Source organism: Lampetra fluviatilis, chromosome 4 (assembly GCF_964198595.1).
Source record: "Lampetra fluviatilis chromosome 4, kcLamFluv1.1, whole genome shotgun sequence".
Lineage (NCBI taxonomy): Eukaryota > Metazoa > Chordata > Hyperoartia > Petromyzontiformes > Petromyzontidae > Lampetra > Lampetra fluviatilis.
In genome coordinates, this window is record NC_136278.1 from 17,825,907 (window position 1) to 17,970,085 (window position 144,179).

The 144,179-nt window shown below is 54.2% G+C and overlaps 5 protein-coding genes across 9 annotated transcripts in view; 2 read left to right on the forward strand and 3 right to left on the reverse strand.

Annotated features, from left to right (window-relative positions):
• The first annotated feature begins 6,030 nt into the window (after positions 1–6,030).
• Positions 6,031–35,223, forward strand: LOC144931612 (peptidyl-prolyl cis-trans isomerase FKBP1B-like). 3 transcript variants are annotated; one of them, XM_078855685.1, is made up of 4 exons: positions 6,031–6,194; positions 8,479–8,526; positions 18,714–18,826; positions 32,046–35,223. In XM_078855685.1, the coding sequence occupies exons 1-4, from the start codon at positions 6,158–6,160 to the stop codon at positions 32,172–32,174; spliced, it is 327 nt and encodes a 108-aa protein (XP_078711811.1). In that variant the 5' UTR covers positions 6,031–6,157; the 3' UTR covers positions 32,175–35,223. The 3 variants fall into 3 exon arrangements, with proteins under 3 accessions (XP_078711811.1, XP_078711812.1, XP_078711808.1); XM_078855686.1 differs by lacking the exon at positions 8,479–8,526; XM_078855682.1 differs by lacking the exon at positions 32,046–35,223 and having other exon boundaries at positions 18,714–21,988.
• Positions 35,200–39,825, reverse strand: SF3B6 (splicing factor 3b subunit 6). Its single transcript, XM_078855687.1, has 4 exons — positions 39,711–39,825; positions 39,140–39,258; positions 38,178–38,316; positions 35,200–37,125 (listed from the first exon to the last, which is right to left on the reverse strand). The coding sequence occupies exons 1-4, from the start codon at positions 39,738–39,740 to the stop codon at positions 37,039–37,041; spliced, it is 375 nt and encodes a 124-aa protein (XP_078711813.1). The 5' UTR covers positions 39,741–39,825; the 3' UTR covers positions 35,200–37,038.
• Positions 39,826–42,378: 2,553 nt separating this feature from the next.
• On the reverse strand, positions 42,379–56,659 carry LOC144931303 (cytochrome P450 7A1-like). Its single transcript, XM_078855108.1, has 7 exons — positions 56,551–56,659; positions 48,018–48,258; positions 47,558–47,705; positions 45,894–46,353; positions 44,283–44,404; positions 43,744–43,922; positions 42,379–43,229 (listed from the first exon to the last, which is right to left on the reverse strand). The coding sequence occupies exons 1-7, from the start codon at positions 56,622–56,624 to the stop codon at positions 42,915–42,917; spliced, it is 1,539 nt and encodes a 512-aa protein (XP_078711234.1). The 5' UTR covers positions 56,625–56,659; the 3' UTR covers positions 42,379–42,914.
• Positions 56,623–65,687, forward strand: LOC144931391 (olfactory receptor 51I2-like). The gene is made up of 4 exons (XM_078855197.1): positions 56,623–56,789; positions 63,350–63,511; positions 64,382–64,386; positions 64,576–65,687. The coding sequence occupies exons 1-4, from the start codon at positions 56,623–56,625 to the stop codon at positions 65,685–65,687; spliced, it is 1,446 nt and encodes a 481-aa protein (XP_078711323.1).
• A 20,898-nt stretch (positions 65,688–86,585) lies between these two features.
• WDCP (WD repeat and coiled coil containing) overlaps positions 86,586–144,179 on the reverse strand; it is a 68,322-nt gene continuing 10,728 nt past the window's right edge. For 2 of the 3 annotated variants that reach the window (XM_078855690.1, XM_078855688.1), the window contains exons 2-6: positions 121,131–121,414; positions 113,773–114,090; positions 111,601–113,256; positions 109,995–110,121; positions 86,586–86,834 (exon numbers count right to left, since the gene is read on the reverse strand). In XM_078855690.1, coding sequence (XP_078711816.1) covers positions 86,659–86,834; positions 109,995–110,121; positions 111,601–113,256; positions 113,773–114,063 — 2,250 coding nt within the window. In that variant the 5' untranslated portion in view covers positions 114,064–114,090; positions 121,131–121,414 and the 3' untranslated portion in view covers positions 86,586–86,658. Of the gene's footprint in view, positions 86,835–109,994; positions 110,122–111,600; positions 113,257–113,772; positions 114,091–121,130; positions 121,415–126,822; positions 126,901–144,179 lie in introns of those variants that run through there. The other variant, XM_078855689.1, reaches the window with a different exon arrangement.

Below are 144,179 nucleotides of genomic sequence, written 5' to 3' on the forward strand. Positions count from 1 at the left end.
AAAAGCAGGGAGAGGGCGGGAGGAAAGGGGAGCGAGATGGAGGGGAGAGGCGGGGAGAGGGATGGGGAAAGGGAGGGGAGAAAGAAGCAGGGAGAGGAGGGGCAATAGCGGGGAGAGGGAGGGAGAGAGAGCGGGAAGGAGATAGGGAGAGAGAGGGAGGGAGAGAGGCGGAGAGAGTGGCTCAGAGTCATCGCGAGGACTTCACGATTCACTGTTTGGGGTGTGGGGGAATTTCCCACACGAGACCGAGCAATGTTCGGAACCCTCTCCATCTCTTGAACCTCTCTCATTCCATCTCTACCCATCTAGCGTCTTCAATATCTATATTTCCATCTCTGTGTCCATCTCTCCCTTCATACATCTCGTTATCTTTCATGTATCTCATCTCTCCGTCTCGTCTCTCCATATCTCGTATTTTTCATCATCCTCTCATTTCTTCATCTCGTCTCTCCATGGCCCGCCAGAGGGGGCGAAAGTCCCCGCGGACCCCAAGCACCCTCCCCCCCCCCCCCCGGAGCCGGACCCCAGTCGGAGCTGCTGGGGTTCGGACGAGCAGGGGGCGACCTGCGGGGAAGAGAGGAGCTCCAGGGAGCCCCTCTAGAAAGTTGGCCTCTTGGAAGGCGTCGCAGTACCCACACTTTACCCCACCTCATGCGAACTGCCGAGCGTAGACTGCGTTGGGAGGGACTTGAGAAGCGTGCCCCCTTCATTGAACTGCCGCGTCAGGAGATGGAATGGAAGGGGCGCGCTGTGGCCCCGGCGTGCCGCCTCCATATGTGGAGGACCGCAGAGCTTGTGTAATAATTTGAGGCCGCGTGGCTGACTGCTGCTGCCTTTCCGCTCGTCTGTGATTCCTCCTCCTCCACTCCTCCGAATCGTTCTCATTCTCCACGAGAGCGAGCAAACGAGTCGAAGATGTAAGATCACGGGCTACGTGCGGCGTGAAAGAAGTTCAACACACACATGACATTACGAGGTGACAATTGAGGTCTAGTGTTAAACGTTGCATGTTCATGGAGGGGGTGGGGGGGGGGCTTGCAGCAGCAGGACACGCCATGGCGAGCAGGGATCTGGAGCGATGGTCGAGACTGGCCACAGACTAGCAGGCGAAAGCGGGAGACGCACGGAGAATAGGGAGTAACACCTGTTGTATATGTTGGTTATCAAAATTTTGATGTGTTGTATGCGTGCGTGGGTGAAATTATTATGTTGTATATGTGGGTTATGAATATTCAGTGAAAATAATAATAATCAAATGAAATTTGGTCAAATGTGTAATTATCCGGAAATATGTTAATTTATGTAATTATGCACATTTAATTATGCCAATTCGAGAGGTAATCGTAGTAATTATGCGAGTGGGTGTAATTATGATAATGCCAGTCGTTATGATAACCAGACCCCGCCTCGGTGACGAGGGTGGGTTATCGATCGGAATAAGGCAATTAATCGTATGCAGTTATGCAGGTGTGGTGTAAGTATGCAAGATTAACTTAGATTAACTCGGCATCGTTGTCTAGGTTCGTCTCATTCTCGCTTATATTTTAGGTCCCCGGTTCACCCCGTTATCGCTTTAACATTTACTGAGTATGTATTAGTGTGTTTATTAAGGTCACCAAGTTCAGATCTCAACGCAGAAGCAGATCTTATGCATAGATTTCAGGAAAGAATCACACAACCACTTCTGTATTAATCAATTTATTACTAATTCAACCTCAACTATGATATAGTATGCGAACTCTCAATCCCGGAACGTCAACACGGCATCAATACAGTATCATCAATGATTGTCTGATTTCACTTTGACAACGGCACATGGATCCCGCATAACGCGATGGTTGTTAGTGAGAGAGAGTCGTTAAAACATGCAAATACTAGGCTAAGAAAAACCTTAACGTTAATGAATGATTATACTCAATATTGTTCACGCAGTACCGTACTCCTTATTGATCATACGCAACCCTTATCACGTTGTTAGCACCTTGGGTCACGGGACAGTTGAATATTCTGTAGAGGATGCGAGTACGTGCGGCGATTATGACTGAAAGATACTTGAAAGATTATACGGCGATAAAAAAACACAATCAAAACAGTTATTATTCTTAAAGGCACCAATCTCAACAGATACATCGGCAGGTTATCTGACAACAGAATGGCTCGGAGTAAGGGCCTGCGACGGTGCTCCTTTTCCGAAGATCGTTATCTTATACCAAGTTTACTAATTGGGGACCAGATCACCTGATAAGGATCTGGTGGGCCACCACTCCCCACGTGAGCGTGGCTCAGCGGAAGGAGGTGCCAAGAATCAATTCGTATTGATGGATCTGTTGGGAATTTATGCGATTAAGAGTACAGCCCACTAAATATTAAAGATAAAAATTACGAATACTCTTATAAACGACGGATGGCCATCACTCGGTCTCGTTGTGATGCCTTCACAGCCACGGATGGCTTATGGGTTCGAGTGTTTTTGAGTGGTGAGAGTTGTCTTGAATAGTCAGTGTTCGGAGTCGGTTCTTTATGTCAAACAGACGCCTGGTGGTCGTGTGGTGAGGGGGCGGTGCGCGTCATACGTATCAGTCGCTCCCCTGTCACCGTGGTGAACTTGGTTCGGATGCCCGTTGATACGCTGTCGTAATTCGGAACCCGGTCGGTAGGTGGCGCCCACAGCTCGCTCGCAGCGTGCAGTGTTGGGTCGTCGACCAAGGGTGAGCACGAAGCCTCGTCGCCAAACCGCGACCGTCACCACTCTGGCGGCAGCAGAGACCTCCGACTCGGCAGAGGTTGACCCACGCAGGCCGAGTTGAGCTGTCAAGCGGGTCTTGCCCGCCTGCAGAGGAGATGGGGAGCCGCTTGAGTCGAGCCCCGAGAGCCGGCTCCGGTGAGCCGATCGAACTCGGCTGAGTCCCAGACGAGCTGAAGAGTCGAGCCGACCCGCTGGTCGCAGCTCGCTCCTGAGTCGACCCTCCCGGTCGAGCTGAAGATGAGTCGAGCCGACCCGCTGGTCGCAGCTCGCTCCTGAGTCGACCCTCCCGGTCGAACTGAAGATGAGTCGAGCCGACCCGCTGGTCGCAGCTCGCTCCTGAGTCGACCCTCCCGGTCGAACTGAAGATGAGTCGAGCCGACCCGCTGGTCGCAGCTCGCTCCTGAGTCGACCCTCCCGGTCGAGCTGAAGATGAGTCGAGCCGACCCGCTGGTCGCAGCTCGCTCCTGAGTCGACCCTCCCGGTCGAACTGGTTTCCAATACTCAGGGTCCTTTCTTTTATGCCGAAAAACCCCTTTAGATCCTGCCCACAAGGCGGGGTTTCTTTTGATTTACTGTGTCAGGATCTGTCCGTAGGTAGGTGTGTCCATGTGTGTGTCCGTACGTCCGTATGTCCTTGTGTGCCTCACCCACGGTATATTCCGTTGTCATACTCCCTCCATAAAATCCACGAGCAAACAATCAGGTGTTACAAATTGCCTCGAGGTCGTCGTGCGATATTATCTCTTGTTTGGCCTTCTTCATGAACCAAAACACAGACGTTACAAATCGTCTCATAGGCATCTTTGTCCGTGTTGCACCACCTGGAGGGAGGGGCAACACTCCCTCCGACCCTCACTGACGCACAAAGAAATGGTTAAAAAGTTTTAACATTTGTCCCTTACCATTTCACAGTTATGATTCTGTATGTAACCTAAGGTCTGTCGTTTCCCATCGTGGTGCTTGACTCAAGTGGAGGTGTTTCCCCGAGCGTATACACACTCCTATCCCGCGCTGCGGGGATACAAAGACGGCCGGGATCTCCCTTTCTCTCCGACCCTGGGTTTAACATCGCTCTTTTATTATGTATTTTATATTCGACCTGGTGGTGATTCATCCCGTTATGCTTCGGGTCGAGTTGTATATAAAGTATTAAAGTATGGAAATAACATTTCATATCAATAACTTTAGCCTACCCTGTTGTTAAATTCCGACTTTAACGTGACTTTAATAGCAATACAGAATAATTGAGCTTTTTGTCTTAACTAGGCGAACACGAACTTCTGGTGACCCCCGCAGCCTCGCTGTTCAGCTGAGCCTGCATCCTTGAGAGATGCACAACACCCTTATTCTCGTCTCACTGTGGTCATCCAACCTTCTGCTCTGGGAGTGTTATTAATTTCAGGACAAAGGCCCCCTCACGTTCAGACGTGCAGGGTTGTTTAAATCAGCTCCCTCCCCTGTGCACACGTGTTGAGCTGGGTTTATCTTTGCTCCCTCAGCTGCAGGAGGACAAGGCGTATTTCTCCCTCCTCCCTGTGTGCACGTGTTCCAATTAGCTTGGAATCCTTAAACACACAATCAGTGATGATTCCTGGCTTTCTGTGGTTGTGATTTAGACAAAGGCGCCTCTGAGTTGACACTGCCCTATTATTCGCCCATGTGCTGAGGTCATAGAATTCGTTTTGACTTCAGTAATGTTAACATTCAGTATTGGATTAGCAAATGGGCAATGGTTCATTGATGTAGCTCGCAGCCTGGTCTCCAATTTGAGCGAGCGCGAGGATCGATAATTTAGCCTACTCTGTTGTTGAATTTCGAATTTTGACGTTACTTTAAAACCATGCAGGATGGTTGGGCTTTTTGCCTTAACTATGTCTGGCTGACTCTCCCACTGTCTCTGCCGCCTGCACGGGTGACGTGTGCCCGTTTATCAGGCCTTATCTTTCCTTGAAGCAAGGTTGCAAATTCTGCCATCCTAGCCCTCCTCCAGTTCATTACTTAACAACACCTGGTGTTTTGCAGTTTGCTGCGCTTTGGTGTGTTTTCATTCATTATATATCAATGATGGAAGCAGGGTTAGGATACAACACACCATCACGGAGATGGAGCGATGGGGACCCAACTCGATGTGCAGGCGCATTGTTGCATCGCAAGGTAGCACGGTGGCAACTTTGGGAGAGATATCCATCCAGCAATAGACAGAGCATGGCCAATGATACCTACAAATACGTCTTCAGTGAAGTTAAGAATAAAATGTATTTTGTTAAATTGGGACGCTGCCTATCAACGCCGTCTAGCAGTTCAGCATTCGAGCAAGCCTGACTGCTGATGATACTCTGAAAGTCGAAACCGGCGCAGCGTTTGCTAGTGTTGAACCAATGCTGCTAAGACTCTGCACTCCCAGAAGGAGGCCGTAGTGTCTGATGGGATGTGTAAACATGTTTAAGAGACAATGATGTGACAAGTAATAATGTGACAGGTCAGCGAATCGCCTGCCGAGTATTCGTGCCGCTCGTTGCAACGGCACCGACGCCGCGTTCACTCGCACTCTCTCAGCTGCCGCAGAGACTCAGACCCAGCCTCCAGTGTCAAATGGCACGGGATGTGATCATCGGTAGCAGCGGATTGTGGTGGGGGAATGCTGTGTGAAATCAACGAAAGAACTTGGCAGGCAATCCACGCCGCCTTCCGTGCGGCGAGTGCAGCGGCTTTGGTTTAAAGTTACCTCTGCGCCGCCTTCTGTGCATCCAGCGGCGTCTCACGAGCAAGAGACTGCCGGATTAAGCTAGTGCGAGGCTTGTAGCATGTGATGTTATAAAGGGCCCTAAATATAAAAAAAAAACATTAATATTAAAATAGCATTTATACTTGCATAGTAAAGTAATCGCATTTTTTAATTTGCTATACAGCCAGATAATCGCTAACATTAAACACCCAATCGTTCGTAAAAGTTAAAGGCAGTAGAATACTATAGTAATAGAGCAAGTGCAGAACCGGAATTGATAGCTTGGAAGCATTTAGCGCGGGGCCCCTAAAAGTGCGGGGCCCGTAGCATTATGTAGCTACTTTTGCTACTGGGATAATCAGGCACTGGGTGGAGAGTATCGTCGATGCCAGGAAAACAGGGCGGCTGCAACGGAGGGAGGGAGGCAAGAATGAGAGAAGTGGAAAAATATAAAAGTGTCAACGTGGGGATGAGGAGCCTGAGATGGAATGGGGTGGGGAGAGGGAGGGAGGTGGGGGTGCGACGAGAAGGGGGGAGGAGTTGCTATTTTGGTCGCTGTGGGTCTCGAGAGAGAGGGGGATCGAGAGACGGGATCGAGAGAGGAGATAGTTCAGCGGCATTTGAGTGACGCTCTGCACGGAGCTCCCGGCACTTCTTAGCTCCGCGAACTCCGCGCTTCCTCGGCCATGGGGGTGGACGTAGAGGAGATGTCTCCCGGTGATGGTGAGCGTCGCTGCGCATGCATCCGCCCTCTCGAGCGTACAACCCCGCACCTACCTCGCGAGATCACAGGGGAGATGAAGAGGCGAGATGTAGAGAGATATTGAGATGTAGACAAGAGATAGAGATGATGTAGCGAGATGAGCGAGAGATGTGGACAATCGATAGAGGTCTCGTGGGAGAGAACGGGGTACGGATAAGAGATGGATATGTAATGAACTGAGAGAGATAGATAAGACGTAGATATGTATTGAGATGACAGGAGATATACAGATATGATATTGAGATGTGAACTACAAAATGTATACACGAGAAACGAGATGCATTGAGGTAACAGGAGATATACATATGTGATATAGAGATGTGGTGAACTGACATGTATAGACACGAGAGAAGAGATTCAGTGAGATAAGAGATAGATATATGAGATAGAGGTGTGGTGAAATGACAGAGGTGTAGACGAGAGACGGATGTTTTGCAACGAGAGCGATGTTGTGGAGAGGAGACGGGACAGCGAGTGTGGTGAGAGAAGACATACAGACGAAGATAGAGAGATGAGAGAAACAAAATTAATTGGCTGCCTTCATGTTAATTGGTTTGCTATGTTAAAAGTGAAACTAGTTGAGTCGCGCGGAGGGTAGTTTCACGGTGGCCCTGCGTTTGTTACTGTGTGAGGTTCCGGGATTCAGAGCTCACACAAGGATAGGAAGACTAAAACATTGCCATTGTACCTCCACGGTGATGTAAAAGTACGTAATTATTGACTCGTATCGGCGGTGGAAGCCTGCGTATGGAAAGCAACGTCTCACGAACGGAGATGCGATAACGCTCACCGTGGAGTTTGTGAGAATCTACGTTAGATATAAATGCGGCGACACCAACCCTGCAATGAGTTTCGCAAATAACCTCGCGTGGTGAATCAAGGGGCGGAAATCACGACGATCCCAAACAGCGCCACCTGCGGTGTTAGTCTACTTGGGGTTGCCACCTGTCCGGGTTTAATCCGGAACGGTGGTAATTCTAAGTTTGATCTGGACAGTCCTGGTATTGGGCCTGATCCTGAACTGCGGTCGGGTGGCACCACCAGCAGCAGCGGCAGGGATTGATTGTGTACCGAGATCTGACGTCATTGCATGGAAGTTGTTCACTCATTATTACACCATCGTATACCATCACACACTCGTGATTACACCATCACACACTCCATCACACGCCGCACCATCACAAAGACAAATATCCGCCGTATAGCCTGTAGCAGACTGTTGGGGCAAGCGATGTTAGCGAGCATTTATGAAGGCCGGCATGGCACGCGAGGGGGTGGGTGGCCAGCACCACGCTCGGCCGCACTTCGTTTCCCCAGTGGCGATGTTTGTGGCGATGTTTACACACCCGCACCAAGTACTCGTTTAAGGCAGAGTCGACCTAGGAGAGGACCGGTTCAGATAATCGTCACTGGTGTTGGTGTTATAGCGGGAATCGAACTCGGGTCGCCAGGTTGGTAGCGCAGTGCAACCAACCACTGTACCACCGCTCCCCGCACACACTAGCACACACACACATACAACACAACGGCACGAACACACAACACGCTCGTATCGCATTATAAGACGCACCCCCTAACCTTTGTTCAAAAATGCAGAGGCAAAAAAAATCGTCTTCTTATGTGGAAAATACGGTGGAATGTATAGACAGGCAGGAGTGAGCTCTTGGATGATCTTGCAGACGGTGAGGTCTTGAACTTAATGCGGGGTTGAATTGGGATCCAGTACATGGGTCCAGGAGCGCTGGGCGACTCCACTCAGAATCCGAATATTTACACTGGAGGAGGAATCCGATGAGCTATAAAGCTCCTTCTCACAGATGTCCAGTAGTGGCGGGTAAGAACGTTACAACAACAAACATTATACAAACTCTTAGGCACGCGGGGTGGCGAGTCTGGCATAGGCGTTCTGGGTCACCTGGACTCTTGAGGACCAGCGATCGGCAGCCAAAGCAACAAGATGTTTTTTTTTCAAATTCGGTAACCCCAAACAATATTTCAAGATCCGTGGTGCAAGTGGGGAATACGAGAGACGGTGGTGGTCCTTAAATAAATACACGTCACGAAGCAGTCCTTAAAGAGCCACATGCTGCTCCGGAGCCGCAGGTTGCCGGCCCCTGCTGGGGACGATGGATCCCAGCGGGGAGGCCACGTAGGAGACAATCCATCGGCCGACCGCTGCATTGCTGAGACTCGACGGGCGGGATAGCCACATCACCAAGGAACTTGATTTCTCACCCTCCGCAGGTTGCACCTTCCCCAAGAAAGGGCAGCAGTGCGTGGTGCACTACACGGGTGAGTGCGGACGCGCAGCGCGGGAATCACCGCTCGGTCACGACTCCCACAGAGGCTGATCATGATGATAATGCTGCTGCTGCGATGACATCACAATGGACGACTTTAACGCAACGTTCAGTTCGTGCACGCGCGACGAAATGGCCAAGCGGGCGGCGCGTTCGGCCGCTTGAGGCGCGCGGTTCGACACCGATAAGGTGATGAGGGGACCGGACAGCGAGTGCGGTGAGAGAAGATACAGACGTAGATGCAGATATGAGAGAGATACATTAATTAGCTGCCTTTTTGTTAATTGGTTGGCTATGTTAATGGGCTTCCTATGCTTATTATGATCTGAATTCCAGGTGATATTCGGTTCTCCCGTAGTTTATAGTCTCGAATCCAGGGTGTATCTGTAACTACTTGGGGGGGGGGGTTGCCTTCGACCATTGCCGGTGATATTTTGATAGTAATAATAACAAAACTATTTGTAAAAACATTTGCCGAATAAAAAACACATTTGCGATGAAAAGGGGGAACGAATGTCGAGGTACAAACCATGGCGACGCACTCCCGTCGCGATCGGCCCCAGGGCTCTCGCAGCGCGGCTTGAGACGGGGCGCAGCATCTTACAATCCGGAGAATACGGCAGCGATGTTACGGCAAACGCGAGTGAATGCAACACGACGCGTACAAGTCGTGCATCATTGTTCAGAGGACAGCCATTCTAAACTCTAAATTGAAAACTTACATCTTTAGAAACTGCGTGTTGTCTTTAGTTTGTTGTCCATCCCCCGCACCTCCAATGAGTATGGTTGGCTACGTGCGGCGCAAAAGAAGTTCAACATAAGGTACGCAGTACATTATGAGAGATCAGGTGACAATCCTAGGACAGGGTGGCCTATCCGCAAGGAAGCAACGCAATCCCACGTAACCCTACGCAACCCCACGCAATCCCACACAATCCCTCGCAATCCCACGCAATCCCACACAACCCACGCAATCCCTCGCGATCGTGCGGCCGCGCACGCTGCAGACAACCCTCCCCCCCCCCGGCTAACGCGAGTAACGCGAAACACGTCGCGTGGTTGCACACAAACACAGCGCAGCGCTCTCAGGCGGCACAGCGCGGGCAGCGAGACGCGGAGCCCACGAAGCCGAACGGCTCAGCGGGGACCTCCCGCACGGTCCACTCCCCGCCCCACCCACCACGGCGGAGTGGCCACGCCACATCACTCCGTTTCACTGCGCGAGTCGCTGCCAATTATAGGCGCTGCCGCGATACCCCCTGGGGACAGCCTCGAGCAGCTGCTTTGGCATCGACGATCGCCGTGTGGCTATTTAAATGTCGGCAGGCCCATCTCACGTGGCGAGCGAGTGAGCGAGCAAGAGAGCGCGTGCAGTTTGTGACCAAGAGGTCATTTCACTTAAATTTGGCATGGGAATCGTGCACGGTGAATTTCAGGAGACGTGAGAGATTTGTTGAAGTCATCGTGGTCGATGGCACGATGCAAAAAAAACTAAACTATTTTACCATATAAGGCCCACTGAGCTATATGGTAGCTATCTTTCAGAAGCGATCTGGCCACAAATTTCAGTTTTAAGTCTCAGTTTCATTTATTAGGTATTGCCCTGTGAGCCATGAGGCTCTTGACTCGGGTGCAACCGAACAAACAAAACATGAACAAAGAACATCTTAAAGTGACGACGCGCAACAGAAACAATCAGGAAAACCAGTAAAATCTTCCAGACAAAAGCATCGTATATCAACGCTGTGTGCAAAAATCCCAATGGGATGCAAGTCGAACAATAACAACCATAAGACAATTTAGATGAAGTTATCAGGCTAACTCCGTACTTCAACAAACACACATGGCTTAACCATACGTTTTCGAATATCACCAAAATAAAGCTATAAAAACAATGTAACAGTGATCATAGGAACTGTGGTTCAAATTTAACAATAGGCGATATTCATAACATATACGACCAAACTTTGCAGCCATAGCTGGCAGCATGAGTCACTCCATAATAGCAGGAGTATCAGCAGGAGTTTTTCAATGTGTAATGTAGTAACTTGGCGGGAGACGACCTTACGGGTAGCACACTCTTTATTTACACCAACTTATATTACACGGGTGGCTAATCTGCAGCCTAACCCACGGGGTTCCCCTGGCTACACCCACACGGGCTCTTACGCCCCGTAGCTTCTCGGAACCCCCCCGGCTGGGGTGGCCGTCTCGACTCTGGGTCCCACAGCCTCGTCCCACATGGACGTCAGACCACGGGTCCCACAGTCTCGCCTCCGAACCACACAGGGTCCCGGCCCTTACAAGGACAGCGGAACTAGGGGTCTCAGGGCCCTACCTCTTCAACTCCGTCTTCGATCTTCCACTGGTTAACAACTCCCCGAGTGCTCCCGCGCGTCCCCCTTTATAGTCCCTCATGCGGACGTCGCTGAGAGCACCCACCCCAGTTGACCAATCACCGCGCGCTGCCCACGATCCTATTTCCCACCTTGTGTCAGCGCGCACAACCACGCACCCCACGCCGCCCCGTGATCTCTCACTGTCGGCGCGCGTCAACACCACCACTACATCACCCCCTACCACATAGCTCGCAGCCGACCCGGCTGCTATAAAAAAAAAATGTATTACCCCCTCCCCCCCCGTGTGTGCCCCGTAACACAAACAACAACAACACAACACAACAATAACTCCGCCATCCGCAAGAATCAGAACATGGCACCGCAACAACAAGGACAATATGTACAACCCGGCGAGTGACAACGATAAATGTGTATGCAAAAAAATGACTCGTGCAGCGTCCCTTCATTTCCGAGCGCCCCTTGAACGGGACATTATACTGGGCAGAAGGGGAACGCGGCGGCGAGCTGCAATCTCGGGCCCTCCCCTCTTTTTTTTTTTTTCATGAAAAGTGTCGTGTCTTAGCACGAGTCCACCTGGCCGGTCCGTCGTACGGCACCAGACGCGGTTGACCGTCCGGTGGTGCCGGCAGTCCAGGAAGGCACGGGGCAGGCATCGGAGATCCGCGCGTGCCTCGGGGTTCCGGTTCACGACGGTCAACAGCCGTCAAGTCCGAGACACCTGGGAGTGGGTCAGGCGGAGACACGTGAGGATCAGACTGCGACACATCCCTCCCCGAGTCGACGGCCACATCACACGCTCGGTCGTTACAGCACAAAGGGGGGTCATGCGGTGCCGCGAAGGGTTTCAGCCGGGAGGGGTGTACGTACCAACGGCGTTTTTCCCATTTAATCTGGATACTCTGGGGTCGTGCAATACGCACGATTTCCACGGGTCCCCTCCATGGTCTCAACAATTTAGGGGACGTAGCCAACGGTGCATGTGGGCAGTGCAGCCAGGCCTTATCGCCTGGTTTCCAATCATGCGTATACACCTTTCGTGCATGCAATCTTTCGTTAGCGACCTGGCGAGACCTTGAATTCAACCTCGCAGCCTCTCGCGCTTCAGCCAGTTTGGCGATATTAAATTTGATGTGGTCGGCCAATTTAGATTTTGCACGTGGCTGGGAAATCCCCAGTTGGACATCCATGGCCGGATCGGCCTCCCGGCCATACATGAGAAAAAATGGGGAAAACCCCGTCGCCGCATGGGGGGCCATTCGATAGGCCGCGAGTACCCCAGGTACCTGTAAGTCCCAATCAACCTGATCGTTGCAGACCTGTTGGCACAGCATGGAAGTAATCGTCCTGTTTAGACGTTCAACCATTCCATCAGTCTGCGGGTGGTATGGGGAGGTACGCACTTTCTTCGTACCCAACAGGTCGCACACCTCGCGCAACAAAACGCTCGAAAAATTATTTCCTTGGTCCGTCAGCAAGCGTTCGGGGGCGCCTTTGTCCAAAACATAGCCCTGGACAAAGGCGTCCGCCACTGCCGCAGCCGACTGGTTGGCGAGTGGCCACGCCATGGGCCATCGGGTGAAGTATTCGACACAAACCAGCAGGTACTTGTTACCCCTAGGTGTAGTGGGAAAGGGCCCCAAGATATCGAGCGCAACCAGTTCGTTCGTGCGCGAAACCTGAATGGATTGTAGCGGTGGATTAGCCGCTATTTGTGGCGGTTTTCTTTGAGCACACACCACACATCCCTTGAGGATGTTTGCCACGTCGCTCCCCATACCCGGCCAATAGTAGTCCCGTTGGAGTAGGGCGAGCGTTTTGTGAAATCGCAAATGCATGAGTCGTTCGTGAGCAGCCAGAACGACCCTACCCCGCATAGCAGATGGAACAACGAGCGTATGACGCCGGGACATATTGTCCCACTTCATCAGGAGGCCCTGTCTGACCACCCAGGAACCGACCCGCGTCTCCCCCCCCCCGGGAGCCTCTGCCTTCCGACGCAACGTGAGTAGGGAACTGTCGGCCATTTGGAGACGGCCCCACTCGATAAGAGGCAACGCGAGTAACGAGTCCCCGCCTGTGGGAGCGGCGGGCGAGTCGACCCCGGGAGCTTCAGTGGCGGCGAGCAAAACTTCCGCGGGGACGGTGACAGGGGGTTTACACCGCGCCGATCCCAGAAGACATGCGCATTCCGAGCGAGGCGACAACCGCAACAAGGCATCCGCATTCGAGTGCCGCAATCCCTTACGGTAAATCGTCGTGAATTGGTAGTCTTGGAGGACCTCCAGCCATCGGGACAATTGGCCGGAGGGTTGCGCCACCCGCATAGCGTGTTGGAGAGCCGCGTGGTCCGTTCGAACAGTAAAATGACGGCCGTAGAGATACGGCCTGAATTGCTGTATAAAAAAAACGATCGCTAGCAATTCACGACGTGTTACACAGTAGCGTTGTTCCGCAGGCGACAAAACTCTGCTACCGTAGGCGACCACTCGTTCGACCCCCCCGACCACCTGTGAGAGCACTCCCCCGATACCCGTGTTACTGGCATCCGTGTCAAGCAGGAACGGTTGCGTGAAATCGGGGTAACACAAGGGAGGAGACCGCACCAAGGCGTCCCGAAGGGAGCAGAACGCCGCCTCCTCTTCCGGCCCCCAGTGAAACCTTACCCCTTTAGCCGTCAAAGCGTGTAGGGGCCTGGCTATGGTGGCAAAATGTTCGACAAAATGGCGGTAGTAGGAGGCGAATCCTATGAAGCTGCGGACTTCGGTGACTGAGGTTGGCGTTGGCCACGAGCTGACGCAGTGCGTCTTAGCAGGGTCTGTAGAGATCCCTGAACGGCCAATGATATGCCCCAAGTACCTGACCGATTCCCGAAGCAGGTGACATTTAGCCGGTTTAAATTTTAATTTAGCGGAACGCATCCTGAGGAACACCCCTCTCAATCGCTGGAGGTGCTCCTCGAAAGTCCGGCTGAAAACGATGATATCATCGAGGTAAATCAAAGAGGTGTCCCATTGGAGTCCTGACAAAACCAATTCCATGAGCCTCTGGAACGTGGCGGGAGCGGAATGTAAGCCCATGGGCAATCGATTGAATTCAAATAGGCCTCCTGGTGTCTGGAAAGCGGTCTTTGGTTTCGATTCCTCATCGAGGGGCAATTGCCAAAATCCCAAAAGCAGGTCAAGCGTCGAAAAAAACTGTGCTCCCGCCAAGGCATCCAGCGACTCATCCATCCTGGGGAGTGGATACGCGTCGGCCATCGAGATTTTATTTAGGCGGCGGAAATCCACACAAAACCGCAAGGACCCGTCCTGTTTTTTAACAAGGACGATGGGAGCACCCCACGGACTGGAAGAGGGCGAAATGATGTCGGCAGCCAACATGTCATTAACAGCCGACTGCACATGCTCCTTCTCGGCTGGGCTGAGCCGGAAGGGATTCTGCCGAATAGGGGCCGCGTCACCCGTCGCTATGTGGTGGCGCAACAGGTCCGTGCAGCCAATATCGTACTTGTGTCTGCTAAATACGTCAGCGAATTCGAGTAGCAGGCCCCTCAACGCTCCCAACTGCACACTAGACAAGTTACTAGACCCAGCACACAACGAGTCCAACCATTCTGTCCCCTCCTCCAATGGAGGATCCGTATCGAGGCTAGAATCCGCATGTGCAACGAGCTGTTCATCGACGGGTAGCGGCGCCGCGTGAGCCAGCACCGTGCCCTGTGTAATTACAGCTGGCCGCGATCCCGTATTCAGAACCATAACGAACGGATCCCTGTCCGCCCGCACCATGGTCTGAGCTACCGCTAAGTCGAGGCCCCCAAGAGCTCTGTTTGACGGCCCCAACAGAACACCTTGTTCCGCCGCATCCACCCCGAGGGGTTTTCGCAATCGAAGGGGTACCAACATTTGCGATCCCGGGGGCACCCGCACAGTCTGAGTTGCCAGCGCCTGAACCGTAGCACAAACCGTGCATATTTTGGTAGGACTCGTTAAAAATGCAACCCGCCGACCCGATGGAAGCTCAATGCAGGCCTGATCGACGAGAATTTTAATGGACATTTTAGCCAGAAAGTCCGTACCCAGTAAACAAGGAACTGCCAGAGATGATGACACAAAAATAGGACCCGCCAATTTGATATCGCCAATACAAATAGTCGCCCGAATCTGTCCGATGATTCCCAAAGAACCCCCGTTCGCCGCGTAAAACGGTACGTCCACCGGAAGAAGGGGTCGACTTTGGACGGGGAGGATGTTATAAATAAGGTCCGAAATGATAGTGGCCGACGCACCCGTGTCCACCAGCACCCGGACCTCAACCCCGTCGATAAAACCCGTTACTATGGACGACCCGGCCGACGCAGCCACTATCCTGTGGACCAACTCGGACCATTCGACTGCTCCTGGGCCGTGTACGAACCCCCCTCGCCGAACCGAATCCCCGGTACTCATACGCGGTCCCCCCACCGCAAAGCGGCGACCCGAGTGTGCCGTGTATGTGGACCGAGCGTGTGGGGTGCCGCGACTTGCCGGGGTTAGCTGGGACGACTTGGGGCCTTGGTTGTCGTCCGGACGTGGTCCCGTGGCGCGCTGACGCGGAGCCCGGCAGCCGGACGCGACGTGACCCCGAAGGCCGCAGTTGTAACACATGACGAGGGACGTCGTAGGTTTCGGTTGCTCCAGCTTGCGGGACGATCGTATGGGCGAACGACCTCCCGATCTCCACTCCCCCGGTCTCGACACGTTGAAGGCCTCCTCCCAAGCCGTATCAGTCTGAGGCTCGGCGACCGTCGCGGCAGGTGTCGCGATCCCCGCCGATGCACAGACGACTGCCCGCTTGCGCTTGAGGACCTCCTGTGCGTGGATACCTGTAGCAACCCCCAAGGAGCCATTTCGTCCACCGTATTGATGGGGACTCCCAGGTCGTGAGCCAACGCCAGCAGCTGCTCTGTCACCATGGCGTCCTTCCCCTCCTTGTCCATGCGGGGAAAAGCGGCGTCCGCCAGGGCGAGCAGCGCCGTGCGATAGGCGAGCGTAGTTTCTCCAACCATCTTACGCCGTTCGTAGAACTGGTGGCGACAGGTCGAGGGCGGTCCGAACACCTTAGCCATGAGATGTAGCGCGGCCTGGAGCGTTGAGCGGGACGACCTCGGGGCGGATGTGAAGGCCGCAGGTGCGTCGTCGTCGAGCATCGCCGGCAGCGCGCGTAGGGCAGTGGTGTCGGACCAGCCCGACATCTCTTGATGTGCGAGGAACCTTCGTTGGAAGGCCCCCCAGTCGCCCCCGTCTGCCTTGAACGCCGTCAGCGTGGGCAGTCTTTGTTGGAAGACCTGGTCGTCGTCCTCCGATGAATGCTTTTCCCGCGCGCCGCCGTGGTTGACGAAAATGTCGGCTCCGTCGGCAGGCGCATGGTGGAGAGTTTTGGCGCGCGCCGATGACGCGGGCTGTGTGGAGTGGAGGTCCCCGACCACGTGGTGTCCACGCTTCCCACCAATCGATGGTGGACCCTCAAAAATGGCGCCAATTTCAAAACTTTCGGCGCGGAGCGCGTTCTGGCGGGATCCCTCCGGCCGCGCTCCCTCCTCCACCCTCGTAGTCGTCCTCCCGCCTGCTGAAACGGTGATTTCTGCCAAAATTGAAGCGGCGGCGAGCAGCAACTCCGCCAGGCGTGAGTGTGCATCCTGTAGGCTGGTGTCGCAGGCGAGCGGAGCGTCGGCCATCGCCGCGAAGTGCTGCATTCGTCGGCAACTCTTCGTCCTCGCCTTCCGAGGCTTGTGGCTCCGGTACGTCGTCGTCTTCCCGATCTCGCTCGTGGGTACGGGTAGTCTTCCTAGTATCCATCCTTTTGAAGACAGGTTTACTTCTGACGCCAGTTGTAATGTAGTAACTTGGCGGGAGACGACCTTACGGGTAGCACACTCTTTATTTACACCAACTTATATTACACGGGTGGCTAATCTGCAGCCTAACCCACGGGGTTCCCCTGGCTACACCCACACGGGCTCTTACGCCCCGTAGCTTCTCGGAACCCCCCCGGCTGGGGTGTCCGTCTCGACTCTGGGTCCCACAGCCTCGTCCCACATGGACGTCAGACCACGGGTCCCACAGTCTCGCCTCCGAGCCACACAGGGTCCTGGCCCTTACAAGGACAGCGGAACTAGGGGTCTCAGGGCCCTACCTCTTCAACTCCGTCTTCGATCTTCCACTGGTTAACAACTCCCCGAGTGCTCCCGCGCGTCCCCCTTTATAGTCCCTCATGCGGACGTCGCTGAGAGCACCCACCCCAGTTGACCAATCACCGCGCGCTGCCCACGATCCTATTTCCCACCTTGTGTCAGCGAGCACAACCACGCACCCCGCGCCGCCCCGTGATCTCTCACTGTCGGCGCGCGTCAACACCACCACTACAAATGCACCTTTAAAGATCAGCACGCTATAATCGAAACTCAAGATCATACTTTGCAGCGGACATCCGGAGCGGTGCATTTGATTTCAGGCCACTGCATAGCAGTGGCAGCGGGGGGTGTACAGCTCAAGAGCAGTTTTGAATGCAGATATCACAGGTAGTGATCCAAGTTGCAGTTTATTGGCGACAGCATTCCAGACCCTGGGGGCATCAACAGCAAAGGACCTTCCTCCAGTATTTGTACAGCAATAAGGAATGTGAAGCTGGTAATGAGCGAAGACCTTAGGTCACATTTGTTCTTCGAAACAATAAGGAGATCCAGCAGGTAGTCTGCTGATTTTTTTGTAAGTACATCGTGAATAAATAAGATCTGATGCACAAGCCGTTGATCATTAAGAAATGTTAAGTTTGAACTAATGTAGAGATCGCAGTGGTGGATCCTATATGGGCAGTTCAATGCAAATCTTAAGGCCGAGTGATAAATTGGGTCAAGCTTCTTCAGTACAGTACTATGAGCTGATTTATATACGATGTCACAGTAATCAAATGATAGCCCAATGAAGTGATTTATTACGTGGAAATTTTTATCAGCCAAATACTCTAAAGGCATGTTTCTAAATTTGGAGGGAAAAACTGGAGAAACCGGAGAAAAATCCACGCGACCGGGTCGGGATCAAACCCACGGCTTCCTGTATACCAGGCGAGGGAATTAACATCTCTCCACCGCAGCCAGGGGGGGAGAGCTTTGGGAAGGCGACCAAAATCGCAGGCAGGAGAGTTTGTCAATAATTTGTGAATTTGTGCGGTAGTCCAACCCTCGCTGCTGCTGACTCCACGGTGCTGGGTCACGGGCAGCCACGTGCGACGTAGCCACCACGTCCGCCGCCATCTCGCGTGATCGAATGCACGAACAACGGCGTCTTATTATGCACGCGTGTGGGATCACGACTGCATGCAATACAATTACAAACATGATATATGTATATTCTTTGGTTCTTTCGGTAAAGTTACGTAGATAGAAAAATACTAATAAAAAGAAAGTGTATAAAAAAAAAATTAATAAATAAAACACATTAGTGTAAAAACCTAAAAAAACACTTTCATTTTTTTAATTAACTTTATCATTATTTTTCTATCTACGTGACTTTACCCAAAGAACCAAATAATATTAATTCCTGTAGTCACGAAAGTTTCAAGTCAAAATTATATATGTATACATTGAGGTGGACGGAGGAGCAAGCCCTGACGATGCTGCCCACTGTGTTCGACGACCCCACGCTGGTGGTGTTCGACCCATAGCGAGGTGCAGACTTCCTCCTCCACCACCGGCAGCATCACTCCCGCCTTCCATGCCATGGCAAGGAGCCGCTCCGCCACCAGCGATTCCATATACACTGTGTGCAATGTTCGCGTGTAGGAACTTTCCGCAACGGGAAGAAGTTTGACTCGTCGCGCGATCGCAAGAAGCCGTTCCGCTTCACGCTGGGCAAGCAGCAAGTGATCAAGGGCTGGGAGGAGGGCGTGGGCCAGGTGAGTGGCACGAGCTGGAAAGCGATACAACGAGTCCCTGGAATGCGGGGGGCCTCAATTAAACTCCATGGGGAGAAAGCCGTAGGTGTCCCCTGCAATGTTGTCACTTGTTTAAACTTCCCTCTATCCTGTGCCAACACGCTGAGGCCATGCACACCCTCTCTGGCACCAATCACTTATGTCATCCAGCCATTATCTACAGGGTCTTCCTCTTCTTCCAGTTCCCTCCATTATTCCCATCATTAGTTTTTCTTCTCTGTTGTTCTACATCCTGCATATCTGGCCCAAACAAGCTCAGTTCCCTACTCATTATCAATTGCATCAAGTCTTCTGTTGTGTGCAGCCTTTTTCTTACTTCTACGTTTGTGACTCTGTGTCCAACTAAGATGTGGTAATCCTCCTGTAGCAGTACATTTAAAATGTCAGTATTTTTTCCCCTGTCAGTATTTTTTTGGTATCCAAGTATCGCAAGCATACAAAGCTGTGCAGAAAACGCATGTATTTTTTTCAGATGCTCAGCTTGGCGGTGTAGCTAAATTTGATTGCTTCTGTATATGTTGTTAAATCCTGCCATTTCTCCATTTGCCTTCGCAATCCTTGCTTCGTACGTCCCTTAGAGGCCCACGTTACGATAACGCCGTACAAAGTGTCATGTCCAAATAAGGTTACTCGGGGTGTGCGCCTGCTTGCCCATGCCAAGGAGTTGTGGAACAGGAATCGAGAGAATGGCGAATCCGATTGCATGCTGGAATCTATGCTTGACCCCACGCTCAAGCACACGCCTCCAACCCATCCTCAACCCCATGCTTCAATCCCCGTGCTCAACCCCTCAACATCTCTACCCCGCCATGCTCGACCTATGGAATCGACGCTTTCCAGTGGTTGGTCATTGTCTGGCATTGCTTCCCACTGTGCTAGACGAGGGTCACGCCTGCGTAACCCTTCCTCCGTATTTAATGGACTCGTTCCGTGGCACCACAGTGCGCACACAACCCCGCGGGAACGTCTCCGCGCGTTTAAGTGTGGGGCGACTGACTCAGCAGTACATCGGCAAACTGGAATCCCGTGTTCAGAATTGATGAGCGGTTCCCACACCCGTGAACCAGTGATCGATTCCAGTAGAATTAAGGTAACGGATGCACCAACCGGCACGTGCGAATGTACGCAGACCGCACAGTGGCAGGCCTAAGGGTACATAAAAGGGTAAAGGTGCAGCCCTGCAATGGCTTGCTCCCGCCGATTGCTGACGGAAGGAGGGAGCACCGACTCTGGCACGATCTCCAGATGGGTTGGGAGGCTTGACGTGGGAGTTGCCGCCAGGACCAGGATAATTGACAAGAGTTGTGGATGAAAATTCTGAGTCGATGAATCAACAACACAGACTCGTCTTCCCAGCTCTCAGTTTACCCCCTCTTTGTGGCAACGGCTTTGGGTCGCCACCGTTTCCACTGCAGACCAAACGCCGGACGCATTTCTCTGGCAGCACGAGGTCTATCGACACTGTGCAGTCTCCAAGACCGGCACCGGACCTCGGTACAAATCAATTCCTGCCACTCGTACACAAGACGCCTAATCTGTTCTGGGTCAAACCCCGTTCGACAGATGGCAACACAGCTGGTTTGTTTCACGTGGCTATTAAAGCCAGGTTCAGGTCTCCGCCTCGACTTAACGGAACCACAGCAACCGGCATGAACTTGTCAATTGGGTTCAAATGTCGCCTGATAGTCACGAGAGGCCAATTCAATTCGCGCCGTAGCCTTGCCCACCATCTGAAGCTGACGGGAGCGATGTCCTTGATCCGGCAGCTGCGGCAGCATGGAACGTGATGTTGTGCCCCCTTGCTGCGCCAAATCGACACCATCCAAATTTAGCGTTATGAATCCTGCAGACGTTTTTATGAGCCGCAGGAAAGGGCAGCAGAGACTTGCATTCAGTTTCGAATTCCCCAACACGGAGATCCATCCATCACCCCACGCCAGTGCCGGATTATCCGAGTAGCAAAAGTAGCATATGCTACGGGCCACGCGCTAAATGCTTTCAAGCTATCAATTCCGGTTCAGTGATTTTGCACTTGCTCTATTACTAAAGCACTATATACTACTTTAAACTTTTATGAACGACTGGGTGTTTAAGGTTAGCGATTTGTCGTATTATATGTCTGTATAGCAAAAGCAAAAAAATAATACAATTACTTTACTATGCAAGTTAAAAAGTTATGTTTTAATATTAGTTTTTTTTATATAATTGAGGGCACCTTTATGACATATGCTACATGCCCCGTACGAGTTTAATCCGGCACTGCCCCATGCCCGATCCCACTCTTAGGCCGCTGTCGGTAGCCTAAAAGAGGCCTAGAAATAGGGTTTCGTTCCACCAAGTGGGGCACTACCTACTTTTTTAATATTTAACATCAGAAATATATAGAGATTCCTTAGGAAAAAGTTCTCCGCACACAACCTTGCAGTTTTTGAGAAAAATGATGCTAAAGGTGCCCATTTTGAAAAAAGGGAAACCATAGGGAATTTTGCACTTTTAAACCTGTTTATCATATAAACCCAAAAATGCAGAATTACCACTTGAAGTACAAAATAAACCAGTTTGAAATGTGTGATATACCTGAAGTTGCTATCTATGCACAGTAAACATGATAAGATTATCAAGAAAACTTCTGCTGTAGCATTAACATCCCAATTACTTCTCATTATGTTGTTCCAATTGAAAGGTAATATTTGAGGTAAAATCTGAATAACAAATAGAATTAAGCCAAAATATAATATATAAAAAAGCAATTTTCAAAATAACACATTTAATGGTGAATTGTCAATTCGCATACATGAGCAGCAACTGCACTACATGTACATATTCACAGCAATGATTATTGTAAACAAGATTGAATTTTGATTGATTTATATTAAATATATATGTCCTATATTAATTTTATTATTATATACACATCACTAAATATCAAGATCACTGTCCTCACTACCAGATTCACATGAAACAATATCCTCAGTTAATCTCACATTGTCACAATGAACACATTTACATAGGTCAGTGCAGGCCAGGTCAGCCTTGTGACATGAGCACCTTCCACCTGTACAAGTGTAGGGGTCTTACGGAGGAGAGATGTGTAGGGGTGATATGTATGGGATCCTATGAGAAACTAGCACAGTGGGCGGGGCTTAGTGAGCACACGGGAGGGTGCTCGCACCGACGTCCGCAGATGGTACCCCAGCGGGGGGGAGGGGTTCGAGATATAAGGGGATGAGCCGGAGGGCTCGGGGGAGAATGTGGTGGTGACTCTTGAAGACTGAAGACCTGCCTAGTGAGAGCCCTGGTCTCCCCTGGAACGCCGCCCTTGTAAGGGCCGCGCAGGTCAGAGCCAGTGGCGGGGTCCTGTGAACCAGAGTCAGCACTCTGGGACTCCAGGCACCGTAGCCCGACTCGCCAGTGTCGGGCCAGATAGCCTCCCCTAGCCCGTTAGTGGAGGACTCGGGGGTAGGTTAGGGATAGCCAGCGGTGTGTCCCCAGTTATCCGGGTGAGGGGGCCGCTACCCCCTCCAGTATACGTTGCCCTGTGCCGAGTGTGAAGTTATAATAAACATCAGTGTGCCTCAACCCCGGGTGTCGACCTGTGTTCGACGGTACTACATCTGGCGTCAGAAGTAAACAACGAACATGGACACGCGCCGAACGGCTCGGTCCGGGGTGCAAGAGGCGGAGGACACCGCGGAAATGGCGGTACCAGAGACGGCTGATGGGGGCAACGAGCAGCCGGTACAGAATGCATCCTTACCGGGGCACCGGGAGGAAGGGGAGTCGCTGCCCGACGGACTTCGGCTGGCGCACGCGAGGTTGGCAGAGCTGCTATACGCCGCTGCCGCCACACTCGAGACCATTACTCGGCTGGGGGCTGCGGGACCACCGCGGGGCGAGGATGGCCAACGGCCGTTGCGCCTTCCCGCCATTTCTACCGACGCCACTTTTGAAAATCCCGCCATCGCTGCAGCAGCTGCCGAGGGCATGGCCAACCTCAACCTGGGGTCCCACGTCGGCTCTACCGGGGCTGCCACGTCACCACCTTCGGACGGAGCGTCACTATCTGCGCGACAGGCGATTACATCTGCCGTTCGTGCTGACGCTCAGCCGAGTTGCAGGGACAGCAAAGTGCGGGCCTCCACGGCGGCCGCTGCGCTACACCAAAGGCTGCCCCCGCTGAAGGAGTTCGTGGCTGAGGAGGGCGACTGGGGGGGATTTCAGCGGCGCTTCCTTGCGCATCAGGAAATGGCGGGGTGGTCAGATGACGAAGCCCTCTGCGCGCTACCAGCGCTCCTTGACGGCGACGCCCTCGCCGCTCTTACGTCCGCATCGAGGGACAAGCGCTCTACTCTTCAGACGGCGCTGCAATTGCTGGCTGGGGTCTACGGGCCTTCGGCGGAGTGTAGGCAGCGATTCTACGATCGCCAGCGGGGTGCGAAGGAGTCGCCCCTCGCCTACCGTACGAGCCTTCTGGCGCTGGCCAAGACGGCCTTCCCTCGCATGGATGACCAAGGCGTGGATGCCATGGTCTCCGAGAAGATCCTTCTGCTGGCGGACGACCTGGATGTCGCTATCGTTGCGCAGGAGGACGCAGAGATGGATTCCCTCCAAGCGGCGCGGCTCCTCCACGCTAACCTCCTGTCGCAGCGAAGGAAGGCCAGCAGGGCAGCGGCCGGGCGTACGGTGGCTGCCGTCACCCCACCGACGGAGGAGGTCTACGCCGCCGACTTCCGACAGCAGCAGCGGATGGGAGCACGGGCAGACCGGGATGGGTCGGTCCGCTCCGACCGCCTGTCTTCACCGCCTACGCTCCCGCGCTGCTATAACTGCGGCGTCCGGGGCCACGTCGCCTTGGGGTGCCGCTCCCCTCGACAGCGGGGGACGATGCCTCGCCGGGACGACGGGCCTCCTCCTCCTCCTCCGCCCAAGCTCCACCGACATGACCCGGCAAGTCGCGGCACCCCACATGTTTGGCCGAAGCACACACCCGTTACACATGTACACACCGCAACGAACGGGGGGCCAACATTGCATACCGCGGGGCCAACACGAACCACTATGGGGACCCAATTCGAACCCGCACAGTGGTCCGTGTTGGCCCATCGCGTTCTGGCTGCGCCGTCGGGGTCGTCGGCCGTAGTAGGGTATATTGACGGGGTCGAAGTGCGTATCCTCGTCGATACAGGTGCGTCGGCGACCATCATTTCGGAACTAATATACAACATTCTCCCTGTCCAAAGTCGTCCCTTGCTACCGGTTGATGTCCCATTCTACGCTGCTAACGGGGGCTCACTGGGTATCATGGGTCAGATTCGCGCGCAAATTTCGATCGGAGATATTAAATTGTCCGGCCCTATTTTTGTTTCCTCCTCGCTGGCGGTTCCGTGCCTGCTGGGGACGGATTTCTTGGGCAAAATGCCGATTCGGATTATGATTAATCAGGGTTGCATTGAACTCCCGTCGGGACGACGGATGGCGTTTTTGCCTTCCCCTACTACGGATCGCTCGGCGTTCGCGGCGGTACCCGCGTTGGTAGTTCAAACGGTTCGAGTGCCGCCGGGGGCACAAATGTTGGTGCCCCTTAAGCTTCGTAGGCCCTTCGCTAAGGGTGTTGGGGACCAGGGTGTCCTGCTGGGGCCATCTAGGGCTGGGGTTAGCGGGCCGCATTTGGTGCCCGCTCAGACCATTGTGAGGGGGGACGGGGACCCCTTCATCGCGGTCCTCAATGTGGGGTCGCAGGCCGTGGTCATTCCCCAAGGGACCGTGCTTGCTCACGCAACGCCGGTGCCCTGTGAGGAGTCTGTTGCAAATCACGTACACGCTGCCACTCTGCCGACTCCACATTCGGACACCGATGAAGGGTGGCTTGAGGCGCTTTGTGCGGGATCGACGGACCTGTCGGATGTAGAGCGTCAAAAACTTAGGACACTATTGCGCGAATTTGCCGATGTGTTTAGTCAAAACAAATTCGATCTGGGCTGCACCCATTTGCTGCGTCACCATATTGATACTGGTGACAGCGCGCCCATACGCCAAAATCCCTTCCGGCTGAGTCCCGCCGAGAAGGACCATGTCAAATCGGCTGTTGATGACATGTTAGCCGCCGATATCATTTCTCCCTCTACCAGCCCGTGGGGAGCACCGATCGTTCTGGTAAAGAAACAGGATGGATCGTTGCGGTTTTGCGTCGACTTTCGCCGCCTCAACAAAATTTCCCTTGCTGACGCATACCCGCTTCCCCGTATTGATGAATCGCTCGACGCCTTGGCGGGGGCGCGATTCTTCTCCACATTGGATTTGCTTTCGGGATTCTGGCAGCTTCCTCTGGACGATGAATCTAAGCCTAAAACCGCATTCCGTACACCACATGGTCTCTTCCAATTTAACCGGTTGCCGATGGGATTACACTCGGCGCCGGCGACCTTCCAGCGATTGATGGAATTGGTTTTGGCTGGATTGCAGTGGGATTCGTGTTTAATCTATTTGGACGACGTTATCGTCTTTAGCAGAACATTTGATGAGCATCTCCAGAGGTTACGGGCCGTTTTCCTCAAAATGCGGGCTGCTAATTTGAAATTTAAACCACAAAAGTGTCATTTGTTGCGCGAATCGGTACGTTATTTGGGGCACATCGTAGGGCGCTCGGGTATTGCTACCGATCCCGCCAAAACGCAGTGTGTCAGCTCCTGGCCGACTCCCACCTCGGTGGGAGAGGTCAGGAGCTTTGTTGGTTTTGCGTCATACTACCGACGCTTTGTCGCGGACTTTGCCACCATTGCTAAGCCCCTGCACGCTTTGACGTCAAAGGGGGTCCGCTTCCATTGGGGACAGGAGGAGGAGGCTGCGTTCCGCTCACTTCGGGACGCTCTGGTTAATGCCCCTCCCCTGGTTTATCCCGATTTTTCGAAGCCCTTTGTGCTCGATACCGACGCGAGCAACACAGGTATTGGGGGCGTGCTATCCCAGGTGGTTGATGGCGTGGAACGGGTGGTCGCGTACGGAAGCCGAGTGTTGTCTCCAGCGGAGCAACGATATTGTGTGACGCGTCGGGAACTGCTGGCAATTGTCTACTTCATCCAGCAGTACCGGCCATATCTGTACGGACAGTGTTTCACCGTCCGTACAGACCATGCGGCGCTACAGTACGCCCTGCGAGTCCAACAACCATCGGGTCAATTGTCTCGATGGCTGGAGGTTCTCCAGGATTTTGATTTTCAGACCACGTACCGTAAGGGCGTTCGCCACACCAACGCGGACGCCCTGTCACGCATGCCGACCACCCCCGAGTGCGCATGCCTCCTGGGGTCGGGTCGGTGCAGGCATCCTGCTGAATTGCCTGTCCCGGTCTTGGCGGCTACTGACGACGTAGCACCAATGACAAATTCCATCGCACAACAGGGTTCTGATTCCCTGTTGGGGTTGCCTGCTACGGAATGGGGTCGGTTGCAAATGGAAGATACTTCCCTCCTTGCGTTGCGCCGCCGCGTCAGGGACCGGGGGCGGGGGAGGGGTGATGCCGACGCATGGGAAATGCTCGGTGGGTTGTTAATGCATTGGGACGGGAAATCCCGTAGACACCGGCTAGTGGTCCCTTCGGGGTTACGGGGTAGGGTGGTGTGGGCCGCTCACGAGCGCCTCCTCCACCTGGGTACCCAAAAGACCCTGGCCTTGCTCCAACTTGATTTCTTTTGGCCGGGCATGACGAGGGATGTCGGGGATCTATTAGGATCGTGCCCTAAGTGTGCGCAGCGCAAACCACCAGCGAAGGAGTCGAACCCGCCCCTGCAATCTATCAGGGTTTCCCGGGTAAACGAACTCGTCGCGCTGGACATTCTGGGACCGTTCCCCGCCACCCCCAGGGGAAATAGGTATTTGCTAACCGGTGTTGAATATTTCACGCGCTGGCCTATGGCCTGGCCCCTGGCCAACCAGTCGGCGGCAGCCATCGTGGAGGCCTTTGTCCAGGGCTATGTCCTTGACAAAGGTGCTCCCGAGCGGCTGCTGACCGACCAGGGTAAAAATTTTTCAAGCAAATTGCTCAAACAGGTCTGTGAGATCCTTGGCACTAAAAAGATTCGCACCTCCCCATATCACCCACAAACCGACGGGATGGTCGAGCGGTTGCATCGTACCATCACGTCGATGTTGTCGCAGCACGTTTCTGACTCACAGACAGATTGGGATTTGAAAATCCAGGGGGTCCTGTCAGCATACCGGTTGGCCCCCCATGCTGCGACGGGATTTTCCCCCTTTTTTCTTATGTATGGCCGCGAACCGGAGCCACCTGTTCAGGCCCAGCTGCAGATCCCAGCGCCTCAGGGAAAAACTCAATTGGCCGAACATGTTAAATTCAACCTGGAAAGATTAACGGAAGCGCGGGATGCTGCCATGCAAAATTCTGACAGGCGGCAGAGGGCTAATGAGCGCCTCAGAATGGCTCGCGCGCATGTGCTACAGTGGAAGCCGGGGGACAGGGCATGGTTGCACTGTCCCCAGGTACCGCTCGCGTCCTCCTCTAAACTGCTGCGACCATGGCGGGGTCCCGTCGAGGTGGTTGAGGTCCTGAGACCTCAGTGCGTGCGCATTCAATGGGGGAGGCGCCGGTGGTTTGTACACCCCTCCAGGCTAAAACCCTTCGTTGCGGTGCGAGGTCCCACTACACACGCGCGTGGCCAAACATGTGGGGGGGCGTCCGACTCAGGGAGGTCTTCTCCGGTTCTCTCGCCTAACGTGCTGCCGGCTGTACCACCCACAGGTGCACCGGGAGTGACGGGCTCACGCCCGACGACCCCCACAGGAAATGCTGAGGGTCTTGCCACGTCAGCAACAGACTCACTCGGTGATGAACACCTGCCGGCCGACGACCTGCCGGTCGGGCCTGTCCCGTGTGACGGGCCTGCGGCGAGGACGCGCGCAAAAATGCGAAAACTCTTGTGAGGAAATTAGAAAAGAAAAAAAAAATATTTTTGATGGGGGTATTTCTTTTGGTTTCTCTTTTCCGATGTTCATTCGCATGTTGTGCTCACGGTGTGGGGCGTCCGTGCTGTGTTCCCGGCACGTTGCATTGTACGATTGTTGGGTGTGTGTGTGTTCTGGGTGTTCTGGGTGTGCTGGGGGGGGATTCCAGGTTAAGAAACACGTGTATATACGCTCGTATTACGGATTTCGTATTTATTCGGGCGGGGTTCGTCGGGTTATTTTTCCTTCCTGTTGTTCTTCTCGTTGCGTTATTGTTAAAAAAAAAATGAGGCACACGCTGGGGGATGGAGAGGGGGTTAACTTTTATTGTCAATGTTGCAGCCGGGACGGCTGCGAGCTGTACAGGGGGGGGTGATGTAGGGGTCTTACGGAGGAGAGATGTGTAGGGGTGATATGTATGGGATCCTATGAGAAACTAGCACAGTGGGCGGGGCTTAGTGAGCACACGGGAGGGTGCTCGCACCGACGTCCGCAGATGGTACCCCAGCGGGGGGGAGGGGTTCGAGATATAAGGGGATGAGCCGGAGGGCTCGGGGGAGAATGTGGTGGTGACTCTTGAAGACTGAAGACCTGCCTAGTGAGAGCCCTGGTCTCCCCTGGAACGCCGCCCTTGTAAGGGCCGCGCAGGTCAGAGCCAGTGGCGGGGTCCTGTGAACCAGAGTCAGCACTCTGGGACTCCAGGCACCGTAGCCCGACTCGCCAGTGTCGGGCCAGATAGCCTCCCCTAGCCCGTTAGTGGAGGACTCGGGGGTAGGTTAGGGATAGCCAGCGGTGTGTCCCCAGTTATCCGGGTGAGGGGGCCGCTACCCCCTCCAGTATACGTTGCCCTGTGCCGAGTGTGAAGTTATAATAAACATCAGTGTGCCTCAACCCCGGGTGTCGACCTGTGTTCGACGGTACTACACAAGTACCAGACTTACACCCACAGTGGAGTGACCCCAACATCTGTTGAGAAGCTGGATCTTTAGTCATCCATGATATGATGAGATCACCATCCTTGACAATCCATCCAAAGCCGTCTGGACTGGGAGCATTTATTAAAGGATCCAATGCTCTCCTGTGGATTGCAGCTAGGTAGTTAGCACGCTTGAAGTGCTCTGTAAGTGCATCTTTTGTTGGAGGTAATGCCTGTTCGGAAGAGGCCTGGACACAGAACCTATTGTATCTGGCCAAATTAACATCCGATACCTTTTCTCTATACAGCTCACACACAAAACGTTCTATTGGTCACAAATGTGGTGCTGTCCATTTCAAATTGCCTTCCAAGAGCAACAAATGCACGGATGTACTCTGCATTTCCAGACACTATATTTAGTGGTTTCTCTTTTCCTTTCCCATAAAAGGAACTAGTTGAGTCACAGCCAGTGAATGTGTGTAGTCCTATCAGTGCCTCTGTTAGTGAAGGACCCAAAGCAGAACCAATAGCCTGGAGATCTAACATTCTTTGCCTGTCTTTTGTTCCTGTCAGAAAGTACATCTTTGCTGAGGGAAGCTTAGCCATTATTGAAAGTGAAATGATAGCAACATCAGTGTCAGGACTCTGGATGATTATCTTATTATAAAGTTCACTCCAGGCATGTTTTGCATGAAGTAGGAGCCTCGTGTCAGCTTCTTCATGGTCACAAGTCAAATATTCTACCTCTTTGACAGACATAATGCCATCTTTAAGAGTGAGTTGATGACATACATTTCTGTGTAACACAAAGATAGCTATGTCTTTTCCAGCTGCTTGTAAAGGCACAGTTCTCCATGTCTCAAAGAGAAAGTCTGTCAAGGCTTTTTTATTTTCACCACTGGCTAGAAACTTGGTCCACTGACTTGGAGTCTTCTGCTTGATGCTGTATATTTGCAGTAATTGTTGTCCAGCAACAGCACGTCTTGATCGTTCAGCATTTTTGATGCTCACTGCCGAGTAGCGATCAATGACAAAATCGACCCTTGGACAACTGAACTTTCTACCCATCTTAATCATAAGTTGAAGAAGATCATCAGCAAGCTCACCGAATGTGTCTGCTCACCGAATGTGTCTGGTATATTCTTTCAGTAGGGCACCATTATCACCAACAGTCTTGTTCACATGACAGTCCTTGTTCTTTGATTCTAAACAAGCTAGAAAAGCAGCCTTATTTGTTTTGGCTAATGAACCATCAGTGCTTGCTAGCGGGGATGAGATATTGCCAAGTGAATGTCAGAATCTCTTTCAAGTTTACAGACAGGGATTGACTTATCACTAACAGTCGTGCAAAGAGTCTCCTGTCATTTTTTAGAATGACTTTATTTCCATCTTTTGTCTTGGATGATTTCTTCATTTGATCCCCAAACGTAGTGAGCTTCAAGGACTTTATTGGAGAGAAGAAGTCTGTTTTTGATGACTGGACTCGATCTTGGATGAAAATTTTCAGAGTTGTTTCACCTTTATCACAAGCACGTTGTATGTCATCTCTGACAGTCTTTGTAGCAACAACACGAGAGCTAATACATACAAGATCTTCACGAGGCAGCAAGGGATTGATCATAGACTCAACCGCTGAAACCAAAGATATAACAGCAGCATTGTCTTTTGCAATTCTTGTTGCATCCAACTCTTTATGACCCCTCTCTTCATGTTGCATTCCAGCCATCATTTCACACTGCCTTGTGATTGCAGAACGTTCAGGATGAGACAGTATCCATCGCTGGACGGCACCTCTGTTCAATGTTATCCCAGTTATGCCGCCTTTGGTCTTTGAATCACGGTTGCAGGTTTGTTCTATTGCTTGGTCACAAGCTATGGATGAGAACCTGTTAGCATCCTTACGCTGTACTGTCCAGTTTCCTTTTGCAGTAACTTCTTCATAGCAGTGTGGATGAGTCTTTGGAAGATTGATCATCTCGACCCAATATGCTGATAGGTACCTTGCATAATTTTGGCGGTCATATGCAAAATACCATGCCAGCATACGTCTCACTGTTGCTAAGTGAAGGTTCCAGTCAGAGCATTAGATAGGACATGTATATTTAAAGCCCTACCTTCTATAGAGAAATAATTTGATTATGGAATTACATTGCATTCACACGCAATATGTAAATGTAATAGGAGTGACCCCACAGATTTGTGAACAAACATTTTTTTGTACCTACCTATATGTTTTTCAGTTTTGCTGAGAAATCTTGTGTAATCTCGATAGCAGGATTTGTGGTATCGGACCTCGATTGCAATGCAGTCTTTCCCACGAATGTGTGTCAGAATGCTCTCATCTGATTTCATTTGAGCTGCCTAACGAAAAAGTCCTATATTAAAGATATGAAGAATAAATTATAAACCCAGTTGGCAATATATTAACTTGCATAACATTCAATTCAAGTGAGTAAACATACCTGTGTTAATCGAGCTTGATCGCCGCTATCAGATGAAGCTGCGCTGCTTAAGTCCTCCTCCATGTTTACATGTGCGTAGTGATATTGGCTTGATTTTGGCTCTGACCTACTTACATTTTCGATGCTGATTGGTTGAAAATCTAGCTCAACAGTTTTATATGTCTCAATACGCAGTCAATATAGTGCGCCAATAAATTACACTTTTCTCATTAACTGCAGGATAATGCGTGGAGAACTTTTTGCTTGGATACCTTTTATTAACGTTGAACATATTGAGCAAAAGAAAATGTAGTGCCCCGTTTGTCGGAACGAAACTGAACGATACAGCTCACGTACAGCGGCCTATCTGGCCGTCAATAGGCGGAGTATTCTGGGTGCCTGGTATAATGCACGGCTCAAGTAGCCCGGTGTCAAGGTGCAGTCCTTGCAGTTACTGGCTCACGTGCTGCCACTGCTCGCGGAAATATGTCCGCAAGATGGGGCTCAAGAGCACCCCCGTCCTGGAGGGTCATTTGTCATTTTCATTCGACCCTGATCTTGGAAGCGGTGGTTGTCAACGACACTCCACAAGTTACACCGCCGCACACGACCTGCTTGCCGGTCGCCACACACGCGAACTCATTCATTCACACCGCTGCCGGGTGGGCAGAGGCGGTGAGGTACGGAGGGCATCTACGAAATGTGCCCGTCGAATCGAAGCAGCGACCGACGGATCGTGCGCACGTCCAGCGTCGGGTCGAGGTCAGGATGTTTCTGCGCTCGTTTTGTAAGAAGCCTCGGTTCAGACAAGAGTCGCTCGTATGGATTGCGGTCACACACCCCCACCACCACCCCTGCGCCGCAGATGAGCCTGGGGATGCGGGCGCGCATCACCTGCACCCCGGACATGGCGTACGGCGAGACGGGACACCCCGGGGTCATCCCGCCCAACACCACGCTCATCTTCGACGTGGAGCTCCTGCAGCTGGAGTGACGCCTGACTTCAGCCCCGTCACCAGTTTCGGTGGGGTCGACCGACGATCCAGGACTCGCCAATCCGTTGTCTCACACGTCACTCTTTCATCGCTACTACCGTGGTTGCCGTTCTCGTAAACTTGACACAATTTCTCCACCCGTGTTGGCCAGAATGTTTCATCTCATCTCATGCACACCGTGTTCGACCACAATACTGCAGGTCACAACGTGCGCATTCATTAACTCGCACGCCGCAGGTCACATCACTTCTGTCTTCTGCTTCTTCCCACGCGCTGCTCCACTTTGGAATCCCATCGTCCTACCATTGGGCGTATCTTTTCCCAGAGGCGTAGCTAGGATATTTTGCGCCCGGGGACGAACTATAAAATTGGCGTCCCCCCCCCCCCCCCCCCCCCCCCCGTTTAATCACATTTTCCTATTACATCGAATAAGGAATAATTTAAATTTTAATGAAACATTGTATTTAAAGAAGCAAATTTATAGAAATTATATTACATGGCTCACTCAGTCACTGTCATAGACTGGTTGACATAGTCTACAAAAGATTCATTTTTCTTGATTTCACTGTCGCAAACTGGTCAATCACGTAATCAAATTCTGTTTTTTTCCAATGTTTCTCTTTCAACGGTAAGAAGAGCAAGATCGCTGAGACAATCTTGTCCCATTGAAGCACGCAAATGCGACAAAATAAGTTTCAATTTGCTGAACGACCGCTCACAGCTTGCAATTGAAACTGCTGTTAATAAAAATTTGCAGTGAAATTCGCAAATTCAGAAATATGTCGTCTCCATAAAACACAATAAAACCAAGAAGATCCAAAGGAGTTTCTGGTAGAACTTCATTCCGGTTACTGATCTACATTTTGCAATCTCCAATTTCTGTGAAAAGTTCGTGGCCATTGATGTCGGTGTCATAGAAATTTCCAAAATCTGTGCAATTTCGACGAATTGCATCGACATCTGTGTCGGATAGAAGAGTTTTGACGTCCAGAAGAAATCCAAATTTCGTGTTCAGGTCTTTTAGTCGTAAAAACCGTGTTGACATCTCCTGTTGAAGTCGATAAAATACGCTCTTCATAACGCGCACAATTTCTTCTTCTGCTGAAAGTCCTGCATCTCTTGCCAGTTCTCCTGGCATCTTCCGACGTCACCTAATTCTTCTGTCCACATCGATCCCCCAGGCTGTGCATCTTGTTTTGGCGTTTTCTACAGCAACTTGGCTCAAATCATCACGAAGCTTGACAAATTCATGCTCCAAAGATTCAAGATCATTTGCTGCTTCCTTGAAATTCATAGTAGGATCCTGTAAGCGCTTCTGAACACGATCAATTTTTCCAAGAATGACATTCCAGAAATGTAATAAAACTATGAAGTTTAAATTTTATACGCATGCCTGTTCTGCATCACTTCTGGTTTCAGGCGTCATAGTTACGTCCTCCGATAATTTGTCTAGCAGCCCTACTAGTTCATCCAGTCCTTCATAGATAGCTTTAACAGCTTCTGATCGTGCACTCCAGCGTGTTTTAGGCCGTCGTAGTTTCCGCCACCAAAAAACAGGCCAGTGACTAAGGCTGAAAGACTGCGCCTGTCTGTTGTTTGGGACGTTCTTCCATGCAAGTTCTTAATAGGCGAGCGTACCAAAATGTAATTACATGACATGTAGGCTGTGTGTGGCGGGATATATAAACTTTTAGGTTGAGGTGTAGATTTGTGCAGTAGTTTCAGGCTGCCGTGCCGGCCGCAATAAGTTATAATGTAACGTTGTAAGCCTCATTTTGGCGCCCCTTTACCTTGGCGCCCGGGGACATATGTACCCCCCTGCCCCCCCCTAGCTACGCCTCTGTCTTTTCCCCCCGAATACTAACCGTGCCAAGGCCATTTGGTGCCTCTAGGTAAACGAAAACGCAGCATTCACCCTGGATAAACGCACTGCCAAATTCATGACACGGATACTAGATTTGTATTTTAAAATGCACCGTTATTAACCTTGAACGGTACCCTGAACCATCAGCAACAGCTTAACCCAGGCCCGACTGTTACACCACGGCGCACGTGTTTTTTGCGGCTGTCCTCTCCAGCTCCCCGTTGAATTTTCGCGACGTGCCGTGTTGTTCGGCACAAAGGGACACCTGGGTACTATTCCTGACCCAGGTGCCTTTCTGCGCAGAGTTTGTGTGCTCATTTTACAGTATGAATGAGTGTATGAGCGAGTCGAGTGTGCATGTTCTTCCCTTGTTCTGCATAGCTTTACTCCGGGTTCTCCGGTTTCATACCACTGCTAAATAAACCACAATTTAACTGGCATTTCCAAAACATCCCAACGTGGCAGGACCCTTCTGAAAATGACTTTGGACTCAAGAGTGGGTATCCTGAGTGAATAAGTACAGTACTGTAGTTACTATAAATACAGCTGGCGGGGCAAAACGTCGGACATTGTGCCGAAAAACACACGGCACAACCACCAATTACCAAGTTTGGCAAATTCGAAAATTACCCACAAATCACTCATTTGGGATCACACAGCAGCAATCGTCACCCCCTACCAGTGGATGTCCGCTCGTAGGCGACGTGCCGAGTCACTTGGTGCCACACAGGGACAGCTTCCACTGGGAGTGGCCCTTCCAAAGGTGTCGAGATGAGGTGTGGGATGTTAAGTGCTTGTATATGCTCCGGCGTACGGGGGGGGGGGCAAACACAACTCACGATCCACCTCACTCTCAACCAGCCAGCTCACCCCTCACCCAACGTGTCGTTCACAGTGCTCTCACAGCCCTGCCTATGGACGAGTGTTTGTTGTGTGACCATGAAGCCAGCACCGGTCTGTTCATACACCGACACACGCTCTATCCCAAGCCAATAGAATGGCTCTGATCACGAGTTAACTTCACTCGCAGTGCCGCCCTGCAACACACTTACAGTGCACATTTACTGTGGTCTGTTTACATCTGGTACTTCATATTGTGTTCAAATATGCCAAAGCTGCTGACCCGTCCACAAAATGCAAATTGAGTTCTGAACATAAAATCACGTTTAATAAAGAATTTATTTATACAATTGATTTGTTGCCTTTCCGTCTTGATTAAAGGAGTGGTACAGGTACAGATCTTCACGATGACCAAAATCAAATTCCCCGTTGCTCAAACCACAAAAATACTGCTAGATTACATCACCACGCTCTCCCGAGACGTCTGACCAACGTGGAAGAGTAGGCCAAATATTCTGTACAGGGGGCTCCATGGAGCTCCCTCTAGTGGAAACACTTCCGCCAGGAGTGACATGAACGAGCATTTGCAAGGCTGCGCCTTCACCTCTCGATGTCATCTCGGCCAGGGTAAGCACTGTTCAAAAGGGTGAGCCACTCGCACTGTCCACATCTTAAAAGACTTCCCCGGTGAGCACGGAGTGAGCACAGAGCGTCCAGGTCAGGGGCACGAGTACTGTGGCAAGATGTTAACCACCTTACCTGGTATACAGACGGTCGTGAGTTTAACCCGACCACGACGCCTGTATCGTTATAGTTTGCGTGTTCTCCCCGTGGATTGTTCTCTGGGTCCTCCGGTTTTCCCCTTCACAAATATAAACACGTGTATGGAGTATTTTGCTATACATTGCCACACGATAAGCCACATAGTTGAGCTATCATTAGTGACCAGGTCGCTTCTGAAACAGTTACATAGCTCAGCAGATTTTGCCTGGTAAAGTATGTCTAGTTTTTAGTACAGAAAACACTCTTAAAATCCGTCGCAAGACCAGCAGGCAGCGACCATAGAAAGAACCAGAAATGCGTGAAACGGATCAACGCTTAAATGCTTTCTAGCGACACCGCAACACTGTGGACATACTAGCAGCACCATAAAAATAGGGATTCCAAACCTTGAGTCAGTGAGATGGTAACATGAACTCGGGTAAGACCCATTGCTGGGGATGTCACCACTCCCACTGCACGAGCCAATCAACTGCCAGGAAGACAACCCAATGCAAAATGGCCACCGTGATGTGCTTCAGGCGGTCCGTGGCCGAGCGAAGAATATTATTCTTGACTATATTCTTTATTCATACAATATTTGTGGGAAGTTATGTTTTAGTGATTTATCAAATTAATGTATGTAAATTATGAGTGGTTCTCACCAGCCCCAAGTTCTCTCCTAACTATATGGCGCTTCATTGTCTTAACTTACAACCAGACTTTGCACCCTAAGAGTTGCGCCAGGCATCCGTACCCCAGGCCCAGCTCTCAACTGCGCATCTACCGTGCCACCTGGATGGAGCCATCGACGGCACTGAGCGGGATGACCTCGTTAAGTTGAGCGGGATGACCTCATTAAATTGTACGCCTTCGCCAGCCACGTGGATTCTTCAGAAACACCACGCGTGAACTCGGGGAGTTTCCATTCAAAAGGGACCGTCGCGCGACACGTTTACACACGCTTACACGAGCAACCAGTCAACGTCCTGCCCACGCCCAGAATCCCGGTGGACACTGCTGCTTCGGAGGAACAATTTAGAGCTGACGAGAGTTGAGCACACGCAAGAGCTGTCAATGTTTTATCTGTCAGACGACATCAAGGTCAACTCTATAGTTATCATTCGTACAGAACTGCTTAAAAAAACTCTTTTCACTTGCGTTCTGCCGCGCATAGGGGACCGTCAGCTTCTCCTCATAAACAAACTACGCAAAAATCAGATCTTTAGCAAAACAAATTAAAAAAACAAGACACATTTTACAGTTACATTTAAAGCCATTACTGACGCTCTATACACAAAAGCAGGCCGTAACTCGTGAAGCTTCATACACAATCTCGGTTTGTTGGTGGAATGGTCACGGAGAACGCCCCCCATCCCTTATTCCTGCAGGCTGGCGCCTCACTTCTTGTCGGTGCTGATGCCGTACTTGTCTTTCAAATTCTTGAGCTGCTCCTCCTTCTTCTTCGTGTCCAGCTTCTGGAAGGCCTGCACTCCGCAGTCACGGCAAGGCCACTCATTTAAAACCATCAAACAGTGCAGTGCGCACTCACACGTTACCACAAACGGAAACTCGGTTGTTCAGAGACCTGAAAGTCAAAAATGGCTTCCTGCGCAAATGAGCCACATTGAGGCATTGGTGCTCATCTCCTGTTTAAAGCTCTGCAGTCAGTGGTGAAAATTCCATATTCCTATGACAGGGGGGAGTATATCCATAGGACGACTGTTGAACTCCGCACAAAGTGGTAGTAGTTAATTCTATCGACCCTGGAGAGATTATGGGCCGAGTCAACTCCCAACCAGGATTGAACCTCTGGGCAGATACCCTTACTGTGCAAGCCGCACTGCCAGATCTGATCACGTGATGCAGCTGCCAACTAGCGGAAGACCATGGAGATGCGATGGCTGTCCGTCACGCCTCCCGTTACGTGCGCACGCGTGCGAGTGTGTGCATGCGGGTTCGTGTGACGTTCATCTGAACCTGTCCCGGGCCTTCCTTAGGTCGACTCAGCCTCAAATGAGTACCTGATGCAATGTGTAAACATCGCCATTAGTTTTGATTTAAAGCTTTCGTGACTGCAGGGATTCAACTTCTTGGTTCTTTCGGTTAAAGTCACGTAGAAGACAGACGCTGTCGCCTCGACAGACCTGGTTTGCACCTGAGGACGGCTGCTTGCGTTGTGGCCGAAACGTCGTGAGAATTATTTTATTATGTTTTATTTTTATTATTTTATTACTTCCCTTCTACGTGACTTTACCGAAAGAACCAAGAAGATCGCCATTAGTTTGATCTGCTTTTTGTGTGTTAGTTTGTTGTCCTTCCCCCGCACCTCCAATTAGCACGGTTGGCTACGTATGGTGCGAAAGAAGTACAACATACATACACTCGGAAAACAAAGACGGCTGGGCACGGTACTGGCCACGCACCTCCTCGTGTACCATGCCTTCCTTCATAGGTGCTACTCGCTAAAAGCACTTGCCCCAACACCCCGTTCAGGCTATACGGGGGGATCTTTGTCTTGTGTGTGTGTGCGCCATACCCGGTTGGGGTTGTAGTACAGCACCACGAGGTAGCGGTTGCACACGTTGAACCCAGAGAGGTGGTCACACGCGTTCTTGGCGTCGAAGATGTCCTCGTACACCACGTATGCCGTGCCACGCGACTCGGGCGTCGTGCCTCTGCGCCGCGGAGAGGACGTTCGCACGACGTGTTACCTCAACGCACTTTCGCGTACAGGCGCAGCCCTGCAATTCCTCGCAAAAACACCGCTGCTGGGGGAAGGGCCCTCCAACCAGAGGGAGCTCGAGAGAGGCCCCTCTACAGGGTATATTGGCCGACTCTTCTACCCCACCAAACGCGACCTGCTGGTCGACTGCGGTGCACACATTTACACTGCTGGGTGAACAGGTGGCGGGGGCGGAGATCTAAAGATGTGCCAGGAGGTCTAACCGCCGACCTCGGCCCAGGGCAGCGTCCACCAATAGAATCAGAATATCTAAACTGGAGGAATCTGATGAGCTCCAAAGCTCTTTGTCACACACGTTCAGTTGGGGCGAGTAAGAATGTTACAACAATAAAAAAAAACAAGCATCACACCAGACTGTCAATACATGCTGCTAACACCGTACCCCATATCTCAGCCACAACGGCTAGACACCCTGTTACTCAAATTATTCATGCGCAAGGTATTTTGACATAATTCGGAGAAATGAAATTCCACAACTCTGCCCCACGCAATGATTGCAGGACCTGTCGGATGTTGCACTTGCACTCCGCAAGTTTCGTCACCTGTTCTGCAGTTGTGGTGCCGTGCATCTCTCCGCTTGTTATTCAGCACGATGTCCGATGTTTTGCCCCAGTCTAATATAGAATGCACTTAGTGTAACACCATGGGGGGTCCTGATGAAAATTCCATTTGACCTGTGCTGATGAACAGTTTTAAATGAGTCGTAAGAATCGGTACCCAGAGTAAACAACACCTACACAAACATCATCACTTACACTCGGATCTGTCGGATGGCGCCGTACTTGCCGAAGATGTCGTACATCTCCTCGGCAGTGATCTTGTAGGGCAGGTTCCGCACGTAGAGGATGCGGTTCACCTCTGGGGGCAGGCGCACCTGAACACGCACACAGACACCGCGCCTGCTGCTCGTGGTTGTCTTTGTCGCGCTCGTCCAACCCAGGGATACACTCACGACCCAGTCTCGACACTTCTCTTTAAAACACACGGCACGATCTCTCTCTCTCTCCGTCTCTCCATCCACTTGTCTCTCTATCTCCCCGCATCTCCCCCCATCCCGCCTGTATCTCCCCGCGTCTGTCTCCCGGGAGTAATATAGAATAAAGTCTCTCTCTCCCCGTGTATTTCCCCCCTTCTCCCCATGCATCTCCCCCCACCACCACCACTACCCCCACCAACACCCCCACCCCCACCACCACCACCCCCACCACCACCACCCCCACCACCACCACCACCCCCCCCACCACCACCACCCCCACCACCACCCCCCCCACCACCACCACCACCCCCCCCACCACCACCACCACCCCGTGCCGTCTCTCTGCTCACATTCGCGCGTTTCGCTGCTTGCATGGCCATGATGGCGGCGCGCGGTGATGCCGCAGCCGCTTCCTCGTGCCGGGGCCTCGCTTTGACGACGTCACCCGCATGGCGGAAGTGACGACACGACCACCGCCGGATGTGCTCTTGAATCGGATGTGGCGTCACGACCGGACGTGACGTCAGAACTATCCCCCGGCCGGATGTGACGTTTATCGCGCGGCGGACTTGAGGCCGCAGGAAGATGGGAGACAGCGGGGAGACACACAGAGGAGAGACACGCAGAGGAGAGACACAGAGAGGAGACACAGAGGAGAGACTGGGAGACAGAGGAGAGACAGAGGAGAGACTGCGAGACACAGGAGAGACAGGGAGACGCACAGAGGAGAGACGCCCAGAGGAGAGCCAGGAGGAGACACACAGAGGGGAGACACAGGAGAGACAGGGGGAGAGAGAGACAGAGGAGAGAGACAGAGGAGAGAGACAGAGGAGAGAGACAGAGGAGAGACACAGAGGGGAGACACACAGAGGGGAGACACACAGAGGGGAGACACAGAGGAGAGACAGAGGAGAGGCACACAGGGGAGACAGAAGAGAGGCTGGGAGACGCACAGAGGGAGACAGAGGAGAGACACAGGGGGGAGAGACACAGGGGGAGACACAGTGGACAGACACACAGGGGGAGACACACAGAGGGGACACACAGAGGAGAGATACAGGGGGAGACACAGAGGGGAGACAGGGGAGACACAGAGGAGAGACACAGAGACAGGGGGAGATACACAGAGGAGAGACACAAAGGAGAGACGGGGGGAGACACAGAGGAGAGACATGGGGAGAGACACGGGAGAGAGACTGGGATACACACAAGGGGAGACACAGGGGAGACACAGGAGAGACTGGGAGACACAGAGGGGAGACACAGAGGAGAGACAGGGGGAGACACACAGAGGAGAAACACAAAGAGGAGAGACGGGGGAGACACACAGGAGAGACAGGGGGAGACACACAGAGGAGAGACACACAGAGGAGAGACGGGGGAGACAGAGGAGAGACACAGGGGAGAGACAGGGGGAGACACAGAGGAGAGACACAGGAGAGACAGGGGGAGACACAGAGGAGGGACACAAAGGAGAGACGGGGGGAGACAGAGGAGAGACATGGGGAGAGACACGGGAGAGAGACTGGGATACACATAAGGGGAGACACAGAGAGGGAGACAGAGGAGAGACACACAGAGGAGAGACTGGGAGACACACAGGGGTAGACAGAGGAGCGACAGGGGGAGACAGAAGAGATACAGGAGGAGACACAGTGGAGACAGGGTGAGACAGGGAGACCCAGAGGGAGAGACACGTGGAGACAGAGGAGACCCGTACAGCGCAGAGACACGGGAAGATAGGGAGACCCACACAGGAGAGACACACGGGGAGACCCATACAGGGGACAGACATAGGGAGACCCACACATGGGGAGAGACACGGGGCGACAGGGAGACCCACACAGGGGACAGACACGGGGGGCAAGGGAGACCCACACACGGGTAGATACACAGGGAGATCCACACAGGTGGAGACGGGAGAGATACGGGGAGACCCAAACAGGAGGAGATAGGGAGACCCAAACAGGGGGAAACACCGACAGGGGAGAGACACGGGGAGGCAGACAAACGCACTCAAGTTGCTTTATTCAAGCGGTTTATTCGAAATCGCAGGTTGACGTTTGCGGCTTATTCGCAGAAGAGATTCAGATTTGAGACGTTAATTTCCACACTTGACGCATTCATCCACACACAATATAACAACCATCGTTCACCACTAAATGGCAGTGACATCAACCCCGGCGCTTGTGCCAGTTTAGGTGCACTTTGAGGCTACGTGAAGTGTATATACACCTATATATTTGGAGTTTGCGTGTCCTCTCTCCCCGTGGTCACGTGGATTTTTCTCCGGATCCTCCGGGTTTTCCTAACATTTAGAATCAACATCATGCGTTTAGAGTATTTGGCTGCTATTCATGTCCACATGATCAGCCACTTCATTGGGCTATCATTTGTGAAAGCCAGGTCACTTCTGAAAAAGAGCAACATAGCTCAGTGGACCTTCCCTGGTAAAATAAGAAAAATGATTTAAATTTAAAAAGAACATCTAAACCCTGCGGGAATGCGCATGAAATCGAGGACCGGGGGGGGGGGAGGGACTCCTGACATTATCCCTTGGAGAGGCATGAGGTGGCCGCTGCTCCCGGGGATTAACAATAATGACAAGAAATAAAATGTAATTCAATTAAAATAAATTACGACGTTTCGAACACAACACAAGTGATCATCCTCAGGTGGAAATGGGGTAAAACACACCAAGGGAACACACGGGGACACCAAACAGAGAACGGTAAACTGCACGGAGGCAAACAACAAGATGGGAGACGAGAACTCAACAAACCTTAGAAACACAATGTGATGCAAAACCAGTCGACCAACAACATAGAAACTACCACGTATTTCAAAAGACTGCTAAATTTCGTGTTCAACTTCTGGGCTGAACATACCAACGCAGACAGAGTGAACATATACGAGGTACAAGGTAGCAGAGATACATACAGAGAAGAACACACGGGGAAAGATGCTTAAATTTTCTTTAGTTACATTTTATTTTATTTCTACATACGTGACTTCACCGAAGAAACCAATGAGTACAGTAATTTCAGCAGTCACGAAAGCTTCAATCCTATGTTAATGACAAACTCACTTCGGGTTCTGTTTGGGTACATTCTCTCCCCCCGCTTCCCTAACCTTCCCCACCCATAAAATACCGATCGTTGCCCCCTATGTGAGTAGGGCAGTGAGCCCAGCAAACTTTCCCGGTCCCTACTCCGAGGTCACGTGGCCCCAGGTTTGTCGTTCGCGAAGGCTTCTCTACTCCCCCTTCAACGTTGCTCGTGCTCTGTATTGGGTTCTTGTTTAATACTTTTGTTTGAATATATTATGTTAATGATCTAATGTATTTTTTTTATCGAATCATTCGTGCAAATCGCTTCCGAAAATGCATTAGGATTTGTAATGCGTGCAGATTGCCAGCAATTTCCCAATCTCGCGGTCCTATTCTAGGATGTTTGGCCAACTCCTTCGATATTCGCTCTCTTATCACAACCCTAGCTCTGCCTGGACTAAACGACAACACGATAGGGGGATTTTCTGTACCCTGGCCGCAGGCTTTACAGACCGGGCAAGACTTGGCCCTTGAACCTGTAGCGGAACTTGACGTCGTGCATGGGGGGCAAGATGCCCAAGCCGGCACGAGCGTTGTTTAAGGGAGGAGGTGCGACCCCGGGGTCCAAGAGCTCTAGGTCGTAGTTCCACAGCAGCATGGTGACCACCAGCTTAATCTCGTTTATGGCGAAAAACCGTCCGGGACACAAGCTCTTCCCCATGCCGAACGGCATGAGGTATGGGGAGAGCCGGCGACCGTTCTGGGTGAACGTGGTCTTCTCCTTGAGGTTCTCGCCCAGGAAACGGTCAAACTTGAACTCCTAGGGTGCATGGGTGGGGTGGCCAAAATTCAGACCTTTTAGACATCATTATTTGTACGATAGATTTAGGTGCATAAACTCTCCAAAGCTATTATGGACCATGGCAGCACCACATCATTGCTGGGGCGGATAGACTTTGGGCGTGACGTGTCCCATCGCATCACAGCCGTTAATGCTTTTTCGACTGAAAAAACGTGGCAGTGCTTCGTGCACTGCTCTATGATCCCGGCGGTCTGAGTTTTATTTCCAACCGCGAGTGGCGAGTGACATTAGAATCTTGGGCCCCTCCGCCACGCATTCCCTTCACCGTCCCTCACTGGCCGGCGTGGTGAAGTACGGTCAAATAAGTCCCATGACCTTCACACAGCAGTGGATTGACAAAGCAAGTAAGTTATCTAACCGTAATTGCCGCAGGGTTTACACATGATGGCCAGATGGGCAGTTGACCAGTTTGTAAACGGACGCTGCACGCTGACAGGATAGGATAAGTGTGGAGGGAGGGAGGGAGGCTCACCGTGGGGTCCGGGTAGATGCTCAGGTCAAAGTGCATCATCTTTGGGTAGAGCGCCACCATGTCACCCTTGCGCACGAGCACACTGCACCCCGAGTCCAGTTTCAGCGTCACGTCCTCCTTGGTCTGGCGGACGATCATGGAGGCGCTGGAGAGGCGCAGGGCTTCGTTGACTATGCTGTCTGTCGAGAGGGAGGGGGACGGACGAGGTATGACACAGAGCTGGCCTCTGCAGAATCAACTCCCGATTACCTGCAACTCGCCATGACCCATGCGTGCACTGTGCAGCTTGCATGGTAACCGCGCTCACCCGCGCCCTGTGCGCGCACACTGGCTCTATGTTCGTGTCGGTCGATGCAAAGGTTCAGGTAAGGCCCAAGATGTGACATGAATAAATAAATGTGATAATCCATAGGCAAGTGATGTTACATAAAACACCATTTTTGGGGCAGTGACCTGGCCCAACGGTCGACCAATGGCCACTTGCCGCGGAGGTTCACGGTTCGAATCCGGCAGGCTGCCCTGGTGCGGAGAGCACTCACGGAGGACGGTCATCTTGTTGAGCTGCTCCCTCGTGATGATGAAGGCCTTGCCGTGCACCCGAGCCTCGTGGCCCAGCAGCTCCTCTAGCTGAGCGCGCACTGCCTTCAGTGCGGGCGCGCTCCTGCACGACACGCGGACACAACCGCACGCACAACGCTTACCACACAAAGGCAAATATCCCCCGTGTAGCCTGAACAGACTGTTGGGGCAATTGCTGTTAGCGAGCAACAATAAAGGTCGACGCTGCACACGAGGCGGTGGGTGGCTAGCACCATGCCCGGCCGCCTTTTTCTGCCCAGTTGCGATGTTTCCACATCGCACCACGTACTTATTTGAGGCTGAGTTGACCTCGGGGAGACCCAGGACGGGTTCAGATAATCGTCACTGATGTTGGCCGTGAGCAGGAATTGAACTCGGGTCTCCGGGTTCGTAGCACAGTGCAGCGCTAACCGCTACACTACGACACCGGCCGCACACACGCACAGATCAGCGCGGAGCAGCATTGGCCCTCCCTGAGGCTCCAGCGCCGACCCCGATGGTCCTTCCTGGCAAAGCAACCCCAAAGCGAACTAACTTCCTAGCGGCTCATCCCAGTAAAGCCCACAAAAAGAGCTCCTGTCCTAGGGGTTCCTGCTGACAGAGCCCCCCCAGGTGAACTCCCTTCCTAGGGGTTGGATGACGTGAGTCCGTGAATGGTCGATGAACCCAATCTGGTCGCGAAAGAACCAGCTGTTGCACGAGGCCATTGACAGAGGAGTTGGGAATTCTTGCTTTGTAGACCTCTCTCCTCTCTGCATCGGTGGTTCTCCTCTGCTTTAGTCGCCTCCATGACCCTTGGAAGAGCAGATTGATCTCCACCGGGAGAAGTGTTTGCACGCAGGGGTCGGCGTGGCCTCGTCTCACCAAAGGTTGCAGACCCGTTGGCTACCTTCACCTGGTTTTGTCCACTAGGCAAGACGGTGTACTGCAGTGTGGCCTCTGCCACAGCTGACATCTGGGAACCGGGAGCGACCAAAGATGGCAAACCACTGGGAGAGCGCTACTGTTCCACTTTCAGGAGGCATGACCCCTACCCGACACACCCCATACTTACCCTCCGTCTGTGATACACGGGATACCGCATCAGCGCTAAATAGAAATCGCCTATTACAGAGCTGACCACCGCGGCGTGTCGGGGGGGATCACGGGATCTGTCATCTTGCCCCCCCCCCCCGCCCCCGCACCCCCCATGTCACCATGGGTTACAGGTGTCCTGCTGTACGCATCCCGACCCCAGACACCATTGCATGGCTTCTCTCATCTCCACAGAGGAACTATTCAATCAGCTGCCTTTCAAATGCTATGCTCGAGAAGAAAATAAATATGCAAAAAAAAACTCCACATCGTTGTTGTTTTTTTACACATCCCATGAGCCACATGACCTACAGGGAGTGCCTAATTTTAGCAGCGTTGGCTCAACACAAGCAAAACTCTGGACTGGTTTATAAATGCAGTGGCTCATCATCAAAATCTGGTTTGACGGATATGCGAAGGAGATTTTACTGTCTCATTATTCAATTTGTACAAAAGAAGAAGATTCGTTCGAAAATTAAACCAATTCCAAATGTTACCGGAGCAAGTAGAAGAGAGTCCAGAAGGTTGCCGGCAAAGAGTTGGCTTGGGAGGCCCACATCATGATGAAGTGCGTGCGAGCCTTGTCCAGTTTCCCCAGCAGGGGCGAGCCCTCAAACAGATTCGCCCTCTGCACGATGAGAGCCGCCGGTTCCACCATCGTGCCGGGCGCCACCTTCCCGAGCGCCGTCTCCAGCGCCTCGCGCCCTCGCCTCGCCGCGGGCATCATCCACAGCGGCACGCCGGCCACCAGGAGGGGGAAGGCTCGGTCGAAGTCGTTGAAGCTCTTGAGCAGCTCGGCGAGCAAGGACTCGGCGTCGAACATATTTCGGCCGAAAACGGTCTCGACGCTGGCTCGGAACATGGTGCGCCTGCAGAACTCGTTCAGACCCTCCTCCTGCCAGCCGTAGCCGCCAGCACCGCCGGCACCGCGAGCGCCAGCATCCCTCACAGCACGACCTGGGGGTCGGCGTAGAGACGAATGTCAGCACTGGTACGGGCCACTAGTGATAGGTGAGACCGGGTGGAACACGCCATGGGTACAAATATAATTTAACTGAAATCTTCACACTCGTTAGATATTATATTCTGTGTGCGTAGCCAACCGTGGCTAATCGGAGGTTCTCGCAGCAGCAGCAGTAGCAGCAATATGGTTCAGGCGCGAGATGCCAGCGTCGAGGTCTGCTGCTGGCCACGATGAGAGGGCTTCAGGAGAGAGTTCGTGTCGTTTTGCGGATCCTCCTCCATTAATGGAGTGCATACCACAGTGGATTTACTACGTGGTCCATAGTTCAGGTTGGATCACCACAATCACACTCTTGTGGCTTGTTTTGAATCTATATCTATGTATCTCTATGCATCTCTGTGTATCTCTATGGGTCTCTATGGGTTTGCTATACGATCCAAAGTTTGAGTTGCATGGCCACAATTGCACTCTTGTTTTAATTGCATGTATCTCTATGTAGCTCTGTGAGTCTCTATGGGTCTCTACGTGTCTCTATTGGTTTACTATATGGCCCACAGCTTTGGGTTGCATGGCTAAAATCGTACTACTAGTGGCTTGTCTTTATTATGACAAATACTAATGGTGCAGTTTCGCTTGGTGTACTGTGGGGATTTTGAAGGCAGTGCCTGGTTCGCCGTATCGTACTGCGACACGCTCGGGCGCTTGAGGACAGCGTCAGGGAAGGAGAACGAACGACGTCCAGCAACAGTGGAAAAGTGCGCAGGGTGGCGTGGAGCGGTGCTCCCTTAGAATTCCGACCGCGACTGCCGAGACCAGGAAAGGTTTGGAGAACACGCCTGCTCCGTTTAGACATCGCACCGACCGTGAATAAACGTTACGTGGGCTTCGGCAGGACACGTAGCCGGAAGGGATGACGGTCGGCGGTCGAGACCAACAACGGAACGGCAGCCAAAGGAGGAGAAATACGCACGCTGAGTTGGAGCGATGAAATCGGCTCGCGTGCGGGCGCTAGACAGATTGTGACGTGGTGAGAGACGGCGGCGGCTTAGGGAGGCCTTCATCCAGCAGTGGACCGAGCATGTTTTTTTGCAAATATGACGCCTTTATGGACACCCTACAGAATATCCTCTTGATCTGAAAGATTGGCGGCCTCGTCACAAGGCACCTCCACCAGCACTCCGCCAAGCCCCTCCGTACCTGCCACGAGGTAGTTGTGCAGGTTTCCCAGCATGCTCTCGGTGAGCAAATGCAGCTCGGTCCCAGTCAGAGTCTTCCCGAAGATGTCGTGGATCTCCTCGATCGTGACGTTGTAGCGAGGGTCAAAGAAGTCCACGATGCCGAACACCTACTTGCCAAGGCCACGGCACAACGGAGGGCAAGGCTCGCATCGACATTAAAAAAATGCATACACAGGTGGTGTGTGGAGTTGTGTGTGGTACACAGGTGGTGTGTGGAGTTGTGTGTGGTAAATAGGCGGTGTGTGGAGTTGTGTGTGGTACACAGGCGGTGTGTGGAGTTGTGTGGTACGGAGGTGTTGACCGTGAGCGGTAATCGAACTGGGGAAGCCCGGTTCGTAATGCAGCGCGCTAACCGTTATACTACCGCTCCCCACACACAGCACACAGACACGCGGACGCGCGGTGTAAAGTGTGCTCACAGTCCTGGCGATTTTCTGACCAAACTTCTCGAAGTCCAAGGCGCGATCGTTGCGCAGGAGGGTGCCGTAGGAGAAGGGGTCGCAGATGAAGGTGGTGTAGGAGCCCGCGATGAGGCACGTGAACACCTCGCCGTACCGCGCCTGCTGCTCGCGCAGGAACGCCAGCGGCTGGGCTCCGAAGCGCAGAGCCGAGCCTAGGTACGGGACCCAGTTGCGCACGAGCGGGGCCTCCTCCGCACGCCTGGGGACACAAAGGCAAAAGCTCCATCCCGGGTAGCCTTTGCCAATATATTTGGTGGGGCAGGGGGGGGCGGCCGCTTAGCGAGCACCCAAGGAGAAGGCCGGCCTACGGTGCACTCGGATGACTTGGGGGTGAGTGGTGCGGTTAAACCCACGCCCGGCCGCCTTTGTCTCCCCGGTGGAAATGTGTACACATTGCATCAGGTACTCATTTAAGGCCGAGTCGACCTCGGGGAGGCCCAGGGACCGCTTTGGATATTCGTCGCTGATGTTGGCCATGAGCCCGAATCAAACTCAGGATTCATCTCCGGATTCGTGGGATCTTTGTGCACGTAGTGTCATCTCGCTTATCTTTCCCTCGCCATATCTCTCTCTCGCGACCCATACTGTATTATTATTCCACGTTGATGTTTAAGTCAGATCGCGTGAGAAAAATGTGTGTGGTAAAACCTCTTCCACCTGGCACAACCAATTCGCGAAGTTGACTGGAGGACATTTTCCGATTTCTGGCAGCTGCTTGATGATGCTGGCTGTAGCTCCCGGCGAGAGGTCCGAACCCAATTGATAAACACGCGCGGATCACTCTCCAATCGCGCGATTACAGGTGCGGCCATCTGGAACGCTCTTCCTTCTGATATTAGGAAGCCACTTGAGCTATGCATTGTTAAATAATCTCAGTTGAAAACTAATTTCTTAAGAACTGCTTTTTATGTTGAGTTTGTTGTCCTTCCCCCGCACCTCCGATTAGCATGGTTGGCTACGTAAGGTGCAAAATAAGTTCGACATGCGTACATACTTACACACTTTATATTTAAATAAATGACTGTCACCCATAGCGTATTTATAGAAATTGTATTTAAAACACGTCAAACAGTGAACTGCACTGTCAAATATAACGATAATAAAATAATCTTCCATATAAATAAAGACCTCAATCTCTATGTCTCAAAAAACCTGTAGGGTACTTCCCGACAAGGTAGAAAGCAGAAATGTGGTACACATCTCGCTTTTAGTACACAAACAACAACAGGACAAATATGAAAAAGATTTTTCTTTTAAGGCCCAAATCTCGATACTAAGTGCCCCCTAAAACATGTTTGATCGTGGTTTTATCCAGATACCGTTCGAAATAGTGTGGGTTTTTTCGATTGATAGAGTGTCAACTGACAAATAAAATTAAGGCGAGAACCATTGTTCTTTCTTTTATTGTTTTTGAGATATTTCGGATTCAAGCGGTTTTGAAAGAAAAAGAATCCGTATTTTATTATGTTCAAATCTTAATTATTCAAAAACTGTAAAAGATAGCATAGCTTGCCCTCATAGACGATTAAGTTAAAAACTATTTGTTGAGAATAGGTTTTCCCCTTTTTTCTGGTAACAAAACAGGTGTTCAGATGTTAAAACACCAAACTGAAACATTTTACAAGGAATCATGTCTGCATTAACCACAATACTTGTGGTCAGAATGCAAGCAAAAAAACATACTCTGATAATATATGCATTGTCTTTGAAACTGATTGGTCCACACCAGAGACAGCTTTTTTTTGAGCCTAGTCTCAAACGGTATTAGACCAGAGGACGCCAAAAGGCGTTTTGTTGCCAGAAAAAAGGGGAAAACCTATTCTGAAATTTTGATTCTTTGTAATAAAAAAGAACGAAATATTTAAATCAGGTGGTTTCCGATGGTTACGTTTTTAAATAAAAGACGTTGAATCAAGTCAACAATTTTTGTGTTTTTTTGCGGAAAAATACAAATGTTTGAAGTCGTTGTCAGTGTCTGTAGATACAAATTATAAAAAAGCATCAATTTAATTATTATATTTATTTCAAACTTTTGCCTGGCGAAGACAGGCTTTATGAACTAATTTAAAAATAAACACATACACCAGTCAACTGCACTGTCAACAGAGGAAACACATCTCATTCATTTCTGAGCCTTTACTAAATGCACTTCCTGGGAATTGTCAACCAGAAGTGAGTGAAGCTGACTGAACAAACCACACGTGAACCACACTTTGCAACCTCCGACATTTTTCTTTTTCAAAGTGAACCTTGCAAATGAAGGGCCACTCGTTGCAATGGCGAGCGCGTCCTCTCCCTACGTTCACTCGGAGGAAATTATTTGCTGAATATGACGATTAGCACTTTCGTGCAGTAATTGGAAAATCGTGCTTGACGCCTGGCACTGATGTAGTCACGTAATGTCACCTCATCCTTTGTAGGCGGGCATTTTCCTACTTTGTAAAATGTAAGCACATGCACCATGAATTAAACTTTGCAATGGTGGAACAATATCATGTCAGTATAGGCAATGCATGCATGTTGGCAGTTGCGTGGGTTTGTTTGTATGTATGTGCGTGTATTTTAAGGCTGCGTTGGCTGGGTCATGTAGCCCGCATGCCCAGCCACCGCATGCCGAAACAGCTTTTGTTCGGCCGGATCGAGGGGGCTAAATGGGCGCGGCACGGGCTAGAGAAGAGACGGAGTGATGTGGTACAGGAGGACGTGGAGCTGAGTGGACTTGCCGATGACTGGTATCAGCGGTGTCAAGATCGGCCTCTGTGGAGGAGGCTCGTGAAGGACGCTACTGGGCAGTTGGAGGCAGTCGCCCTCCAACAACAACGGAGGGCGGAGGAGCGACGCTCACAACAACGAGCGGAGCGCCGGGTGGCTAAAGCACAGCATGTTGGCACAGTAGGGGGCATAGATGGTGCATCAGCCAGTCATCTCGGTCATCTCAGTCAGTCGACCCGTGGAACCTGGGTCTGCCCCGTGACCTCCTGCCAGCGGGCGTTCGACACTTCACGTGGCCTCAAGGTGCACATGGCCTGGCACAATCGTCGCGATTCCGCCACTTAGTGGCGAATTGCGGTTGTTGTTGTTGTTGTATTCCCGCTCATGGACAACACCAGTGACGATTTTCTGAACCGGTATTGGGCCTCCCCTAGGTCGACTCAGTCTCAAATGCGTATCTGGTGCGATGTGTAAAAATCGCCACTGGGGAGACAAAGGCGGCCAGGCATGGTGTTGGCCACCCACCCCCTCATGTGCCGTACTCGCTAATAGCATTTTCCCCAACAGTCTTTAAAGGCTATACGGAGGATCTTTGTATTTTCGTAGAAGTTACGTATGTAGAAACATGAATGATGTCACTACTGTGCTGAGACACTACCAGGTGATGACGGGTACTGCAGGTGGAGAGCGCCACGGTGTCACTGAGGTCGCGTCAGGCCGTGACACTGCGTGAACCCGATAGGGCACGTGACCGGACGAAGGGGGGCCAGGGGACCTCAGATGGGGGCGCTGTAGTCACGTGGTAAGGGACCTGGACCTTCCCGAAGGTTCGGGAAGGGGGCGTGGCCGAGGGCGGAGCCGGCCACGCCACAGCCGTTATAAGCCTCATTGTGCGAGAGAGCAAAACTCAGCCAAAATCCCCCTAAACTCAGCCAAAAGCCCCCTTCATATCTGCATCTCTAGTTTCTCCCCCCCCCCCGGCATTTCCTTGCTCGTTTCCTTATCCCTCTAGCAGCGCTCCACTCCCCCTACCCCACACCTCCTTCTCTATCTCTCCTCCCTGGCTCCTCCCCCGTTTCTTACCTGTATAGCCTCTTGTTACAGCAGCTCTTTTGCCCACTTAAGCAACTGTTTCTTGCTGTGGTTGTCCCACCTGTTGACGGACGCTTGTGTTGCGCCCGAAACGTCGTGATTTATTATTTTATTTCTATAATTATTTCTATCATTTTTATTATTTATTATTTATTTTTACCTACGTGGCTTTACCGAAAAAACCTAAGAGAATGAAGACGCAATCTACGGTCATCAAGTCTCTGATCTCCGCTCGAGGACCAGGCAGCCTGTTAGCCTGTCCTGGTCCCGTTATGTAGTTATCCCTCCAAGTGTTAGTTAAATTAGGAACGGTGGTCACCACCTTATATAGTTGTTCGAGTTGTCTGTTGCGTTGTTTAATAAAGTGTTGCCTCCAAGTTTAAGTGTGCACCTCAATTGAACCCATTACACATACAATAGAGGTAATGGATGGGTGTGATGGTATGCATCTGCAGTGTACGGCACTCCCATCTTCATTGGCCGTTGTGCAATTTAAAGGAACGCAACCCCGCGTTAAACGAGGACTTGCTGTATCATAAAGATAAACTATACGTACAGATGTACACGTATGTAAGTATATATGTTGAACGTATACAGGGTGCTTAAAAAACGTTAACACTTATATGGGACTATCGTTTTTAATGGAAAAAAGAACGGATAACACACTGTAACATGATAACAAATGTATGCTAATAGCTTCAACAAGTCAAAGAGTCTCCATTTGTTCGCCATCATTGTCAACACATCCCTGGAATCTTCTCCAGGTGGTCTCCAGAGCCCGGAGGCACATTTCTTCTGGTATTGTTGCAAATTCTCGGAAGTGTTAAACTAAAATTTAAGCACCCACCCTGTACATATGTGGTGGTCATGATTGACACACACGCGCCACAACCAGGGGGAGGGGTAGGAACCGGTCCGGACCAGTCGGGCCAACGGCGGTTGGAACCCCTCTAAGGGGAGGGGGCTGGCAGGAGCTACGATCCCCCAGAACCCCGCCCCTCAGGGAGAAAGAGTATATAAGGCGGGTCCCTGAGAGCGCGAGTCAGTCCGTCTCAAGCCGAAGCCAGAAGCCGCCTGAAGAAGAAGAAGACCCTGGACCCCAAGCTGCTGACGTCCTTCTAAGGGCCGGGGCTCAGTGCGGTGCCAGTGGTCGTGGGGTTAGGACCCTGAGGTTCCCTCGGCCTGATGCCCTTGTGAGGGCCAGGTCCGGACGGGCCAGTGGTCAGGGACCCACTGGGCCAGCGGTGGGTCAGCCTCCCCTAGGTTTAATTAGCCGGAGGGCTGAAGTAGGGAGAGTTGTAGGTATGATAGCCCGGAGGCTGTATCTCCCCAGGTTGTGGGTGAAAGGGGCCATTACCCCTTTGTGTTAGGGATTAGTGTAACTGTTTGGTGAAATAAAGCGTGTTGCCTCTACGAAGACTCCGTCTCCCTCCAAGAACATTGCACATATGCAGAGATCATTCACTGCCAGGAGGCCGTGAGGCTGATGGGATGTGTTGAGAGACACAGGTGTTTGAAGGAAGACAAACAGCTGGGCAATGGACGTTGCTGTTCTGCTGCCCTCTGCTGCCCACCCTGTATGCTGAACTTATTTCGCAACCGCACGTAGCCGACCCGTGCTAATCGAGGCGTGCGGCGCGCGCCTGTGGTTCCGTCCGGTGGGTCGCCCGTCCTAGCGTGGTTCGCCTCAGCCCTGGTGAGATTGGTCGCCGTGGCACGACAGAAAATTGAGTCCGCGAAATTTCGGGATCTGGCATGGCGTAAGCAAAAGAAAACCTGCGCTCCGAGATTCATACAATATATATCACGTGGACACTGTCTTGAGATGGAACGTCGGGGTTTGGTGACAGCTAGTCGAGAATGCCTTGGATACGATCACGAGATCGACCCAACAAGTTCCTGGTTCTGGTTTCAGATGAACGGGCAGGCAGTCGTCATCCTTTGGGTTGTGGAAACTGGCTCAGTGTGCATGGGGCCTGATAAGTCGCGCCCGGCTGGCAGGAAGCACCACGACCACCACCCAACGTGCGGATAGAGATCTGCTGAACTCAGGGCTACGGCGGTGGTGGCGTTTCCACTTTGAGGTCAGGAGTCACCGGGCACAGAGCCCTTTCAAGTATGAAAAATAATAAGAATCGGTATTGCACCCTTTCTGCCAAAATAAAACAGGTGTTAAGATGTTCAAAACGCCAATCGATACCCATTCTGGTGAGTGGTGTCTGGTGAGTGGTGAGTGTCTGGTGAGTGGTAGGTGAGTGGTGAGTATCTGGTGAGTGGTGAGTGTCTAGTGAGTGGTGAGTGTCTGGTGAGTGGTGAGTGGTGAGTGTCTGATGAGTGGTGAGTGTCTGGTGAGTGGTGAGTGTCTGGTGAGTGGTAAGTGTCTGGTGAGTGGTGAGTGTCTGGTGAGTGGTGAGTGTCTGGTGAGCGGTGAGTGTCTGGTGAGCGGTGAGTGGTGAGTGTCTGGTGAATGGTCAGTGTCTGGTGAGTGGTGAGTGGTGAGTGAGTGGTGAGTGGTGAGTGAGTGGTGAGTGTCTGGTGAGTGGTGAGCGGTGAGTGTCTGGTGAGTGGTGAGTGGTGAGTATCTGGTGAGTGGTGAGTGCCTGGTGAGTGGTGAGTGTCTGGTGAGTGGTGAGCGGTGAATGGTGAGTGTCTGGTGAGTGGTGAATGTCTGGTGAGTGGTGAGTGAGTGGTGAGTATTGTCTGGTGAGTGGTGAGTGTCTGGTGAGTGGTGAGTGTCTGGTGAGTGGTGGGTTGTGAGTGGTGTCTGGTGAGTGGTGAGTGGTCCCTGTAGCAATGGGGAAGCAGCGTTGACCCGATGCGAAGTCAATGCCCGCCTGGTCACATCCAGCCACCGGAGCCCTCCCCGTGCCACGAAACGAGGCACGATCCCCCTAGGCAGCACGGACCCCCCCCCATCCACACCCTCCCCTCTGGTTGGAAAACGAGCCCGTGAAAGCGCACATCACAGAACTGCTGCTGAGAAGCATTGAAGAGGGACAGCCCCCCCCACACCCCTCCACGCCAGGTGGGCAAACCGCTCAGATCGATAGCTGGAAGCAAACGGTGATGTGTACGCGGGAGAGGGGGGGGGCTTTAGCCAGTGGCGGTCACCAGCGGTGGACATCAACAACTCATCACTGCCAGCAAGGGGGCTTCGAACCCAGGCCTCAGAATATTTCGTCAACGCCGCTGCCCGCAAAAACCACAGCCCACAGCCAGTTCGCGCAGCGTGTTGCAATGGGCTCTGTGTATTTCGGGAACACTCCCCGAGGTACGGTTTTAGACGATTTAGATTAGAACTGTATTGTTACCTACACTTAGCGGATTTTAAGACGCCCTTAATTCACTTTTTGTATTGTAAAGCAAAGGTTGCCGAGGGGGGTGCATCTGATATCCGCTAACCGTATGTGCGTCTCTGTGTGTGTGACCACCAGCCCTCCTGTGGAAGGAGGCTCGTGAAGGACGCTGCTGCGACTGGGCAGTAGGAGGCAGTCGCCCTCCAACAACAACGGAGGGCAGAGGAGCGACGCTCACAACAGCGAGCGGAGGGCTGGGTGGATAAAACACAGCAAGTTGGCACAGTAGGGGGCACAGGTGGTGCATCGGCCACTCATCTCAGTCGACCCATGGCACCTGCTGGGTCAGCCCCGTGACCTCCTGCCAGCGGGCGTTCGACACTTCACGTGGCCTTAAAGTGCACATAGCCTGGCACAAGCCCCGTGGGGACATCACTGCTACTTAGCTGCGAAAGGCGGTTGTTGCCCCATGTCACCTCAAATGACATGGGGCACACGGTGTATGTGTGTATTGCATTTGTTAACACAGTTGCTCCTCAACACAAGAAATCAAGGGGCCCAAAAACGTGAAGCGGTCAGCAACGAACCAGCACTCCCTGTCAACGTCGTAATGCATCGTAAAGAGCGCGACTTGAGCTGAGTTGACAGGGTTCACGCGAGAGGGCGGAGCGGGATTGGATTCGGCAGTGAGTGTCAAACAGGATGCCGTTGTATTCAAATACATTCTTATTATTTACGAGTTCATAATATCTGTCTTCGCCAGGCAAAAGTTTAAAAATATATATAAAAATTAACCTGATATGAATTTTTACAATTTGTATCTCCAGACACTAACAATTACTCCAAACGCTTGTATTTTTCCGCAAAAAACACAAATTGTTGAAACCGCTCAATTTAAAGATTCCGTTCTCTTTTTTAAATTAGAAATTAATTAACTTAATACCCTGGGGGAATCTCTCAGTTTACCTTCAAATTATTCACATTTGAACATCATAAAATGCGGATTTGCTTTCGTTCAAACCCGCTAGAATATCTAAAAAACAATAACAGATAGAACAATGGTTCTGGCTTATTCTGCTTGCCGTTTAACGCTCAAACGAAAAGACTCGCAATCTTATACTTTTAACGAGTTCTGAATTACTTCACGCACAAACATGTTTATGGGGCACTTAAAATCGAGATTTGGGGACCTTATAATAAAAAATCTGATTTTCCCCGTTTGTGTTATAAAAGCTACCCATGTACCAAATTTCAGCTTTCTACCTTGTCGGGAAGTACCCGAGAGGGTGTTTGAGACATACAGATTCAGGTCTTTACTAATATAGATAATAATTATAATTAATTTTCAAATTTTGCCTTGCCAGTGTGTTGGAGGGGGAACCGCTTCTTACCGGCGCCGACCTCCGAAAAGCCACGCAGTGAAGAGCAGAGCCAGAAAGAGGCTGCAGGCCACTAGCAGAGCCATGCTGGGAGACAGCGACACGGCGAGCGCTGCAGTGAGGGCGAACGGCAAGAATGCCGTTGCCTTCACTGCGACCGACACCCCAGGGGCCTCGCTCCGCCCCGAACGCACCCGGTCCCGCCTCCCGCTGGCGGGTGGCCGACTCCCACGCGCCGTGGAGCCGCTTGGGTGCGGGTGATCGTTCTATGGGCGGATCCGAGAGACGTTGGCGACCGACAAGAACTCGGCGGAGGACGTTCATCAAGCAGCGGATTGATCACGTCCGGGATTGTTCATATCACCAGAAATACTCGTAGGTCAAATGTTCAATAATTTCACTTTAATGCAGACGTTAAATGTGTCCCAGCAGTCCCCAAACACCCGCGCTTGTCCGTGGTTGGAGGAGACGCATTTCCTCGAGGGAGACGGAGCCGCTGCAGCCCCTCCCGACATCGCTGCGGGGCCATGCTCCGAGCTAAAGGGGCCCTGTATGTACGTCCCGTATGTTGAACTTCTTGAGCACCGTACATAAGTCAACCGTGCTCATCGGAGGTGCGTTGGTTCTCAAAAGTAAAAAAAAAATGTGCAATGTTAATAAATACATAGGTTTAATGAAACAATTGAATTTGTGATTTCGATTATTTACCTTCTAAAAAAATCTGGCCACGTCTCGCACCCCCACAAAGGGCATCTCGCACCTCTAGGGGTTGCGTGCACCCCAGGTTAAAAACCACTGCTTTAAGGTGGTATGTACCATGGGCGGACGGCTGCATGCATTCCTTGGACTGAGAGGCCTCGCGTGACGCTTCTTGTGTACAGGTGTAATGGGTTCCGGAGACACTTGTAGAGGTAACTTCTTTATTACAATCCAACACTCCAACAGTCCTGATACTCTGTTACAGCCTAGGTACACAGCCTGGCTACGCTCTGGAATTCGCCCTCACAAGGACGTAGAGCCGGGAGTTCCAGAGTCCCACCACTGGCCCTCACATCGTCCCAGGGTCCTGAGATGACTGGTCTTGGGTCTTGGATCTTGAGCTACAACTGGCCCCGATCGTCCAGGGAGCTGCCCTTTTATGCCTCGTCTCCAACGAGGGGTGGGGTTGTGTGCGCCCCCAGATATCCCACAGAGCACACACAGACCCCCCCGTTGGTGGCGCCAAGGGGCTTAAGCGTCTGGGTTGCCTGGGAACCTAGCGCCTGGCGCCAAGGGGCTTAAGCGTCTGGGTTGCCTGGGAACCTAGCGCCTGGCGCCAAGGGGCTTAAGCGTCTGGGTTGCCTAGGGTCCCAGAGCCCCCAGCGGCCCCTCCCCTCTTATGTCACTACACAGGTTTGGAGTTGGGAGTTTGAGAGTCAAAGGGAAGCGTCCCTTGAAGAAGCCCGTTGAGGCTTCTTCAAGAAACGTGGGTCCATCACTGTGTGCGTTGCCGACTCTCGGGTCCACCGGCGAACTTATCTTTAGAACAATAAAATGTGCAGCCACCAAACTGGACGCAAGCTCTACAGTTGGGAAGTTGCCACACGTGGGAATAATTTAGATCAGTGCTCGGCAAGCCGAATGCGGCTCTTTAAGGACTTCAGAGCAGCTCTTGAAATTCGAAAAAAATGCCTCTTCTTGTTATTTTGGTTTCCGACCCCTGACCAAGGATGTCCAGTTCATTATGGAAGCCCAGTTTACCATGGAAGTCCAGTTCACAATGGAAGTCCAGTTAACCATGGAAGTCCAGTTTACCATGGAAGTCCAGTTCACAATAGAAGTCCAGTTCACAATGGAAGTCCAGTTTACTATGGAAGTCCAGTTCACAATGGAAGTCCAGTTTACTATGGAAGTCTAGTTAACCATAGAAGTCCAATTCACAATGGAAGTACAGTTCACAATGGAAGTCCAGTTCACAATGGGAGTCCAGTTCACAATGGAAGCCCAGTTTACCATGGAAGTCCAGTTTACCATGGAAGTCCAGTTAACCATGGAAGTCCAGTTCACAATGGAAGTCCAGTTCACAATGGAAGTCTAGTTAACTATGGAAGTCCAGTTAACAATGGAAGTCCAGTTTACCATGGGAGTCCAGTTTATAATGCAAGTCCAGTTTACCATGGAAGTCCAGTTCACAATGGAAGCCCAGTTTACCATGGAAGTCCAGTTTACCATGGAAGTCCAGTTAACCATGGAAGTCCAGTTCACAATGGAAGTCCAGTTCACAATGGAAGTCTAGTTAACTATGGAAGTCCAGTTAACAATGGAAGTCCAGTTTACCATGGGAGTCCAGTTTATAATGCAAGTCCAGTTTACCATGGAAGTCCAGTTCACAATGGAAGTCCAGTTTACCATGGGAGTCCAGTTTACCATGGAAGTTCAGTTTACCATGGAAGTCCAGTTTACAATGGAAGTCCAGTTCACAATGGAAGTCCAGTTTACCATGGAAGTCCAGTTAACTATAGAAGTCCAATCTTGATTTGAAGCTTTCGTGACTACCGAAAGAACCAAAAAGTATGGATTCCTGCAAAGTCATGTAGATAGAAAATGAATGGATCACGACGTTTCGATTGCAACACAAGCGACCGTCTTCAGGTGAGAGAGAGGAAGCTACTGAAACAAGGTCTTATATAGGCCTGAGATGGGTGCAGCCTCAGTGTAAGAGAGCTGGGCTAGAGATGGTCTGCCTGAGGCTGTGGAAGTGGCTATTGTATTGTGAGAGATTAGCGTGTCAATGCACGAGCTTAGTATGTCGCAGACGCATTTCCTCGAGGAAGACGGAGCCGCTGCAGCCCCTCCCGACATCGCTGCGGGGTCATGCTCCGGGCTAAAGGGGCCCTGTATGTACGTCCCGTATGTTGAACTTCTTGAGCACCGTACGTAAGCCAACCGTGCTCATCGGAGGTGCAAGGGGAAGGACAACAAAACAAAGAAAGGCAGCCCTGCTGAATGCGCATCTCACGGTCTCAGTTTAGGACAGTGGTTCCTCTCCTTTACCGCAGCATTGTACCCCTTTGGTTCTCAAAAGTGAAAAAAATGTGCAATGTTAATAAATACATAGGTTTAATGAAACAATAGAATTAGTGTTTTCGATTATTTCCCTTCTAAAAAAATCTGGCCACGTCTCGCACCCCCACAAAGGGCATCTCGCACCTCTAGGGGGTGCGTGCACCCCAGGTTAAGAACCACTGCTTTAATGTGTTATGTACCATGGGCGGACGGCTGCATGCATTCCTTGGACTGAGAGGCCTCGCGTGACGCTTCTTGTGTACAGGTTTGGAGTTGGGAGTTTGAGAGTCAAAGGGAAGCGTCCCTTGAAGAAGCCCGTAGAGGCTTCTTCAAGAAACGTGGGTCCATCACTGTGTGTGTGGCCGACTCTCGGGTCCACCGGCGAACTTATCTTTAGAACAATGAAATGTGCAGCCACCAAACTGAACGCAAGCTCTACGGTTGGGAAGTTGCCACACGTGGGAATAATTTAGATCAGTGCTCGGCAAGCCGAATGCGGCTCTTTAAGGACTTCAGTGCAGCTCTTGAAATTCGAAAAAAATGCCTCTTCTTGTTATTTTGGTTTCCGACCCCTGACCAAGGAAGTTCAGTTCACTTCGGAAGTCCAGTTTATAATGGAAGTCTAGTTCATTATGGAAGCCCAGTTTACCATGGAAGTCCAGTTTACCATGGAAGTCCAGTTAACTATGGAAGTCCAGTTAACCATGGAAGTCCAGTTCACAATGGAAGTCCAGTTAGCTATGGACGTCCAGTTCACAATGGAAGTCCAGTTTACCATGAAAGTCCAGTTCACAATGGAAGTCCAATCTTGATTTGAAGCTTTCGTGACTGCAGGAATCCATACACTTTGGTTCTTTCGGTAAAGTCACGTAGATAGAAAATTAATGGATCACGACGTTTCGATCGCAACACAAACGACCGTCTTTAGGTGAGAGAGATTGAAACAATGTCTTATATAGGCCTGAGATGGGTGCAGCCTCAGGGTAAGAGAGCGGGGCTAGATATGGTCTGCCTGAGGTTGTGGAAGTGGCTATTGTATCGTGAGAGATTAGCATTTCAATGCGCGAGCTTAGTATGCCGCAGCATCGGTGATTTGCCTAGTATGTCGCAGCATCGGTGACTGAGCGAGAAGGACATCCTTCCCGTCAATACAACGCTGATTCTCTGAGTTGCATTATTAGGTTGGATATCTTTGTATTGATAAACATGACCATAGTCAGGGACTCTGAAAGCACGAAGAACAAACCAAAGCCCAAGCCTATTGATGATATCATAGGCTTTGACCAGGTCAATAAAGCAGAGATGTAGGTCATGTTGGAATTCCCTACACCTCTGCTGTAGCAGCCAGACAGAAAATATGGCATCTGTGGACAGCCCTGGCTTGAAACCACATTGGGGTCCACAAGCCTCACCTTGCCAGGACCTTTCCCATGAGGGGAAAGCCGACTGGCATCAGCTGTTCCTGCCAGGGCATTGCTCATTCACCACAGTCAGGAATCGAAGCCAAGAAACTTATTGCCATGAGGCTCGAGTGTTATCACTGCACCGCCCAATGACAACTGATAAGGGCAAACCAATGTACGTTCAGCCCCCGGATGAGTTAACTTGACAGGCATTGTTCACTTGCCAGAACGTAAACAAAGGGCGCCTGTGAGGAACGCGTCTCTGGCATGCTCCGTCCCAAAAGCGGCAGTCGTTGTGTTCGGGGTCAAAGAACAGTCGGGGGAGCTGATAAATTGATCCCGGGTCGCTCTGAAAACATGACAGGGCGCTGGCGATATTGCTTGCGCGGCTTCATAAAGGAAGACGAATGCTCCTGGACGTTTTACCGCTCGCTCAAAACAATTATTGAATTTTGCAACCAGACTCGTGCCAATGAAGTGCGTGGCCACGTGCACGCATTACCGTGGAACGCAGGTCAGTCAATATTACCCATATTTGAATTAAAACTGAAATCAACAAGAAATATATCTTTGTCGCATGTTCTCGATTTGCGTAATAATGTATAGTTTGCAGCTCCTTGTGAATCCACTGCTGGATGAGGGCCTACCCATGCCGTAAGGGTCGTGGGGCTTATTTGACCATACTTCACCGCGCTGGCCAGTGCGGGTTGAAGAGGGGTACCAGAGCCGGATTAAGGTTCATGTAGGCCCCTATCCACGTATTTCGTAGGCCTTCAGTGACAACTTCAGTGATAACGCCTTGTTTTCCCAAACACTACTCTCTATTGAGAATGAAATCGTGCGAAAAACACCATTTGAAAGTGTTATTGCTAATATTGCAATAAAAAAATATCGAAAAATTCATCTCCGGTGTTAATTTCTCTCACCATATGAAAAAAACGATTGGCATGACTTTGCCTCTTAGTATATACACTGTGCCTATTTTTGCTACGTAAATATACGTATTTATTTAAGAAGATGTCTTAATTACATTTTCTATCAAAATAAAACAATATGGTTAAACATTTTAGCAGGCCCTAGGCACAGTGCCAACTGTACCTACTGTGCCAATTTGATTATACGGCCCTGGGGGGCATCCAGGATCGGTTCAGATGTCACTCATCACTGATGTCAGCCGTGCCCGTCAATTAAACTTAGGTGGCCAGATTAACACATTGGGGGCTAAAGCACCCTTCCCGGTCGTTTTGCTGAAATAGCGTTTCTAGAATATTGTTTCGGGGCAGAAATCTGTGAAAGCGATTACGCCGCAACGATTATCCCGTGTAGCCCGAGAGCTTCAATCAACAGCCGCGAGCAGACGGCGCGATGCGAACGTCGAGCGGCAGCAAGGTAACACCGCCGCTCGTGTTTTCACTGCGCGGTGATTACAGCCGCCCGTGGCCGCGCGTGGCTTTGCTTAGCACGCGCGCGCTGTTTGCACTGCCCGGTGATTAACATTTTCCAGCCGCGGCCGAGTGAATTGCACCGATCGCTCTCTCTGTCATCTCTCGCTACGACGCTGCTCTTCCGGCACCGCGCGCGCTCAACGCTGCCACCACCGACGACGAGGATCGTCGCGCGCAAAAAGGCCGGGAGCGTCCACGTAGCTCTGTCCAACAGCAGCCTCGCATGCGCGCGTCGGTGAACGTCGAGTAGGGGGGTGTGGGAGGGTGGGGGGCAGAGTGAGGGGGGACTCCACCCCGAACTGGGGGGTGCGGGGATGGGAGGTGGGGGGGGTTCGAGAGGGGTGGCTCTGGGTACTCTATAAAATAATCACAACCTCGTGGTGCGTAAGAGGGAAGCCGCGTGAAATGCCGCTTCTTCATCTTTTGCGTGGCGGATGTAGATTCGGAGCAACGGCTGCGATTTCACATTCAGGTGGTCAGCCAGATAACCGCGTCAGGAGTAGCGCAGAATTGTATCATCATCGCTGTGATGTCTCCCTTCATATTTCGGTATTTGTGGATCGGGAAATTGCGTCGTTACACGCTTTTGGGTCTGTTTTGGATGACCACAGTCGCACGCTGCTACTGGAGAGTTTTTAGTTTCCCATCGACTACTGCCATGGTTTGTGCAGCGGATGCGGTTTAGGGTGGACCACGAACTTCGTGGAAGATCAAACCCCAGGGATCTTCTGCGTCGGCTCTTTCACAAGGTGGTGTTTGTTTGTGAGTTCATGAGAACTCCATTCCGCTCTCCAGGCCTCATCTGGGGCTGAACTCGCATTGATTGAATGTCAAAGCTCGTGGGGTCCAAAAGGGGCTTCGCGCCGTGACTTCAAGCGATGGCGAGGGACGTGGAGTGCTGATCGAACGTCCCCCAAGAACGCTGCAAATCCAGAAACGTGTCCCCAACTCCGCTGGCGGCGTGGCGCCGTGCGGCTCCGTGAATGCGAAGCTGCGCAGCAGAGATGATGGTGGTGGTGGCCTCACAACTTGCCCGGCTCCCATCGGCTCCGACCTCATCAGAGTCAAGTCCCTGCACCAGTAAACAGCCCCAGCTGCACCAGCTCACCGCGTGGGAGGCTGCGTGCATCCCTCTCCGCTGTTCTCTCTCCTCTGTGCGTCTCTCGACTCTCTGCGTATATCTCTGGTCTTTGTGTGTGTCTATTCCGTGCGTGTGTGTGTATATGTGGTGTATGTGTGATGTGCGTCAGTGCAGCGGTTTGCGCGCTGCGCTCCGGCAAACACCAGCGATGATTATAATCATCTGAAACGGCCATGGGCCTCCCCTAAGTCGACTCAGCCTTTAAATGAGTACCTAGCATGGTGTGGAAACATCACCACTGGGGAGGCAAAGGCAGCCGGGTGTGGTGTCGGCCACCCACCCCCTCGTGTGCCGTGCCGGCCTTCATTGGGTACTCGCGAAGAGCACTTGCTCCAATAGTCTGTTCAGGCTATACGGGAGATCTTTGTCTTTGTGTGTTTGAAGTGTGAGTAGCGTGCATGTATGTGGCTGACTCAGACTAATATTGGTCGGTGTCTCAGTGCCATTGCTGTGTCTCGCCTTTAGCTTGCTGTGTCTGCGTGTGTGTCTATATCAATGTCTCTGAACACCTCGTGGTGTCTAACAATGGGTCTTAAAGTTGTTGTCTTCTGTATGTCAGCCTGCAGTTGACCAGACAGTTAAATTATTCGTTGGACAAAAAATGTAACGTCTTCTGCGTATGTCGCCACTTCATTCAACAATGTTCCAGAAAACTACAGCTGCTGCTACCTCATTGTTTTAATTACCTGTGCAAACACCCATTACGAGGCCATCTTAACACATAGAGAGGACCGCAGAGCTTGGGAAATTGTCGGTAGTGACAGCTTACCGGCTGACCACTGCCTTTCCGCTTGTCTGTGGCTCCTCAGCGATTGTGAGATGCAGTTTTGCATGAACACCGATGGCAATGCTCTTTATACAACCCAACATTATTATTACTTTCGCAACATTTACATGCAAAGCGGAATAAACAACGACGAGTGTGATTAAAGATACCTTGCATAAATGACCAAGCCGTAACGATCGGGTGTGATCAGTGTCGTCTTCTCTTCTGCATCGCCAGATGCAGACGCTCGTGTCGGCACGTGGGCTCTCATGGCCGCTACCAACATCTCCAACCTCGTTTCTCACGACGATTCGAACCTCATCACCATCACGGGACTTCTGAGAAACCCGCCGAGCACCAGGCCGCTGGTCTTCGCCGTCGTCCTCCTCATCTACATCGTGGTGCTGGCGGGCAACGTCCTCCTCTGCCTCATCATTAGCCGCGAGAAGCGGCTCCACAGGCCAATGTACATTCTGCTCGCCGGCCTGGCCCTCAGCGACATCGCGGGCAGCACCGCCACGCTGCCCCGGATCATGACCGACCTCGCGGCGAGCAACCGCATCACGCTCGCCGAGTGCGTGGCGCAGATGCTGGCCGTCCACTTGTACCGCGCGCTCGACTGCTATATCTTGTCCGCCATGGCCCTCGATCGCTACGCCGCCATCTGCCACCCGCTGCGCTACCCGGCCCTGGTGACCAATGCCCGCACGGCCGCAGTCTTGGCGGCCGTGGCCACAGCATCGGCCGCCATCGTGTCAGTCATTCTGGGCCTGATGCTCGCCCTCAAGTTCGACGGCTGCGCCAAGCCCAAGGTGCTGCCGGGGGCCTATTGCGACGTCATGTCGCTGGTGAACATCGCCTGCAGTGACGGCGTCGCGAGCAACGCGTACGGCGTGGCTGTGGCGGTGGCCACCGTGGGCACGTCGCTGGCCGTCGTCGCGTTCTCATACGCGCGCATCCTGTACGAGTGCGGCTTCGGGTCGGAGCGCCGGGACCTCCTGGCGAGCAGGGGGCACGTCAAGGCGAGGAGGACCTGCGTCTCGCACATCCTCGCGCTGACCGTATTCTACGCACCGCTGCTCTTCGTCATCACGTACAACCGCATCGACAAGTATGTGGTGCTCCCAGACAACGTGCGCTCGGGGCTCAGCTGCCTCTTTTACGTGGCCCCCCCGGCTCTCAATCCCATCATCTATGGACTGCGCTCAGGCGAGATCAGAAGGACAGCCAAGCGCCTGTTTTCTCTCAAGCCCTTCTCCGCCTCCTCCGTGAGCCCCCTACCCACCCTGCCGAACCCACCTCCTCCTCCTCGCTCTCTAACGCGCGAGCTCTCGCGACCAGTGTTGTGATCCCACGTTGATGTTTAGGTCATTGTGAGTGAAATGTGTATCGTTAAACCCTCCTCCACCCGACACAGCCAATTCATTAAGTTGACTGGAAGACATTTTCTAGTTTTTGGCAGCTGCCTGATGATGTTGGCTGTAGCTACCGGTGAGAGGTCCACACTCAGTTGGTAAAAGTGCGCTGAGCGCTCTCCAACAACACGGGTGGTAGTGCTGCCGAAGCAGCAATCAATTGGCCATGTTTGTTCATCACGTGACAACTTTATTAATTGGCTGTGTCGGGTGCAGGAGGGCTTACGACACAACATTTTACTTACACCACCTGACCCAAAAATCGCGTACGAATCGGAGATATTGATGGTCAAGACCCGGCACGAGTTGAATCTATCAACCTCTACGGGGGACTTTTCTCAAAACTGCAAATATTGGAGAGACTCCGCATTGAACGCGGGAAACTCACATCTCCCTTGGTGCTCCGCAATAGATGCTGGAACTCAAAAGATAATAACCAAACAGTAAACACATCGCATTATATCACATGGCGTGAAACAATACCACACACGAAGCTCGTGAATTATTGTTAAAAGAGAGATGACAGCATCGTAGTAGTGAATACAATAGAGTCAGTAGTATCTGTAGAGTGTATAGGAATATATACCTACACACCTTACATACAATAATCAGTAGTATCTGTTGCCATATATAGCTACACACCCTACATACAACATAATCTGAGGTATCTGTAGGCTTTATAGGCATATATACCTACACGCCCTACATACAACGTAATCTGTAGGCTTTGTAGGCATATATACCTACACATCCTACATACAATAGAGTCAGTGGTATCTGTATACATGGGGGGGGGGGGGGGTAGAAGACGACATCAGTGGGGGTGACAGGCGAGGTGCGGAGCGCCGAGAAGCCCTCCACAGGAGCTGGAATAAGGTGGCCACAGCCCGCCGAAATTCTAGTTACAAAAAAGCGATTTTTATTTTTTCTTGCCCCACGTGAAATTTCGGAGTATGAGATCAGCGCAGAGGTGGAATCAGCAGAAAGGAATCTTATCACTTAACCAGGCTGAGATAACGTGCCATGAGGTCACCAAAGTAATTGAAAACAGTAAATTGCCAAAAAACAAATGTTGCTTTGACAGAGTCAAAAACGCTGGGATAAATTTAATGAAAAAGCATTCTCACTTTCGCCACTGTCAAACGCTGATCCAGTTGTGATGTCCCGTGTGGATTATGGAAACAAAATCAGAGATGTAATGAATGAGGGCACCTCCCTTGAATGTAAATGAGACCAGCCGATCCACCCAGTAGAACTCAAGACTACAGTGGCCATTACCAAATCATCCATTCCCAAGGAGCAGCTTGTGGCTCACCGTCGAACAAAGATGGTCACCGCATCGCGCGGCGCTTTCAGATGTGCTCCTGCGACCGTCTGGAACGCTCTTCCTATATTAGGAAGCCACTGGAGCTATGGACCTTTCAATCGTGTAGATTGGAAACTATTTTCTTTCGAACTGCTTTTTGTTTAGTTTGTTGCATTTCCCTCACACCTTCAATTAGCGCGGCTGGCTACGTACGGTGAAAAAGACGCTCAACATACACACAATATTTTATTCAAACCGATACCAAAACTTCCAAAACGCCTGCAACGTCCGAGAAGCAGCACCGTCTCCCAGTGGCGAGTGATCTGTAGGTACGACGCCCTAGCCACCACCGTGGGCACGAGCGTCTAGGTGGAGTACCACGAACACTGTGGAGCACTGATTACACACGCTGTGAGCGTCCGTACACACAGCACCGCGCACGTTCACACTCCCTCTTTACACAGCCCCACGCAGCACTGGTCTCAACACCGAATTCCCACGTTACGAGCGCACACCTGTGGAGCACTGATTACACACGCTGTGAGCGTCCGTACACACAGCCCCGCACGCGTTCACACTTCTCATAGAGACCACACGAGGTTACGATTAGTTATTAATGATTTATTATCGGCTACCTGCGATTTGCTGTTAAATCAGTGTGGATCGACAAGGCTGACCTACGCTAAAGCCCAAGGGTCTATTCCCGATGTATCTACTTATGATACGCTTTTACCTCTTTACTCACGGTTTGATGCGCTTGGCGTTCCGTTGGTCTCCTCGCTGCTCACCTCGATGCGTCTCACGGACGTTTGGGTGGCCGAGCTGGAAGCCGTCATGCGTGCTGACTTTTTGGAGTAAGAGAACGTTTACCTCTCTGCGTCCCCTTTTTATCCCCCATCTACATCAAAGAGTGCCGACCCGAGCGCCTTCTCGGCCAATCAGGTCGCCACGCTCGTTCAGCCCCATTCCCGATTGCTCTAACAATGAGCCCATCCACGCCCGCGGCGCCTTTTGTTATGCCGATCAGCCCCGCGGTGTCCGTAACAAAGGTTCGCTGCGGCCGCTGCGTTGCGACGGTCCCTGCGCACATCGTCCCCGCTAATCAGCCGCATTCCAAGGTTTCCCTAACAATGAGTTTGCTGGCTTGACTGCGGCGCTGGCGGCGGTCCATGACGCCTTTGTTCTGCCAATCAGCCGCCCCCCCACCTCTGGCCTCTCCCTTCTTTCGTGGCTGCGGGCCCGTCTGCCTTGTCGATACGTGTGTGTGGGTGGTGCGTTTCAACCGTGGTGGCGGGACAGCCCCGTCGTGACCATGTAATTTCCACTCGAGTCACGACGCCGCGGTGTGCGTTAGCGTCGGAGGAGACCGTCTAATTCCCTGGCCGCAGGAAACCGTGAAGATTATCCCTATACGAGGGCCTCCAGGTTAAAACCTGTCAGCCAGGGGATCTCTTCTCGCGCTCTATGTGTGGGGAAAATGCGTGAGTGTGTGTTTAGGTGGGGGGTGGTGAGGGGGAAGCAGCGTCGGCCTCGCCGCTCGGGGCGGCGAGATCGTAGGTGGGGGCACCCGCCGATCGGCTCCGTGGCGGTGGCATCACAGAAGCATCGTTAAACTCATAGTAAGAAATATTGTACATTTTTATGCAACACTGTCAATTAAATACCGTAGAGTATAGTAAATAAAACATGACATGAAAGAAATACTACAAAAATCGGTTTTATTTTCGTCTTACCTCGAGCCCTCATGCTGGCTCGCCTGTCGGAAGGGGCGCAATGAGTCGTCACAATTGCACGCGCACACGGTGGGGGTGGGGGGCACACACGCTGGCACGCACACAGTGGGGCACACACACGGGGGCACACACGCACACACGTGGGCACGCACACACATATACCAAGAACAACGATCCCCCGTGTAGCCTTTACAGACTTACGGGGCAAGTGCTATAAGCGAGCAGCGCTTATGAAGGCCGGCACAGCACACGCCGGGGTGGGTGGCCAGCACCACACCCGACCGCCTTTGTCTCTCCAGTGGCGATGTTTACACACCGCTCCAGGTATTCATTTGAGGCTGAGTCGACCTAGGGGAATGCGCTAACCGTGGAACCACCGCTCCCCACACACACACACGCGGGGGCGCACACATGCACACACATCTCACGGAAGTTGATTCGTAAGTGCGGTTGTTCGTAAGTCGGGTCGTCTTAAGTCTAGGGCTGCCTGTAGTTCAATTTGAACGTGCAATTTTATTGAGACTGTTGTGTTGTTGTTTTGCTGTGGTCTGAGACTGCTGTTGTTTGCTGCCTTGCTCAAGCTGTTGGGGCCAGACTTGGTTAGCGCGCCGCGGCTTATGGTGACCTCCCCCCACCCCCGTGCACACCGCCGTCGTGCGGCCTCGCGTAACCAACAAAGGAGCAGCACCACGGGTGCAATGTTGCCGATGTCTCGTGTTCGCGATTGTCGAATAAGTTTCCGTGTGTAGGTGCAACGGTGGTGAATGTTCGAGATGCGCGACCGCCAGCTATGCACATCCACGGCCCCGTTGGCATCTGAAGTAGACGCGGTGAAGTTGCTCGAGTCTGCCGAGGGGCTTCCTGCAGGGCTTCCATCACGCGTGTGTGAGCACGACCGGCCCGGCTGGGCTGTTGTGCCGATTGCGATCATTCTAATTAGCTCACCAGTGGTCAGCCACCTCCTTATCACTCTTATATCGCTGCTACTACTACTACCTGGGTTACTGTTTCCGTGAACTCCACTCGGCGATTCCTCCAGCCGTGTTAAGGGTTCAGCCATCCAGACCATTTTATCTCATCTACACTGCGTTCAACCAGCACACTGCAGGTCTCAATATCTCACTCACCCAACCACCCACTCACCCAACCATCCACTCACCCAACCACCCATCCACACAACCACCCATCCACACAACCACCCACTCACCCAACCATCCACCCACACAAACACCCACCCAACTCACTCAACCACCCACCCACTCACCACACTGCAGGTCAGTTCACTTATATTTATGCTTCTCTCCTCGCACGGCTCTACTTTGTAATGCCCTCACCTAGTCTCCTTGTCCCCAACTTCCTACAACAGGGCGCCATGGTGGTGAGATGTTAACTACCTCGCCGGGTATACAGGAGGTCGTGGGTTCTTTTACAATCCTGACACCTGTATATTTGGAGTTTGCGTGTTCTCCCCGTGTTCGCGTGAATTTAACATCAGGTTCTACGGGTTTTCCTTCCACATTTAGAATCAACATGCGTACTCTTTAGTTTTTTCGGTAAAGTCACGTAGGTAAAAAATATAAAATAAATTAAAAACAAAATAAAATTTAATCACGACGTGTCGGAAGCAACACAAGCAACCGTCATCAGGTGTTGACTGCTCCAGCAAAATTACTGAGGCGTCGGAAGAGAGTTAATACGAGACAACATCTTTTCTTTTTTCTTATCTATAAAAGTCTACGCGCGCGCGCGCTTGCGAGGGATTTGGCTCTCGGACGGTGGGGTTTAAGGCCGAAATAATTTGGCAGCCGGCACGCCCTAAGCCCTGTGGTGGGAATAGGCTATTGCGTTTTCACGTCCGTAAAATTTCAAGTCGTTTAATTAACGAATTAGTGGCATTCTTATTTTTATTATTTACTTATTGCGCGACATCGACCGTACCAACTCACGACAATTGCCTGGGCGGGGCGGACCCTGCCAAGTGATGCGCGTTCGCTCCAGCTCACGGGGGACATTTTATTTTACGCGTTTAACATGGAATAAATATACACATCACGCTGCCGATTTCTCTTCACAGTGTCATGTCCTCTTCCACCCCCCCCCCCCCCCAATGCGTGCAGTTACTGCTATAAAGTCCTTAGATATTAATTTAATATTATTAAAGCGTTTACATAGTATTATTCTGCCTCGGGCGGGAGGATGGTGGGGGGGGCGGGGGTAGCGGCCCAGCCCGCAGCCTGGCAATCTCTCACCTCCTCCGGCTTGCCAATCTAGGCGAGGCCGCAGGCTCTGCACGGGACGAGGCGTCACCACGCCAATGTAAAGTAGAATTTTATTGCATCTTTCGCGAATAACTCAGGTTTATTGTTTACTATTATTAAACAAATAAGTTTACAAATATTACAATGATGTTTGTGTGCACATAACAACTCTGCTTCATTGTTTACTATTATGAAACTAATAAGTTGCATTATATTACAATTATGTTCGTGTGCACAAACTACATGTGTGTCCCTAAAGTCGATGTCTGTGTGTGTGAGTCCATATGTGTTTGTGTGCGTGTAAGTCGATCGGTTTCTATGTGTGGGTCCATGTCTGTGTGTAAGTTCATGTGTGTGTCTGCCTTTTCGCCCGAGCAACGCCGGGTACTTACCGCTAGTGTTTATATAGGGTGTTAGGAGGGGGGAGGAGTCCACCGGATTAGCATGAGTTAATCCGATAGATGATGTCAGGGGAGGGGAGTTTGTACACATGTGCCATGCCTGCCCGACGAGTAATGGTGGTGTATCAGGCTGGGAGTAAAAAAACTGCAAGAAATGGATATGGCTGTACAATTATGAGGCAGTTAAAGTTTGACTTGGTTGATGACATCTTTCCAATGATTGCTTAATTTAAAACCATCCTCTCGGTTGAAGTTGTGTCTATGTTTGTATATCTGGATGGCTTCATGGACAAATCTTTGGTAGTATCCGGGAGTAACTATGACTCTCTTAAGGGTTAAGCTTAGGTGCATTCCCGTGGGAAAGGAACAAGAGTCATAGTGGCCTTGACCTCCACGTGGTCCCGCCGGTAACATTGTCTTGAGTTAATTCTCTTGACGATGGCCAACAAGGTTAATGCACCGATTCCATCTCCTATCCTGCACTGAGGCCGGTGTGCAAGATTACTCGAGGCCAAAAACACCTCTTATGAAAGAAAAATTTAAGTTCTTAAGCCAGTTGGCACGAGACCTGGCAAAACAACGTGCTATGGATAGCAATCGGGTTGGCGATCCATCCATTATAGTGAGACCCACGAAAATTGACCTATGCAACACCGAGAGCTCATGGCGACAGCGTCCCATGAAGCTCTTGTTTGTCTCGGTATCAACCCAGACACAGGATGACGATGTCCACTGGGCATCTGAAGTTGCTAAACCTAAGATGTCCAAACTGAGTCAGGAAATGACCATGATACCATCCATCACTTTCCATAACTCTTCCTTGAATAAGGAAGAGGAGAAGGTGAATTTGGATTATTATGAGCAAATCGGCAGTCTATTCGAGCCTGAGGACACGTCGGAAGACGACGACAGTACAGACGAGCCCCTCCTTGATCTGTCGGTAGAGGAACCCGTGCTTGAAAAGTATCCTGTTGACACCAAGAAGGGATCTGTCACGGTTCTTCTATCTCGTTTGGAAACTATCTGCGATTGTTCTGCCTCATGGCAAGTGTCTTGCCTCACGGCAGATGTGGGGCGTGTGTACACAGGAATTTCCTGTTTTTGAACCAGGGGGTGGTCACGTCACCAGGAAGTTGCGATTTTAGATTTCCGCTGAACCACGCGGGCGTCGGCCATTACAGACATAATTCAAGATGGCGGCACACATCGCGGCCCCGTGAAGCCAGCCGCAGTTGTCCGTTGTGGGACTTTGGGAAGCATTGTCTGCAAGTTCGTTTGTGTTCTTATATTGGCAATGTTGCTATAATGTTATAAGGACCTTTATAATACTGTTATAATGTTAGGACCTTTATAATGCTGTTAAATTGTTATGATGAATGTGGGGCCTAGTTGACAATAAAGCCTACAGCTTGCCTTGTTTTGACTGTTACCCGTAATCGAGTAAGTGGATTCAAACTTGCAATAACAAAATGTCTCATTCATAAGACAATGTTATGATGCTGAGGTGTTTATTCATTGTGTTGGTGTTTCTGGGTATTAACAGATGCTGTATCTGTGCTGTTTTCTTACCAGTTTTATCTCTCTCGTTCAATTTCAATAAATGACGTTCGGAGTCAGATGTTCACCCTGGCTCTGAGGGTTTATTGGAGACGCGAGGTTATCTACTCAGCTAGCTCTGGAACGCAGCGCACAGCGAGGCCGAGATAGCAATATCTGCAAACAACATCTGGGCAAAGCGTCTAATCTTGTAGCGCACTTTATCATCAAACACAGAGAAACACCGCTTGTGTTTAAGTGCTCAAAGTGTGACAAGACTAATTCAAACTACCGTTCAATATCTTACCATGTCCCCAAATGTGGAGGAAGAAAGTTAACCGATGAAAGCCTACCGTGGGGTTGTGAGTGTTGCCAGTCACGCTTTGGGTCTTTAATTGGCCTTTCGCAGCACAAGAGGCATGCACACCCAAAAGTGTGAATTGAAGAGAGGATTAAAGCAGTGATGAAGGATACCTCGCAGAGAGGGGCACATCGGAGCTGCTGGTCACTGGAGGAAGAGGGACAGCTGGCCCGATTATAATTGCAGTTTCAGGGGAAAAAGAACATTAATAAACTCGTTGCAGCAGTGCTTGTATCAAAGACCAATAAGCAAATGTCGGACAAGAGACAATGCTTTATCAAAAAGATGGGGGCTCTCAAGTCACAGACTCTAAACATTGTCTCCGGGCTCCTCAAGACCTTGTCACCCTCACCAGATATTACATTGGGTGCTAGGGCCAAACTCGTTCTAGCAGTGGAGATGCTTATGAATGAGACTATCAGACAACTAGAAAGGCCAGCAGTTGAGGTGATAAGGGCCTGGTTACAGAGTGAAGGTCAGCAGGATGACCTCGTTGACAATGCAACAGAGTTAATGTTTCGACCGATGAGATCGGGAAAAATCAAAGGTATTTGTTCAAAAACCAAGAAAGATTTTATCAGACCCAGGGTGATGCCTGCAAGGTCATGGATGAAAAAGAGAGCGGGAAAGAGAAGCAGCTACATGAAACATCAGAAGCTGTTTTTCAAAAAACACTTTCAATTGGCCTCTTTGATCCTTGATGGCACGGAACGACAGGAGTGCTGGATTCCTATCACAGAAATTTACGGTTTTTACCGTGATAAGTGGGAGAAGGTGTTGTCTTTCAATGGCCTGGGCCAATTTAAGTCTTTGAATGTGGCGAACAATGATTGCTTTGAATCCCTGATTTCGGTGGAAGAGGTCGTGGCAGGCATTTGTGCCATTAAACCATCCTCAGCACCAGGACCAGATGGCTTGACTAGGGCTGCAATCGTCGCTGCAGATCCAGAGGGACGGATACTGGCAGCCCTGTTCAATGCTTGGTTGGTTACAGGCGTAATGCCCAGAGACCTGAAAAAGAACAAGTCTATTCTTATCCCCAAGGTTATGAATGAGGATTTGCTGAAGAAGCTGGGAAACTGGAGACCGATAACGATTGGCTCCATAATCTTGAGATTGTCCTCCAGGATCCTCACTGTGTGCCTAGAACGTGCCTGTCCACTAAACCCACAACAACGTGGGTTTATTGCTGCACCAGGCTGCTCAGAAAACCTTAAGGTACTCCAAAACCTTATCAAACATGCCAAGAAAACGCACACACCGTTGGCAGTAGTATTCATTGATATGGCTAAGGAATTTGACTCTGTGTCCCATGCCCACATTATATGGGTACTAAGGCACAAGAAAGTGGACGAACACATGATTAATATCATTCAAAACGCCTGTGATCAGTGCACGACCTCTTTTAAAAATAATTATATCTCGAGTCTTGAAATCAACATCCGAGTTGGTGTAAAGCAGGGTGATCCAATGTCTCCTCTGCTATTTAATCTTGCAATGGACCCTCTGTTATGCGCCTTGGAAACGCACGGAGTTGGGTACCCGATTGAAACTGATCGTGTAACTTCGCTTGCATTTGCAGATAACCTGGTGTTGATGAGTGACTCATGGGAGGGAATGGCCACCAATATCACCATCCTTGAATCCTTTTTCAGACTATCAGGGCTGGAGATTCAAGCCAGTAAATGTCAGGGTTTCATGCTGAACCCCACGAAAGATTCATATACGGTGAACAACTGTGACCTGTGGACCATAGCAGAGGTGCGAGTCCACATGGTTAAACCTGATTAATCCGCAAAATACCTTGGCCTGAAAATCAGCCCTTGTACTGGCATTCTACTGCCAGACTTAACTGTCCAACCAAAGAGCTGGATTTCAAAAATTGATGAGGCGCCTCTGAAACCGACTCAGAAGGTGGAGCTTCTCAATGCCTACGCCCTCCCCAGATTAATATATCCAGGTGACCATGCAGATTGCAAACCGTCCACTTTGTGAATTATGGACCAAGCAATAAGAAACGCGATTAAGGGTTGGCTTCATCTTCCAGCTTCTACATGCGACGGGCTGCTGTGTGCCAGAGCTCGAGATGGATGCCATGCCATCATGAAATTGGAAAATATGATCCCTTCCGTTCAGGTGAGAAGGCTGCAGCACATTGCCAACTCCTCAGACGCTATGGTGCGTAGTAAAGTGTCCTCGCAGGGCGTGGAGGAAGAGTTCAAGAACCTGTGGATACGGGCGGGGGGTGAATGTGACGCCATTCCTCCATTCATTTTCACAGACCTGACTTCCAAAGAGCCAGTGTACCCTAAAGCATGTAACTGGTGGCTGCTTGAATTCCAGAGATGGTGCGAGAAACCAGTGCAAGGAGTGGGTGTCGAAAATTTTGCACAGGACAAAGTTAGTAATACGTGGCTGGGGACACGAGGTGGCCTCCAACAGTGTTACTATAGTGCTGCGTTGCAATTAAGATCTAATCTATACCCAACAAGAGAGAGCTTGAACAGGGTCAGAGAGGGTGCCCTACACTCCTGCAGGAAATGCTCTTCCAGACTGGAGTCTCTCTCGCACATTCTTGGTCAATGTCCTGCCGGCCAAAAAGGAAGGATTGCGCGGCATAATAAGATTAGCGACATCCTTGCAAATGAAGCGACGCGTCTGGGCTGGTGAGATTACAAAGAGCCACGCCTGAGATCTGATACCGGAAAACTACGGAAACCAGACCTCGTGTTCACAAGGGGTGAAGAAGCGCTTGTCATTGATGTCACCATCTGGTTCGAGCTCTCGAGTAAAACCTTGTCCGAAGCGGCCGCTGATGAGGTTGCATATTATACCCCCCTGCGTGACCAGGTCAAATAGCTTACGAAAGCCAATAGGATCACATTCTATGGATTCACGGTAGGGGCAAGAGGAAAGTGGCCTCTTGAGAACAATGAGGTGCCAACTCCTCTATTCCCTCGACGCCTCACCTGCACGGATCTTCACATCTACCTTCACACATCCGCCTCGGCCTACTCAACGCACGCTCCATCACTAACAAATCAGCCCTGATTCACGATACCATCTCGGACTACCACATCGACCTTTTGCTCATCACTGAGACCTGGTGCAGGCAAGACTCCCCGCCAGCCATCTCTCTGGATGTTGCGCCCCCAGGATACAAGGTTCTTCATAAATCTCGCGCAACTAACCAGCGGGGTGGTGGCTTGGCGGTCGTTTACAATGCACACTTGAAAATTAAAGAGCTCTATATACCGATGGCTCCCGCCACCTTCGAGGTCCAGTCCGTATCCCTTACTACTAACGAGTGCTTTTCCATCATATCCATCTATCGCCCTCCAGATGGCAGCATCAACACCTTCTTAAACGAGCTTTCGGAATTCCTATATCTGATTCCTAACCCATCTCACAGGCTCGTGCTTACAGGTGACTTTAATTGCCCCGGCAATACCCCAGCCTCCATCGATAGTCACCTTGAGTCAACTTTGGCCTGCCATAACCTGGTCATCACAAACTCAGGCCCCACCAGAGCTTCGTCAACAAATGTTGACAGCATGCTCGACCTGGTTCTGGAACCTGACCAGCACCGACGCATCACTGCACTGGGAGTTTTCCAAACTGGTTACTCCGACCACCGCCTCATACTTTCTTCCCTCCAATTTCCTAAACCAATCACCATCAAATTCACCCGCAACTTGCGTAATTTTAAGGGTATCGAATTTTCTGCTTTTCGTCACCTCCTTGCAAATTCGCTTTCAATGTTATCCCCATCATCGGATCCAACCGTCTGCGCTCTCCAACTAGAAGCTGACATGAGGGTGGCGCTGGACAAACTAGCTCCTTTAAAATCACGAACCGCTAGGCAGTCTTCCCACGACACTCACTGGCTCTCAAGAGATGCCATCATTGCTAAGCGAACCAGGAGGCGCCTTGAAAGTATCGCATCCCGCAGTGGTCTACCTGCTGATCGACTTGCTTACAGAGTCGCCTGCAGGAAAACTAACAAACTGATTCTAGTCTCACGTTCCTCCTACATTGAAGAACGCATCAAAAAAGCAACCGGAAAACCGCGCATTCTATGGAAAACCCTCAAAGATCTTCTACATCCTGGTAGCACCATGGTCCCTCACCTTAGCGATCCCCTTGCCTCACTGAAACTTGCCACCTCTTTTAATACTTACTTCACCAACAAGCTAATCACCGTCGCAAACTCGTGCACGTCTACCGACACATCGCACCATTGTACCCCGCTCATGGTACCTAAAATTGTAAGCACTAACCCAGACACTCTTCTAATTACGCTAAAGCCGGTGTCTACAAAAGACGTTTTCTCTTTAATTTAATCACTTCATTTGAAGTCATCTCCACTCGACGTGCTCCCAGGTCCCTTGTTCAAGAAATGCGCTCCAGAACTCGCCATCATGATCAGGAACATCGCAAATGCCTCCTTCTCTTCAGGGTGTTTTCCGTCCAACCTAAAACATGGCCTGGTTTCTCCCTTGTTAAAGAAACCAAGTCTAGATCCGGATGACCCATCTAGTTATCGTCCCATCACTAACCTCTCGAACCTCTCTAAACTCCTTGAACGACTAGCCCTCGCCCAGCTAAAACCACACATCACCTCCTCCGAAAACTACTGCTGCTTCCAGTCAGCTTACCGTCAAAACTATTCCACAGAAACAGCACTCACTAGAGTGCTCGATGACATTTTAACGATCATTGATTCCGGCTCAACTGTTGCACTTGTAAGTCTGGACATTTCGTCAGCCTTCGACACCATCAACCATTCGCTCCTTACTTCCCTCCTGAAATCCGACTTCGGTATATGCGGCTCAGCACTTAAGTGGATAGTTTCGTACCTTTCTGACCGGCAATCTTCAGTCAGGGTGGGCATGTCCACATCGCCTGAAACAACAGCATTATGCGGGGTTCCCCAGGGCTCTGTTCTAGGTCCCCTGCTCTTCACAGCCTACACTTCCCCGATCGGCCGGCTCATTGCAAGCTTCGGTGTTAAGCATCACTCATACGCGGATGACACGATTCTATTCACCGCCATCGATTCTAGCAATGCATCTGGATTTGAGAGGCTCTCGGAATGTACCACCGCCGTGCAACAATGGTTCACTGCACACAACCTAGCCCTTAATCCGAAAAAGTCAGTGGCCATCATGTTAGGTACCAAGCATCGTCTCAATTCAGCAGCACTCCCCACACACATACACATCTTCAGTCACAGCATCAAGTTTACCGACCACTTCAGCTACCTCGGTGTCATCCTAGATTCAACTTTATCCTTCGACCGTCAAACCAACCATATCATCAGCTTATGTAACTTTCACCTGAAGGCTCTTAGACACATACGTCTTCTCGTCTCGCCTTGACTATTGCAACTCCGTCCTAGTCCGGACCTCCGCTGGCAACCTAAAGAAACTTCAAAGACTACAACATAACCTAGCACGCGTCGTCATTGCCCACACTCATCCCCGTCTCGACTCACTAGCTTGTCTCCGTGCTCTCAACTGGCTCCCCATCGCCAGTAGGGTCATATACAAGATCGCCTGCCTCTGCCACAACGCCTTCATATCCGCCTGCCCGACGTATTTTTCTTCATTACTGACAACTTGCAGCTCAGCACACGGCAGATGCCTGCGCAGCGCGACTCACGACCTCCTCTTGATACCAAGATCCAGGATGGTCATGTCTATGCGCCGCTTCTCGGTGGCAGCCCCAACATTCTGGAACGATATCCCTCTGCACATTCGCAGCATCACCTCAAACGCCTCCTTCAAGAGAGACTTAAAAACTCACCTCTACAATCGTGCTTTTGAGCGACTCTGAGCTTGGCTCCGCGCCTCTGAGTTGCGGCCACTACGTCTGCAAATTTGCGCGCGTTACAAATTGAACTATTATTATTATTAACCTCCCTGGGCCTGACCAGCCCCCAAATTTCTGTCCTGGCGAAGATGATTTCTCGCAGAACATTGCTTTTCTCTCTTGACATCCTGAGGATGTTCTGTGGAAATTACACAATCTATGACCAGCCATAGACACTCTCTGGCAAGTGGTGTGATCCCAGTTTGATGTCCCTGCTGGCGACAGGGTGATGGCTATATTTCACTCTGTACCCGACCCTGACCCCGTCCCCTACCCCAGTAACTGAGTCCTGGTATTCACTGACTCTGTCCCCCACCCCGTCCCCCACCCCGTCCCCCACCCCGTCCCCCACCCCGTCCCCCACCCCGTCCCCCACCCCGTCCCCCACCCCGTCCCCCACCCCGTCCCCCACCCCGTCCCCCACCCCGTCCCCCACCCCGTCCCCTACCCCGTCCCCTGAGTCCTGGCATTCACTGACTCTGTACCCGAACCCGGTAACTGGGAGATGAAATCTTTCCAGGGTTCAGCTCGTGGGGGCTAGATCCACGATGGAATATACCAGTTGAGGAGTCCTGGTGGTTACAGACTCCACTCCTTGTTGCCTAAGATGCATGGCAACTGGATGAAGTAAACCTTCGGCATCGATACATGGATAAGCTTGAGAAGGCTGGATTCCCGATGGATTACACCAGTCTAAGAGTCCTGGTTCTTAAAGACTCCTCCTTCGGTTGCCACTGGTGCATGGCAACAGGGAGACGACAGCTTTGGATATTGCGTCAAATGACCGGTTCGAGGCAACCGGCACCTTTATCATGCCTGCTTGGCAAAGAAACCTGATTATGGCGTTTTACTGATGATTACACCAGTAGGATTGTGCTGGTTGAAATGGATTATATTCTTGTAGCACCAGCAAACGGCCTAAACCAGCCTGGGGGTCCTGGTCCCATAGACCCCCACTCTCTGTTTGTCCTTGGTATCGAACATCAGAGTATCGTCAAACCGGTACCGCATGCACAGTCTCTCAGGGTCGTGTCCTGAGAGACTGTGCGGAGGAGCTCACAGATGTCTTCACCGACATCTTTAACACCTCGCTGAGACAGGCTGTTGTACCTACGTGCCTCAAAGCTACCACCATCATCCCGGTCCCGAAGAAGTCATCACCCTCCTGCAACAATGACTACCGCCCGGTCGCACTCACTCCAATCCTTATGAAGTGCTTCGAGCGGCTAGTCCTACAACACATCAAGTCTGTCCTTCCCCCCGCCCTGGACCCTTTCCAGTTTGCGTATCGGTCTAACCGCTCGACCGATGACGCCATCTCCGCTACCCTCCACTCAGCTCTCACCCATCTGGAGACTAAAGACTCCTACGTCAGAATGCTGTTCATCGACTTTAGCTCAGCATTCAACACAATCATCCCCCAGCAGCTCATCCACAAACTAGACCACCTGGGGCTCAACACCTCCCTGTGCAACTGGCTGTTGGACTTCCTGACAGGGAGACCACAGGCAGTTCGAGTTGGCAGCAACATCTCCGGCACCATCACACTGAACACAGGGGTCCCCCAAGGATGTGTGCTGAGCCCCCTCCTCTTCACTTTGCTGACCCACGACTGCACACCATCATTCAGCTCCAACCTCTTCATTAAGTTTGCGGATGACACAACTGTGGTGGGTGCCATCAAAAACGGGGATGAGACAAACTACAGGAGTGAGGTGAGCAGGCTGGCCACGTGGTGCAAGGACAACAATCTCCACTTGAATGTTGAGAAGACGAAGGAGATTGTTGTGGACTTCAGGAGAGTGCACACCCAGCATACTCCGCTAACCATCAACGGTGCTGCAGTGGAGAGGGTGAGATGCACCAAGTTCCTGGGTGTGCACATCTCTGAAGACCTGTCGTGGAGTCACAACACTGCATCACTGGCCAAAAAAGCCCAACAGCGCCTGTACTTTCTCCGCAAACTGAGAAGAGCAGGAGCCCCGCCCCCCATCATGCACACCTTCTACAGAGGCACCGTTGAGAGCATCTTAACGAGCTGCATCACCGTGTGGTACGGCACCTGCACCGTGTCCTGCCGCAAGACTCTGCAGCGCATAGTGAGAGCAGCTGAGAGGATCATTGGTGTCTCTCTCCCCCCTCTTCTGGACATTTATAACACCCGCATCACCAGCAAAGCAATCAAGATTGCAGGTGATCCCACCCACCCATCTCACAGCCTCTTCAGCCTGCTGCCGTCAGGGAGGAGATTGCGGAGTCTTCGGGCCAAGACCAGCAGGCTCAAAGACAGTTTCTTTCACCAGGCTGTCAGGAGACTCAACTCCCTCCCTGCTCTACCATCACTCCCCCCCTCTGCCCACCCTCCCCCCTTTGCCCCCTGACCCCAACCCCCACACACACATTCACTCGTACATCCTGATCTCTGGACTGCACATTGCACTACATCGCACTACCACACCGGTTTAAATATCTTATTTCTTTAAATATTTTATTTAAATAATATTTTACATTTTATAATTCTTGACTGTTGTTTATTTTAAGTCTATTACATTTTTGATTATTTATCTTGTGTTGATCGCCGATTGTTTATTGTTTATTTATGTCTGTTAATTGTGATTCATTTTTTAATCGCTTGGTTGCACCGTGGGACCAAGAGAGAGGACTGTAATTTCATCTGTGTTGTATGTCATGCATGTAACACACTTGACAATAAAGTAACTTTTGACTTTTTTTTGATGATCGTACGGCATGCTTAAACCAGCTTGGGGGTCCTGGTATGATTGACCCCCATTCTCTGTTCGTCTTTGGTTCCGGACAACAGAGCGACGCCAAGCCGGTTACCCCAAGGGAATCTCGTTGACTGTGTCATCCAGCGCAAGACTATTTGACGTTGGTAGTGGACGGGCCGAAAATACCGATTTCGAAATATCCAAATGCCTCGTCAACCGACGAGGAATTTTAACCGAGATGGTTTTAAATTAAGCAATCATTGGAAAGATGTCATCAACCAAGTCAAACTTTAACTGCCTTATAATTGTACAGCCATATCCATTTCTTCCAGTTTTTTACTCCCAGCCTGATACACCACGAACACTCGTCGGGCAGGCATGGCACATGTGTAATGTGACGATATACCGGCGCGTGGGTGATGGGCTGTCAGCTCAGCCACAGCCAATGCGGAGTCGAGCCAGGGGCGGAGCCCCGAGGGCTGAACAGCGCCCTGGAAGGTTCTAACGTGGTGGCTGTGGATTGGCTGGGGATATCACGTGACCCAGGGTATAAGAGGGGGGGAGAGAGGTGACACGTGGTATTCGAGCCAGGGTGTGAACGGGTGAGGCCACGCAGACGGGTGGTCCGACCTCAGCCACGTGGCGGTTGTAGCAGCCTCTCTCCCTCTCCCCTTCACGCTGCCAGTCAGCAGTGGGTAGGGAGCGGAGAGAGGAGTGGGGAGTGTGGAGCAGAGAAAGGCTCGAAGGAGTAACCAAATAAACTCACCAAAAGTCAAGTCGTGTCTGGACCAGAGTTATTACACATGTGCACAAACTCCCCTCCCCTGACATCACGAAAGAATATAGATGGTTATCTATGGGCTTAACTCATGCTAATCTGGTGGAAAACGTGGAAAACGTGTACACTGCTTGCCACAGGCCCCCCCCTAACACCCTATATAAACACGTTGTCTCGTATTATCTCTCTTCAGACGGCTCAGTAATTTTGCTGGAGCAGTCAACACCTGATGACTGTTGCTTGTGTTGCTTCCGAAACGTCGTGATTTAATTTTAATTAATTTTATATTTTTTACCTACGTGACTTTACCGAAAAAACCAAAGAGTATAGAATTAATACCCTCTACGGGGAGGAAATTAACTTATCTGTTAGAGTTTTTAACAGACAACGAGACAATAAATCACAGCTCATCGAGATGCTAACCTTCCTCAAGAGATGCTGCGACAACAAGGTAATACCCATCGCTTTCACACTCACATGTTCTGCTGTGTCTTCACCGAACTCTAAACGGATTTTGTTTAAAGCGAGCCTATCACTCATCTCAGAGAGAATAAGATTATTCCGATTTGAACTCGATAATTTAGACAAGACTCTCTTACAAGCACATGTAATGTTAACACAAAAAGTGTCCCCTTCCGTTTGGAACCGTGTTGACAACATGACAGCTGCCTCTGCTGATTCACTGTCAGCCAAATCGAAAGCTAACCTGATCGCTAAATTCAACCTCCTATCAAAGAAGAAGCCAGAACCACACATCACAAAGCTGGATGTTAACAAGATCGTTATTAATCAGAGTAACATCCCAATTTCGGACAATCTGAAAACGGTACTAGTGTTGAGGATTAGTAAGTGACGTCATGTCACGCTCGCCTCCGGTACGGTGACGGGATGTCCCCCTGGGGTATTTAAGGGGGGACCCGTGACGTAAGGGGGGTCGTCGTAGGAGTCGGAGGAAGGTGAAGGCTAGGTGTGGGACCCAGGGTATGGGAATCGAACAGGGGGACTAAGAGTGGCTCTGTTCCCGACTGACCAGGGTTGGATTATCCCTCGGCAAGTCAGGGAGAAGAGCCCACATAGTTAAGGGGGTGTTAGGGACTCCCAGTACCCTTTCCTGGGGTGGGAGAATAGAATAGCCAGGAGTGTAGGCGGGAGCAATAAGAAGTTAGGCGTAAGCCCAAAAATTAACCTCGGCGTCAGCCCTTCTGAAGAGAGGGATGATATAGTCATCCTCTCGGCCGACAAGGGCAATGCTACTTTCATGGATAAAAACTCATACAACAACAAAATCCAGGACCTACTCAATGATGGTAGTTACTCAAAAATTAAAAGTGATCCAATTAACAGCCTAATGACAAAAACCAACAAGATAATCACTAGTTCGACTTCCCTAATCGAACCAATCAAACGGCCCTCTCTAAAACCCTCGGCTGCAAGACCTCCCAAATTCTATGGTCTTCCCAAGATCCATAAAGAAGGTACCCCACTACGGCCCACGTGTCCACGATCAACTCACCTACCTACAAGCTAGCCCGTTTTTTTATCGGATACTCTGCTTCCCTTCACTGGCAAGACCACATCAGTAGTACTTAACTCAACTCACTTGGTTTCTATGGTCAAGGGCATTGTACTGTCTCCTGACGATGTCCTCGTTAGCTTTGATGTGGTCTCTCTGTTCACCAAGGTTCCAGTGCCTGACACCATTACAATAATTGAAGACTTGGTCCAACATGGACTGAACCCTGATGTCCCTGCGCTGGTTAGGCACTGCCTCACCAACACGTACTTCACCTGGAATGGTACCTTCTACAAACAAAATGAGGGTACTCCTATGGGTTCCCCCTTGTCACCATTGATAGCCAATGTTTTCATGGAGAAATTTGAATCAGATGCCATCCAGACAGCCACCCTTCGTCCTTCCCTGTGGAAGAGATATGTGGATGACACTTTCGTAATTTGGCCACATGGCCTCCCAGCATTGAACCAATTCCTAGACCACATCAATTCCAGACACCCATCAATCAAATTTACCATTGAGAAAGATGGCAAACTACCATTCCTGGATGTTCTGTTTGAGAGGAGGCCCGATGGCTCTTTGGGACATTCTGTTTACTTGAAGGCCACCCCCACAGATTCCTACTTGAAGCCTGATTCCCACCACCACCCGGCTCAAAATAATTCCCTCATCAAAACACTCTACCATAGGGCCCACTGCATCTCTGACCAACACCACCTGGCCAATGAATTAAAACATGTACATCTGGCCCTCAAGATGAACGGATACTCTGACCGTGCTATCCGCCAAGCTGTTTCTCCCACCATGCAGAAACAACCCCCTGAAACTCCGATCAAAATCATCACGTTGCCATACATAGCAGGCGTTACCAAAAAGATTTCCAAAATTCTAAACAAACACAAGATCCAGGTCCGATTCAATGCAGTACACAAAATCCGTAATCTGATCCCATCCATAAAGGATGTCATTCCTGACTTACAGTACCCCGGTGTTTACAAATTGAGTTGTACCTGTGGTGACTGCTATATTTCTGACCGAATTCGCGAGCACAAATCAGATTTCAAACACGGCAGAACTAATTCTTCGGCCGTAGCTGATCATTGTTTCAACACAGTGGGTTCTCATGATATTGTTTTCTCTGATACCAAAGTACTCTGCAAACCTCCCGGATACTACCAAAGATTTGTCCATGAAGCCAACCAGATATACAAAGATAGACACAACTTCAACCGAGAGGATGGTGTTAAATTAAGCAATCATTGGAAATATGTCATCAACCAAGTCAAACTTTAACTGCCTTACAATTGTACAGCCATATCCATTTCTTCCAGTTTTTTACTCCCAGCCTGATACACCACCATCACTCGTCGGGGAAGGAACTGCACATGTGCACAAACTCCCCTCCCCTGACATCACAAACGAATATAGATAAATTTCGATTTAAAGCTTTCATGACTGCAGGGATTCATCTTCTTGGCCGAAACGTCGTGAGAATTATTTTATTGTGTTTTGTTTTAATTCTTTTATTACTTCCCTTCTACGTGACTTTACCGAAAGAACCAAGAAGACGAATATAGATAGTTATCTATCGGCTTAACTCATGCTAATCCGGTGGACAACCGTGTACACTGCTTTCCACAGGCCCCCCCTCCGACCCCTTGACTCCTCCCCCCCTAACACCCTATATAAACACGTTGTCTCATAATAACTCTCTTCAGATGCCTCAGTAATTTTGCTGGAGCAGTCAACACCTGATGACGGTTGCTTGTGTTGCTTCCGAAACGTCGCGATTTAATTTTATTTAGTTTTCAATTTAATTTCTTTTATATTTTTACCTGCGTGACTTTACCGGAAAAACCAAAGAGTATGGATCCTTGCAGTCACAAAAACTTCAAATCTAGATTTAATCAACATGCGTTTAAGAGCATTTGACTGCTATAAATGTACACGTGATAAGCCACTTCTTTGAGCTATCATTTGTGTCCAGGTCACATCTGAAAAAGAGCTCTATACTTCAGTGGGCCTCACCTGGCCTTCATAAAAAGAGTTTATAATACCAACCTTACTCAAGAAATGTGTCGTCCGCTACCGCTCACAACATCCGATAGTCACGCCGTTTCCTTGCTGGCCGCTCAACGAGCTGCGGTAAAAACAATGAACGTCGACCGCAGGCGAGGGCGACGGATGGACTCAACCGGTGACGCCGAGCTATCCCGGGGGTCGAGGGCGCAGCCCTGGGCTCAACCACGCCGTGGAATCCTCCCCGCAGCAGCAACAGCAGGCGGAGCCCCCGGCCACAGAAGCTCACGTCTCCCGCCCGCAGCGGCACCAGCGGACCGAACGGGAGCCGCCCGGGCGGCGCTGGTGAGGAGCAGGAGGAGGAGGAGGAGGGGGACGGAGGCGGCGGGGGCGACGACTACCCCGTCGCGTTCTCGTGCGGGGCGGCGTGCGTGGCGCGCAGCTCCTCGGCGGGTGGCTCCTCGGCAGGCGGCTTCGGAGCGCGGCCCTCGCGCACGAGCACCTCCTGCTCGTGCTGGAACGCGACGGGGACGAAGCCATCGCCATCGCAGCCCAGCACCAGCCACACCACGTCTGCCGGCGACACGGGCGCGGAGGGGTTAGTCGCGCGACTCTCAATAGCCCCTTCACCGTGGCCCTGCTGGGCCCCCGAGCCATATTCAGATATCGTTCGGTGAGGCCAGCAGAGGACGATTTGATTCCTATGATGTTCATCATGGATGGAGATGAAACTCAGGTCTCCCCGGGTTAATAGAGTAGGGCACTAACCACCACCGCTCAATTCACACACACACAATGACAAACACAGATTCCACGCATTGCATTATTTGGTCTGTTGGAGCAAGTGATGTTAGTGCCTATTAATGCTGGCCAAGAGCATGGTGTGGTCAGAACCATGCCCAGCTGCCTTTGTCTCTGCAGCGCCGATGTTTAATCACCATACCAGATATTCAAGCAATACCGAGTTGACCTGGGGGAGACCCAGGACCACCACTGATGCTTACCAAGAATCGAACTAAGGTCACCGGGTTTGTAACAAAGTGGGATAACCACGACGACCATCGCTCCCCCAGACCACACGCACACATCGTGTGTGCGTGTGGTGTGCGTAGGGAGCACTGGGCAGGGGAGAGGTAGTGTAGTGGTTAGCGCGCTACATTTCGAACCTGAGTTCAATTCTCTCTCATGGCCAACACTAGTGACGATTATCTGAACTGGTCCTGGGCCTCCCCCTTAGGTCTCAGCTTCAAATGAATACCTGGTTCAGCGTTTGTAAACATCGCCACTGGGGAGACAAAGGTGGCTGGGCATGGTGCTGGCAACCCACCCTCTTGTGTGCCGTGCCAACCTTCATAGGCTGTTCTGTTATTTGCTTGTTGTAACCAAACAAAAGGGAGTGAAAACTAAACCGGCTATGGCTCTTACAACGATACTGCCCCCTTGTGTGCTCCATGCCTCAACGCTCCCAATGCCTCACCACTCTCTACGCCTCACCACTCTCCACGCCTCACCACTCTCCACGCCTCACCACGCCTCACAACTCTCCATGCCTCACCACTCTCCATCACTCACCACTCTCCATGTCTCACCACTCTCCATGTCTCACAACTCTCCATCACTCACCACTCTCCATGCCTCACCACTCTCCATGCCTCACCACTCTCCATGCCTCACCACTCTCCATCACTCACCACTCTCCATCACTCACCACTCACCATGTCTCACCACTCTCCATGCCTCACCACTCTCCATCACTCACCACTCTCCATCACTCACCACTCTCCATGCCTCACCACTCTCCATCACTCACCACTCTCCATCACTCACCACTCTCCACGTCTCACCACTCTCCACGTCTCACCACTCTCCAAGCCTCACCACTCTCCATCACTCACCACTCTCCATCACTCACCACTCTCCACGTCTCACCACTCTCCACGTCTCACCACTCTCCACGTCTCACCACTCTCCACGTCTCACCACTCTCCACGTCTCACCACTCTCCATGTCTCACCACTCTCCATGCCTCACCACTCGACATCACTCACCACGCTCCATGCCTCACCACTCTCCATGACTCACCACTCTCCATGTCTCATCACTCTACATCACTCACCACTCTCCATCACTCACCACTCTCCATGTCACACCACTCTCCATTACTCACCACTCTCCATCACTCACCACTCTCCATCACTCACCATCACTCACCACTCTCCATGCCTCACCACTCTCCATGTCTCACCACTCTCCATCACTCACCACTCTCCATGTCTCACCACTCTCCATGTCTCACCACTCTCCATGTCTCACCACTCTCCATGTCTCACCACTCTCCATGTCTCACCACTCTCCATCACTCACCACTCTCCATGCCTCACCACTCTCCATCATTCACCACTCTCCATGTCTCACCACTCTCCATCACTCACCACTCTCTATGTCTCACCACTCTCCATCACTCACCACTCTCCATGCCTCACCACTCTCCACGTCTCACCACTCTCCACGCCTCACCACTCTCCACGACTCACCACTCTCCACGCCTCACCACTCTCCACGTCTCACCACTCTCCACGTCTCACCACTCTCCACGCCTCACCACTCTCCACGCCTCACCATTCTCCACGCCTCACCACTCTCCACGTCTCACCACTCTCCACGCCTCACCACTTTCCACGCATCACCACTCTCCACGCCTCACCACTCTCCACGCCTCACCACTCTCCACGCCTCACCACTCTCCACGACTCACCACTCTCCACGCCTCACCACTCTCCATGTCTCACCACTCTCCACGTCTCACCACTCTCCACGCCTCACCACTCTCCATGTCTCACCACTCTCCATCACTCACCACTCTCCATCACTCACCATCACTCACCACTCTCCATGTCTCACCACTCTCCACGTCTCACCACTCTCCATCACTCAGCACTCTCCATGCCTCACAACTCTCCATGTCTCACCACTCTACATCACTCACCACTCTCCATCACTCACCACTCTCCATCACTCACCACTCTCCATGTCTCACCACTCTCCATGCCTCACCACTCTCCATCACTCACCACTCTCCATGCCTCACCACTCTCCATCACTCACCACTCTCCATGTCTCACCACTCTCCATGCCTCACCACTCTCCATGTCTTACCACTCTCCATGAATCACCACTCTCCATGTCTCACCACTCTCCATGTCTCACCACTCTCCATCACTCACCATCACTCACCACTCTCCATCACTCACCACTCTCCATCACTCACCACTCTCCATGACTCACCACTCTCCATCACTCACCACTTTCCATAACTCACCACTCTCCATGTCTCACCACTCTCCACGTCTCACCACTCTCCATGTCTCACCACTCTACACGTCTCACCACTCTCCACGTCTCACCACTCTCCACGTCTCACCATTCTCCACGTCTCACCACTCTCCACGTCTCACCACTCTCCATGTCTCACCACTCTCCATCACTTACCACTCTCCATCACTCACCACTCTCCACGCCTCACCGCTCTCCATGCCTCACCACTCTCCATGTCTCACCACTCTCCATGACTCACCACTCTCCATCACTCACCACTCTCCATCACTCACCACTCTCCATGTCTCACCACTCTCCATGCCTCACCACTCTCCATGCCTCACCACTCTCCATGCCTCACCACTCTCCATCACTCACCACTCTCCACGTCTCACCACTCTCCACGTCTCCCCACACTCCACGCCTCACCACTCTCCACGCCTCACCACTCTCCACGCCTCACCACTCTCCACGCCTCACCACTCTCCACACCTCACCACTCTCCACGCCTCACCACTCTCCATGACTAACCACTCTCCATGCCTCACCACTCTCCATGCCTCACCACTCTCCATGTCTCACCACTCTCCATCACTCACCACTCTCCATGTCTCACCACTCTCCATGACTAACCACTCTCCATGCCTCACCACTCTCCATGTCTCACCACTCTCCACGCCTCACCACTCTCCACACCTCACCACTCTCCACGCCTCACCACTCTCCATGACTAACCACTCTCCATGCCTCACCACTCTCCATGTCTCACCACTCTCCATGTCTCACCACTCTCCATCACTCACCACTCTCCATGTCTCACCACTCACCATGCCTCACCACTCTCCATCACTCACCACTCTCCATGTCTCACCACTCTCCATCACTCACCACTCTCCATGCCTCACCACTCTCCACGTCTCACCACTCTCCACGCCTCACCACTCTCCACGACTCACCACTCTCCACGCCTCACCACTCTCCACGTCTCACCACTCTCCACGCCTCACCACTCTCCACGCCTCACCACTCTCCACGTCTCACCACTCTCCACGCCTCACCACTCTCCACGCATCACCACTCTCCACGCCTCACCACTCTCCACGCCTCACCACTCTCCACGACTCACCACTCTCCATGTCTCACCAATCTCCATGTTTCACCACTCTCCATGTCTCACCACTCTCCATGCCTCACCACTCTCCATGTCTCACCACTCTCCATCACTCACCACTCTCCATCACTCACCATCACTCACCACTCTCCATGCCTCACCACTCTCCATGTCTCACCACTCTACATCACTCACCACTCTCCATCACTCACCACTCTCCATGTCTCACCACTCTCCATGCCTCACCACTCTCCATCACTCACCACTCTCCACACCTCACCACTCTCCACACCTCACCACTCTCCATCACTCACCACTCTCCATGCCTCACCACTCTCCATGTCTCACCACTCTCCATCACTCACCATCACTCACCACTCTCCATGTCTCACCACTCTCCATGTCTCACCACTCTCCACGCCTCACCACTCTCCACGCCTCACCACTCTCCATGCCTCACCACTCTCCATCACTCACCACTCTCCATGCCTCACCACTCTCCATCACTCACCACTTTCCATGTCTCACCACTCTCCATGCCTCACCACTCTCCATGACTCACCACTCTCCATCACTCACCACTCTCCATGTCTCACCACTCTCCATGCCTCACCACTCTCCATGTCTCACCACTCTCCATGTCTCACCACTCTCCATCACTCACCACTCTCCATCACTCACCACTCTCCATCACTCACCACTCTCCATGTCTCACCACTCTCCATGCCTCACCACTCTCCATGTCTCACCACTCTCCATCACTCACCACTCTCCATCACTCACCACTCTCCATCACTCACCACTCTCCATCACTCACCACTCTCCATGTCTCACCACTCTCCATGCCTCACCACTCTCCATGTCTCACCACTCTCCATGCCTCACCACTCTCCATGTCTCACCGCTCTCCATGCCTCACCACTCTCCATGTCTCACCACTCTCCATGACTCACCACTCTCCATGACTCACCACTCTCCATCACTCACCATCACTCACCACTCTCCATCACTCACCACTCTCCATGTCTCACCACTCTCCATGTCTCACCACTCTCCATGCCTCACCACTCTCCATGTCTCACCACTCTCCATGACTCACCACTCTCCATGACTCACCACTCTCCATGTCTCACCACTCTCCATCACTCACCACTCTCCATCACTCACCATCACTCACCACTCTCCATGCCTCACCACTCTCCATGTCTCACCACTCTACATCACTCACCACTCTCCACGCCTCACCACTCTCCATCACTCACCATCACTCACCACTCTCCATGTCTCACCACTCTCCATGTCTCACCACTCTCCATGCCTCACCACTCTCCATGTCTCACCACTCTACATCACTCACCACTCTCCACGCCTCACCACTCTCCATCACTCACCATCACTCACCACTCTCCATGTCTCACCACTCTCCATGTCTCACCACTCTCCATGCCTCACCACTCTCCATGCCTCACCACTCTCCATGCCTCACCACTCTCCATCACTCACCACTCTCCATCACTCACCACTCTCCATGTCTCACCACTCTCCATCACTCACCACTCTCCATCACTCACCACTCTCCATGTCTCACCACTCTCCATGTCTCACCACTCTCCATGTCTCACCACTCTCCATCACTCACCACTCTCCATCACTCACCACTCTCCATGTCTCACCACTCTCCATGCCTCACCACTCTCCATCACTCACCACTCTCCATGTCTCACCACTCTCCATGACTCACCACTCTCCATGTCTCACCACTCTCCATCACTCACCACTCTCCATCACTCACCACTCTCCATGTCTCACCACTCTCCATGTCTCACCACTCTCCATGACTCACCACTCTCCATGACTCACCACTCTCCATCACTCACCATCACTCACCACTCTCCATCACTCACCACTCTCCATGTCTCACCACTCTCCATGTCTCACCACTCTCCATGACTCACCACTCTCCATGACTCACCACTCTCCATCACTCACCATCACTCACCACTCTCCATGCCTCACCACTCTCCATGTCTCACCACTCTACATCACTCACCACTCTCCACGCCTCACCACTCTCCATCACTCACCATCACTCACCACTCTCCATGTCTCACCACTCTCCATGCCTCACCACTCTCCATGCCTCACCTCTCCATCACTCACCACTCTCCATGTCTCATCACTCACCATCACTCACCACTCTCCATGTCTCACCACTCTCCACGCCTCACCACTCTCCATGTCTCACCACTCTCCATGCCTCACCACTCTCCATCACTCACCACTCTCCATGCCTCACCACTCTCCATCACTCACCACTCTCCATGCCTCACCACTCTCCATCACTCACCACTCTCCATGTCTCACCACTCTCCATCACTCACCACTCTCCATGTCTCACCACTCTCCATCACTCACCACTCTCCATGTCTCACCACTCTCCATGTCTCACCACTCTCCATGCCTCACCACTCTCCATGCCTCACCACTCTCCATCACTCACCACTCTCCATGTCTCACCACTCTCCATCACTCACCACTCTCCATGTCTCACCACTCTCCATGTCTCACCACTCTCCATGCCTCACCACTCTCCATCACTCACCACTCTCCACGCCTCACCACTCTCCACGCCTCACCACTCTCCATCACTCACCACTCTCCATGTCTCACCACTCTCCATGTCTCACCACTCTCCATGCATCACCACTCTCCACGCCTCACCACTCTCCACGCCTCACCACTCTCCATGCATCACCACTCTCCACGCCTCACCACTCTCCATGTCTCACCACTCTCCATGTCTCACCACTCTCCACGCCTCACCACTCTCCATGCATCACCACTCTCCACGCCTCACCACTCTCCACGCCTCACCACTCTTCATGTCTCACCACGCCTCACCACTCTCCATGCCTCACCACTCTCCACGCCTCACCACTCTCCATGCCTCACCACTCTCCATCACTCACCACTCTCCATCACTCACCACTCTCCATGCCTCACCACTCTCCATCACTCACCACTCTCCATGCCTCACCACTCTCCATCACTCACCACTCTCCATGCCTCACCACTCTCCATCACTCACCGCTCTCCATGTCTCACCACTCTCCATGTCTCACCACTCTCCATCACTCACCACTCTCCATCACTCACCACTCTCCATGTCTCACCACTCTCCATGCATCACCACTCTCCACGCCTCACCACTCTCCATGCATCACCACTCTCCACGCCTCACCACTCTCCATGTCTCACCACTCTCCACGCCTCACCACTCTCCATGCATCACCACTCTCCACGCCTCACCACTCTCCACGCCTCACCACTCTTCATGTCTCACCACTCTCCACGCCTCACCACTCTCCATGCATCACCACTCTCCATGCCTCACCACTCTCCACGCCTCACCACTCTCCATCACTCACCACTCTCCGTGCCTCACCACTCTCCATGCCTCACCACTCTCCATCACTCACCACTCTCCGTGCCTCACCACTCTCCATGCCTCACCACTCTCCATCACTCACCACTCTCCATCACTCACCACTCTCCATCACTCACCACTCTCCATCACTCACCACTCTCCATCACTCACCACTCTCCATGTCTCACCACTCTCCATGACTCACCACTCTCCATCACTCACCACTCTCCATCACTCACCACTCTCCATGTCTCACCACTCTCCATCACTCACCGCTCTCCACGCCTCACCGCTCTCCACGCCTCACCGCTCTCCATCACTCACCACTCTCCATGCCTCACCACTCTCCATCACTCACCATCACTCACCACTCTCCATGCCTCGCCACTCTCCATATCTCACCCCTCTACATCACTCACCACTCTCCATCACTCATCACTCTCCATCACTCACCACTCTCCATCACTCACCACTCTCCATCACTCACCACTCTCCATCACTCACCACTCTCCATGTCTCACCACTCTCCATGACTCACCACTCTCCATGACTCACCACTCTCCATGACTCACCACTCTCCATGTCTCACCACTCTCCATGACTCACCACTCTCCATGACTCACCACTCTCCATGTCTCACCACTCTCCATGTCTCACCACTCTCCATGGCTCACCACTCTCCATCACTCACCACTCTCCATGTCTCACCACTCTCCATGACTCACCACTCTCCATGACTCACCACTCTCCATCACTCACCACTCTCCATGCCTCACCACTCTCCATGCCTCACCACTCTCCATGACTCACCACTCTCCATGACTCACCACTCTCCATCACTCACCACTCTCCATCACTCACCACTCTCCATGTCTCACCACTCTCCATCACTCACCACTCTCCATGTCTCACCACTCTCCACGACTCACCACTCTCCACGACTCACCACTCTCCACGTCTCACCACTCTCCACGACTCACCACTCTCCACGTCTCACCACTCTCCACGACTCACCACTCTCCATGTCTCACCACTCTCCACGACTCACCACTCTCCACGCCTCACCACTCTCCATCACTCACCACTCTCCATGCCTCACCACTCTCCATCACTCACCATCACTCACCACTCTCCATGCCTCGCCACTCTCCATATCTCACCCCTCTACATCACTCACCACTCTCCATCACTCACCACTCTCCATCACTCACCACTCTCCATCACTCACCACTCTCCATCACTCACCAATCTCCATCACTCACCACTCTCCATGTCTCACCACTCTCCATGACTCACCACTCTCCATGACTCACCACTCTCCATGGCTCACCACTCTCCATCACTCACCACTCTCCATGACTCACCACTCTCCATGTCTCACCACTCTCCATGTCTCACCACTCTCCATGGCTCACCACTCTCCATCACTCACCACTCTCCATGTCTCACCACTCTCCATGTCTCACCACTCTCCATGGCTCACCACTCTCCATCACTCACCACTCTCCATCACTCACCACTCTCCATCACTCACCACTCTCCATGTCTCACCACTCTCCATGACTCACCACTCTCCATGACTCACCACTCTCCATCACTCACCACTCTCCATGCCTCACCACTCTCCATGCCTCACCACTCTCCATCACTCACCACTCTCCATGTCTCACCACTCTCCATGACTCACCACTCTCCATGACTCACCACTCTCCATGACTCACCACTCTCCATGCCTCACCACTCTCCATCACTCACCACTCTCCATCACTCACCACTCTCCATGCCTCACCACTCTCCATCACTCACCACTCTCCATCACTCACCACTCTCCATGTCTCACCACTCTCCATGACTCACCACTCTCCATGACTCACCACTCTCCATGACTCACCACTCTCCATGCCTCACCACTCTCCATGCCTCACCACTCTCCATGACTCACCACTCTCCATGACTCACCACTCTCCATCACTCACCACTCTCCATCACTCACCACTCTCCATGTCTCACCACTCTCCACGACTCACCACTCTCCACGACTCACCACTCTCCACGTCTCACCACTCTCCACGACTCACCACTCTCCATGTCTCACCACTCTCCACGACTCACCACTCTCCACGTCTCACCACTCTCCATCACTCACCACTCTCCATGCCTCACCACTCTCCATGTCTCACCACTCTCCACGACTCACCACTCTCCACGACTCACCACTCTCCACGTCTCACCACTCTCCATGACTCACCACTCTCCATCACTCACCACTCTCCATCACTCACCACTCTCCATGCCTCACCACTCTCCATGCATCACCACTCTCCACGCCTCACCACTCTCCACGCCTCACCACTCTTCATGTCTCACCATGCCTCACCACTCTCCATGCCTCACCACTCTCCATCACTCACCACTCTCCATGCCTCACCACTCTCCATGTCTCACCACTCTCCATCACTCACCACTCTCCATCACTCACCACTCTCCATGTCTCACCACTCTCCATGTCTCACCACTCTCCATCACTCACCACTCTCCATCACTCACCGCTCTCCATCACTCACCACTCTCCATCACTCACCACTCTCCATCACTCACCACTCTCCATGCCTCACCACTCTCCATGCCTCACCACTCTCCATGTCTCACCACTCTCCATCACTCACCACTCTCCATGCCTCACCACTCTCCACGCCTCACCGCTCTCCACGCCTCACCACTCTCCATCACTCACCACTCTCCATGTCTCACCACTCTCCACGTCTCACCACTCTCCATCACTCACCACTCTCCATGCCTCACCACTCTCCATGTCTCACCACTCTCCATCACTCACCACTCTCCATGCCTCACCACTCTCCATGTCTCACCACTCTCCATCACTCACCGCTCTCCATCACTCACCACTCTCCATGCCTCACCACTCTCCATGCCTCACCACTCTCCATGTCTCACCACTCTACATCACTCACCACTCTCCATCACTCACCACTCTCCATCACTCACCACTCTCCATGTCTCACCACTCTCCATGTCTCACCACTCTCCATCACTCACCACTCTCCATCACTCACCACTCTCCATGTCTCACCAGTCCCCATGCCTCACCACTCTCCATCACTCACCAATCTCCATGACTCACCACTCTCCATCACTCACCACTCTCCATAACTCACCACTCTCCACGTCTCACCACTCTCCATAACTCACCACTCTCCACGTCTCACCACTCTCCACGTCTCACCACTCTCCACGTCTCACCACACTCCACGCCTCACCACTCTCCACGCCTCACCACTCTCCACGCCTCACCACTCTCCACGCCTCACCACTCTCCACGTCTCACCACTCTCCATGCCTCACCACTCTCCACGCCTCACCACTCTCCACGCCTCACCACTCTCCACGTCTCACCACTCTCCATGCCTCACCACTCTCCATGTCTCACCACTCTCCATGCCTCACCACTCTCCATCACTCACCATCACTCACCACTCTCCACGTCTCACCACTCTCTATCACTCAGCACTCTCCATGACTCACCACTCTCCATGTCTCACCACTCTCCATGTCTCACCACTCTCCATGTCTCACCACTCTCCACCACTCACCACTTTCCATCACTCACCACTCTCCATCACTCACCACTCTCCATCACTCACCACTTTCCATCACTCACCACTCTCCATCACTCACCACTCTCCATGTCTCACCACTCTCCATGACTCACCACTCTCCATCACTCACCACTCTCCATCACTCACCACTCTCCATGTCTCACCACTCTCCATGACTCACCACTCTCCATGCCTCACCACTCTCCATCACTCACCACTCTCCACGCCTCACCACTCTCCACGCCTCACCACTCTTCATGTCTCACCACGCCTCACCACTCTCCATGCCTCACCACTCTCCACGCCTCACCACTCTCCATGCCTCACCACTCTCCATCACTCACCACTCTCCATCACTCACCACTCTCCATCACTCACCGCTCTCCACGCCTCACCGCTCTCCACGCCTCACCGCTCTCCACGCCTCACCACTCTCCACGCCTCACCACTCTTCATGTCTCACCACGCCTCACCACTCTCCATGCCTCACCACTCTCCACACCTCACCACTCTCCATGCCTCACCACTCTCCATCACTCACCACTCTCCATGCCTCACCACTCTCCATGTCTCACCACTCTCCATCACTCACCACTCTCCATCACTCACCACTCTCCATGTCTCACCACTCTCCATGACTCACCACTCTCCATGACTCACCACTCTCCATCACTCACCACTCTCCATGCCTCACCGCTCTCCACGCCTCACCGCTCTCCATCACTCACCACTCTCCATGCCTAACCACTCTCCATCACTCACCATCACTCACCACTCTCCATGCCTCACCACTCTCCATGTCTCACCACTCTCCATGTCTCACCACTCTACATCACTCACCACTCTCCATCACTCACCACTCTCCATCACTCACCACTCTCCATGTCTCACCACTCTCCATCACTCACCACTCTCCATCACTCACCACTCTCCATGTCTCACCACTCTCCATGCCTCACCACTCTCCATGTCTCACCACTCTCCATGTATCACCACTCTCCATCACTCACCACTCTCCATCACTCACCACTCTCCATCACTCACCACTCTCCATGTCTCACCACTCTCCACAACTCACCACTCTCCACGTCTCACCACTCTCCATGTCTCACCACTCTCCACAACTCACCACTCTCCATGTCTCACCACTCTCCATCACTCACCACTCTCCATCACTCACCACTCTCCATGTCTCACCACTCTCCACAACTCACCACTCTCCACGTCTCACCACTCTCCATCACTCACCACTCTCCATGCCTCACCACTCTCCATCACTCACCATCACTCACCACTCTCCATGCCTCACCACTCTCCATGCATCACCACTCTCCACGCCTCACCACTCTCCACGCCTCACCACTCTTCATGTCTCACCACGCCTCACCACTCTCCATGCCTCACCACTCTCCACACCTCACCACTCTCCATGGCTCACCACTCTCCATGTCTCACCACTCTCCATGCCTCACCACTCTCCATGCCTCACCACTCTCCATGTCTCACCACTCTCCATCACTCACCACTCTCCATCACTCACCACTCTCCATGCCTCACCACTCTCCATGTCTCACCACTCTCCATCACTCACCGCTCTCCATCACTCACCGCTCTCCATGCCTCACCGCTCTCCACGCCTCACCGCTCTCCACGCCTCACCGCTCTCCATCACTCACCACTCTCCATGCCTCACCACTCTCCATGTCTCACCCCTCTACATCACTCACCACTCTCCATCACTCACCACTCTCCATCACTCACCACTCTCCATCACTCACCACTCTCCATCACTCACCACTCTCCATCACTCACCACTCTCCATCACTCACCACTCTCCATCACTCACCACTTTCCATCACTCACCACTCTCCATCACTCACCACTCTCCATCACTCACCACTCTCCATGTCTCACCACTCTCCATCACTCACCACTCTCCATCACTCACCACTCTCCATGTCTCACCACTCTCCATGTCTCACCACTCTCCATCACTCACCACTCTCCATCACTCACCACTCTCCATGCCTCACCACTCTCCATGCCTCACCACTCTCCATGACTCACCACTCTCCATGACTCACCACTCTCCATCACTCACCACTCTCCATCACTCACCACTCTCCATGTCTCACCACCCTCCATCACTCACCACTCTCCATGCCTCACCACTCTCCATGTCTCACCACTCTCCATCACTCACCACTCTCCATGTCTCACCACTCTCCACGACTCACCACTCTCCACGTCTCACCACTCTCCATCACTCACCACTCTCCACGCCTCACCACTCTCCACGCCTCACCACTCTTCATGTCTCACCACGCCTCACCACTCTCCACGCCTCACCACTCTCCATGCCTCACCACTCTCCATCACTCACCACTCTCCACGCCTCACCGCTCTCCACGCCTCACCGCTCTCCATCACTCACCACTCTCCATGCCTCTCCACTCTCCATGTCTCACCACTCTCCATCACTCACCGCTCTCCATGCCTCACCGCTCTCCACGCCTCACCGCTCTCCATCACTCACCACTCTCCATGCCTCTCCACTCTCCATGTCTCACCACTCTCCATCACTCACCACTCTCCATGTCTCACCACTCTCCATGTCTCACCACTCTCCATCACTCACCGCTCTCCATGCCTCACCGCTCTCCACGCCTCACCGCTCTCCACGCCTCACCGCTCTCCATCACTCACCACTCTCCATGCCTCGTCACTCTCCATGTCTCACCCCTCTACATCACTCACCACTCTCCATCACTCACCACTCTCCATCACTCACCACTCTCCATCACTCACCACTCTCCATCACTCACCACTCTCCATCACTCACCACTCTCCATGTCTCACCACTCTCCATGACTCACCACTCTCCATCACTCACCACTCTCCATCACTCACCACTCTCCATCACTCACCACTCTCCATCACTCACCACTCTCCATCACTCACCACTCTCCATCACTCACCACTCTCCATGTCTCACCACTCTCCATGACTCACCACTCTCCATCACTCACCACTCTCCATGTCTCACCACTCTCCATGTCTCACCACTCTCCATGTCTCACCACTCTCCATGGCTCACCACTCTCCATGTCTCACCACTCTCCATCACTCACCACTCTCCATGTCTCACCACTCTCCACGACTCACCACTCTCCACGTCTCACCACTCTCCATGCCTCACCACTCTCCATCACTCACCACTCTCCATGTCTCACCACTCTCCACGACTCACCACTCTCCATGTCTCACCACTCTCCACGTCTCACCACTCTCCATCACTCACCACTCTCCATCACTCACCACTCTCCATGACTCACCACTCTCCATGACTCACCACTCTCCATCACTCACTACTCTCCATGTCTCACCACTCTCCATGCCTCACCACTCTCCACGCCTCACCACTCTCCACGCCTCACCACTCTCCATCACTCACCACTCTCCATCACTCACCACTCTCCATCACTCACCGCTCTCCACGTCTCACCACTCTCCATGCCTCACCACTCTCCATGCCTCACCGCTCTCCACGTCTCACCACTCTCCATCACTCACCACTCTCCATGCATCACCACTCTCCACGCCTCACCACTCTCCACGCCTCACCACTCTTCATGTCTCACCACGCCTCACCACTCTCCATGCCTCACCACTCTCCACACCTCACCACTCTCCATGCCTCACCACTCTCCATCACTCACCACTCTCCATGCCTCACCACTCTCCATGTCTCACCACTCTCCATCACTCACCACTCTCCATGCCTCACCACTCTCCATGTCTCACCACTCTCCATGCCTCACCACTCTCCATGTCTTACCACTCTCCATGACTCACCACTCTCCATCACTCACCACTCTCCATGCCTCACCACTCTCCATGTCTCACCACTCTCCATCACTCACCACTCTCCATCACTCACCACTCTCCATGCCTCACCACTCTCCATGTCTCACCACTCACCATCACTCACCACTCTCCATCACTCACCACTCTCCATGCCTCACCACTCTCCATCACTCACCACTCTCCATGTCTCACCACTCTCCATGTCTCACCACTCTCCGTCACTCACCACTCTCCATGCCTCACCACTCTCCATCACTCACCACTCTCCATGCCTCACCACTCTCCACGCCTCACCACTCTCCACGCCTCACCACTCTTCATGTCTCACCACTCTCCATCACTCACCACTCTCCATCACTCACCACTCTCCATGTCTCACCACTCTCCATCACTCACCACTCTCCACACCTCACCACTCTCCACACCTCACCACTCTCCATCACTCACCACTCTCCATCACTCACCACTCTCCATGTCTCACCACTCTCCATCACTCACCACTCTCCATCACTCACCACTCTCCATGTCTCACCACTCTCCATCACTCACCACTCTCCACACCTCACCACTCTCCATGTCTCACCACTCTCCATGTCTCACCACTCTCCATCACTCACCACTCTCCATCACTCACCACTCTCCATGTCTCACCAGTCCCCATGCCTCACCACTCTCCATCACTCACCACTCTCCACGCCTCACCGCTCTCCACGCCTCACCGCTCTCCACGCCTCACCACTCTCCATCACTCACCACTCTCCATCACTCACCACTCTCCATCACTCACCACTCTCCATCACTCACCATCACTCACCACTCTCCACGCCTCACCACTCTCCATGCCTCACCACTCTCCATCACTCACCACTCTCCATCACTCACCACTCTCCATGCCTCACCACTCTCCATGCCTCACCACTCTCCATGTCTCACCACTCTCCATCACTCACCACTCTCCATCACTCACCACTCTCCATGCCTCACCACTCTCCATCACTCACCACTCTCCATGCCTCACCACTCTCCATCACTCACCACTCTCCATGTCTCACCACTCTCCACGTCTCACCACTCTCCACGCCTCACCACTCTCCACGACTCACCACTGTCCATCACTCACCACTCTCCATGTCTCACCACTCTCCATGTCTCACCACTCTCCATCACTCACCACTCTCCACGCCTCACCACTCTCCATCACTCACCACTCTCCATCACTCACCACTCTCCACGCCTCACCACTCTCCATGTCTTACCACTCTCCATGTCTCACCACTCTCCACGACTCACCACTCTCCACGTCTCACCACTCTCCACGCCTCACCACTCTCCACGACTCACCACTCTCCATCACTCACCACTCTCCATCACTCACCACTCTCCACGCCTCACCACTCTCCACGCCTCACCACTCTCCACGACTAACCACTCTCCACGACTCACCACTCTCCATCACTCACCACTCTCCATCACTCACCACTCTCCATGTCTCACCACTCCCCATGCCTCACCACTCTCCATCACTCACCACTCTCCATCACTCACCGCTCTCCATGACTCACCACTCTCCATGTCTCACCACTCCCCATGCCTCACCACTCTCCATCACTCACCACTCTCCATGTCTCACCACTCTCTTTTTGACTCACCACTCTCCATCACTCACCACTCTCCATGACTCACCACTCTCCATCACTCACCACTCTCCATGTCTCACCACTCCCCATGCCTCACCACTCTTCATCACTCACCACTCTCCATGTCTCACCACTCTCCATGACTCACCACTCCCCATGACTCACCACTCTCCATGACTCACCACTCTCCATGTCTCACCACTCCCCATGACTCACCACTCCCCATGACTCACCACTCTCCATGACTCACCACTCTCCATGACTCACCACTCCCCATGACTCACCACTCTCCATGACTCACCACTCTCCATGCCTCACCACTCTCCATCACTCACCACTCTCCATGACTCACCACTCCCCATGACTCACCACTCTCCATGACTCACCACTCTCCATGTCTCACCACTCTCCATGACTCACCACTCTCCATCACTCACCACTCTCCATGACTCACCACTCTCCATCACTCACCACTCTCCATGACTCACCACTCTCCATCACTCACCACTCTCCATGTCTCACCACTCTCCATGTCTCACCACTCTCCATGTCTCACCACTCTCCATGACTCACCACTCTCCATGACTCACCACTCTCCATCACTCACCGCTCTCCATGACTCACCACTCTCCATCACTCACCACTCTCCATGACTCACCACTCTCCATGACTCACCACTCTCCATCACTCACCGCTCTCCATGACTCACCACTCTCCATCACTCACCGCTCTCCATGACTCACCACTCTCCATCACTCACCACTCTCCATCACTCACCACTCTCCATCACTCACCATCACTCACCACTCTCCATGTCTCACCACTCTCCATCACTCACCACTCTCCATCACTCACCACTCTCCATCACTCACCATCACTCACCACTCTCCATCACTCACCACTCTCCATGTCTTACCACTCTCCATCACTCACCACTCTCCATCACTCACCACTCTCCATCACTCACCATCACTCACCACTCTCCATGTCTCACCACTCTCCATCACTCACCACTCTCCATCACTCACCACTCTCCATCACTCACCATCACTCACCACTCTCCATCACTCACCGCTCTCCATGCCTCGTCACTCTCCATGTCTCACCCCTCTACATCACTCACCACTCTCCATCACTCACCACTCTCCATCACTCACCACTCTCCATGCCTCGTCACTCTCCATGTCTCACCCCTCTACATCACTCACCACTCTCCATCACTCACCACTCTCCATCACTCACCACTCTCCATCACTCACCACTCTCCATCACTCACCACTCTCCATCACTCACCACTCTCCATGTCTCACCACTCTCCATGACTCACCACTCTCCATGACTCACCACTCTCCATCACTCACCACTCTCCATGTCTCACCACTCTCCATGTCTCACCACTCTCCATGTCTCACCACTCTCCATCACTCACCACTCTCCATGTCTCACCACTCTCCATGTCTCACCACTCTCCATCACTCACCACTCTCCACGTCTCACCACTCTCCATGCCTCACCACTCTCCATGCCTCACCGCTCTCCACGTCTCACCACTCTCCATCACTCACCACTCTCCACGACTCACCGCTCTCCACGTCTCACCACTCTCCACGCCTCACCACTCTCCATGCCTCACCACTCTCCATCACTCACCACTCTCCATGCCTCACCACTCTCCATGTCTCACCACTCTCCATCACTCACCACTCTCCATCACTCACCACTCTCCATGTCTCACCACTCTCCATCACTCACCGCTCTCCATGCCTCACCGCTCTCCACGCCTCACCACTCTCCATCACTCACCACTCTCCATCACTCACCACTCTCCATGTCTCACCACTCTCCATCACTCACCACTCTCCATCACTCACCACTCTCCATCACTCACCACTCTCCATGTCTCACCACTCTCCATGTCTCACCACTCTCCATCACTCACCGCTCTCCATCACTCACCACTCTCCATGCCTCACCACTCTCCATCACTCACCACTCTCCATCACTCACCACTCTCCATGCCTCACCACTCTCCATGTCTCACCACTCTCCATCACTCACCACTCTCCATCACTCACCACTCTCCATGTCTCACCACTCTCCATGTCTCACCACTCTCCATCACTCACCGCTCTCCATCACTCACCACTCTCCATGCCTCACCACTCTCCATGTCTCACCACTCTCCATCACTCACCACTCTCCATCACTCACCACTCTCCATCACTCACCACTCTCCATGTCTCACCACTCTCCATGCCTCACCACTCTCCATGTCTTACCACTCTCCATGACTCACCACTCTCCATCACTCACCACTCTCCATGCCTCACCACTCTCCATGTCTCACCACTCTCCATCACTCACCACTCTCCATGCCTCACCACTCTCCATCACTCACCACTCTCCATGTCTCACCACTATCCATGTCTCACCACTCTCCATCACTCACCACTCTCCATGCCTCACCACTCTCCATCACTCACCATCACTCACCACTCTCCATGCCTCGCCACTCTCCATGTCTCACCCCTCTATATCACTCACCACTCTCCATCACTCACCACTCTCCATCACTCACCACTCTCCATCACTCACCACTCTCCATCACTCACCACTCTCCATGACTCACCAATCTCCATGACTCACCACTCTCCATCACTCACTACTCTCCATGTCTCACCACTCTCCATGCCTCACCACTCTCCATGCCTCACCACTCTCCATCACTCACTACTCTCCATGTCTCACCACTCTCCATGCCTCACCACTCTCCACGCCTCACCACTCTCCACGCCTCACCACTCTTCATGTCTCACCACTCTCCATGTCTCACCACTCTCCATGTCTCACCACTCTCCATCACTCACCACTCTCCATCACTCACCACTCTCCATCACTCACCACTCTCCATGTCTCACCACTCTCCATCACTCACCACTCTCCATCACTCACCACTCTCCATGTCTCACCACTCTCCATCACTCACCACTCTCCACACCTCACCACTCTCCATGTCTCACCAGTCCCCATGCCTCACCACTCTCCATCACTCACCACTCTCCACGCCTCACCGCTCTCCACGCCTCACCGCTCTCCATGCCTCACCACTCTCCATCACTCACCACTCTCCATCACTCACCACTCTCCATCACTCACCATCACTCACCACTCTCCACGCCTCACCACTCTCCATGCCTCACCACTCTCCATCACTCACCACTCTCCATCACTCACCACTCTCCATGCCTCACCACTCTCCATGCCTCACCACTCTCCATGCCTCACCACTCTCCATCACTCACCACTCTCCACGTCTCACCACTCTCCATGTCTCACCACTCTCCACGCCTCACCACTCTCCACGTCTCACCACTCTCCACGTCTCACCACTCTCCACGCCTCACCACTCTCCACGACTCACCACTGTCCATCACTCACCACTCTCCATGTCTCACCACTCTCCATGTCTCACCACTCTCCATCACTCACCACTCTCCACGCCTCACCACTCTCCATCACTCACCACTCTCCATGCCTCACCACTCTCCATGCCTCACCACTCTCCATGCCTCACCACTCTCCATCACTCACCACTCTCCACGTCTCACCACTCTCCATGTCTCACCACTCTCCATGTCTCACCACTCTCCACGTCTCACCACTCTCCACGTCTCACCACTCTCCACGCCTCACCACTCTCCACGACTCACCACTGTCCATCACTCACCACTCTCCATGTCTCACCACTCTCCATGTCTCACCACTCTCCATGTCTCACCACTCTCCATCACTCACCACTCTCCATCACTCACCACTCTCCACGCCTCACCACTCTCCATCACTCACCACTCTCCATCACTCACCACTCTCCACGCCTCACCACTCTCCATGTCTTACCACTCTCCATGTCTCACCACTCTCCACGACTCACCACTCTCCACGTCTCACCACTCTCCACGCCTCACCACTCTCCACGACTCACCACTCTCCATCACTCACCACTCTCCATCACTCACCACTCTCCACGCCTCACCACTCTCCACGCCTCACCACTCTCCACGACTAACCACTCTCCACGACTCACCACTCTCCATCACTCACCACTCTCCATCACTCACCACTCTCCATGTCTCACCACTCCCCACGCCTCACCACTCTCCACGCCTCACCACTCTCCACGACTAACCACTCTCCACGACTCACCACTCTCCATCACTCACCACTCTCCATCACTCACCACTCTCCATGTCTCACCACTCTCCATGACTCACCACTCTCCATCACTCACCACTCTCCATGACTCACCACTCTCCATCACTCACCACTCTCCATGACTCACCACTCTCCATCACTCACCACTCTCCATGTCTCACCACTCCCCATGCCTCACCACTCTCCATCACTCACCACTCTCCATGTCTCACCACTCTCCATGACTCACCACTCCCCATGACTCACCACTCTCCATGACTCACCACTCTCCATGTCTCACCACTCTCCATGACTCACCACTCTCCATCACTCACCACTCTCCATGACTCACCACTCTCCATCACTCACCACTCTCCATGACTCACCACTCTCCATCACTCACCACTCTCCATGTCTCACCACTCTCCATGTCTCACCACTCTCCATGTCTCACCACTCTCCATGACTCACCACTCTCCATGACTCACCACTCTCCATCACTCACCGCTCTCCATGACTCACCACTCTCCATCACTCACCACTCTCCATGACTCACCACTCTCCATGACTCACCACTCTCCATCACTCACCGCTCTCCATGACTCACCACTCTCCATCACTCACCGCTCTCCATGACTCACCACTCTCCATGTCTCGCCACTCTCCATGTCTCACCACTCTCCACGCCTCACCGCTCTCCATCACTCACCACTCTCCATGTCTCACCACTCTCCACACCTCACCACTCTCCATCACTCTCCACGCCTCATCGCTCTCCATGTCTCACCACTCTCCACACCTCACCGCTCTCCATCACTCACCACTCTCCATGTCTCACCACTCTCCACGCCTCACCACTCTCCATCACTCACCACTCTCCACGCCTCACCGCTCTCCACGCCTCATCGCTCTCCACACCTCACCGCTCTCCATCACTCACCACTCTCCATGTCTCACCACTCTCCATGTCTCACCACTCTCCACGCCTCACCGCTCTCCACGCCTCATCGCTCTCCACACCTCACCGCTCTCCATCACTCACCACTCTCCATGTCTCACCACTCTCCATGTCTCACCACTCTCCACGCCTCACCGCTCTCCACGCCTCATCGCTCTCCACACCTCACCGCTCTCCATCACTCACCACTCTCCATGCCTCACCACTCTCCATGTCTCACCACTCTCCACGCCTCACCGCTCTCCACGCCTCATCGCTCTCCACACCTCACCGCTCTCCATCACTCACCACTCTCCATGTCTCACCACTCTCCATCACTCACCACTCTCCATCACTCACCGCTCTCCACGCCTCACCGCTCTCCACGCCTCATCGCTCTCCACACCTCACCGCTCTCCATCACTCACCACTCTCCATGTCTCACCACTCTCCATCACTCACCACTCTCCATCACTCACCACTCTCCATCACTCACCACTCTCCATCACTCACCACTCTCCACGCCTCATCGCTCTCCACACCTCACCACTCTCCATCACTCACCACTCTCCATCACTCACCACTCTCCATCACTCACCACTCTCCATGTCTCACCACTCTCCATGCCTCAACGATCTCCATGACTGACCACTCTCCATGACCGACCGCTCTCCATACTAAACATTGAGGTGTTGGCGCTCATCTCCAGTCTACAGCTCAGAGGCAATGGTGGAAATTCCACGTTCCTATGGCGGTGGTGTGTCCATCCCATTTTAAGAGCCACAATGTCTGTGAATAGGAGATGGCGGTCCTTAATAAACGTCACGAAGCAGTGCTTGAAGAAACGCATGCGGCTCCACAACCGCAGGTTTGCCGACTCCTGCCCTATCCCTAGGAAAATCACTTTTGAATTCCCCAGAAAGTGGTGTTCTTTTTATCGACCTTCCGCCTGTGAGCCGCGTGCTCTACGGCGGAACATGGCGTGCGGTCAAGACGACATCAGAGTGGCAGCCAAAGCAGGGAATGCGCTCGAGAGGACGTCCGTAAGGCGGAGAAAGAGCAATGAAATCCGCCCGTCTGCAGACGCTCGATGGATTATAACAATGACGACTGCATTTATCTTGCGCCCTCCCCGCCCCCCCCCCCCCCCCAGAGGCCCCTGTGTGCTACAAGGGGAACAATAAACTAAAACTGAACAATTTTTATGTTACCAGGTAAGGCCCACCGAGCCGTACAGCTCTTGTTCAGAAGTGACCACAAATGACAGCTCAACGAGGTGGCTTATCGGGTGGAAATATATAGCAGCCAAATACGCGTGACGTCGATTCTAAATGTGGAGGGAAAAACCGGAGGAGCCGGAGAAAAATCCACGCGACCACAGGGAGATATACACCGCAAACTCCAAATATACAGCATCCTTATGCGGTCAGGATCGATCCCTCGACCTCCTATGTACCCGGCGATGTAGTTAACATCTCAGCAACACGGCACCGGCCTGCGAGCGCCGCATGGCGTCGCGACCGGGCAGGGGAGCGGCCGGCAATGAGGCCTGGCCGGCGATGAGGCCTGGCCGCCGACAGACGAGGAGGCCGGCGGAGGGTGGGGGGGGGGGCGGGGGGTGGACGGCCTACCGAAGAGCATCTCGACGGCGGACAGCTGGAAGGCGCTCCGGAGAACATCGAGCCGCACGAGGCCCCCGCTGCTCAGTAGGAAGTTCCGCGTCTCCGCTTCCTGCGAGGGCACCGCGTTGCTGCCACCCTGCGGGGGGAAACGCCATGCCGGCACGGTCAGCGCGCCCACCCGGAACTCAACGATTTCTTATTGTTGTTGTTGTTACTATCTTTGTCATTGCGCTTGTGTATCTGGGAATGCTGCAAGACTCTTGTTCAGGAGGGCGCCTGTGCAGTGGGGGGGGGGGGGGGCGCGATGACGCAGGTGCTCCTGATGTGCGATCCCAATCGATTGTGGCGAGATGTTAACTGCCTCGCCTGGTCTAGAGGAGGTCTTGGGCTCGATTCCCGACCTCGTACACCTGCTGTATATTTGGAGTTTGTGTGTTTTCCCCGTGGTCACGTGGATTTTTCTGCGGGTCGTCCAGTTTTTCCCTCCACATTTAGGATCAACATCACGCGTTTAGAGTATTTGGCTGCGTGGAATTTCCACGCGATAAGCCACTTCGTTGACCCATCATTTGTGGCCAGGTCGCTTCTGAAGAAAAGCTGCATAGCTCAGTGGGCCTTACCTGGTAACAAGTAAAATAGTTTCGTTTAGAATAGTTTAGACTGATTTTCAGGTAATTTCTCAGCATTGGGTAGGTTTTGCCCAAAAGCAGTTCCACCGTGCGTGTGGGTTTAGCTCTGGGAGAAAACCGGAGAGCACGCAGTGGAAGCCCGTGCCGAACACGGGGGGAGGAGAGCGAGAACCTTCAGACTCCACACAGGGAGAGGCGCCCTTCGAGCCGCGAGCATTACCACAACATCCTGTGCAGGATATAGAGCAATGGACTCACGAGCGTCACTGTGGGGAAGGGCAAGTAGCACATTAAATCTAGACTCTGCTGATGAGAGACACTGAACGTCGGAACCGGTCCACAGCTTGGAAATTAAGCCCTCCCAGAAGGCCGTCTGGCCAATGGCAGCTACGTGAAGGAGATGCACAGTAGATAATCGATTGATTATCCGACTTCCAACATTATCCGGCGCCGATCTTGCGAAACCGGCATGTGATCCGGCGATCGCTGGAAAACCGCTCCAAAGGCTGTACCAGTCCAGAGATCAGCTCTCCACATGCGTGTAAAAAAGCAGCTATGCTTGATTTTAGTGTCAAATAATATATATGGTACATTATACACTACATACAATTTAAACAATTAAAATACTGCATATACATACAGTTTTTATGACAAATAAGTTGTAGAGTGCCACCCCCCCTAATCACGACCATTCTGGTGTAGTTCCCACACGCCCTCACTCCTAGCCCCACTCAGCACCGTCTGTGTTTGCTACGGAACCCATTATCCGTAGCCAACAGAAGGCAGAGCGCGGAGACGCGCAACTCAGGCCACCGATGCTGCCAGGGCTACCCCCAGCCATTCAGTGAAGAGAGTTTATAAATCAGCACGCATCAACACAAGCTTTGGTGGGTCTCCATCCAGCAGTGGATTGACCAATGGCCGACGACGATCGTGGCGATGACGAGTGGCCGTGTGAGACCGTGGGAGTAGAATGGGGCCCTTACCCGCGGCTGGCAGCGAACTCTCACCCAGCGCGGAGGGCCCGACGCAGCCAGCAGTCGCTGCTCCGGCCGCAACACCAGCACGAGCTGCCGCACCTCGCCCACCTCGGCCTGCACGCGGTCCAGCCGCTCCCACAGCCCCCGCAGCGCGCGGCCCGCGGCCGAGCCTTCGGCATCCCACGGGCCGGGGCTCGCCGCTCGGCCCACGGGCCCCCGCGCCGGGCCGTCCCGCTCGGCGTCGCGAGGGCTGGGCGCCCTCCGCGGAGCTCCCCCGCCGGGCCGGCACGGCTCCGGACTGCCCCGCGGCCTCGCGGCCCCGCCCGCCGGTTCGCGCTCGAAGCTCTCGAGCGGCGGGGAGACGTCGCGAGCGAAGTGTCCGGCGGCCTCCCCGCTCGGGCGACGCGGCCGCCGGTCGTCCGCGGAGGCCCTCGAGAGCTCCTCCGTCAACCGGCGCGGCGAGGACGCCTGCCGGCGCGGCTCGTCGCAGGGCGGCCACAGCTCCCGCAGCCCGCCGGCGGGGCCCGGGTTGGCGTCGCGGCCCTCGGACGGCCGAGTGCCGGCCCGCGGGGACAAGCGGCCGGGCCCCTCCACTGCCACGTCGCGCACGACCAGCCGCAGCGCGTAGCGGTCTGTGCTGGCGCAGGGCAGGAACGCCGGCTCCGACTGCTTCTGCCGGCCGACCAGCATCGCCAGGGAGTGCGATGGGGCCAGGAAGCACAGCCCCTTGGGCCGCTCGTCGCGCCCCAGCGTGACGTGCTGCAGCGGCGAGATCCCGCGGCCGCTCAGGGAGTACATGAGCACCGAGGCGGACGTGTTGGAGGCGACGGCCACGGTGTCGGCGGTCGCGTCGTAGGCCAGCAGGTCCGGCACCAGCAGCCCCGGCAGGCGCACCTTCCTGGTGGTCGTCGCCTTCTGGTCCAGCGTGACCAGCAGGAGGTGCGAGCTGTCGTCGTCGCTGCCGCCGCCGCCGCTCGATAGGTCCCTGCGCTTGAGCCGGATCAGCGGCCCGGGGTCCGACTTGCGGTGGTGGGCCAGCAGGTGCGTGAGGTCGACGACGGGCCCGCGGCCCGTGCCGTCGTCTGCCACGAACCCGCCGCGGGGCTCCGGCGAGCGCCCGCGGGGCCTCGTGGCGCAGTCCTCGGCGTCCTCGCGCGGGCGCAGCGTGTTCGGCGAGGAGCCCGGCGCGCCGTCGAACGCCGCCCCGGACAGCTCGAAGGGTGCGCCGGCCGCGTCGAGGCCGCAGACGCGGTCCAGGGGCAGCTCGGTGGCCACGAGCACGCGGGCGTCGCACGCGGCCTCCACGGCACACACGTAGCCGCCCACGTCGAGCACGTGGGAGAAGCCGCACGGCTGCAGCGAGCGGCTGGGCTCGTCCCACAGGTACGAGTGCAGCGCCGTGCCCACGGCCAGCACCAGGCGCGTGCCGTCCGTCGTCCATGCGGCGCAGCGCACCAGGCCGCTGCCGCGGATGTCGGCGCGGACGGAGCGGGCGTCGGAGCGCAGCGAGTAGAGCAGGCAGGCATCGCGCTTGGTGAGCAGCACCAGCGTCTCGGAGCGTGGGTGCCACACGCAGCCCTGCGGCAGGATGGCGAATGGCTCCTCGCGCTCGCAAAGCCGCGAGCACGCTGGGCGAGCGTCGTTGCGTCCGGCGGGCGTCACCTGGTGGGGGCGGGGGGAGCGAGAGGGTCCCGCGCCACGGTGAGGCTTCCGCACGGACGCCGCAGGCCGTACACCGTGCCCGTGTCACTCCACTGCTGGATGAAGGATGAGTGGGTTGGTTTGGGTGGGATAGTGGGTGGGTGGGTGAGCGGGTGGTTTAGATCAGTGGGTGGATGGGTGGGTGGATGGGTTGGGTGGGGTGGGTTCGGTGGGTGGGTGGATGAGTAAGTGGGTTGGGTGGATGAATGGATGAGTGAGTGAGTGGGTCGGGTTGAGTGGGTCGGGTTGAGTGGGTGAGTGAGTGGATGAGTGAGTGGGTGTGTGGGTTATGTGAGTTTGGTGGGTGGGTTGTTCAGTTGGTGGGTCTGATGGGTGGTTCTGGTGGGTGGGTGGACCGGGTGCGTTGGTTTGACTGAGTGAATGGGTGGGTTGGTAGGTGAGTGAGTGGGTGGGTGAGTGGGTGCCACGAAAACGGGTTATTCATTCCCCCGCTCCGCGTGCGCCCGCTGCCCTCACCTGCCAGACGGTGACGTGTTTCTTGTGCTGCACAGCGAGAAGCGCGGGCAGCGCGGGGTCGGCGGGGCCCCAGCTCACGCCGTAGACGTGCTCGAAGCTGCCCAGCGTCGCCGCGCCGCCCAGTCGCCCGACCACCGCCGCCTCCTCCGGCTCCTCCTCCTCTCCGCCTGCGTGGAGGCCGGACAGCAGCAACTGCTTGCCGTCGGTCCACGCGAGGCCCAGCGAGGGGTGCACGGCGCGCCGCAGGACGTTGACGCCGCTGCGCAGCAGCTTCGCCTTGCCCAGCTCCATGCCGCCGCGGTGGCGGGCGCGGCGGTCCTGCGGGCGACATCCGAGGCCGCGGTGAAGTCCCCCCCCCCCCGCCATTCCCGCAGCGGCGGCCTTCGAGACCCGCCCTGACGGTCGCCCGCCATCCGCCCTCGGGGCCTCCTCGTCTCCTCGGCCGCCGGATGGGTGGAGACCGCTCCAGAGTTTGATTACCGGCCACGGCTAGCATCAGCAACGAGTGAGATGAGAAACGGTCCCCCTTCCCTTGAACAATCCCCATTGATCGGCGTGGTGAAGTATGGTCAATCAACTCCCATAACTGACAAGGAGAGGCCAAAATCCAGCAGTGGATTGACAAAGGGCTCCGTAATGGCTGACATACAAGCAGGCAGCAAAAGCCGCTCCTGATTGTTCAACTAGGATTCTAAGAGGAGGCCGACCCATCTCCTCCGTGACGGTCATGACGCACGCTCTGCCACCATCGACCCCGCCCGCCGCTCGGGGCCGATCCTTCTGGCCGTTCAGCGACAGAAGGTGCCGACGCTGCGGCAGTGCAACGGCACGACGAACGAGTTGCTCGGCGTTGCACCGGCCTCGTGGAAGTCACACGCAGCAGCAGCAACATTGCAGCGGCAGCGGCAGCAGCGCAGCAGTAGTAGCAGCGCAGCAACAGCAGCAGTAGCAGCACAGCAGCAGGAGCAGCAGTTTGCGCACCCGCCGTGACCACGGGCGCAGCGGGCGACGCCCGGCACGATCCCACTTGGCAAGGAACGGGCGACGATCCGTGGTCACGGGAGCCGGGCGCACCGCCCCACAGAAAGAGAATCAACGTTGGCTCACCGTGCATCGGGCACGCAGTACGGACAGGGAGCGATTTGTAGCATGCCACACGGAGACACGCACACAGCTCACACACAGTTCACACACACACGCAGCTCACACACACAGCTCAGACACACAGCTCAGACACACAGCTCACACACACAGCTCACACACACAGCTCACACACATACACAGCTCACGCAACTCACGCACACACAGCTCACACACACACACAGCTCACACACACACACAGCTCACACACACACACAGCTCACACACACACACAGCACACACACACACGCAGCTCACACACGCAGCTCACACACACGCAGCTCACACACGCAGCTCACACACACACACAGCTCACACACACACACAGCTCACACACACACACAGCTCACACACAGCTCACACACACACACAGCTCACACACACACACAGCTCACACACACACAGCCCACACACACACAGCCCACACACACACAGCCCACACACACAGCTCACACACACAGACAGCCCACACACACACAGCCAACACACACACACAGTCCACACCCACACAGCCCACACCCACACAGCCCACACACACACAGCTCACACACACACAGCTAACACACACCCAGCTCTCACACACCCAGCTCTCACACAGCCCACACCCACACAGCCTACACACACACAGCTCACACACACACAGCTCACACACACACAGCTCACACACACACAGCTCACACACACACAGCCCACACACACACAGCTCACACACACACAGCTTACACACACCCAGCTCTCACACAGCCCACACACACACAGCTCACACACACACACACAGCTACACACACACACAACACACACACAGCTCACACACAACACACACAGCTCACACACACACAGCTCACACACGCACGGGAGCAGCTGTCACTGGCCATGCCTCAGCTCGCTAACAGCAACCACCGCACACGCCGCCTTTACTGCTCACAAGCCTCACGCTCTGCCGGTTGCAGGCCGCTGTACACTCATCACCCCCACCGCCCTCACCGCCCTCACCGCCGGCACCGCCGCCGAGAGGTCAGGGTCACGACTGGGTGCCCGTGCGCGGGGGGGGGGGGGGAGGTCGCGGTCACCGCCCCGTCCAGCGCCGGGCAGCGCTGCGGTCCCCGGGGAAGCTCCGCGGCACGCTGCCGAGCGGGTGCCGGACGGCCACGCGGGCGGGCACCAGACAAGCAGCCCGGCGGGCACCAGACAAGCAGCCCGGCGGGCACCAGTCAAGCAGCCCGGCGGGCACCAGTCAAGCAGCCGGGCGGGCACCAGTCAAGCAGCCCGGCGGGCACCAGTCAAGCAGCCCGGCGGGCACCAGTTAAGTAGCCCGGCGGGCACCAGCTAAGCAGCCCGGCGGGCACCAGACAAGCAGCCCGGCGGGCACCGGTCAAGCAGCCCGGCGGGCACCGGTCAAGCAGCCCGGCGGGCACCGGTCAAGCAGCCCGGCGGGCACAAGACAAGTAGCCCGGCGGGCACCAGTCAAGCAGCCCGGCGGGCACCAGACAAGCAGCCCAGCGGGCACCAGTCAAGCAGCCCGGCGGGCACCAGACAAGCAGCCCGGCGGGCACCAGACAAGCAGCCCGGCGGGCACCAGTCAAGCAGCCCGGCGGGCACCAGACAAGCAGCCCGGCGGGCACCAGACAAGCAGCCCGGCGGGCACCAGACAAGCAGCCAGGCGGGCACCAGACAAGCAGCCCGGCGGGCACCAGTCAAGCAGCCCGGCGGGCCTGCCGGCGGGCAGGGGCGGGCTCACGAGCGCGCGTGCGGAGATCAGGAGCTGATTAGCGATCGCCGCGTCTCCTAAGGAGGCAGTGAGCGGCTCGAGTGGCGCCGCTGCGCCGCTGTGGCTGCGCTCCGATTGGTGGCCGCGCGCGGGGGAGGGGGGGGGGCCGCCCCCCCCCCCCGCCCCCCCAAACCACCTTTAGTTGATTGACCACGGCTGACACGACTGCGATGGTAGTTGATAGACGAGAGCGCCGATTGACCGACGGACAACTTGGATCTGTCCGTAATCCGACGAAAACTCGAAATACCGCAAACATAAATGGTAGCGAGTCTGCCCCGGTCGCTCTCTGGAGAGACGGACGTCGCGGTGAGACGCGACAACCTCAGGCAGAAACATCCCTTTGACAAAATGCCGGTTTCCTCGCCGGTGACAAAACGACTCTCTAGAAACAGACTGAGCTGTCACTGAAACTGGAAAGCGCCACTTTAATTGCCATCGATCACATGATTTAGAAACCAATGGGGGGTGAAATGCATTTCACTCGATAGGAGCGCTGCTTTGTGGTCGTCAATCAGAGCGACAGCGTCCCTCATTCTCCTCCTGCATCTGCCGACACTCGCCTCTCTGCACTGCTCACAAACACACCGCTCACCAACACATTGCTCACAAACACAACGCACACAAACGCACCGCTAACAAACACATTGCTCACAAACACAACGCACACAAACGCACCGCTAACAAACGCACCGCTAACAAACGCAACGCTCACAAACGCAACGCTCACAAACGCACCGTTCACAAACGCACCGCTCACAAACGCAACGCTCACATACGCACCGCTCACAAACGCACCGCTCACAAACACACCGCTCACAAACGCACCGCTCACAAACGCAACGCTCACAAACGCAACGCTCACAAACGCACCGTTCACAAACGCAACGCTCACAAAGACACCACTCACAAATGCAACGCTCACAAACGCAACGCTCACAAACGCACTGCTCACCAACGCACCGCACACAAACGCACCGCTAACCAACGCACAGCTCACAAACACACCGCACTACTCACAAATGCACTGCTCACAAACGCAATGTTTAGAAAAAGCACGGAGAGGTTCATTGGCGTACAGGTTCATAGACGGATGATTTCATAGACAGATGGGTTTATGGAAGTATGGGTTATGGACAGATCGGTTTCTAATGGATGGGTTTATGTATGGATTTATGGACGGATGGGTTAATTGATAGATGGCTTTATGCAGATTCCCAAGCAGCATGGAGGCGTGTTGGGGGGCGCAGGGAGAAGCCTCCACGCATTGTAAACAACCCATTAAACCCTGCACAACGCAACACGGAGGCTCCAATTAATCCCCACAGCAAAGACGAATACCAATCAGCCTAAGCCGGATCACATGTGATGTGCCATGTACGCAGCATACAGATGCACGCTGATCTCTGTGTACTTTGAAACAGAGTTGCTGAGGACAGGGCCCAGTGGTCCATAACGTAAAGTGGGCAGTAACAAACAGCACCGTCAAAGTTGTAATAGATCAGCGAGTGGAACACGTGTCTTGAATTCAGCGAGGCTGTTATGAGAGCTTGGAAAAAAACAACGACGGGAGGGAATTCCAAAGTGGAGCAAAGAAGAGAAACAGTTGTTGTGATGCATGCAGTGTGGTGGTAGGTGGGTGTGTTGTTTTTGTTGTGATACCTGCATTGTGGTGGTGTGTGTGTTGTTGTGATGCCTCCAGTGTGGTGAGTGGGTGAGTGAGTGAGTGTTGTTGTGATACCTGCAGTGTGGTGAGTGTATTATAGTGATGCCTACAATATGGTGAGTGGGTGAGTGTGTTGTTGTGACCTGCAGTGTGGTGAGTGGGTGGGTGTGTTGTTGTGATGCCTGCAGTGTAGTGAGTGAGTGTTGTTGTGATGCATGCATTGTGGTGAGTGGGTGAGTGTATTGTTTTGATGCATGCAGTGTGGTGAGTGGGTGTGTTGTTGTGACCTGCAGTGTTGTGAGTGGGTGTTGTTGTGATGCCTGTAGAGTGGTGAGTGGGTGTTGTTGTGATGCCTGCAGTGTGGTGAGTGGGTGAGTGTTGTTGTGACCTGCAGTGTGGTGAGTGGGTGAGTGTGTTTTTATGATGCATGCAGTGTGGTGAGTGGGTGTGTTGTTGTGACCTGCAGTGTGGTGAGTGGGTGTTGTTGTGATGCCTGTAGAGTGGTGAGTGGGTGTTGTTGTGATGCCTGCAGTGTGGTGAGTGGGTGAGTGATGTTGTGACCTGCAGTGTGGTGAGTGGGTGAGTGTATTGTTGTGACCTGCAGTGTGGTGAGTGGGTGAGTGTTGTTCTGACCTGCAGTGTGGTGAGTGGGTGAGTGTTGTTGTGACCTGCAGTGTGGTGAGTGGGTGAGTGAATGTTGTTGTGATGCCTGCAGTGTGGTGAGTGGTGAGTGTTGTTGTGACCTGCAGTGTGGTGGTGGATGTGTTGTTGTGATGCCTGCAGAGTGGTGAGTGGGTGAGTGTGTGTGTTGCTGTGATGCCTACAGTATGGCGAGTGGGTAGGTGTGTTGTTGTGACCCGCAGTGTGGTGAGTGGGTGAGTGTGTTGCTGTGATGCCTGCAGAGTGGTGAGTGGGTGAGTGTTGTTGTGATGTCTGCAGTGTGGTGAGTGAGTTGTTGCGACCTGCAGTGTGGTGAGTGGGTGAGTGTTGTTGTGACCTGCAGTGTGGTGAGTGGGTGAGTGTGTTGTTATGATGCATGCAGTGTGGTGAGTGGGTGTGTTGTTGTGACCTGCAGTGTTGTGAGTGGGTGTTGTTGTGATGCCTGTAGAGTGGTGAGTGGGTGTTGTTGTGATGCCTGCAGTGTGGTGAGTGGGTGAGTGTTGTTGTGACCTGTAGTGTGGTGAGTGGGTGAGTGTGTTGTTATGATGCATGCAGTGTGGTGAGTGGGTGTGTTGTTGTGACCTGCAGTGTGGTGAGTGGGTGTTGTTGTGATGCCTGTAGAGTGGTGAGTGGGTGTTGTTGTGATGCCTGCAGTGTGGTGAGTGGGTGAGTGATGTTGTGACCTGCAGTGTGGTGAGTGGGTGAGTGTATTGTTGTGACCTGCAGTGTGGTGAGTGGGTGAGTGTATTGTTGTGACCTGCAGTGTGGTGAGTGGGTGAGTGTTGTTGTGACCTGCAGTGTGGTGAGTGGGTGAGTGTTGTTGTGACCTGCAGTGTGGTGAGTGGGTGAGTGAATGTTGTTGTGATGCCTGCAGTGTGGTGAGTGGTGAGTGTTGTTGTGACCTGCAGTGTGGTGGTGGATGTGTTGTTGTGATGCCTGCAGAGTGGTGAGTGGGTGAGTGTGTGTGTTGCTGTGATGCCTACAGTATGGCGAGTGGGTAGGTGTGTTGTTGTGACCCGCAGTGTGGTGAGTGGGTGAGTGTGTTGCTGTGATGCCTGCAGAGTGGTGAGTGGGTGAGTGTTGTTGTGATGTCTGCAGTGTGGTGAGTGAGTTGTTGCGACCTGCAGTGTGGTGAGTGGGTGAGTGTTGTTGTGACCTGCAGTGTGGTGAGTGGGTGAGTGTGTTGCTGTGATGCCTGCAGTATGGTGAGTGGGTGTGTTGTTATAACCTGCAGTGTGGTGAGTGGGTGAGTGTTGTTGTGACCTGCAGTGTGGTGAGTGGGTGAGTGTGTTGCTGTGATGCCTGCAGTATGGTGAGTGGGTGTGTTGTTATAACCTGCAGTGTGGTGAGTGGGTGAGTGTTGTTGTGACCTGCAGTGTGGTGAGTGGGTGAGTGTTGTTGTCACCTGCAGTGTGGTGAGTGGGTGAGTGAGTGTTGTTGTGATGCCTGCAGTGTAGTTGGGGAGGTGGGGCAGTCTCCCCCCACCCCCCTCCCCGAGGCTAATACATGAGGTACCACTTTACATGACGTCAACAGCAGCCGTCCTACGGAGAGACCGACTCAAACCACGGGAACGTGGATTCTCCACTGCTGGCTCAAAGCTCCCACCATAGAGGACTACAAGCCCATTGGAACACAATGAACGTCCTCCTTCAACCTCGGAGACCCTGACGATTTTCACGACAGGCCCGTTACAGATGTCCCCTCCTGTCAATCTGCTGCTGGATGGTGGCCTCCCCAAGATACCGCCGCCTCTCAAGGTCGTGCGATGCGACGATCCGCCCGGCACCTGAACCGCTTCATCGTGGGTGTGGTGGATTGTGGGGAGGGTGTGGTGGGTTGGGGTGGGGTGGAGTGGGTGGAGTGGGTGGGTGGTGTGGGATGGGTGGGGTGGATGGTGTGGGATGGGTGGGGTGGGTGGTGTGGGGTGGGTGTAGAGAATTGGGGTGGGGAGGAGTGGGTGGAGTGGGTGGGTGATTTGGGGTGGGTGGTGTGGGGTGGGTGGGGTGGGGTGGGTGAGTGGGGTGGGTGTGGTGGACTTGAGCGAGGGAGCGAGTGAGTGATATTCAAGGGAACAGGAACCAATATTATTAGCGACAGATGAGTGAGCAGGGGGCGACTGACCGCCGGCGAGAGAGCAGAGCGGTGGGTGCTGGATCAGCGGTCACTGTGCCTGCCGCTTCACGTCGAGGTCTGCCCGGCGCGGCGAGGTGGGAACCGGCTCGCGGTGGCCGCGGGACGGAGAAGGGACGCGGCGACGCGCCGGGGATCGTCGGCGACGACCCACCTGCGGGCCGGCGCGGTCATCCAGGGATGAGAACTCAGGCGCTGCGGCTCACGGGTTGACGACGGGGGGCGCGAGAGGGCATCGGGCTCTCCTCCAAGAGCGCGCCGCGTCACCCGGGGAGCTGCAACAACACATCAACACCACCGCCACATCAACACGAAACCACAGCAACAACACCAACAACACCACAGCAACACCACAACAGCACAACACATCAACAACACCACAGCAACACCACAACAACACCACATCAACACCACAACAACAGAACAGATGGAGGAAGTTCACCACGGGGTATTTGTTGAAGGCATGCCATACAGTAGTGTGTCAAGTGCACTTGCTTAACCCGGCGAGAAGTCAAGAGGCCAGGATGAGTGTCATTCGCCCAAGGAGGAACGTGAGTTCGCGTTATGTGGCAGGTTTTGGTGAAATTCCAGGCTAAAGAATCCAATCTAACCCTGGTTATTTACTTATTTAGAGAGAAAGATACCAGACACAAGAAGTTACAGATGTGCATTAATGGAACCAAGCGATGAATACAACCACCACCACGAAAACTATCAGGGCACACCGCGTCCAGTCAAAATCAGTGATCGTCCTGGAGAAGCAGTCGGAAGGCGGAATGTTGATACGAGCGGGCTGAGCACGAAGCTTCACAGTCTGTTGCCGTATAGCCACACCCAGCCTGAAGACGATTGGTTGGCTCCAATGGCGGAGCCAGGATTTTCAGGTAGAGGGGCAACCCCTCCAGCAATGAAAAATGAAAGGAGTTGTGAGTAAGTAAGGACTTGTCCCTTGCTTTTTATTCGACGCGTGTCTGGCGATAGCGCAGCCATCGATCGAGGGTCGAATTCGAACTGCGTGTGATTGGCATCGCACTCGCTGAAGGTGAATGCCTTCAGGGAAGTCGTGTACTGTATACGCAACTGTGCACAATTCTGTGAGTCACTTATAACCGCTTTGCCGTTACTTATTGCCAATTATGGACGCAGACTATTGTCCTATCATCTCATAGAGTGCCTGGCACATAATAATATGCTACACAGTGGCAGTGGGGGTCGCAAAATGCTGATTTATTACTAATAAACCCCAATAATCCAATCGAAATTAGGGATTTAGATCGGATCATTGGGGTGGAACGTGCCACCCCACCCCCCCCCACTGGCTCCGCCAGTGGTTGGCTCCGTGATTTGACTCCTCATTCTCGAGACTTGGTCGGGCGGTTCCTCGATTGAAAGGAACCCAAATCAACGGTCAATGTTGACCTTTTTTTTTGCAAGTGTCAGCAGACCGAATAAACCTTCGACTCGCGTCAAACCTGGCGACGGGGTCAATTAAAGACCGATAAACAGACGTGCCGATTCAAATTTGTACTTTATTAATTTTTTGACTGTTTTATGAGAACCGGTGTGTTATGCTGCTCCGGTGTACCGCCAATACGTCCCAACACTCACACTCCGGGGTCGTCGCGTCGCGCGTCGCCGGCAGGACGGCCCGTCCCGGCCTTCACACCCCTCCACCCCAACCAACTCGTCACCTCCCCTCCTTGTTCGCTCAGCGCACCTCTCCAGTGTTTGGGGCCGCGGTGGGACGCGTGAATCTCGCGTCGTAACGGGAGTTTGATCGTCAAAAGAAAAGTCGAGAAGCGGTTCCCTGCTCGAATAGAGCGTGAAGGCGTTGCTCATCTGCTGCTTATAAGCCCTGAGCCAGTGGTGGAAATTCCACATTCCTATGGCAAGGATGAGGCTATCTTGGGTTACTCATATCCCCACAACGTGGTACTAGTTTTATCAAATACGGAGAGATGATGGGCTGAGAGGTCAGCGAGTCTTTTTCGTGCTTGCGCCGTAATTCACGAAACGTCTTTGCGGAAATGCATTTGAGCTCCCGCATTTAGACGAAGATGTCGCGAAGTTGGACTTACCAAAGGATTAACCGCGACAGTTTCTATCGGGTGCCAGAGGTCAAGAACCCGACGGCTTCTTGCCCGTGCGTGACGAAGGGTTGCACGGCTCTCTCACCACACGCGCTGTCGCCATGACCACCACCAACTAGCAAGCAACAACCGAGATGTCAGCGTTCAATGTCCCCTTGCGGGTCCTGGCCATGTGGCCCGCAAATAAAATGAAGGCATTCCTCTTCTCTCGTATGGGGCTGGCAGTGTATCATCGTTGCTGCGATGTCTCCTTCGTATTTCTTGATCGGGGCCTTTGCGTCGTTACACGCTGCACGGTCTGTTCTGGATGACTAGTCGCACACTGCTACTGGAGATTTTTTTATTTGCCGTTTGTGCAGCATCAGCTACCCGCATCTACTGCTGCCATGGTTTGTGCAGCGGATGCGGTTTAGGATGGACCATGAGCAGCTTTGTGGAAGATCAAACCCCAGGGGATCTTCTGCGTTGAAGGCATTGTGAGGCACGGTGACTCAGCGTGGCCCCTTCTTTTGCAACGAAGAGCTGGGATGCGCACTGCGGCAGCCTTAAGTGCACATAAAACCTAAAACTTCTTATATTTATATTTCACCAATCCAGCCAGACTAGGTTTTGCGGTAACACGACAGGGCCACGTCAAGATGGTGAGTTACCGCTTTGAAACGCTAAACAAACAAGAAGCGGATTTTTTATTTCTTTATGGATAGCGACACTCAGATTGAGCCGAGCAGAGAACAACGGAGGGAGACGAGCAACGCGTCACCACACGCTTGCTTAGAGCAGTCGGGATTGTTGTTATTTTGATCTGTCACTTTAGATGGATTTGTCAGACATTTCGTGAAGCGGCACCCCCCCCCCCCACCCATGGCGTCAACGCAAAGTGCACATTGTACTAATCGACCGGCACGACCATAAGTCCACCTTAAATATCTAATCAGGGCCCCGACTAGAAAAGGAACCGCTGGCGACTAGCCCTGCTGGTCTGGTGGTGTGATGCGGGATTAGGAAGCCGGCTTAGCCATCCCGGAGGATTTCACATTGGCAAATGCTCGGCAGGCGGGCGGGCCCGCGCGGCCCTCGCCGAGCCAGCGAGCGGTCACGGGGGAAAGACCGAGGCGGGCGCGGGCCTCAAATGGCGCGATACGTGGGGTCGCAGCATCTCGCGCCCGCCACTCGGAGTTGGCCCACAAGCGGCGATCATCCGTCACAGCAGGCGTCGTCCCCCCAGCAGCGCTGAGGCGGTACCTCGAGGGGACCTGTTTTCAAGCTGGAATTCGAACCTCCGCGGTTCTAGATTTGAAGCTACGCAACGGTCGCTTCTTTGACCGCAAAGGGCCTCTTGTCGTTGTTGGTGACCCTGGTCACCGCTCGTGTGAGCGAGGCTCCCTTATCCTGGTCTTCTGAGTTCTCACCCTGGGCACACAGAATTGACTTGTGTCAGAAGAGGACGATGATGGCCTGCTAGTGTGAAGTTTGGTTGCCTGCCCAAGGGATCCGAAAGTCCCACTCGGCCAACAGCAAAGTCAAAGGTTCTCCCACCCATGCCTAAGGCTGACATTTCAGGCAACGTCCATTCTTCAGAGCCAAGTGCATAACCAGGCAAGGACGGAGATAGTTTACGTGAATCGGGAAAACCCCGCCCCGTACGGTGCAGTGCTGCGCACACCGCGCTGCAGACCCAACCAACCCGAGTTCGATTCCCGGCCACGTCGAGCATCAGTGGCGAGTGATGTTAGAGCTGGTCCCGGGCCTCCCCCAGGTCGAATCATTCTCGAACACTTCCCCCGCACCTCCAATTAGCACGGTTGGCTACGTGCGATGCGAAAGAAGTTCAATATACGTACAAGATTTAGTGTGGTGCGTGAACATGAGCACTGGAGAGACAAAGGTGGCTGAGCGTGGTGTCGTCTACCCACCACCGTGTGTGCTGTGTTGTCCTTAATAGGTGCTCGCTAACAGAACTTGCCCCAACTCTCTGTTATAGTATATATGGGGAATCGTTGCCTCTGTGTCAGTATGTATGACCGACGTCTGTATGACCTATGTGTGTGTCTCAGTGTCTCTGTTCACGTGTGATGTCTCTATGAGCCTATGAGTCTGTGTGTGTGTACGATGTCTCTATGAGTGTCTATGAGTCTGTGTGTGTGTGTCTCTATGAGTCTGTGTGTGTGTCTATAAGTCTGTGTGTGTGTCTCTATGAGTATGTGTGAGTGTCTCTATGAGTCTCTGTGTGTGTCTCTATGAGTCTGTGTGTGTCTCTATGAGTCTGTGTGTGTGTGTGTGTCTCTGTGAGTCTGTGTGTGTCTATGAGTCTGTGTGTGTGTGTCTCTATGAGTCTGTGTGTGTGTCTCTATGAGTCTCTGTGTGTGTCTCTATGAGTCTCTGTTTGTGTCTCTATGAGTCTGTGTGTGTCTCTATGAGTCTCTGTGTGTGTCTCTATGAGTCTGTGTGTGTGGGTGTCTCTGTGAGTCTGTGTGTGTGTCTCCGAGTCTGTGTGTGTGTCTCCGAGTCTGTGTGTGTGTCTCTATGAGTCTGTGTGTGTCTCTATGAGTCTGTGTGTGTGTCTCTATGAGTCTGTGTGTGTCTCTATGAGTCTGTGTGTGTGTGGGTGTCTCTGTGAGTCTGTGTGTGTCTATGAGTCTGTGTGTGTGTGTGTCTCTATGAGTCTGTGTGTGTGTCTCTATGAGTCTCTGTGTGTGTCTCTATGAGTCTCTGTTTGTGTCTCTATGAGTCTGTGTGTGTCTCTATGAGTCTCTGTGTGTGTCTCTATGAGTCTATGTGTGTGGGTGTCTCTGTGAGTCTGTGTGTGTGTCTCCGAGTCTGTGTGTGTGTCTCCGAGTCTGTGTGTGTGTCTCCGAGTCTGTGTGTGTCTCTATGAGTCTGTGTGTGTCGCTGTGAGTATGTGTGTGTGTGTGTGTCTCCGAGTCTGTGTGTGTCTCCGAGTCTGTGTGTGTCTCCGAGTCTGTGTGTGTGTGTGTCTCTATGAGTATGTGTGTGTGTCTCTATGAGTCTGTGTGTGTCTCTATGAGTCTGTGTGTGTCTCTTAGTCTGTGTGTGTCTCTATGAGTCTGTGTGTGTGTCTCTATGAGTCTGTGTGTGTCTCTATGAGTCTGTGTGTGTCTCTGAGTCTGTGTGTGTCTCTATGAGTCTGTGTGTGTGTGTCTCTATGAGTCTGTGTGTGTGTGTCTCTAGGAGTCTGTGTGTGTGTGTCTCTATGAGTCTGTGTGTGTCTCTGAGTCTGTGTGTGTGTCTCTATGAGTCTGTGTGTGTGTGTCTCTCTCTGTGAGTCTGTGTGTGTCTCTATGAGTCTGTGTGTGTGTGTCTCTATGAGTCTGTGTGTGTCTCTATGAGTCTGTGTGTGTGTGTGTCTCTATGAGTCTGTGTGTGTGCGTCTCTATGGGGCCACGGGCCACGTGGATCACCAACTGCAGCAGCACAAGGACAAAGATCCCACGAGTAGCCTTCACAGACTGTCGGGGCAAGTGCTATTAGCGAGTCGCACCTACGAAGGCCGGCACTGGCACACGAGGGGTGGGTGGCCAACAACACGCCCGGCCGCCTTTATCTCCCTGGCGGCGATGTTTACACACCCGCACCAGGTTTGAGGCCGAGTCGACCAAGGGGAGGACCCCAGCACCGGTCCAAGATAATCGCCACCGATGTTGGCCGTGAGCGGGATTTCAAACTCGTGACGCCCAGGTTCGTAGCGCAGCTCATAGCTCACCGCTCCACTCCCACCACTCACCACTCACCACCCACCACTCACCACCCACCACTCACCACCCCGCACCCACCGCTCACCACTCACCGCCCACCGCTCACCACTCACCACTCACCGCTGCACTGTCACCACTCACCACTCCACACCCACCAATCACCACTCCACACCCACCACTCACCACTCCACACCCACCGCTTACCACTCACCACTCCACACCCACCGCTCACCACTCACCACTCCACACCCACCGCTCACCACCCACCACTCCAAACCCACCGCTCACCACGCCACACTCACCACTCACCACCCACCACTCACCACTCACCACCCCGCACCCACCGCTCACCACTCACCGCCCACCGCTCACCACTCACCACTCACCGCTGCACTGTCACCACTCACCACTCCACACCCACCGCTCACCACCCACCACTCCACACCCACCGCTCACCACGCCACACCCACCACTCACCACTCCGCACCCACCACTCCACACCCACCACTCACCACTCCACACCCACCACTCACCACTCCGCACCCACCACTCCGCACCCACCACTCACCACTCCGCACCCACCACTCACCACTCCGCACCCACCACTCACCACTCACCGCTCACCACTCCGCACCCACCGCTCACCACTCCGCACCCACCACCCACCGCTCACCACACCCACCGCTCACCACCCACCACTCCACACCAACCGCTCACCACGCCACACTCACCACTCACCACTCCGCACCCACCGCTCACCACTCACCACTCCGCACCCACCACTCACCACTCCACACCCACCACTCACCACTCACCACTCCACACCCACCGCTCACCACTCACCACTCCACACCCACCACTCAACACTCACCACCCACCACTCACCGCTCACCACCCGGCACCCACCGCTCACCACCCCGCACCCACCGCTCACCACTCCACACCCACCGCTCACCACTCACCACTCCACACCCACCGCTCAACACTCACCACACCACACCCACCGATCACCACCCACCACTCCACACCAACCGCTCACCACGCCACACTCACCACTCCACACCCACCGCTCACCACTCACCACTCCACACCCACCGCTCACCACCCACCACTCCACACCCACCGCTCACCACGCCACACTCACCACTCACCACTCCACACCCACCGCTCACCACTCACCACTCCACACCCACAGCTCACCACCCACCACTCCACACCCACCGCTCCACCCCACCGCTCACCACGCTACACTCACCACTCACCACTCCACACCCACCACTCACCACTCCACATCCACCACTCACCACTCCACACCCACCACTCACAACTCCACAACCACCACTCACCACTCCAACACCCACCACTCACCACTCACCACTCCACACCCACCACTCACCACTCCACACCCACCGCTCACCACTCCACACCCACCGCTCACCACTCCACACCCACCGCTCACCACTCCACACCCACCGCTCACCACTCACCACTCACCACTCTAACACCTACCGCTCACCACTCACCACTCCACACCCACCACTCACCACTACACACCCACCACTCACCACCCACCACGCCGCACCCACCACTCACCACTCCGCACCCACCACTCCGCACCCACCACTCCGCTACACACCACTCACCACTCCACACCCACCGCTCACCACTCCACACCCACCACTCACCACCCACCACTCCACACCCACCACTCACCACTCCGCACCCACCACTCACCACTCGGCACCCACCACTCATCACTCCGCACCCACCACTCATCACTCCACACCCACCACTCACCACTCCACACCCACCACTCACCACTCCGCACCCACCACTCACCACTCCGCACCCACCACTCACCACTCCGCACCCACCACTCACCACTCCGCACCCACCACTCACCACTCCGCACCCACCACTCACCACTCCGCACCCACCACTCACCACTCCGCACCCACCACTCACCACTCCGCACCCACCAATCACCACTCCGCACCCACCACTCACCACTCCGCACCCACCACTCACCACTCCGTACCCACCACTCACCACTCCACACCCACCGCTCACCACTCACCACTCCACACCCACCGCTCACCACTCACCACACCACACCCACCGCTCACCACCCACCACTCCACACCCACCGCTCACCACGCCACACTCACTACTCACCACTCCACACCCACCGCTCACCACTCACCACTCCATACCCACCGCTCACCACCCACCACTCCACACCCACCGCTCCACCCCACCGCTCACCACGCCACACTCACCACTCACCACTCCACACCCACCACTCACCACTCCACATCCACCACTCACCACTCCACACCCACCACTCACCACTCCACATCCACCACTCACCACTCCACACCCACCACTCACCACTCCACACCCACCACTCACCACCCACCACTCCAACACCCACCACTCACCACTCCACACCCACCACTCACCACTCTACACCCACCGCTCACCACTCCACACCCACCGCTCACCACTCACCACTCACCACTCACCACTCTAACACCTACCGCTCACCACTCACCACTCCACACCCACCACTCACCACTCCACACCCACCACTCCACATTCACCACTCACCACTCCACACCCACCACTCACCACTCCACACCCACCACTCCGCACCCACCACTCACCACTCGGCACCCACCACTCACCACTCCGCACCCACCACTCACCACTCACCGCTCACCACTCCACACCCACCGCTCACCACTCCACACCCACCACTCCGCACCCACCACTCACCACTCCGCACCCACCACTCACCACTCCGCACCCACCACTCACCACTCACCGCTCACCACTCCACACCCACCGCTCACCACTCACCACTCCACACCCACCGCTCACCACTCACCACACCACACCCACCGCTCACCACTCACCACTCCACACCCACCGCTCACCACCCACCCCTCCACACCCACCGCTCACCACGCCACACTCACCACTCACCACTCCACATCCACCACTCACCACTCCACACCCACCACTCACCACTCCACATCCACCACTCACCACTCCACACCCACCGCTCACCACTCCACACCCACCGCTCACCACTCCACACCCACCGCTCACCACTCCACACCCACCACTCACCGCTCCACCCCACCACTCACCACTCCGCACCCACCACTCACCACTCCGCACCCACCACTCATCACTCCGCACCCACCACTCCGCACCCACCACTCCGCACCCACCACTCCGCACCCACCACTCACCACTCTGCACCCACCACTCATCACTCCGCACCCACCACTCACCACTCCGAACCCACCACTCACCCCTCCGCACCCACCACTCCGCACCCACCACTCACCACTCCGCAACCACCACTCACCCCTCCGAACCCACCACTCACCACTCCGCACCCACCACTCACCATTCCGCACCCACCACTCCGCACCCACCACTCTGCACCCACCACTCCGCACCCACCACTCACCACTCCGCACCCACCACTCACCACTCCGCACCCACCACTCACCACTCCGCACCCACCACTCACCACTCCGCACCCACCACTCACCACTCCGCACCCACCACTCACCACTCCGCACCCACCACTCACCACTCCGCACCCACCACTCACCACTCCGAACCCACCACTCACCTCTCCGCACCCACAACTCACCTCTCCGCACCCACCACTCACCACTCCGCACCCACCACTCACCACTCCGCACCCACCACTCCGCACCCACCACTCACCACTCCGAACACACCACTCACCACCCTGCATCCACCACACACCACTCAGCACCCACCACCCACCACTCACCACCCACCACTCACCACTCCGCACCCACCACTCACCACTCCGCACCCACCACTCACCACTCCGCACCCACCACTCACCACTCCGCACCCACCACTCACCACTCCGCACGCACCACTCACCACTCCGCACCCACCACTCACCACTCCGCATCCACCACTCACCACTCCGCACCCACCACTCACCACTCCGCACCCACCAATCACCACTCCGCACCCACCAATCACCACTCCGCACCCACCACTCAACACTCCGCACCCACCACTCACCACTCCGCACCCACCACTCACCACTCCGCACCCACCACTCACCACTCCGCACCCACCACTCCGCACCCACCACTCACCACTCCGCACCCACCACTCACCACTCCGCACCCACCACTCACCACTCCGCACCCACCACTCACCACTCCGCACCCACCACTCACAACTACGCACCCACAACTCACCACTCCGCACCCACCGCTCACCACTCACCACTCCGCACCCACCACTCACCACTCCGCACCCACCACTCCGCACCCACCACTCCGCACCCACCACTCACCACTCCGCACCCACCACTCACCACTCCGCACCCACCACTCCGCACCCACCACTCACCACTCCGAACCCACCACTCACCACTCAGCACTCACCACTCTGCATCCACCACACACCACTCAGCACCCACCACTCACCACTCAGCACCCACCACTCCGCACCCACCACTCACCACTCCGCACCCACCACTCCGCACCCACCACTCACCACTCCGAACCCACCACTCACCTCTCCGCACCCACCACTCACCTCTCCGCACCCACCACTCAGCACCCACCACTCACCACTCCACACCCACCACTCACCACCCACCACTCACCACTCCGCACCCACCACTTACCACTCCGAACCCACCACTCACCACTCCGCACCCACCACTCACCACTCAGCACCCACCACTCACCCCTCCGCACCCACCACTCCGCACCCACCACTCACCACTCCGCACCCACCACTCACCCCTCCGAACCCACCACTCACCACTCCGCACCCACCACTCACCACTCCGCACCCACCACTCCGCACCCACCACTTACCACTCCGAACCCACCACTCACCACTCCGCAGCCACCACTCACCACTCAGCACCCACCACTCACTACTCCGCACTCACCACTCCACACCCACCGCTCCACCCCACCGCTCACCACGCCACACTCACCACTCCACACCCACCACTCACCACTCCACATCCACCACACACCACTCCACACCCACCACTCACCACTCCACACCCACCACTCCACATCCACCACTCACCACTCCACACCCACCACTCACAACTCCACACCCACCACTCCGCACCCACCACTCACCACTCCGCACCCACCACTCACCACTCCGCACCCACCACTCACCACTCACCGCTCACCACTCCGCACCCACCGCTCACCACTCCGCACCCACCACCCACCGCTCACCACTCACCACTCACCACACCCACCGCTCACCACTCACCACACCACACCCACCGCTCACCACTCACCACTCCATACCCACCGCTCACCACTCACCACTCCACACCCACCACTCAACACTCACCACCCACCACTCACCGCTCACCACCCCGCACCCACCGCTCACCACTCCACACCCACCGCTCACCACTCACCACTCCACACCCACCGCTCAACACTCACCACACCACACCCACCGATCACCACCCACCACTCCACACCAACCGCTCACCACGCCACACTCACCACTCCACACCCACCGCTCACCACTCACCACTCCACACCCACCGCTCACCACCCACCACTCCACACCCACCGCTCACCACGCCACACTCAACACTCACCACTCCACACCCACCGCTCACCACTCACCACTCCACACCCACAGCTCACCACCCACCACTCCACACCCACCGCTCCACCCCACCGCTCACCACGCTACACTCACCACTCACCACTCCACACCCACCACTCACCACTCCACATCCACCACTCACCACTCCACACCCACCACTCACAACTCCACACCCACCACTCACCACTCCACACCCACCACTCACCACTCACAACTCCACACCCACCACTCACCACTCCACACCCACCGCTCACCACTCCACACCCACCGCTCACCACTCCACACCCACCGCTCCCCACTCCACACCCACCGCTCACCACTCCACACCCACCGCTCACCACTCACCACTCACCACTCTAACACCTACCGCTCACCACTCACCACTCCACACCCACCACTCACCACTACACACCCACCACTCACCACCCACCACGCCGCACCCACCACTCACCACTCCGCACCCACCACTCACCACTCCACACCCACCGCTCACCACTCCACACCCACCGCTCACCACTCCACACCCACCACTCACCACTCCGCACCCACCACTCACCACTCCGCACCCACCACTCACCACTCCGCTACCCACCACTCACCACTCCACACCCACCGCTCACCACTCCACACCCACCACTCACCACCCACCACTCCACACCCACCACTCACCACTCCGCACCCACCACTCACCACTCGGCACCCACCACTCATCACTCCGCACCCATCACTCCACACCCACCACTCACCACTCCGCACCCACAACTCACCACTCCGCACACACCACTCACCACTCCGCACCCACCACTCACCACTCCGCACCCACCACTCACCACTCCGCACCCACCACTCACCACTCCGCACCCACCAATCACCACTCCGCACCCACCAATCACCACTCCGCACCCACCACTCACCACTCCGCACCCACCACTCACCACTCCGCACCCACCACTCACCACTCCGCACCCACCGCTCACCACTCACCACTCCACACCCACCGCTCACCACTCACCACACCACACCCACCGCTCACCACCCACCACTCCACACCCACCGCTCACCACGCCACACTCACTACTCACCACTCCACACCCACCGCTCACCACTCACCACTCCATACCCACCGCTCACCACCCACCACTCCACACCCACCGCTCCACCCCACCGCTCACTATGCCACACTCACCACTCACCACTCCACACCCACCACTCACCACTCCACATCCACCACTCACCACTCCACACCCACCACTCACCACTCCACATCCACCACTCACCACTCCAAACCACCACTAACCACTCCACACCCACCACTCACCACCCACCACTCACCACTCCAACACCCACCACTCACCACTCCACACCAACCACTCACCACTCCACACCCACCGCTCACCACTCCACACCCACCGCTCACCACTCACCACTCACCACTCTAACACCTACCGCTCACCACTCACCACTCCACACCCACCACTCACCACTCCACACCCACCACTCCACATCCACCACTCACCACTCCACACCCACCACTCACCACTCCACACCCACCACTCCGCACCCACCACTCACCACTCCGCACCCACCACTCACCACTCCGCACCCACCACTCACCATTCACCGCTCACCACTCCACACCCACCGCTCACCACTCCACACCCACCACTCCGCACCCACCACTCACCACTCCGCACCCACCACTCACCACTCACCACACCACACCCACCGCTCACCACTCACCACTCCACACCCACCGCTCACCACCCACCACTCCACACCCACCGCTCACCACGCCACACTCACCACTCACCACTCCACATCCACCACTCACCACTCCACACCCACCACTCACCACTCCACATCCACCACTCACCACTCACCACTCCAACACCCACCACTCACCACTCCACACCCACCACTCACCACTCCACACCCACCGCTCACCACTCCACACCCACTACTCACCACTCCGCACCCACCACTCCGCACCCACCACTCCGCACCCACCACTCACCACTCTGCACCCACCACTCACCACTCTGCACCCACCACTCACCCCTCCGCACCCACCACTCACCACTCCGAACCCACCACTAACCCCTCCGCACCCACCACTCCGCACCCACCACTCACCACTCCGCACCCACCACTCACCCCTCCGAACCCACCACTCACCACTCCGCACCCACCGCTCACCACTCCACACCCACCGCTCACCACTCCACACCCACCACTCACCGCTCCACACCCACCACTCACCACTCCACACCCACCACTCACCACCCACCACTCACCACTCCAACACCCACCACTCACCACTCCACACCAACCACTCACCACTCCACACCCACCGCTCACCACTCCACACCCACCGCTCACCACTCACCACTCACCACTCTAACACCTACCGCTCACCACTCACCACTCCACACCCACCACTCACCACTCCACACCCACCACTCCACATCCACCACTCACCACTCCACACCCACCACTCACCACTCCACACCCACCACTCCGCACCCACCACTCACCACTCCGCACCCACCACTCACCACTCCGCACCCACCACTCACCATTCACCGCTCACCACTCCACACCCACCGCTCACCACTCCACACCCACCACTCCGCACCCACCACTCACCACTCCGCACCCACCACTCACCACTCACCACACCACACCCACCGCTCACCACTCACCACTCCACACCCACCGCTCACCACCCACCACTCCACACCCACCGCTCACCACGCCACACTCACCACTCACCACTCCACATCCACCACTCACCACTCCACACCCACCACTCACCACTCCACATCCACCACTCACCACTCACCACTCCAACACCCACCACTCACCACTCCACACCCACCACTCACCACTCCACACCCACCGCTCACCACTCCACACCCACTACTCACCACTCCGCACCCACCACTCCGCACCCACCACTCCGCACCCACCACTCACCACTCTGCACCCACCACTCACCACTCTGCACCCACCACTCACCCCTCCGCACCCACCACTCACCACTCCGAACCCACCACTAACCCCTCCGCACCCACCACTCCGCACCCACCACTCACCACTCCGCACCCACCACTCACCCCTCCGAACCCACCACTCACCACTCCGCACCCACCGCTCACCACTCCACACCCACCGCTCACCACTCCACACCCACCACTCACCGCTCCACACCCACCACTCACCACTCCACACCCACCGCTCACCACTCCACACCCACCGCTCACCACTCCGCACCCACCACTCACCACTCCGCACCCAGCACTCACCACTCCGCACCCACCACTCACCACTCCGCACCCACCACTCCGCACCCACCACTCCGCACCCACCACTCCGCACCCACCACTCACCACTCTGCACCCACCACTCATCACTCCGCACCCACCACTCACCACTCCGAACCCACCACTCACCCCTCCGCACCCACCACTCCGCACCCACCACTCACCACTCTGCACCCACCACTCACCCCTCCGAACCCACCACTCACCACTCCGCACCCACCACTCACCACTCCGCACCCACCACTCCACACCCACCGCTCACCACTCCACACCCACCGCTCACCACTCCACACCCACCGCTCCCCACTCCACACCCACCGCTCACCACTCCACACCCACCGCTCACCACTCACCACTCCACACCCACCACTCACCACTACACACCCACCACTCACCACCCACCACGCCGCACCCACCACTCACCACTCCGCACCCACCACTCACCACTCCACACCCACCGCTCACCACTCCACACCCACCGCTCACCACTCCACACCCACCACTCACCACCCACCACTCCACACCCACCACTCACCACTCCGCAACCACCACTCAACACTCCGCACCCACCACTCACCACTCCGCTACCCACCACTCACCACTCCACACCCACCGCTCACCACTCCACACCCACCACTCACCACCCACCACTCCACACCCACCACTCACCACTCCGCACCCACCACTCACCACTCGGCACCCACCACTCATCACTCCGCACCCATCACTCCACACCCACCACTCACCACTCCACACCCACAACTCACCACTCCGCACCCACCACTCACCACTCCGCACACACCACTCACCACTCCGCACCCACCAATCACCACTCCGCACCCACCAATCACCACTCCGCACCCACCACTCACCACTCCGCACCCACCACTCACCACTCCGCACCCACCACTCACCACTCCGCACCCACCGCTCACCACTCACCACTCCATACCCACCGCTCACCACCCACCACTCCACACCCACCGCTCCACCCCACCGCTCACCACGCCACACTCACCACTCACCACTCACCACTCCACATCCACCACTCACCACTCCACACCCACCACTCACCACTCCACATCAACCACTCACCACTCCAAACCACCACTAACCACTCCACACCCACCACTCACCACCCACCACTCACCACTCCAACACCCACCACTCACCACTCCACACCCACCACTCACCACTCCACACCCACCGCTCACCACTCCACACCCACCGCTCACCACTCACCACTCTAACACCTACCGCTCACCACTCACCACTCCACACCCACCACTCACCACTCCACACCCACCACTCCACATCCACCACTCACCACTCCACACCCACCACTCACCACTCCACACCCACCACTCCGCACCCACCACTCACCACTCCGCACCCACCACTCACCACTCCGCACCCACCACTCACCATTCACCGCTCACCACTCCACACCCACCGCTCACCACTCCACACCCACCACTCCGCACCCACCACTCACCACTCCGCACCCACCACTCACAACTCACCACACCACACCCACCGCTCACCACTCACCACTCCACACCCACCGCTCACCACCCACCACTCCACACCCACCGCTCACCACGCCACACTCACCACTCACCACTCCACATCCACCACTCACCACTCCACACCCACCACTCACCACTCCACATCCACCACTCACCACTCCACACCCACCACTCCGCACCCACCACTCACCACTCCGCACCCACCACTCACCACTCCGCAACCACCACTCACCACTCCGCACCCACCACTCACCACTCCACACCCACCACTCACCACCCACCACTCACCACTCCGCACCCACCACTCACCACTCCGCACCCACCACTCACCACTCCGCACCCACCACTCACCACTCCGCACCCACCACTCACCACTCCGCACCCACCACTCACCACTCCGCACCCACCACTCACCACTCCGCACCCACCAATCACCACTCCGCACCCACCAATCACCACTCCGCACCCACCACTCACCACTCCGCACCCACCACTCACCACTCCGCACCCACCACTCCGCACCCACCACTCCGCACCCACCACTCCGCACCCACCACTCACCACTCCGCACCCACCACTCACCACTCCGCACCCACCACTCACAACAACGCACCCACCACTCACCACTCCGCACCCACCGCTCACCACTCACCACTCCACACCCACCACTCAACACCCACCACTAAACACCCACCACTCACCACTCCGCACCCACCACTCCGCACCCACCAATCCGCACCCACCACTCACCACTCCGCACCCACCACTCACCACTCCGCACCCACCACTCCGCACCCACCACTCACCACTCCGAACCCACCACTCACCACTCAGCACTCACCACTCCGCACCCACCACTCCGCACCCACCACTCCGCACCCACCACTCACCACTCTGCACCCACCACTCACCACTCTGCACCCACCACTCACCCCTCCGCACCCACCACTCACCACTCCGAACCCACCACTAACCCCTCCGCACCCACCACTCCGCACCCACCACTCACCACTCCGCACCCACCACTCACCCCTCCGAACCCACCACTCACCACTCCGCACCCACCGCTCACCACTCCACACCCACCGCTCACCACTCCACACCCACCACTCACCGCTCCACACCCACCACTCACCACTCCACACCCACCACTCACCACCCACCACTCACCACTCCAACACCCACCACTCACCACTCCACACCAACCACTCACCACTCCACACCCACCGCTCACCACTCCACACCCACCGCTCACCACTCACCACTCACCACTCTAACACCTACCGCTCACCACTCACCACTCCACACCCACCACTCACCACTCCACACCCACCACTCCACATCCACCACTCACCACTCCACACCCACCACTCACCACTCCACACCCACCACTCCGCACCCACCACTCACCACTCCGCACCCACCACTCACCACTCCGCACCCACCACTCACCATTCACCGCTCACCACTCCACACCCACCGCTCACCACTCCACACCCACCACTCCGCACCCACCACTCACCACTCCGCACCCACCACTCACCACTCACCACACCACACCCACCGCTCACCACTCACCACTCCACACCCACCGCTCACCACCCACCACTCCACACCCACCGCTCACCACGCCACACTCACCACTCACCACTCCACATCCACCACTCACCACTCCACACCCACCACTCACCACTCCACATCCACCACTCACCACTCACCACTCCAACACCCACCACTCACCACTCCACACCCACCACTCACCACTCCACACCCACCGCTCACCACTCCACACCCACTACTCACCACTCCGCACCCACCACTCCGCACCCACCACTCCGCACCCACCACTCACCACTCTGCACCCACCACTCACCACTCTGCACCCACCACTCACCCCTCCGCACCCACCACTCACCACTCCGAACCCACCACTAACCCCTCCGCACCCACCACTCCGCACCCACCACTCACCACTCCGCACCCACCACTCACCCCTCCGAACCCACCACTCACCACTCCGCACCCACCGCTCACCACTCCACACCCACCGCTCACCACTCCACACCCACCACTCACCGCTCCACACCCACCACTCACCACTCCACACCCACCGCTCACCACTCCACACCCACCGCTCACCACTCCGCACCCACCACTCACCACTCCGCACCCAGCACTCACCACTCCGCACCCACCACTCACCACTCCGCACCCACCACTCCGCACCCACCACTCCGCACCCACCACTCCGCACCCACCACTCACCACTCTGCACCCACCACTCATCACTCCGCACCCACCACTCACCACTCCGAACCCACCACTCACCCCTCCGCACCCACCACTCCGCACCCACCACTCACCACTCTGCACCCACCACTCACCCCTCCGAACCCACCACTCACCACTCCGCACCCACCACTCACCACTCCGCACCCACCACTCCACACCCACCGCTCACCACTCCACACCCACCGCTCACCACTCCACACCCACCGCTCCCCACTCCACACCCACCGCTCACCACTCCACACCCACCGCTCACCACTCACCACTCCACACCCACCACTCACCACTACACACCCACCACTCACCACCCACCACGCCGCACCCACCACTCACCACTCCGCACCCACCACTCACCACTCCACACCCACCGCTCACCACTCCACACCCACCGCTCACCACTCCACACCCACCACTCACCACCCACCACTCCACACCCACCACTCACCACTCCGCAACCACCACTCAACACTCCGCACCCACCACTCACCACTCCGCTACCCACCACTCACCACTCCACACCCACCGCTCACCACTCCACACCCACCACTCACCACACCCACCACTCACCACTCCGCACCCACCACTCACCACTCGGCACCCACCACTCATCACTCCGCACCCATCACTCCACACCCACCACTCACCACTCCACACCCACAACTCACCACTCCGCACCCACCACTCACCACTCCGCACACACCACTCACCACTCCGCACCCACCAATCACCACTCCGCACCCACCAATCACCACTCCGCACCCACCACTCACCACTCCGCACCCACCACTCACCACTCCGCACCCACCACTCACCACTCCGCACCCACCGCTCACCACTCACCACTCCATACCCACCGCTCACCACCCACCACTCCACACCCACCGCTCCACCCCACCGCTCACCACGCCACACTCACCACTCACCACTCACCACTCCACATCCACCACTCACCACTCCACACCCACCACTCACCACTCCACATCAACCACTCACCACTCCAAACCACCACTAACCACTCCACACCCACCACTCACCACCCACCACTCACCACTCCAACACCCACCACTCACCACTCCACACCCACCACTCACCACTCCACACCCACCGCTCACCACTCCACACCCACCGCTCACCACTCACCACTCTAACACCTACCGCTCACCACTCACCACTCCACACCCACCACTCACCACTCCACACCCACCACTCCACATCCACCACTCACCACTCCACACCCACCACTCACCACTCCACACCCACCACTCCGCACCCACCACTCACCACTCCGCACCCACCACTCACCACTCCGCACCCACCACTCACCATTCACCGCTCACCACTCCACACCCACCGCTCACCACTCCACACCCACCACTCCGCACCCACCACTCACCACTCCGCACCCACCACTCACAACTCACCACACCACACCCACCGCTCACCACTCACCACTCCACACCCACCGCTCACCACCCACCACTCCACACCCACCGCTCACCACGCCACACTCACCACTCACCACTCCACATCCACCACTCACCACTCCACACCCACCACTCACCACTCCACATCCACCACTCACCACTCCACACCCACCACTCCGCACCCACCACTCACCACTCCGCACCCACCACTCACCACTCCGCAACCACCACTCACCACTCCGCACCCACCACTCACCACTCCACACCCACCACTCACCACCCACCACTCCGCACCCACCACTCACCACTCCGCACCCACCACTCACCACTCCGCACCCACCACTCACCACTCCGCACCCACCACTCACCACTCCGCACCCACCACTCACCACTCCGCACCCACCACTCACCACTCCGCACCCACCACTCACCACTCCGCACCCACCAATCACCACTCCGCACCCACCAATCACCACTCCGCACCCACCACTCACCACTCCGCACCCACCACTCACCACTCCGCACCCACCACTCCGCACCCACCACTCCGCACCCACCACTCCGCACCCACCACTCCGCACCCACCACTCACCACTCCGCACCCACCACTCACCACTCCGCACCCACCACTCACAACAACGCACCCACCACTCACCACTCCGCACCCACCGCTCACCACTCACCACTCCACACCCACCACTCAACACCCACCACTAAACACCCACCACTCACCACTCCGCACCCACCACTCCGCACCCACCAATCCGCACCCACCACTCACCACTCCGCACCCACCACTCACCACTCCGCACCCACCACTCCGCACCCACCACTCACCACTCCGAACCCACCACTCACCACTCAGCACTCACCACTCTGCATCCACCACACACCACTCAGCACCCACCACTCACCACTCAGCACCCACCACTCCGCACCCACCACTCACCACTCCGCACCCACCACTCCGCACCCACCACTCACCACTCCGAACCCACCACTCACCTCTCCGCACCCACCACTCACCTCTCCGCACCCACCACTCAGCACCCACCACTCACCACTCCACACCCACCACTCACCACCCACCACTCACCACTCCGCACCCACCACTTACCACTCCGAACCCACCACTCACCACTCCGCACCCACCACTCACCACTCAGCACCCACCACTCACTACTCCGCACTCACCACTCCACACCCACCGCTCCACCCCACCGCTCACCACGCCACACTCACCACTCCACACCCACCACTCACCACTCCACATCCACCACACACCACTCCACACCCACCACTCACCACTCCACACCCACCACTCCACATCCACCACTCACCACTCCACACCCACCACTCCGCACCCACCACTCACCACTCCGCACCCACCACTCACCACTCCGCACCCACCACTCACCACTCACCGCTCACCACTCCGCACCCACCGCTCACCACTCCGCACCCACCACCCACCGCTCACCACTCACCACTCACCACACCCACCGCTCACCACTCCACACCCACCACTCCGCACCCACCACTCACCACTCCGCACCCACCGCTCACCACCTACCACTCCACACCCACCGCTCACCACGCCACACTCACCACTCCACACCCACCGCTCACCACCCACCACTCCACACCCACCGCTCACCACGCCACACTCACCACTCACCACTCCACATCCACCACTCACCACTCCACACCCACCACTCACCACTCCACATCCACCACTCACCACTCCACACCCACCACTCCGCACCCACCACTCACCACCCCGCACCCACCGCTCACCACTCCACACCCACCGCTCACCACTCCACACCCACCGCTCACCACTCACCACTCCACACCCACCGCTCACCACTCACCACACCACACCCACCGCTCACCACCCACCACTCCACACCCACCGCTCACCACGCCACACTCACTACTCACCACTCCACACCCACCGCTCACCACTCACCACTCCATACCCACCGCTCACCACCCACCACTCCACACCCACCGCTCCACCCCACCGCTCACCACGCCACACTCACCACTCACCACTCCACACCCACCACTCACCACTCCACATCCACCACTCACCACTCCACACCCACCACTCACCACTCCACATCCACCACTCACCACTCCACACCCACCACTCACCACTCCACACCCACCACTCACCACCCACCACTCACCACTCCAACACCCACCACTCACCACTCCACACCCACCACTCACCACTCCACACCCACCGCTCACCACTCCACACCCACCGCTCACCACTCACCACTCACCACTCTAACACCTACCGCTCACCACTCACCACTCCACACCCACCACTCACCACTCCACACCCACCACTCACCACTCCACATCCACCACTCACCACTCCACACCCACCACTCCACATCCACCACTCACCACTCCACACCCACCACTCACCACTCCGCACCCACCACTCCGGACCCACCACTCACCACTCCGCACCCACCACTCACCACTCCGCACCCACCACTCACCACTCACCGCTCACCACTCCACACCCACCGCTCACCACTCACCACTCCACACCCACCGCTCACCACTCACCACACCACACCCACCGCTCACCACTCACCACTCCACACCCACCGCTCATCACCCACCACTCCACACCCACCGCTCACCACGCCACACTCACCACTCACCACTCCACATCCACCACTCACCACTCCACACCCACCACTCACCACTCCACATCCACCACTCACCACTCACCACTCCAACACCCACCACTCACCACGCCACACCCACCACTCACCACTCCACACCCACCGCTCACCACTCCACACCCACTACTCACCACTCCGCACCCACCACTCTGCACCCACCACTCCGCACCCACCACTCCGCACCCACCACTCACCACTCTGCACCCACCACTCACCACTCTGCACCCACCACTCACCCCTCCGCACCCACCACTCACCACTCCGAACCCACCACTAACCCCTCCGCAC

Coding starts and splice junctions, on each gene's coding strand:
- LOC144931612 (XM_078855682.1), top strand. CDS start 6,158: ATGGGGGTGGACGTAGAGGAGATGTCTCCCGGTGATG. Junction 6,195..8,478: donor GGAGATGTCTCCCGGTGATG/GTGAGCGTCGCT, acceptor CACCCTCCGCAG/GTTGCACCTTCCCCAAGAAA. Junction 8,527..18,713: donor GTGCGTGGTGCACTACACGG/GTGAGTGCGGAC, acceptor GTTCGCGTGTAG/GAACTTTCCGCAACGGGAAG.
- SF3B6 (XM_078855687.1), bottom strand. CDS start 39,740: ATGGCCATGCAAGCAGCGAAACGCGCGAAT. Junction 39,259..39,710: donor AAGCAGCGAAACGCGCGAAT/GTGAGCAGAGAG, acceptor GTGCGTGTTCAG/GTGCGCCTGCCCCCAGAGGT. Junction 37,126..38,177: donor TGTACTACAACCCCAACCGG/GTATGGCGCACA, acceptor TGCGGAGTGCAG/GCCTTCCAGAAGCTGGACAC.
- LOC144931391 (XM_078855197.1), top strand. CDS start 56,623: ATGCTGGGAGACAGCGACACGGCGAGCGCTGCAGTGAGGGCGAACGGC. Junction 56,790..63,349: donor CGCGCCGTGGAGCCGCTTGG/GTGCGGGTGATC, acceptor ACGTCCCCCAAG/AACGCTGCAAATCCAGAAAC.
- LOC144931303 (XM_078855108.1), bottom strand. CDS start 56,624: ATGGCTCTGCTAGTGGCCTGCAGCCTCTTTCTGGCTCTGCTCTTCACT. Junction 46,354..47,557: donor GCACAACTACCTCGTGGCAG/GTACGGAGGGGC, acceptor GCCGACCCCCAG/GTCGTGCTGTGAGGGATGCT. Junction 44,405..45,893: donor ACTCTCTTCTACTTGCTCCG/GTAACATTTGGA, acceptor CGTGTCGTGCAG/GAGCGCGCCCGCACTGAAGG.